A 144,179-nucleotide genomic window follows, 5' to 3' on the forward strand; every position below is an offset into this window, starting at 1 on the left:
ACCTGTGTTTTTTGGAGTGGAGCTGGAGGCATATTCCTAAACCCCTAGTGCATCTAAAATGACAAATGACATTAGACAATTATGTTTAAGTACCCATATCATGTCAAGCAATAAAGTTAAATTATCTCATATCCTGAGGAACAACAGCTCCTTTCTGAAATGCAGTTAACTCTAGAAACAGCTGCTGATTTGCAATGGTGGTCTTAGGGTCTGAACTATTTTTTGGAAGGCAGGATTTTTCCTTCTGATAACAAAACCTGTGGAAGATAGCCTAAGTGTGTCAAAGTAGAGAAATTTAAATGATGCAATTTTTATAATGATTTTTTACCAATGTGTCAGAATGAAGTCACCTACTGCTCTCCACCTCACGGTGTACAGTGGTGAAACCTCTAAAAAATGCCATGACACACACTATGCTTTGGGCACATTATTTTTCCAAATATTTCACTAGACTTAACACTTATGGGACTCTATTAGCAACAGATAAACTAGTTTTGTGAGCTATTTTGCAAATAGAATGGGGCCTTTCAAAGTTTAACTAAAATCATTGTCTGTAACCTCTGTTAAAACCTCTGTTCAACAAGATTCTCTTCACCCCATTTGTATTTTCTCAGAGCTATTTAGTGGCAAATTATCAAAGGAAAAAAGGCAATGAGTAGGACTCTCTTTTAGATTCAGATTTCAAATGAGAACTTGTCTTGGATAATGGCTTGCATTTGAAATCCACCCTCACTGAAAGATATTTGGGTGGTTTGAACTCTTCTCATGCGAAACACAAGTCACAGGAGAAAAGTCATGGCATTCAGGAAACGGAGTACAACAGTCCCAAAAGTCTGGGACAAGAAGATGAATAATGTCTGAAAAATCTGTGCTTTGCAAACGTGATATTAGGGGTCACACTGCAGTGACCTCTGTGGTTGAAGTGGAAGGAGTGAATCACCAGAGATGGCTCATCATCATACCTCCGTTTGAAAGTCTGCCAAACCTTTGTGCAGGACACTAGTATGACTAATAGCAATCATCATAAGAAAGTATGCCATCACACTGTGTAGCCTGCCAAAGGGTAAACACAGTTTCAAAGAGTGCCATTTTTTTCCCCTCCAGACATACTGCAGACTACATTCTATTTAAAGAGAGGGAGAACAACTTTGGGGACATAGTTTTGGAAAAGATCACGCCTGTCATACGCTGATTAACAAGTGCAAGCTTCATTTGCATTCAAGCTTGGCTTTTCAAGTGTCTGTCACACGAACTTGGGTGTACCACATCGTCTGCGCTTGTTGTTTTCCAAAAGGATGGAAATTATTTTGTGTTTTCTGCAGGTCAACTGGGAGATGCCATCTTTTTGCACAATGTGCAACATAATATAACATATATGAATAAATATAAGCTGCTTTCCACTAGTCATCTGAAATTAAAATGCTCCTTCTATTTACTAGGAATCTTCTTATTTGTTCTGGGTATCTGTTGATATTTATGGAATCAATACGTAATTTGGTATCAGTGTATTTAATCATAATCAGCCTGAGTGCAGTGTTTAGCTGAACATATAAAATGTACTATAATGACTTTAAAATGTTTAATTTAAGAATCTCTGCCTCTGTGCATATGAATCAGAGACCTGTGTTTAATTATTGATAGCAATTAGAGCACAGAAGCAGACAAACAGCATCTGGTGACAGGCATAATTTCACTGCCTAGCCCATATCTAGAGTCTCCTTTGGAACCAAAGCAAATGCATCGCTGATTGATTCCTTGAAATGTATAAATTCAAATTGTGGTTTCTAAACAACCCCTTGGAACCTGTCTCTCATTTTAGAAGTCCTGCTAGGTTTATACATCCGTGTGTGGAACAGATGTGGCAAGGGGGTATGGTTGGTCAGGTTTCTTAATGTAATCAGAATCTGAAAATTATACTTAACTGCTTCTCAGTTTTTGTTTATGCTGCCCTGTGAATGCTAGAACCTGAATTATGTATTGGAATTTGAGTCTCAAAGTCAGGGCATTAAACAGAAAACCGTTCTAGTAAATGGCAAATGTGAAATTTTAAGTGCAGATTGCCAAATACTTCAAACTAAGTTACTAAGAGAGAAGGGTTTGATTCTGTACATACTGAAACATAAAGAAACCTCACAAATAAAGAACTTGCATCACAGTTACGTTTCCTGTGATTCACAGGAAATGGTTACACTGCCTCTCACCAGCAAATAACCTGAAAAAATTCCACACTTTTTGAAAATTCATGAAATTGGAAAGTTTCAAATCCTTAAATACAGATATAATTCAACAATATTGGCTAGAATCTAATAAATTAAAGAAGTGGCTATCAAATTTTGTGAATGTTTGTCAATCCTCAAAATATTCTTAAGGAGGCACAGACCTCTTGACAGTGAATAAAAAGTTTGTTCTTTCTAACTTGTGAGCAGCTCACAGAAATACACCCTAAGTATTCATTGTCTGCTGACAAGAAGTAAATCTTTTGTTTTCCTTTGCTTTCACATGTGGCTTTTTGTTTATTAAACTGCCTTTATCTAGACTCATATTTTTTTTCCAACTTATTTTCTCCCCCTCTGTCCAGCTGAGGAGGGGAGTGATGGAGTGGCTTGCTGGGCACCTGGTGTCTGTCCAGGGTCAACCTACCAGAGAAATACTTGATAAAAATCTGCTGTGTCTTTCAAGGACAGTCTAGCTTCCCACCATAATGAGTCTGCATCATAGAGAAACACTCATCATGTAAGAATTTTCATCACACCGAAGTTATCTCGAGAGTCTAGAAAGGGTTTGAAGTGGCTGTTAAATCTCATCAAAACCCAGGGATAGAGCTTAGACAAGGGTATTTCTTCTCTCTCACACACATTGAGACATACTGTCACTTGTGCTGGTTTTACTAATCGTTCTGCTTAATCTCCTTGAACATTGCCTTAGAGATCAGGCTTTGAGAAGCTGTTATTCTGCATTGCTTCGTAGGCAAGCAGGTAGAAAGGAAGAACAGAGACTATTATTTTCACTAAGACTGCACAGAAAGCGAGAAGCAGCATACGATTATTTTCCCCAGTCAATAAGAAGGAAACAGGTAAGGAGTCACGACTCATGCACTGGCACTGACTTGCAGTCAGAGCAAAGAAAAAATATTAGTCTGACTCAAAAAATAAAAATATTTGTGTGACATAAAAAAAATGATCAGAGGGACGGATGAGCTCTCCTGCAAAGACAGACTGAGAAAGTAGGGGTTGTTCACCCCGGAGAAGAGGAGGTTCCAGGGAGGTCTTCCAGTATCTAAAAGGAATACAAAAAAGATGGAGAGGTACTTTTTGCAAGGGCATATAGTGATAGGATGAGGGGTGATGACTTTAAACTGACAAAGGATGTGTTTAAATTAGATACTAAAAAGAAATTATTCCCTGTGAGGGTAGGGAGGCCCTGGCACAGGTTGCCCAGAGAAGCTGTGGCTGCCCCATCCCTGGAAGTGTCCAAGGCTGTGTTGGACGGGGCTTGGAGCAACCTGGCATAGTGGAAGCTGTTGCTGCCCATGGCAGGGAGATGGAACAAGATGAGCTTTATTGTCCCTTCCAACCCAAATAATTTTACGATTCTGTGAAATATGTATTGTTCCTGCTGAAACCAAGGTTGTTCTGCTTTACCAAAAGAAATGTAAATGGAACAACTACTCTTGTTCTTAAAGTAATGCTTTTCACTCCTGTGGGGATGAGAATGGAGAGAGAAGCTGAAGTTATCCTGACAGCATCATCAGAATTAAACCTACACAGTCTAAAGGGCCTGTTTATGTGATGGCAACCACATCAGTAAGGGGGTTCCTCTCCCCGTGGAAGGGAGACAATTCTCAGTGTCACTGTATGTTGTCACCACCACAAAACTGAGGTCTCTTGAGCTTTTGTACAGGGTTTAAACAAGAACAAAATTTGTCTTATATTTTAATGGCTTGTAGGAGGAAGAGAAAAAGGAAAAGAACATTCATCAGTCAAGACAAAGAGATACAACTTTGCTGATTTAGGTGGTAAAGCAGTGCTGTGACAGGTAAAGATGTAGTTCAGAAAAATTGATAAATGGGTACCTTCAGGGTGTTAAAGATGCATAGACATTAAAAGAAGCAAAAGAAATTATGACAGACAGGTGAACATTTGAGATAATGTGCTTTTTTTAATATCTAGTAATGAAAAACTGCATACTATAAACTTATAACTATCAAACAATGCTACTTCTCTAAAATGTAAGACAATTCCCTCACTGAGCAATCCTATGTTTTACACTGCTCTCTCTTGTGCAGGTGTGTGAGGGCTGGAGGGGGTAAAGAAGGGTTGTCTCACATAAATAGCCTAGGGAGAGATGCAGGGACAAAAGTGGTGATATTTCAGGTTTGAGAGGAGAAAAACGAAAAAAAATTTGTGTGAACAGAATTGAAAGCTGGAGAAATGCAGGCTGGTAAATGTAGTTTGTGCAACTCTTCTTTTGTATATAATGCGTAGGACAAGTGACTTCCAATATTCTGCACATTTTAGAGCTTGTGCCATTTTTAAAGAAATGCATCAAAGAACAAACAAACACATTAAAAAAAAGAAAATAAAAGATAATTAAAACATTAGTAGAACTCCAGGTTCTTCTCTGCAAGGTGTCATTAGTGAATATTCTCATATTGTGCTATTTCCTACAGTACTATGGATAAGCTATTGGATCTCTTATGTTACATTCAATGAAAAACGCTTTCTTACTTTTTAAGCAACTAATTAAAATTTGAATCTGTACTCATGCTGCTTCCTCATACAATTTTTTTTTCTAGAGTAGATAGGCTATTTTCTGAAGGCTGCTAAATGCCTTGATTTGAAAAATTCACTTTTCAGAAGAAGCACAAGATAAAATGATTTATGTAATTACTACAACACACTTTATTAAATTGTTACTTTATTTAATAATCCTTCTGTTCGTATAATTTTCACTGTGGCAAATTTACACTGCTCTAAATAATTAAAATCAGCTCCTTCTGCTATTAGAATATAAGCAAATACTGTGTCTTCAATTGAAAAAAATTCCCAGCCAAGCAGCATCCATGTGTTCAGGACTGGTTTTTTGCCTTGAGCTGCGACACAGGAGACAGCCAAGTTCTTCACTGGAACCTTTTAGCTTTGCTTTTTGAGTTCATGAGGATGATTCTTTCTGTACCTGCCCGATCAACAGCTGCTTTTCTTGGGATCTTCACCTCCACTCAAAGGTCACCCTTGGCCCAAGCTCTGGGTCTCTATTGCTTGATGATCTAAAGATCTCTGATGTGCCCTTGGACTTTTGGAATGCCCTTCTGTAGTTCTAGTTTCTTTCCCTGTCCAGCTATGCTTCATTCTTATATTGCTGAAGGTCCCAAAAAGTGAAAGGGAAGTGCTGCTGGGAAGCTTCCCTCATTTTCTATGATCCCTGACAGGTAATCTGTTATCTCTCTTCCATGACTAACTAGTCTTACCTATTCCACTTTTTCTCACTTGACACCTTTACATCTCCTCTCCCTTCACATCCATTTCTACTTGGTGCCATTCCTGTAAACCACAGATACATTAATGTAGCTTTGACTGCTTCCCTCTACCTTGTCAAATCAATCTTTTGTACCAAATTTTTTGCTTCCTCTGCTTTCTTTCCCACATTTGTCCCCTACTGCATTTTCCAGAAATAAAATGCAGAATGGATTTTAGCAATGTACAAACAGTTGTTTTCTAATAATATTTTTTCTCTTTCTTTAAAGAGGTGTGAAATATGTAGAGCAAAACCATGTGCTTGCTGCCTGCCTGCAGTAAAGAACAAATCACATGCCTTATTAAACTACCTGGAACACAGCAGAACTGACTTCTCCTTCTTCCCACACATAGTAATAATAAGCTTTTAGTGAAAAGAGTTTCTAAAATATGTTTCCAAACTGTCTCTCTGAAGGACTGTACAAACTGTGACGCATTGGCAAGGAAGCAGAAAGAGCCACAGGGCAGTTAAAAATAGTTAGAACATCAGATTTTATTCACTATTTTATATACACAGAGGCACACATATTAGAATTCTATATTATATATATAGATTCACATGTATATATATTCATATGTATAAATGTATAGAAAATTGATATAGATATATACATATATACTATGGAGCATATATCTCTGGCTTTGGGAGGACTTTGCTACAGGAGTCTTTATCCTAAAATCTTAACTTTTCTTGCATCATTACTGAAGGAAACAAGTTTTAAAACAATCCTGCCAGTCACCCAGACTGTAAAATACTTCCAAAGTTCCCGGAAGAGAGAAATTCTTTCATCTAACTTTTGGAATTCTATTCTCCACTGTACTACTATATAAAATGAACCACAAAACACTACTTCTTCCATAGTGACATTGCCAGTATTGAAAAAGGGACTTTTAAAAAGAAGGATGAAAGCAAAGGGCTCTCCACATCCATCTGTAGTTTAGGAGGTTCACAGAAGTGTGAAGTGACCAATTCATCTCCATGAAATGTTCCCAGCTGAATGAGAAAATGGCATGGAGATGAATTTAGTCTGAAACAGCAGCTTTTAAGTGTTTGAACCACTTCAGTCACCTGATCTGGTTCTATTACTGCTGCCTCAGAAGCATCAATGCTTCTGTTCCAGGGATGTGCACCCTGAATCTGTCCTCTTTACTCTGCCCCAGCCTCAATTTCTGATCTTTCATGGATGAAGTTTCAGTCCAGAGTAGTGTGTTTTCTCCTCTACCTGGGAGAGATATATATGGAGAAAACAAGAAGACTCAGACCCCCTTCAGAGGGGAAAGATGTCCCAAAGCCAGTTGGAATTTGATACTGTGGGGAAATAAAGAACTAGGGAAATTAGATGTCTTCAGAAACAGAGGAATTCCATGAACTCATGGTTCATGGAAGAGTTGAAACCACCAAGGGCTGTGCATACAGTTATAGATTCATATTGATGCTCCTAAAATGCTTAATTTAGAGCTCACTATCACACTGCCCCTCTTTTTCTTTTCCCTGTCCATACTCCCTCCTCCGGTGAGGCCATAAGTTTTTTTGTTTTTCCCAAATACTTTATTCTCTTTTAATCCAACTCACCCAGCACATTTCTATGCTGAGTTTCTGCAGAACTATCTGCAGTGCTCCTAATATATTCTCACCACACACACATGCTATCCAGAATCAATCACACAAATAAGTCATTCCTCCAGCAATTATGCTAAAAGTAGACATTGAAATCATCACCCATGACCCTACAGGAATACTAAAAGTCCAAACTAGGTCTCTTCATGGAGAAATCTCAAATTTAAACTGATTCTTAGCCAGAAATTCTGCTTTGGGGAACTTCGATCTGTTCAGTATATTGAATATCCAAGACAAACTTATCATAAAGCCCCCAGCTTTTCTTCTGAGCAGTATTTTCAAGGCTCCCTCCAGAAACAAATACTTGTTTCTGCTACTATGGGTTGGTTAAAGGTTGAGTATGGAAAACAATGAGATCATTGTTTTAAGCTCAAAGGTAATTAGAAAAAAAAATGTTACAACTTGCTAAGAAGAAATGCTATATTCATAAAGGACAAAGTTATCTTATGAACTTCTTGCACAAGTAGCTGTAAATCTGAACCAGAACCCATCCTTTACCAATGTAAAGGAACACAACATTTTTGAAGTAAAAAACAGCTTTTCAGCCTCAGCCTGAACAGGGTTAGTTTACTTCAGCATCATCTCTTCTTTGGAGATATCTCTTGTTTTGGGAACAAACCAGAGAAGTTAAGAAGGAAGGGCAAGTATCTTCACTTTGAGGCACTGAAATTCAAACAAAATGTTGAACAGCTGAAGGGAGTCAAAAGAAAAACAACAAAAATTTCAGAAAACATTTGCTAGGAGACTGAACAGCTTGCAGTTGCTTTGCTGGAAGAGTAGCAGCAGAGTGAGCTGGTAGCAAATATCAACTACATAGAGTGCTGCAAAAATGAAAGAAATTATTTATTCAGGTGTCAGAGATCATAGTAAGGCAATTCGTTGTGAAATTTTGCCAAAGATTATCTAGGAGCAAGTGATGCCTTCCTGACTAGAGACCTCTGGAAATAGATTACACAAAAACCAACAGAACATATAATCTTACTTGTGTAAAATTGATGAACTAGATAATAAATTAAGATCTGTTCATTCTCTGCTTTAAATTTATAGGGAAGAGATAGAAAAGCAAACATCACAGTAAAGTGAAAGGTTGCATAAAATCAGAAGGGAAATGGATGCTTAAAATATGTACCGTTTATATATTTCCAAATTTAAAGCTACAAGGTAGGAGAAAGAATTACTCCAAAATGTGGTGAGAGGGGAAATTTGGGGACTGCTGTTATGGGCACTGTTGCTCGTGTCCTGCAAAAAGTGGCAAAAGTATGTCCTATAGGCAGCTGCCAGAAATGTGAAGGAAGGACAGCTGCAGCATGATCTTCGTAGATCCAGATTTTCTCCACATGCTCCATGTACAAAGGATAGCCACCAGTTACTCAGCAATTTTCGTGCCCTTTATGGGGCCAACATCCTTTTTCTCTCCACATAAATTGTGTTGTCAGCTGCAGTAAATGTGTTACAGCTAACTGTCTTATAGCTACTGTCAAACAGCAACACTAGAAATGCAAAATGTGGGAAACATTGTGCTGTTCCTGAGATCCTAGTTTTTCTTCTTGTGCTTTGAATGGCATTCCTGTATATCATCACGAGATCTGCTACTGCTGAGCTTTTCATTTGATACAGGCAGAATCCAAATATCCTCAGTGACAGAGAGCAGAAAGAAGCATTCGTGGGACTCTTTTTTAGCATTCAAACAGATTAGGAGAACACACTTCATGAAGATTAACCTCTAGAGAGAAGGCTGAATGTAGGAGTAGGCTTACCTTGAAAACAGAACTCATGGGGAACAGCTACTATAGACAATAAACTGTAGTGGTTCTGGTCACCTTGTGATTAGATGTTGGCTTCAGTCACCTTGTCTGTACTTAACCCAACCATAAGTTTGAGATTGGTTTTGAAATATAGAGCTAAAATATTCCCAGTATATTCACTGAAGGAGAACCTACTGAGTGTAAGGGGGAAAAGGGCAACAGCAAGGAAATAAAGCAGTAACTAAACTGAGAATCAGCGTTATCCCAAAATGGAATGCCGAATCCAAATATTCTCTCCATAATCAAAAAATAATCCTGGAGTAGGTAGATCTGTCTATCAGTACAACAAAATTTTTATGCTGCGTTTGAGAACCTTCCTTTTTATAATGGTAGCATGCTTTCCTGTGAAAACTTTTGTGCCTCTTGAGAAAAACTCTTCTTTGAAAACGTCTGGTTGGGAGTTCTGATTGCAAGCTCCATGTTACACCTTATACCTACAGAGAACAGGCTCAAAACTTTATTCAAAGGACATTGAGCCATCCAGTTGGCTAATATAGAAGTGTGGGAAGAACTCTGAGCAGCCACAAAAGACAAGAGGACAAACTAACAACTAAACATAAGTGAAAAATTTCTGACCAACAGGAATGGAGTTGAGACAACCGGTTTGAAAAGCCAAAGGCTTTTTGTCAGTCACAGGTGTGTTTGCATTTGAGTGTTAGTACCCTTTGATGCAGAGAGGTATCAGAGTATTAAAAAGGCACTGAAGTTGAAGGATCATTTCACCTAACTTTGTAATCTGAAGTTAGGTAAAAGAAGGTAAAATCTGATAGAGTCTAAATCAAATCTTGAAGAACGAGAAGACTTGAAAAGTCTAACAGCAGTGACAAAAAGACAGCAGAACAGTTGACTGCAAGGTCTAATGTGGAGATCTGGTTACAAAGTCTGTTACTCTGTCACAAAGAAAGGTCTTTTGCCACAGGAGAAGGGTCAGAAATGTTTTCATTGGAGGAGAATAGCGTAAAACTGCTTGGAGCAGTAGTGGCATACTGGAAAATGGTAACAGAAATCCAAGGAGATGTGTTAATTGCTGGTCAGGATGCAGTTTCATGATAAGCTTTCTTGTTTAAGTGAGTCAGTACATATAAAGGATTATTTCATATCTCAACCTTGTAAAAGAAAAGATGATTTTTTTTCTCCCTGATCATTTCAAAGATCCAGTTGATATAAACTCCCCAATAACCATTGCAGTCGGTGCATCTGTGCACAACAGCTAAGGGACTGATGGCTGAGGGGCATTGGAAAAGGGATTACCCTTGGGTACTCTGGGATTTCAACCAAATGTGAGTTTAATAAGGTAATTTTTATATCTAGACACCTAAAATGTAGCTAAATTATTAACTCCTTGTAGATCTGCTTCTGTAGTCTAAGTGGGCAATAAACACACATGCACTTTTAGATCTCATTTTGTACCTCTATTGAACAAGAAAATTTTATGTATCTATTTTTCAGAAGAGACCTGTAACTTTGGGTGATGGCACCGACACTCAGTACCAAAAAGAAGTATTTTTCTGAGTGTCACGTGAGATATCTTGGATTTGAAAACTCGGAGTCCTGTACCACGGATATAAGTAAAAGTAAAATTACTGAAGTCATATTCTCTGAAAGGGAGGAAACAACCCACAGCTCCTAAATTTTAAAAGACACCCTCTTTGTGTGCACACCCTGGTGCAAGCACACGTTTAATATATTTATAACTTAAGATATACAAGCATTTAGAAAAATTTTAGTCCGAAGTAGCAGGTGGTATATCAGTCAGCTTTGCAAGCAGGCTATGCAGGGGTAGTTGGAATAAATCGTTTATAAGGGGCACAGACTATCACCTTTTGCAACACGGGCATTACCATTTAAATGGTCCTTGACAAGGATCTTATTTTGTTCCATTTTACATTCATGCTTAGCAAACAAATGCTCAGCATTCATTAACAAACCCGCTACAACAAACAAAAAAGCGACTTCAGGAATGTTATCACACTGTGTTCTGAGTGTGATAAATAATTAAAAACCTGTTGGCACACTGGTGTGTGTTTTTATGTTTTATGTATGTATAAGACTCCATATCTGCAGCAGGCAGGGAAACTGTCTTTTCCTATAAAAAATTATCACTCTTGGATTTGAGAACCAAAGGCTGGAGTCTTCCTTGCAGTTAATCAGCACTGTTCTATTGAAATCAGTAGAACTCCACTGATATCAATAAGACAATGTTGATTTACACCACTGGAATAAATGTCCCCAACAATTTAATTCCAGGAGAAAAGATGAGATGGTTGACTTTTAATAAAACTAAATATTTTACTTCTGATTGAGCACTAGGTGAAAATAAAAAATGCAATAAGATTCAAACCAGAAAATTGTGTCAATTTTGCATTAGGTAAGACTCAAATGGCATTTGTGTTACTGTATATGCTCACACTGATAATGTGAAAGGAAACAAATGATCCAGAAAAAAAAAGTTCTGCAATCAAATGCTAGTTTTGCCCCAGTCCTCAGTTAGAAGAGAATGCAAGTGTAAAAAGCCAATAAACAATAGCATAAACCATAGGGAAATTAATAGAAAAACTGCCCTAGAAGTATTTCAGAATTTTCTTATTTTTAGTTGCTTTAGTAATTATACAGTATTTTAAGTTGAAAAAGATTACTGTGCTTCTACTGGGAAATGGCAGTAAGGAACTATTCTATTTCTTTTTTTTTTCTCTCTCTCTGATTCAGGCTATTAGCTGAAACTGTCTTGAATTCACAAATTGTTTAAGTTAATCTGAATGTACAGGTTGATAAGACATGTTTCAACTGATAAACAAGACACAGCTTTACTTAAAAATTAAATCTCATTTAGAGCCTAAAGGAGCTTTAACACAGTTGTTTGTGTTCTCCTGAAACTTGTACCCTGTCGAAGTAATAATATATTCTCATTTTTATTATGCACTGAAGATAAGACTTCCCCTGCACTGTTAACCACTTACTCTGATGGACTGTGTGGTGTGTAGGGCTTTGCATGGGCTTTCTCTGCTTTCCAAATGAAGAAGAAAACACCACTTGACAAATTGTATGGAATGTAACCTTTAGAAGCTCAAGGGCAAGTTGCTCACAGTGGAACAGGTCAGGGAACAGTTGGGTTGGTTGGATTTGCCATCATTTGGTTGCTTTTTTCTTTCCTCTATTCTGTACAGGAAACACCTTGAGATGCTGGTCCAGGGAAGGGAACTGAGCTGGGGAAGGGTCTGGTGCAGCAGGAGCGGCTGAGGGAGCTGGGGGGGCTCATCCTGGAGAAAAGGAGGCTCAGGGGGGACCTTCTGGCTCTGCAACTCCCTGACAGGAGGAGGGAGCCAGTGCTCTCAGGGAACAAGGGACAGGACGAGAGGAAACAGCCTCAGGTTGCACCAGGGGATGTTGAGATGAGATATTAGGAAAAATTTCTTAATGGAAAGGGTTGTAAAACATTGGAGCAGACTGCCAGGGCAATGGTGGAGGCACCAAGTTGGGAAGTGTTCAAAACACCTGTGGATATGGTTTAGTGTTGAACATGGTGCTGCTGCTGGGTTAAAGGTTCCCACCATAACAATTCTTCTGTTTTATGATTCTATGATTCAATAAAGGGTTGTGTGGCATTTCCTTTGCCTGTGTAGACTGTTACCTTTTGCTTTTGAATCATTTAATGACAGAGTTAAGATTCTCTTCTGTCTAAAAATCATGAGGTAAGTTCTCTTGCACTTAAAAATCATCATATATGAAGTGCACATGTAATATTCAAGTATGTACATGGTGTACAGCTATGTGTACCTTTAAACAAAGCACTTCTTTCCTTGTTTTTTCACTTGAATAATCAGGAAATGTGAGTTTCAGGGAGTCTCGAAGTTTACTTCGAGCAACTTAAATCTAAACTGAACTCACTAAATTTACATCTCTGTATCAAAGAAAGGCAATAATTCTGCTTCCAGGTGCAATATCTTAGCACCACTGCTCACCCAGCTGTTCACTCACTCCCTCTGCTCCATGTTAGGGGGGAAAGGAGAGCTAAAAAGTTCATGGGTCATTTATTAGACCTACAGATGAAGAGTCTAAGTCCCTTTTCCTGGTTAAATGAAGGTGGACAGCCCATTTGTGTCAAAATTGCTGTTACAGGTGAGGTGATTTGGTCTGGCAATATCTGCAAATACCAAATCAGACTTTGCTCAGCTACTAGGACTCATTGGCAAAACACCTTCTGATAAAGGCAGGGAGACTATTTACCACTTACCATCACAGACAAAACAGAACTCTATCTGGGGAAATTTCATTGATGTGTTTTAGATACTAATAAAGCCCTTGTGGCTTCATACTTTGCCAATTAAAATAGATTTAAGTAGGGAGAAACCTCAAATTCTTATAACAGGGTCCAATCCTGCAACCCCGGACTTCCAAAACCTGAACATAGACACTTTTTAAAGCCATTTAAAGAAAAACAAAAACTCTGTGAGGGCACACAGTGTTGTATTATTCAAAGTCACCAGAAGGTAGTAGTACAGTTAATCTGACAGTCTGTTGAACTCCATGAATAGGCAGTTAGATCTGGAATAAATGTCTGTTTGTTGTGTAATTCTTTTTTGCAGGCAATGAATATTGCAAGAAAAGTCTGTTTTGTCCAAGTCTCTCTTTGACAGAATCATTTATTAGATGCAAAGCTGTTGCCTGCAGGTTAATATGCATGGAAAGCAAATAAAATAATTGCCTATTGTCAAATCATGGTAACGTGAAAGGATCTGGAAATGTAAAAGCAGACTAAGAAAAATGGATAAATGACCAAAACTGTGGGATTTGCTGGAGCTCAGGTGCTTAGGGAAACTGGAAAGCATGAACTCTCCACAACCCTGAAGGTATTTAAACAACTTTTTAAACTACCTTTCAAGGATGCTCAAATTAAGCAGGGAGAAAGAAAATTACCCTTTTTGTAAGATAAAGGCTATTTAAATGTATAAACTGCATGATTAAATGTGTTAATAGTAGGATGAAGAGGGATGAGAGGTTCACCCATGTCTGGCTGACATTATTTGAAAATTCTAAACATCTTTAAAACCCATGAAGTCCCACTGATAGCAAGTAAGGTCAGTGACCCTGACTGAGACTTGACTGACAGATGAGACATCTACTAATTTTTTCCAGCAAAATCACTTTAATGCCATGTTTTCCAAATTAATGGTTCTGTACCCTTGGATCTACCAGTGAAAATCCCTGTGTTTATGCTTCAGGGATATAAACTAAAAATAATCACTACACCAGCATGGTTTTAATCTGTTCCAGTTAGTGCTTTTATAGCCAGTGTTCAAACAGTTTGCAAAATAGGAAGGGACAGGGATTTTTCTCAGCCATTATCATGGATGAAGATTTTCTGTTTGGGGATAGGGCATCTGGATAGGTAACTCAGGCACATGAATGCAATCTGTGTCCCTTCATAAAGTCCTTGGCTCATTTCTTTTTTTTTCCTGGTATTGACACAGCTAATGAGCAAGGACACCAGAACCAGCGGCAACACCAGTGGAAAGGATTGTGGGGAAGAATCTTATCCATTTCAATTGACACAATTGAGGAACCTTACATACTTATACATAAGATACTATGAGATTTATATGTAAGAGACTATAATTCCAATAAAAGTTGAACAATTCTCCATTTATTGCAGCCTGATATCACCATGCTGATCGCAACCACTCTGCAACATTAGAGCACCGTGTGAGATTTGGTAAGTGATCTAATCCATACTGTAACAACTTCAGAATTTTTAAAAATGACAGGCAGCTTTTCTGCTTTTCACCTCCGCTGAAATAATTCCTGTCCCCAAAAATTGTGGTGGTCACATGACTAGTGATCTTAGGTGTACATAATTTTAACCTTTAACTATAGTGGAAACTGAGAACTTTTTTTTTTAATTAAATACATCAAAATCAAAATGATTTTTTGAATTGTTATAGAAAGGGGAAACACACATGGATAATACTCCAGAGTCCAAGATTTTATCCTGCCCTTGAAAGTCTAAAAAAGGTGACAAGTTACTTCTCTTTGCCCAGATCTGACTCACACTTCAAATTGTTATACTGCTCATGATTCATACTTCAGTTATCCTCATTATTACTGTTGAATACTATTATTACAACTGATGTGTGTATTTCCTATCCTTCGGGGGGAAGTAAAACTAAAAATAAGGAGTTGGGTTGTACACAAAGAGTGTGTAGGTAAAGACTTTCTGAGGGTATGAGTTTCTTTCCAAGTCAGACTGGAGAAGGTTTGTGTACTACCTCTCAGCCTTCAGCGCTTAGCTGAAAAGGCAGGTCATGTTTGGCTCTTGAAAGGCTTGTTTGTGACACTGTAAATTCACCTGTGTCGGAGGAAGAGGACTCCTATTTTGGGGAACTGTAATCTGAGCACACCAGGAAACCAACACAATTGGAGTATTAAAACACAAAAATCAATTCACGTAACTCCTGAGAGAGGGGTGGGAGACCAAACAGTAGAAAATGAGAGGGTGGACTGTGAAGTGACAAACACTGTGTCAGAGGGGAAGGAGCATCATGGTGTGTGTGGGAGGATAAATACAAGGAAGTGAGAAGCAAGGTTGGACCCTGGGAATGGCATTTCAGTGTGGATGACAGATTGAGTGAAAACAGAATTTTGAAGGGCACATTCTTTTCTTTGCTCAGTGTGCTTGGATCTAGAGTGAAGAGCATTGCTCTTTGAGGTATCTCAGTTACTGTATCTACTACCCTGCTGATCCAAGACTCTTTTGGAAATAATAAGACTAAATTTTTCTCCCTATACTTATAAAACCCAGCAGCTTAACACAAATCTTCAAAAAATAAGAGCTTCCAAAAAATATTGGTCTAGATGAGATGATAAAATGAAGAACTAATTGTTCCCACGTTTAGATATCATTCCTACCTTAGGATGTCTCATAAGAAGCCTTGCCTCCTGCACATGGGGCACTTCATGTATCAGATACAGAAGCTGAACCTGATCTGTCATCCACAAATGTAGGATGCATCTAGAACAGACTCACACTGGAAAAGACCAGAGTTGCTACTCCTTAAGCTGTAACTACCTGAGGTAGGATATTTTGTGGTGAATTGTGATAGCCTCCTTTGTCTGAAGCTTTCTCCTTGCCAGGACAAATTTCTTCCCTCTGCACCAGTCAGCTCTTCTTTTTCTTACAATTATGGAGCAGGTCCATGAAAGACCCTGGAAAGTTGGTCTGAGAGGGAAAAATGGAGACAGCAGCATCATGAAGATGACAGCATGCAGCCAGGAGAAGGGTGAAATCAGGGTGGCCTGGGTAAAACAAAACCCTACAGCCCAGCTGTGCAGGTGTTGAAGAAGCACTGAGAGCTTGTGAGTAGTCCATGCACAAAAGTAGAGCAAGTGATGTGTGAGTATAATAAACCAGCTACCAAATGCAGTGGAAAGACATTTTTGTCAATGGATTCTGACACGGTAAGGGATCCATGGCTTTAAAAAGGGCACATGGTGAGGATGGAAGATCTCTTTGCAGGAAACAGTGAAGGAGAGTCAAGAAAGAGTCTTATTTATTTTCTTTCATGTGTTGGAACTGTGTCCTTGCATAGCCTCATGCATGGTCTGGCAATAGCTACACATTCCAGGCATTTGAAAATACGTTAATAATCTCCACTCTACTGTAACAAAAAATGGCTAGTAAGCACTCTACTAAGGGAAAATCAGGATTTGAAATTACGATGTAGTTGTTGTTATAGTAACTGCATACTTGCACAGTGTTTCCATTTAACAAACACGATATAAATTATTCTTCTCTCAAGAAAAGGAGGAGACAATTACAAGAGCTTTCAGAGATGAACTGTGCATTTATACTTTCCGAGTTTAGATGCGATTTAATGTATTAGAGTTTTACATCTGTGTTCCCTCATCACAACTTGAACAAATTCTCTGATTGAAATTATATAGAAAGGGGTAAAACACTCGCAAATCTCACCACATGTCCTTCCTAGGTCTGATATCACCAGGTTGTTTATTATTACTTCCTGATTACTCCTACAAGTAGATTTTCTCCTCTTGAAGAAGTACCACAGACCAATGATGAAAATAAAAAATTGTAGTCCTAAGTTGATCACAAAAATATCAGTTCCTTGTTTAGCATTTGCAAGACTTGGCAAAAATATCCAGAAATTAGAATATTCCACTTGTCATTATTATGTTATTTACAATTGAATAAACATACACAAAAAAGAAACACGAAGGTTCCATATGAAATTGGTTACATGAAAAGGTATAGAAAGAAAAATATTAATTAAAGTTATATTTAGGAAATGTGAAGTTCATTATGAAGGCAAAGGACAGAACTCAGTGCATGGCCATCCTGATTCAGTGATGCTGGGAAACAGAAAGTAAAACCATGAAATAAAAATAACAGCTACAAAGAAGTTGCAAAATCAGCACTAGTTTGTTCAACATCATCACTGCAGAGAATGGCATGCCTGTATCACATGAGGCTGATTACCAGCTTCATAACATATCTGAAATAAAAGCATAAACTCCACATACTGAGATAAATTGCATCCAGGAACATTTGAGTGGATGACTGAAATAAATAACAAATAAATAAATAGTCACTTTTAAGAAAAAAATAGAATTCTGGGTAAACCTGTAGTTCTGAAAATATGTTACGGTAGAACTTATATTCATAAAGGTTGAGCTGAAAAGTCTTGGTAATTATAGGCCAGTTACCCAAGCATCAAACTCGGACTATATAATGGAAAAGTCAATATGATTTCCCATTAATAAAGAATCAGAAAGAGGGGCTGTAATTCGCTCCAGTCGATGCGGTTTCACAGAAAATGGGTTTTGTCAAAAAGCTTAGATTTCATTATTTGATAAGACCACAAATTTGGTTGATAAAGGTAGCTCTGTATATGTAATACATGTAGACTTTGGTGTGGTATTTGACTTGTATCAGATGAGGAGGTGATTAAAAAAAATTACAACTATCTATAGGTCATATTAAATGGGTTCTGAATTTTCTAATGGAAACCTTTTAAGTGTTTGTTAATGGAAAATAATTACTGGATACACTAACATTCATTATACCTATTTCATGTTTATTGCTTCAAAAGGGAATTGCTGCAGAAAAAAAACACCTCCTAGTAAAGATGGGATGGCACATAAAGAGGGGTGACCTTGCTTTCTACAACTTCCTGATAGGAGGTTGAAGTGAGGGGAAGTACAAGGTAACAAGGGGTAGAGTGAGAGAAAATGATCTCAAGTTGTTCCAGGGAAGGCTTAGATTGGATATTAGGGAAACTTTCTCTAGCCAAAGGGTAGTCAGGAGTTGGAACAGGCTGTCCAGAGCAGTAGTGGAGTCACCATAAGCAGAGATATTTAAAAGGCGTGTAAATGTAATACTTAGGGGTGTGGTTTGGGAGTGGAGTTAGGAGTTCTGGGTTAACGGTTGGAATTTATGACCTTAAAGGTCTTTTCCAACCCAAAATATTCTATGATTCTATGATTTCATGATTCTATGATTCTATGATTCTGTGATAAGGGCCTGGCTATCTAGAAGAGTGATCATGGACAATTAATTAGTGAGATGCATTTGCATTAGATACTACTAGCAAGAGACAAAAAAGAAAATTCTCTCTCTTACTTAGTCTACCGGCTTGTGGCAAAAATTACTAGCAATAATGAAACAATAAGTAGAGAAGTGGAATTTTTACGACTACGCGTGGCAGTATTGAAACAGGAAATGGAATATTGCGTGGAGTTCTTGTGCTTCTACCTCACAGAGGAACCTATAAACTGGTAATGAAATAAAAAAGGAGTGAAGCAATTTGGCATCTACCAAATGAATCTTACAGTGAAAATATAAGAGTCTAGGTGAACTACTTAATCAAAATAAGATTGATAAAAATGACATCTACAATTTTGTAAGCGTAACAGGAGACTTTTTTATTTAGTCAGAGCCATGACAAGAAATAGTGACTAGAAAAAAGTAGTGAGGAATTTCACTTTAAAAATTGAGACCAATTTCCCTCTTGAAGGGTAATGATGATCAGCAATCATTAGCAATCAATGATGACAGACAACATGATTGACATAAAATGTCAGAGATACACAGAAAGTCAAATTAAATGATCCATAGTTAAACATTGAGGGATTCACTTGATTTGAACTAGATTTTGTCACAGCATTCCATTATTTGAACATCACAAAACAGCATGCTATAAGAAGCTCAATAAGCATCTTAATATCGTCTTCCTGCTTGCAACAGCCTTTTTGTTTGTAATAATGTTTTCTGAATCTTACAGCAAGAAATTGTACTTCCTGTTGTACTTTGCATATAGCTGTTTGTCTCTGGTTAAATCATATCCATTAATCCCCTTGCAAGATTTATCAAATATGACATAAAAGGAAAAATGTAGAATCAAAGGTTAATTTAATGTTACAGAGATTTTTCATGGTGATTTAGTATTAATGATGGCAGTTTATGAGCCATGTTTAATTAAATGAATGTGGGAGATAAAAATCACCCTGGTGTTCAGCTTTAGTCAAGATTATAGCCTCTGAAGCTCAAAAGGAGTTATGAATAAACTTTGTTCCACTCTCTACTAAGGACTGTATTTAACTAAGACTGAAGGTAAATTACCTATAGAGTCTATCATCAGGATAGACCTGATCTTCAGATAAGTTAAAAGAGGTGTGGCTTCTTTTATTAAAGGAACTACAGTGAAATATGTCAGCTACACATGTGGTCAATTTGTTTCTGTGTAGGGTTTGGCAAACAGGGAACTTTAACTGAGCTGTGACATGCATTGCACACAAAAATGATGCTCAGACAGCAAGGTCCCTTAGCTTCTTGGGAGGAAATGCTAAAAACATGCCTGAGATTGCATCTCCTGCTGCTCCAGTAATGTAGGAGTGGTTGGTTTAGATCGCATTTGGAAGCTGGTCTTATAAGGGCAGTGATTTAAATACTGTATTTTAAAACCTTTGTATAATTGCACCATTCCATGATCGCCACACAGAAAACCACTGGAATAAATATGAAGTAGTCAGCAACCAAAATAAAAGAAAAAAAAAAGGTTAAACTGGAACGAAAGACTAGGGTTACACTTTCTTCATCTTTTACCTACTTAGTCAACCATCATTAAGAGATGCATTCTGTGAATATGCATCACCAGCTTCTTTTTCATAAACTCATAGAATAACCTGAGTTGAAAGAAACCTACAAGGATCACCAAGTCAAACTCTTGGTGCTGCACAGGACAACCCAAGAGTCACACCATGTGCCTGAGAGTACCATCCAAACTTTCCTCTGGCTCTGTCAGGCTTGGTGCTGTCACCACTTCCCTGGGGAGCCTGTTTCAGTGCCCAACCACCCTTTGAGAGAAGAACCTTTTCCTGATATCCAACCCAAACCTCCCTGAATCAGGCCCATGCCATTTCCTCCTACACCTGAGAAGGGTATCAATTGATTACCACAGATCAGGACTGCTATTTGTCTGCTCCTCACAAATCTGATATCACAGTCTCTCTCTTTTGAACAATTCTGTTTCAACTATAGCTCCACTGTAAGGAACAGAAACACTCATCGTGTGATATCAGGTACCTGGACTGCTTTGATCCCCAGACTCTCATTTGTTCTTGAGCTTCGGATGGTTTGTATCATCTTGTACCTTTATCTGCAACTGAGTACATATATATTTACATATGGCTATTTCAAGGCTCTTGTCTGTCACCCTCCCTTCAAATCTCACTTAAAGTACAATATAGAATTTAATAAGAAAACGAAGTATCAAAAATAATTCAAATTGAATTGTTAGAACCAGGCAATGTAGTGTGAATTAGAAGGTAACTTCTAATTAGAACACAACTTCTCACTGCAGTGAGATTTTTGCTGTTTCATTCCAAAACAAATAACTTAGAACTTTCACTCCACAGAGCTTGTCCGAATTTTTATTCCTTATTTTAAATTTTTCTTTTTATATATATATAAAGAATTTTAAATACATCAATGTATAAATATATAAAAATAAATATACATAAAATAAATATATATGAAAATAAATATCTATATATAAATAAATTAAATTATTCATTATGTATGGCTATCTCTTCATATAAAGAGTAACATTTGTGGGATTCTCTGATCGAGTGTGCTTCTGGTGATTTATTGAAAAATTGTCACAACTTAGAGGTGGCACAGTTTTACTGGCACCATCAGTGGATACCTTCTTCTTCAGATTATTGGATTAATAGGAATTGTTGCTGTGGCAAGGAACAATTATTAGTCTAATAAAAATTTAGTTAATTTGCTAGAAGTCCTTGGATAATTCCTAAGAAGGCTCTGTTTCTTCTTAGCTTCTGACAAAATTGATGTGACTGATACTTCCCTGAACAGCAGAGGTGGTGTGATCTTACATTTATGTTTGAGGCCCCAGTATAAAAAGAATCAGGTATAATTTAAATATCTGAGGGGAAAAAAATACTGAAAAAGAAACAAAAAGAATATTGCAGTACACAGATTAAAGCACAGAAATATGTGAACTAGTCACAATAGAGTCTTTACATGATGTTTTATTTATTTAAATTCAGTTCCTCTATATTGACTTTTTTCTTTTTAAGCAACTGAGATTTCTCTCTCCATCTCTACTGCCTGCTATGTTTCCTCTGCAGACAGATTAATAAAGAAGATTTTTTTTGTTGGTGTCATATTTACTGGTGCAAATATGTAATCTGGGAGGCAATATAATGCCTCCTGGAAATAAAACTTGTACATATGCCAAAGAATGCTGGTGATTTGCAGCCCCTCATAATTGATTCCCAGCCTGCTTACACTGCAGAGCATGTGGCACCATGGAAAGTTTCTCTTCCAGCAGGGCATTCCCAAGAGCTCCATCTGCAAGAGAACGTTCATCTGTCCTGTCAGGCTGAGGATGTCACTGCTCAACGGCGCCCAAAGGAGAACTGAAGTCAGTACTCAAGGAGAACAAGCACCCCATTATTGTCCAGCTCTCAATACCAGCCTTGCAAAGTTTAGTAGGGGTCTTTCCTGTGAATGTTCTGCACTTTGTGAGCTGATGGGAGGAACACTTGTTGGTTCAACACCAGAAACACTGATGCTTCCTGGCACTCCAACCCTGAGGAATTTACGAACTCTGCAGGCTCCAGGGCTAAATTCATATGGATATAGCCATGTTTCATGCAATCATAGGATCATGTGGATGGAAAAGGCCTCGGGGATCATTGAGTCAGGAGACCACGTAACAAATTGTTCTGTTTTCCGCTTCAACGGTAATTTTCCTCTCTTTATTTTCAAATATACATATTGGAATGTGATCAGCTCTTCCAATCTGATATCTCTTTTGCAGAAGAACAGAAATTAGAGGAAAATGTTAAAGACATGGAACAAAATTTCTCCACAATGTATAAACACAGGCCTTCCAGTACATGAAGGAAGCCTGCAAGAGAAATGGAGTGACTATTTACAAGGGCCTGGTGTGACAGGATGTGGGGGGATGGCTTCCAACTGAAAGAAAGTAGGTTTAGATTAGATATTAGAAAAAAATTCTTGACTGAGAGTGGTGAGACACTGGCGTAGGTTGCCCAGAGAAACTGTGGCTGCCCCATCCCTAGGAGTGTTCAAGACCAGGTTGGATGGGGCTCTGAACAGCCTGGGATAGTGGAAGGTGTCTCTGCCCGTGTCAGGGGGTGGAACGAGATGATCTTTAAGATCCCTTTCCAACCAAGGCCATTCTATGATTCTATGAATTTCAACTCCAGCTCCCAACACAGCCTAGATGCTCCCAGCCTATATGGGTGTTTCCAGAAATACAATTTCTGTGAAGCAAGAAAAGAATTAGTGAAGAGATTCTTAGGACTGTTTTTAAAAGAGGAAGTTTCTAACTTTTTTGTCAATGCTGATTTCCTGACAGAGTTCTGTTTCTCATAACTACATTCATCATTACAGAGATAACTTATTTGATTATATTATTGCAACAAATTGAAACAGCAGTCTAAATAAATGGGAAAGGTGATATTACTTGTACCACCTTTTAGATTGTCAGCCTGATATTAACCAACTAAAGTTTGTACATTCTGACTCAGACACTTACCAATACCATGGGATATTGAAAGTAAATTTTCTTGTGAGTCACACCTTTGCTACCTTTTCCAGTGTTGGTTGTACTCTGAAAAAGAGTTTGTTAAAGCTTAAAACCCTTAAATATCACTTCTGAGTTTAGCCTAAAATGATATTTGTATTCCCAGACAACGTTGCTAATTTAAGATGGAGAGCGAAGAAATAACTACAAATAGGTTATGAGACTTCTGATGATGTACTTTCTCTTCTTACTTCTTTTACATTTTTCTACCATAGGTGCTTCATAAATATTTCCCCCTTTATGTAACTAAATGCCTGGTCTTTTTTATTATTTTTTGTTATTTTTATTGTTTTTCTCAGATATGATCTTTGCAGTTTTCCTGAGAGGTGAATGTAATTGAAGACAAGCTTTCCTGGGAAGGAATCAAGATTATTACACTGATGCAGTCCGTAGCTTTGGTGGATTGGAACTAGCACAAACCAGTAGAGTGTTGATGAAAAAAATCTGGACAAAGTCCAACAAACATACGCAGTTTTCCACTTTTTTTTTTTAGCTTTGGTCATATTTAGGGAGAGACAAGAAACCGAGTTCTTCTCATACGTGCAATATCCAATGTAATTCATGGCCATGGTCACTGTACAGCAGTGCAGGGGAGGCTGAAGTGCTCCATCCAGAGATGAGAGTGAGAAGCAGAGACCTGTCTCTTTACCTCTTTCTTCACTCCAGCTCTTCTCTGGATTAAATGGAAAGATTTTCTTTTCCAGTACCTTTCATAAGTGTTAAGTTCACTTCTTGCAATAAAAATATCAGACTTGTTACAAAATATAATAAAACTGAAACATTTATGAAGTTGTGCTGTATTTCAAAATCAGCTGGAGTGCTTCAGGAACAATATCTCTTCTTTAGATATTGTGTTTATTAGTTAAGTAATAAATGTGGTCAGTTTGTATTACACCTTTTGATAAAACTGGAGCACTTTTTCTAAGGCATATGCCTACTACTGGACTTGGTGCTGTCCTGTAAATAGAAATTCCTTTTCATTCTATTGGAAATAAGAGGAGGGAGTTGGTGGTGTTAGAAGATTGCTAATAATCCCTAGTTTTTTGAAAAGCCCTGGGTGCTTTGCTGAGATAATTTTGGCAGGTCGCTAATCTTTAGAGACAGACATAAATCAGATTGTCAAAAGACCTCATATCATGACAGCAGAACTACTGCAGCCTGCAACTCGTACTGCCACAAACCCAGAAAAAGAGCTCATTTACACAGGAAATTTTGTCCAATGCAATTTAGGGTCTGGGTTGGGGGTGGTGAGGCCCTGGCACAGATTGCCCAGAGAAGCTGTGGCTGCCCCATCCCTGGAAGTGCCCAAGGCCAGGATGGACAGGGATTGGAGCAACCTGGGCTAGTGGAAGGTGTCCCTGCACACGGCAAGGGGGGTGGAGCCACATGATCTTTAAGGTCCCTTCCAACACAAACCAGTCTGATTCTATGATTCTACAAACCAATGTAACTATATTGATACAAACTCTTCCATTCTTTTAGCAGAACCAGTTTTTTACTTGTTTCTCTATTCAATTTAGTAAGAGATTAACAAAACAAGTTTCTTTTAAATCAAATAACAAAACTGAACATGGGTTGATGCTAACTTAACAATATTAATGTAAAAATTACTTCAATCTATTTGATTTTTCATGCCTTTTTGTAATTCTGAGGTCTTTTGAGGTTCAATTCTCCTTTCTTCCTTTATTTATTTAATGATTTTTTTAAAAAAGCAAACAAAAATTTAATTTATTTAATATTTCCATGTACAACACTGGAAAAGTGATTAAGAATAAATAAGACATTATTACAGCATTCTATTTAACATGATAGTCTTATTTCAGTTATAACTTTATTGAAACATTTTTAATTACCTTGCAAATAAAAAAGCTTTGGTCTTCATATTTCCTAGTGAATAAATTATCACTCTATTTTACTCTTACCTTTGCCCAAAATGTATTTGGCAATTCAGTTTCTAAAGTGTATTGCAAAGACATGGCTGGGTTAAGAACCAAACTTGTAATCCTAGGTGTTTATTTTGGTCTTTAGCCATAGATCCAGGTTTCCTACGCAGTGAAAAATGCTTCTACTAGATCAAACCTGGTGCTCATCTAAACCATTAATTTTTCTGAAGGTGACCCCTGTAAGTTGGTTGCAATTTAAAATGTGCTTCTCTACTGCACCAGTTTCCTTGATAGTGGTTTTTAAATCCCCTGGGTTCATCTCCAGTAGAACTAAATGCTGTGGAGCTGCACATTGAGATGATACACACGACGTTAAAAATACTGAAAAATCAGTTTTCAACTAGGTTTAAAGATCAGCCTTTATTGAAAAACTCTTGGTTTTGTTAAAGGAAGCAGGTTCAACACTCCAGTGTATTGTGTATTACTAATCCTTGTAATATTTTATATTATGGTTCCTTTCTCACTAAAAATGTCTTAGTGGTATACACAAACCTTGCAGATATTTACGTTCTATATAGATTTTAAAATTTAACATGTTATTTTGCCCAAGGAGTACCACCCATTTACACAATTACTGTATATAAATTTCAGGGTTTTTTTTACCTCATTCCTTATACAACTTACCATTTGGGGTTTTTTATTTGTTTGGTTTTGTTGTATTGTTTTATTTTTTTTTTAATATATTCTTTAAAAATAAGAAAGACAAGTCCACATTGATACAAGTGTTTTTATGAACTGTGTGCTGTGAGGGCAGGAGGTTTGGTGGATGGTATTTTTTATTTTTTTTCTTCTCAGTGGTTATAGTTGATGCAGAAACTAATAAGCAAATTGTTCTTTCCATTCTGTATTATCTTGTCCAACTTTGTGTGTCTGCATCAATGACTGTAGCAGCAATATTTTCATTGTCTTTGAATTTTGTACTTATTAAATTCATAGGAACATGATTTTGTAAAGAAAGGAAAATGAAAGACTATTTTGCCTTAAATGTTTAGTCATTACTGTATTTCAGCAGTTTAACCATTAACAGGGACTATCATTTGCCTGTAAAGGGGCTCATTATTTCACCATAAAGATATGTCCGATTTACTTAAAATTAGACTGTCCGATAATAGTTCTTTTTCACAGAATCACAGAATTAATTAGGTTGGAAAAGACCCCCCATGCCATTGAATCCAGCCTCTGACCAATCCCCACCTTGTCACCCAGCCCAGAGCGCTGAGAACCACGTGCAGTCATTTCTTCGATACCTCCAAAGATGGGGAACCCACCACATCCCTGGGCAGCCCCTTCCAATGCTTAACAAACCTTTCTGTGGAAAAACTCCTCCTTCTGTCCAACTTGAACCTCCTCTGGCGCAGCTTGAGGCTGTTTCCTCTTGTTTTATCACTGGTTGCCTCGGAAAAGAGCACGACCCTCACCTGGCTACAACCTCCTGTCAGGGAGTTGTAAAGAGCAATAAGGTCACCCCTGAGCCTCCTTTTCTCCAGGTTGAACAACCTCAGCTCCCTGAGCCACTCCTCATAAGACTTACCCTCTAGACCCTTCGTCACCTTTGTTGACCTTCTCTGGACTTGTCCTTCTTGGGATTTAACTTTTGGGTCATCTTGCATTCATAAACAGAAAGGGCAACCAAAAACCAGAAACACATATTGTTCAATTATCAATTTTATAACTTAGTGTATATTTACTGGAATATTACTTCCAGTTTCATTGGGATATTCCTTGTTATTTTTAGTGTGTCTGTCTAAAGAGACATGGGAAATGTCTAAAACAGTTGCTGTACGTGCATCCAAAGAGTAGTAGCAGTCAATGCCTCCATGGTTTTGTAATTAATACTGAGGCAGCTTTAATGCCTGATTTGCTTTAAATACCAGTATATTGTCAGAAACATCTCCTTCATAACACACTTAGATTACAAAAATCTAAATTGTGAGAATTTGGCCTGGCAGCAACATTTGTTTCCATTCAAGGTGGTTTAATGTATGTTACTCCCCAACTACCTGCACGTTCAACAAAGATGATTCAGCAGGCATCTTTGACTATATCTATGCAAGTAAATCAGAATCTTTTATCTGACATGAAAACAAGCTACATATATCTAGCTAGGCTCTCTTTCTGATTCTTGCAGCAAAGAGTGGTCTGGTCCAGACTGTCTTGAGTGAATTCAACAAAGGAGCTGATCACTCTACACAGAGGAAGCTGGTCTAGGAATAATTCAGTGATAATGTTCCTTCCTTAAGCAGACAGAATTTGAGATCAAAATCAACAAAATTGTCCTGGTTGATATAAGGATCCGGTACCAATGATAGAAAGAAAAGATGTGTATTCCAGAGCTACAACCAACATTTACAAGAACCCGACGATACCTGAAAAGTAGTTTTAGAGAAAACAGGGCCAAGCTCTTCTCTTTTGAGGAAGATGGTAAAACAACACCAAACAACAACAAAGTGTGGCTTAGTATATTCAGGTTGTCCATGAGGAAAATATTCCTTACTGGCAGTGACCAGTGTATCACTGAAATGTATTTCCCAGAGAACTTGTTGAATTTCCATCCTTGGAGATTTTTAAGACTCAGCTAGACAGAGACACAGTTGGTCTTGTCTGCTGTTGGTGACAGTCCTGCTCCAAGTGGGAGGTTAGGAAACCATCAAGAGGGATCCCATCAAATCAGCCTTCCTGTGATTGGGTGACAATATCAAGAATGACCTTACACAGCTGAAAAGTGACAATGAATCTCTAGAAGAAGGACGAGCTGATTTAAACTTCAGGACTTAAACTTCCACCGTCATTAAAATCCAGGTCCTGGACCGCGGTTCAGTCTTGACATTTGTTAGTGTATGTTACCGAATGTTCTGTTTTACTACAAGAGCTGTAAATGTTTGTGTTATTCTTCAGTGGTGCATCTTGTGGCTGGATAGATGTCTTGGAAAGGAGAGAAAGTGTTCCTTTTTCCTGAGACCAGGTGAGACCAGGTAGGCAGAAACTGTTCACATTGGGATCATCTTCTAGAAGATGATGTGGGCTAAAGATGATCCATGAGTGAGAGAGATCAGCACCTATAGAACGAAAAACTCTAGTTCATGGCAAATCAGCACATCATTGCAAGGTGGCGAACTGAGAGTAAAGGAGACATGAAGTGATCTGTCCAGCAAGAGGGAGGCTGAGGATTTCCTTTTTATTTTGCCTTACAAAACACATTTGAGTTTTCCTATTTTAAATTTGTCTTTCTGATTTATCACACTAAAACTTAGATTTAAACATTCAGAAACTTTTTGACATGCTCATCTTTAAGAGAGCTGACCCACCAGATCTACTCACTTGATCATGTCACTAAAAGTATTGTTTTATCTATGGGTAACAGATGTCTTTTTCCAAGGTTCATCTACAGACAGTGATGGATTGTTGAAGGTTTATTGCTAGTGACTGAAGGAGAGAACACAGATATTCTTGCTGAGCACCATTTGATTAGAAAGAGAGGACAATCCATAGTTGCTTTTATAACTAAATGACATAAAGATCCAAAAATGTAGTGGTAATAGAAGATGTAAAACATTTATGTTATGTAAAGGTTGAGAAAATGTGAAAAAATATGTTAAAGCAAGGTAATAATTCTGTAAAGAATAATGAAGATGCACACAAAAATTATTTTGAAATTGAGGACTAATTGAAAAATTGAAACTGCATTTGGCTCATCAGTAATCTAAAACATAAGAATAAACAAAATATGCATAAAATGAAAACAAAATTGAGAAAAATATGAAAATATTTCATGACTGTGTGGAGATAAACAAACAAAACTCAAACATGAAAGCAATATAAATTAATTTATTATTGAACTAAAAACAATATACAAAGTAGAAGTCTTCCATCAAAGAGGGAAAGAAATTATTGACAGATACAGACAACCAGGACATACAATGTCATTTTTGAAAAATGCTTCACTGATAATTTTCACATGAGTCTAGGAAAGGCAGATCCCGCTTGACCAACCTGATTTCCTTTCATGACCAGCTGACCCAGCAAGTGGATGAGGAAGAGGCTTGGATGTGTCTACCTGGACTTCAGTAAAGTCTTCAATACTGTCTCCCGCGACATTCTCCTGGAGAAGCCACAGCCCAGGACTTGCATAGGTGCACTCTTGGCTGGGTTAGGAACTGGCTCATGGCCGGGCCCAGAGCGTGGTGGGGAATGGAGCCACATCCCGCTGGTGGGCAGTCATAGCGAGGTCCCCCCGGGGCTCAGTCCTGTTTGATATCTTGAACATCAGTGAACTTGGAAAGGGAGTCGAGTGAACTCTGAGTTTGCAGATGACACAAAGTTGGGGGATGGAGGAGGATCTGCTGAAGGGCAGGAAGGCTCAGCAGAGGCACCTGGACAGGTTGGATCGATGAGTTGAGGCCAGTGTTACAAGGTTCAATAGGGCCAAGTGCTGGGTCCTGGGCTTAGGCCACAACAACCCCTGATAGTGCTGCAGACTGGGACAGAGTGCCTGGAAAGGTGCCCATTGGGAAGGGCCCTGTGGGTGCTGGTGGCAGCGGCTGGACACAAGCCCAGGTGTGCCCAGGGGGGCAGGAGGCCAATGGCCCCGGGGCTGTCCCAGCCCTGGTGTGGCAGCAGGGCCAGGGCAGTGCCCTCCCTGTGCTGGCACTGCTGAGGCACCTCCAGTGCTGGGGCAGTTCTGGGCCCTCAGACAAGAGAGACATTGAGGGGCTGGAGCGTGTGCAGGGAAGGGAACGGAGCTGGGGAAGGGTCTGGAGCAGCAGGAGCGTCTGAGGGAGCTGGGGGGGCTCATCCTGGAGAAAAGGAGGCTCAGGGGGGACCTTCTGGCTCTGCAACTCCCTGACAGGAGGTGGGAGCCACGTGGGCTCTGCTCCCAGGGAACAAGGGACAGGGTGAGAGGAAATGACCTGAAGCTGCACCAGAGGAAGTTCAGGTTGGACGTCAGGAGGAATTTCTTCACAGAAATGACTGTTAAGCATTGGAACGGGCTGCCCAGGGAGATGGTGGAGTCACTATCTCTGGAGGTGTTCCAGGAGAAACTAGATGTGGCAATTAGTGCTGTGGTCTATTTAACAAGGCGATGATTGGTCAAAGGTTGGGTTTGATGATCTTTTCCAACATTAAGATTCTGTGTTTCTGGGATTCTATGAAAAATTTTTCACTTATTTGATTAAACGATAGGAAACTCTTATATTTCATGAACAGCAGTGCAATAATATCCAAGGGACAGGCAAAGTTAAATTACTCAATCAAGTCAAATGTATCTAAGCTAATATGTAAGAAAACTTTCTGTCATTAGGTTTGAGAATGTCTGGAAATATAAATACATATATCTCTATTTATTTAAGAATATATTTTTTCTCGTATATGTAAGAAAAAATGGGTAAACTGGGCATTGTCAGTCACTGTAATTTAAGTTCTGAGAAAAATGATGGAGCACATAAACACTGACATATAAAACCATAAAGGAATAAGGAGATGATCAGCATCCATCACAAATTTGTCAAAAACAAACAAGTCAAACCAATATATGTTGCTTCTGAGAATTTGTTCAAGGCTCTCTTGGGTCCAGAAATCCTAAATGCTTGATGGCTCTGACACAGTTTGCATAGTAAAAGTAATGACCACACTGAGCTAAAAAGTTTGTATGTCAGAAAAGAATATGGAACTCAGCTATCAAACTGATGCAAAAAACCACTATGCCACTGAATCAAGAGTGGTGGGAAGAAGATGCTACATGCACTAGATTGGTCATGATTGACCAAAATACCACTTCTGTAGACAGTGCTCTAAATTTTAGAAGAATCTTAGTGGACAGAAGTAGTAGCAGCCTTAAATTACAACAAAGATAACTCTGCTTCAATATTAAGTATACAGTTTTTAATTAATAAGATCATCATCAAGTAGATCTTGAGCACAATCATGAATAGTCTGCATTTATAGAAGGTGGTTGTGGTTCTTGAAATATCAAAGGTCTTTTAGAATAAATTAGACAAACATCCATCAGAAATGACACAGAAACAGTTGATTTTGCCTTAGGGAAGGAGAATACACTGGAGACAGTTATGACACAAATCAATTCTGTACCTTGAGCACTGATGCATGTACATCTCATTGTGTTTGACTCTTACCCCTGGTGACAGCAGAGGTTGTTGTTGCAGTTAGTCTAACCTGACCAAAGACATGATCTCTTAAAAAGAACTCATTCTTTCAAGATCATTCTTTCCAGATCAAGGACTGAAAAATGCAGAACTGGACCTAGGTTCTGGAGAAAAATATTTTTCTCCTCTTTCTTGTGATTTGACACTCGCATCAAACTTCTACATTCTTAAAAAGTTGTATATAGTTATCCACAGCCTACATAACTGGATGTAGACAAATATTATGAGGCTGATAAGATGGTAGTTGTGCTTTTATCTGTATAAAATAGGTGTTGGTAATAATAACCTGGGATGCTGAACCCATTTTTTCTGTCAGTAGGGTACATGAATGAACTGTAACCACTAATTCCACTCAGTGTAATTAGTAATTCTGTAATAACACGCAACATCATGTTCCACCTGCCATTTCATTGTCCGTCTCTGATCTCATCATCAACTGCAAGAGCAAAAGCTGAATTGGTTTGTTTGTATCTCAAAAAGATTCATATTGAATTACAATGGGTTCTTGTATGTCTTTAATGGATGTGTTGATGTGATAGTAATAATAATACTAATAATAAGAATAACACTTTGCAATTCTGTAACTGCACTCTGATTATACCAACATGATTTACTAATAGTAATTATGTGAGCCTTTCAAAGCTCTTGTGACAAACGTGATAGGCCCAGATACAGCAATTACAATCATACTTCTCTTTCAGAAAGGAATTCCTGAAGACTTCCACATAATCCATAACAAAGAAAATACAGGAATATGAGAATTTTGTCAAAAAATAGCAAGCTGAAGATATAGATGTTATCTTTATCTTTATTAAGCTACTTCTTTTTCTTCCATGTCATTGTGTCACCACACAATGAACACTTTAATTTTTTCTTTCCTAATTTACAAAACAAAAGTAAGTTTGCAAATTGCAAACTTTGCAGCTCATTCATAATCAATGTAAGTAGTTTATTAAATATTAATTTGTTGGGAAAAGCTCGGTATATTTACTTTCCTCTTCTCTCTGTGTTCACTGTTTTATGTCACCTGTATACTACTTTTTTCTCTCACCTGACAGTTTGATTTCTATGATGTATTAATATATTTAAAGTAGCCATTATGCAAATAACAAAGCTGAAATTTACTTTATATAGGGATGTTATTTCAAAGCATGGAATACTTTACATACAATTGCTCAGATATTTAAAAAAAATTAATAAAGAACAATTCTCAAAACTGTAGCTGAATATGCATACGTATTGGGAACCAAGTTTCTGGTTTACATCTGGAAACATCGATCTACAAACTCCTCCAGGGCCACGCTACCCCACGACATTCCATCATCCATTTAATTTCCTTCAGTGCAGTGTTATTCTTCTAAAGAAACATTTTCTCCCTCCCTGCTGCCCTTTACCTCTACTTTGCCTTTTTGAAGTTAGACCTTTAGATTTGGCAGAGGTAAGACACATTGCTTCAAAGTCAATACTTTGCAGCTCGATACTGCTTTTGTGTATTCTTCATATTATTTCTGCTGCTCAAGGGAACTGCATGTGATCTAAGTCAGGGTGTCTGAATTACCATCAGAACAGGGGTTTTTCTGGGGGGATATCTTGGACCAGTGAGTAAACTCTGTGGTAAGATATTGTAGGGCATGACCCTTCAGCTTCTCCATTTCCAGGGAAAGCAGAATCTGCTTGGCCACAGATATGGGCCAAATTCTAAGTTCCTCTAATACCATCCATGGCAACTAAGGTAAATGGTAGTATTATAGGAAATTTTGCAAGACATTAAGTTTTTTTCATATTGTCCCTCCTACTTTATACATTTCCATGTCTTTACCTCACTGTATGGAAAATTTCTGCAGAATTTGATTCATTGAATTAAAATGAAGAATTTCCTAGAATTATATTTTCTTCACCAAAAGAAAAAAATCCCCCAAACCAACCTAAAACTCATAGATGTTCCCTTTTTGTCTTCATTTTTACCAAGGAGAAGTTATTCAAGGAATTTTACTTTACTTTTACTTAATTTAATATTTTTGAATGAGCTACTTATTAAAATATCTTCCTGTAACTATAAAATAGCTCAGTATAGTTTAAAGTAAACACAAACATACACATAGAAAACACAATCCTTTGCTTATTTAAAAAAATATATGGTTTATTTCTTGTCTGCTTAGATCAATGCCATGGGTAAATAGTAACATAAAATGTATTTAGCTCTATAAGGTCTAATATCAACAGCTGTAATAGGTAGTTTTCTACTTGTTTCATGTATGTCTTTATATAGTCTGCATCAGATCAGAAATATTAGTAGCAAATATTGATTTAAAACAAGGTATAACAGAGAAATATCCAAAATTGCATTTCTTATAACTAGGAATTCAAATGAAACGTAAGAAATAAGCTCCAGTGAAAGAACAAAACCAAGAATCCTTGTGGGTCCCATTCAACTCAGTATATTCTATGATTCTGCATTATGATAAAACCTATATACTTGCCTAGTAGGCAATGTATTTGACTACCTCGATAAGGCTTTGGAATAATTGACTACATTTAGTCAGTTTTTGCATCCTAGTTCACCTGAATTCACCAAAACTCTTCCAGCACTAGTATGGATGACGCATAGACATTTAAAATTAGGTGCAGAATAGACATTATCCGTATAATTTGAAGTGACTGAAGGTCTTGGACTGACTGTGTAGCTGCTGTGAACAGACATAAAAGCATGTGGTGTTTCAAGTGATTCTGATTTTGACAATAACAGTTCCCATTATGTATTGTTTGCTGAGTCCATTTAAACAAATGCATATTATAGCAAACTGAGGGATTATTTAAAATCATGCAAAAGGCTTCTAGTTGATGGCTACTGAAGCATTGTTCCAATTAGGGAAAATTCCCACTGGAGAAACAAACATTATAGGGAGGGAAACAAAGTCTCAGCTTGATGTCAGTATGAAAGGAAATCTGATGTCAGTATGTGAGGAAATCTGCAAATGACAGGATGTGTATTTGAAGATGATGAAAAAGTACAGCCAGAGAGCAATAGTCAAGAATTTGACAACATGTGTATGAGTTACTCCAGGGTTTGCTTTCAAAAAAACCGCAAACACTAATAGTTTAGCAGAGCACCATTTAAAAGTTCTTCAGTAGGAAAAAATGCTTTTTAAAATTACAATAATTGTGGAGACTGATTCTTTAAAGAGGCATCAGTGTCCATGGTTGTTGTGACTAGAAAATATGACCCACTTTGGTGGGTCAAGTGTTCATCATTGTATTAGGATATTAGGAAACTAGGGGAAAAAAATCTTCTTCTTCCAGAATATGGAACTTCTGATGGTAGCTGATGAAGGAGAGGCTAAATCACAACATTTTTGTGTCCTTCTCCTAGTTTACTCTACCACAGCTGAGCCAGTACAGCAGGACAACACCCTTGCTGCTGCCATGTTTTACTTCACCCATGGAGTGCTGTGGTTTTAGAGGTGATGACAGAAATTAGTCCAGACCTCTCCTACCGTGCCTGAAAAGCAGGACTACATAATTTGCTAGAAAGAGAGCACTTGAAGTTGGTTTTGCTTTTAAACTCAGTGTTTGTCTCATTAGGCCGTTGCTGCTGCAGGCATCAAAGTGCTCACCAATAATTGCAGCCAAAAAGAGAGCATTGGAGGGCATGGAATTGTTTCTGCACAAATTATATGACCGATTGGACCTCAGAAAAAAACTGGCAAGTGTTCCCTTTCTTTATTTGCAGTGTCCTTAGCCTGAAACAGGATGTCTTTTGAGTGTTGTTAACATGCAGAAATAATAACAAAGAATAACAGTTGGTATCCAGTTTTTGGTCCTGAATCCTGAGCCCTCTAAAGCTGAAGAAAAGATTAACTTTGATTTAGACAGGTAGAACAGGAATCATGTTGCAGGGAGATGGCTGAATAAATGTGAATAGAAGTGGTTTACAGTGGACAAATATTATGGCCCTTCATCATAAACCATGGCCATCCCTGGTAAACTGCTCTGGCAAATTGTCCTGTTTTCTCTATCAGATGATTTCTCACTGTCCTGAGTCAATTTTAACCCTTTCTGAAAGACCAGTCATCCCCTCTGGAGCAGTCTACTTTGTCCACTTTCGGTCACTGAGCTCCAGTGAAGGTCTTAGCAAGAAACAGAATATGAAATGAATCTGTGAGGGTGAGGGCAAAGTACTGCATTTCTCACAAATTCCTTTTATTCTTTCATTTTTGTTGGGCAAAAGGAATAATTTTTTTCACGGTATCTAGGCCCTCACCTCAAAAAGTCTGAAACCCTACTGTTCTACAGTATTTTATTTCAAGTTCTATCTACTGACAGAGCCTGGTGACCTAAGTGTACATATATTTAACCAAAAGCAAAGCTCGTCTGCTTTCCAAGATGCAGTCAGTTCAGTTTTTGCTCCCTCCGTTTAACTGTTGTGCTGTCACTTCTTTATTTTCCAGAGGAAGAGAGAGAAGAAGAAATCTATATGTGTTTCCTGCAGCATAATCCAAAGCAGTGCTGGTAGGATGTCGAGATAAATCCTACACCCTGTGAATGTGCAATTATCATGCCCTGAGAAAAAAGCACTTGATTTTTTTAGAGGGACAGAGCAAGTTTGGATGATGTTTAGTATAATATCCTTCTCATGGGCTGGTTTAAAATATCACATTGCAGAGCCCAAATGCTGTGGTGGTTTTTTTTGGTTTTTGTTTGGTTGTTTGTTTTTTTTTTTTTTTTTTTTTTTAATTTCAGTCTTTCAAAACAGAACCATGTCCTATAATTAAATCTATCACAACATTTATTTTAGAGACCTCAAATTTGGAGAATTGATTTAATGGTTTTTTTTGTGTTCATCTCTCCCTCTTGTGGCAGAGTTCAGCAAGGAAAAGGATTGCTATTTACAATTAAATTGAAATGTGGGTAATCCTGACTATTATATGCTTCCAACATCAGAATGTTTCTAGATATGTTTAAGTTACAGAGTGTTATGAACTATTAAGGATATAATTTGATCTCTCCAGATAAATAATTCACATTTGTACTTACACAGCACAGAAATATCATCATCTCATTAGACTTTATCTACCTTAATTCTCACCTGTTAAGGACTGTGTAGGTTATGTTGTAAAATGGATGCGTGTAAGTTAAACATTTTTTAGAGAAACCTTTTGAAAGCAGGAGATTTTTTTTTAATTTGCATGAATGTTGTCATATTAATAATATTTTGTCTCTAGGGGAAAAAATACACTAAATATCAGTGCATGGTAAATGTTACTATAACAGAAAGCTGTATTGAACCACATACTGCCTCATTGCTTAAGGGAGCTGCAACGGTTATAGATCTCTCCCAAGGGGCGAAACATATTTTCAAAAAGCTATTTCTTCAGTTTGTTCCCCTCACTCATTTGACATCCTTTTATACAGACTGAGTTATTTTGTTTCGTTGTCAGTCTAATTTGCTGTTGGACCTCTCAGATGGCATTCTGAAAAATAAAAGATTAAGGGAAACAAAAAAAATTACTCTTAAAAAAAAGGGCACCAAAATCCAAACAATCAAAACAAACCACGAACCCCAAAATGACCATAAAACTGAGCCAGAAGGGAATTCTGACTAAAATTATATATGAGATGTGTTTTTCAGGGAGGGGTGCATATACATGTGTGAAAAGAAGCAGATGTGCACCAATAATTTTCCTTTCCTCTATGACAACCACTAGTTTGGAGGGATAGACAAGAGGAAATATCCTTAAGTTGTGCCAGGGTAGGTTTAGATTGGATATTAGGAAAATTTCCACACTGAAAGAGTTGTCTAGCCCTGGCACCGGCTGTCCAGGGCAGTGGTGGAGTTCCTATTCCTGGAGGGATTTAAAAGACGTGTAGATGTGGCACTCGAGAAAATGGTTTGGTGCTGGGCTTGGCAGAGCTGGGTTAATGGTTGGACTCAGTCTTAGAGGTCTTTTCCAACCTAAATGGTTGTAAGATTTACAGGGAACTGCTGGCAAAGCAGTCAAGGTTCTGATACCTTGGACTGGATCTTCTTGCTGGGCTCTGACTGATGGTGGATTCTGGTTGTTCCAATGTGAGTAGTCACCAGTCAGCACATTGGGAACCAGTCATGAAATCTACATCCCTTCCTCATGCACCATATCCTATAGACAGTGAGGTATCCACCTACCAGAATGTGAAGAGACTTCTAAGGGCCTTTTAAATTGTCCAGTGTATTTAAGACATTCATATAGAAGTGAGTTGTCTAACATAGAACCTACTTATCTCCTTCAGGAGGAATTGCAGAATTCTCATGGGTTACTTTATTCTCAAAGCACACTGGAAGTCTGCAGAGACTGCTCAATAAAACTCTGGTGGATGAGATTAACCTTGGAATTACAACACATTTACGTGTGCATTAACAATAACTCCACTAACTCATTGGGAGCTAAGACTATCTCTCTGGAAGATTACTATCTTTACCTCTTAATCTAGCTCTGAATCCTACCCTAATATACCTTAAACATGTCAGCTTAATGATCAGATTAATTTTGTAAAAGCTATGGACATGCTTTGCATTGAGACAGCTCTAAAAAGGGCAGGCTCTCAGTTCCCTTGAAAAGAAAGCTCTAAAGGCAAACAAGTGTCTTCTGCAAAACCTGATTTTGAAAAAGTCTTTAAAGGAATCAGTAATTCCAATTAAATCATTCAAGATTTAGTGATTTATACTGGAACACAAACGTTCCTGATAATGTCTTTAACATTCTTTTAACAATTTTCAACTTTTTCACTTGAGAGTTTTTTGCCTGACACTGCTTGTCCATCTGCTTAGGTCTTCTGTTCCTCACCATGGCAACTGGGAAGTTATTGTACATCAGTGATCTGAAGTATAAATGTATTTGTTGTCCTTATTGTTGTCTCTAGGGTGAGGAAATGAGGGCTGTCTTACAACATGAAAACAGCAAGGTCTGTAGCCAACTTTATTTCTCTGTTAGTAGAAGTGTCTCAATCATAGTTCATCATTGTTCAAAATGGCATTTGTGTCTGTTTCCTCATAGTCTCCCTCTTGCTGATAGTTTCATCTTTTCTAAAAGACATTAGGCTGAGCCAGAGGGAAAGCTTTTCTGTGAGATATTAGCTTCCTTTGCTGGGAGATTAAAAGCCTCAAATCTTGACCTTCTCGTTTCTGATCTGTATTAACATAGTGGATAGGATTTTGATCACAGGGTTTGTGATTTTGTTCCTACAAGCAACAAAATAAGCCCTGTTAGAGATTACAGCATATGTGTTTGCTTTGCCAAGTCAACCCATGGTGGGACATGGTGTTTGCAGTTGTTTGGAGGAAGAACCAAGCAAACTGAAATAAATTGCTCTCTTGGAATTGCTCAAGTGCCTTGACACCCACACTTATTTGTCATGATGCTATAGCTCAGAGACTGGAGTAGCTTCAAAGGCTGCAGAGAATTGAGTTAATTTTATGGACCTTGTTTTTGATTTAAAGAGCCAATACAAATATTATTGTAACTTCTTTGTGCTTACTATAAGCTCTTTTAAAAATGCATGAAAGCAGAGCTCCATTCTACCATAACGAGACACAACACACTCTGGCTATATAAAAATGATACATTGAAATGCTTTCTTCAGAAAATAGCTTCTGAAAAATGTAGACTTTAGGACTTGCTATCACGTACTGCTCATAAAAGTTCCAATTAAATGTTAAATTACAAATATATATATTATTTTTTATTTGAAGCAAACAGACCTTTCAAACTTTGTTTTTACTTTGAGATTTTTGTCGCTGCTGGGATAAGCCTATTTTATTAAAGCTTATTTTACAATCAGCTTTTCATCAGATCTGCCGCTAGCTTGTAAACCCCAGGGGTTCAAATACGAGTGGACAAATCTCTTCAAGGTTTGCTTGAAACCTGTTAAAAGCTTAGCATTATTTTCCTGTTAGACTCAGGTCAGAATTAATTTTCTGAAGACCTTTTAAACCTCTGCCACTGTAACACCCCAGGTAAGAAGTGAAGTGGAAGTGGAGAAATATGATAATTTGAGCTGAGGGAGAGAAGCTGCAAAAACAATTTTTGAGCAAGGGAAAAAAAAAGACATTGTTCAAAGCATCTTTTTGGTAACATTTCAGTAGTATTTTCTGTTTCCTTAACCATATATTACAGGACTTTAGATTGGGGTTTTTTATATCTTATTATTAAAAATTATTTCATGCTGCAGGCAGAACAGAAGGTGGCAAGAATATTTTGATTGCTTTCGGCCTAGTGTATTTGACATGGCGATGCTGCAGATAATCACTATCCAACTATTTTCTGGCTCTGGGAATAGGATTGATAACAGAACAGGACCTTGGTCCTTTCCCTGTTCGATGTAACGGGGTCCCCACGTTCCTGCCATGCCTCCCAAACATCACAGTAAAGGTCAGCTGAAGCAGTCACGAACCTTGAGCTCGGTACCAGGGCCAGTGGCACCTGGGCAGTGTGAAATTGCAATGAACCAGGGCATTTCGTGATGAATCATGTCCTTAGAATGCTGCTGCCCTCCAAAGACACAAGCTGGTACTGCTGTACTGCTGTGTCCTCAGGAATCTGCTGCCAGTAGTTTTGGAACAAAATAGGGAGGCAGATATGCCATCATTCCTCAAGTTCCACTTTTTCTCTAAAATGAGAACCATTATTACTATTGTTATTACTATTATTATTATTTTTAAACCACAGCACTTCTATGAGAAAAAACTGTTCTCAAAATTATGAAATATAGCATGAAAACATCCATATTTCACGAAAACATCAATTTTCTGTGATGTGGACATCAGGATGTGCTGCAGAGCACATACTTTGTTCCCTGCCCTTCACATGTCTTCCTGCAAAGACTCTCACCTAATTTTTCACATCACAAGTTCTTTGTCTGGAGTACTTAAACAGCAATCAGGTATTTTTCTAGAACAATCTCTTCTAGATCAGCAGATTAGATAGTGCCCAATTAATATTTCTTACCTTTCCGGGCAGAATCATTCACACTGAAGAGATAAATTCCTGGGGTTCACTAAGGAGAAATAAGAGACAAAGTTTTAGTGCTGTGGTTGCAGAAACAGTTACTTTAGCATGGACTTGTAGGGACAGGATGAGTTGTTACCCAAAATGAGGAAAAATCCTAAAAATTTGGATGTCTTGTTTAACCTACTTTACATAAAAATGTTGTAAGTACCTCTGGTCAATGCATTAGAATACAATTGTGAGTGAATAAAATGACTTTTTTCTCTACTTCTTTCAGTATTCATTAGTATATAACCATAGTTATATTATTGCTCCATTGTACATTGCACTCCTAACTAAAACTAGGTCTTACAAACAGTCTAGTGTTAGAGTTTATTAAAAATGTCATGCCTTTATTTTTCTTTTAAAACTCAAAAAGCACAGTCCTGACTCCAGTGAATTTTATATCTCAGCATATCCACTATATGGCTTGATTGCAACATAGAAATTTCCTAAATGTAATTTGACCCATTTTTCTGCAAAGTCCAACCATTTCAGTGTGGTTCACAAAGCTGTTTAGTAGTAGTTTATCTTTCTGTAAGGAGGGTCGAATTAATTTCTTTGTCAAGTTCTTCATAATGGCCTTTCTCATGTTAACATCTAGCCAGTTGTTCTGTCAGAGTAAGAGAGAAATTCCTTCATTATCCCATCTAGTGCCTACTGAGTGCTTCAACCTATTTGTGATTTTAATCTACGTGTTTGTTCTTCTGTGAAATTATGCTGGCTATTACTATTTGGACATAATTAATCCTACTTCTCCTCTTTGGTGTGAGTTCCACAGGTTAATTGTGCTATTATACAATTATGCTCCAATACTTGTGAAATACTGCTTGTTTCAACCATAATTTGGCTTATGTTATCACCCCTCTTTCTATATTAACCTTCTTGTCACCGCCTCCACTTTTCTGTAGCTTAAAATTCACTCATGTTTGATCTCACAATACTTGAATGTGGGAGCTTTGCCAGTGTTGAACAGTCAATTCCAGTGTGCTCAGCTGCTTTTCAATTCCTCACTCGCCATCACCAGAACTGATACCAAAAGAAAAACACAGATACTTCCCCTCATTTCTTTACCTTCAGTCTCATAACTGTGGCACTTCATTTTGTTTTATTAACCTTATGAATCACTTGCTTACATAATTTTTATCTATGGCTGAAGGATTTGTGCAGTATAATACAACCTTTAGGACATTTATTTTGGTTATGAGACTGGAAACAAAACTTTCTTTACATGGAGTTTTGAATAGGTTCCAGTGTGGGGAAGCAAATGGGGCTATATGTTCACCTAGTCTGAGACACAGTTTGAGGCCACTTTCATTTGGAGCAGAAAACAAGGGAATTGCTTTGTTTGGAGAATTGCTCAGAAGTTATAGACCTTCTTCTAGTTAATTTATCCACAAATCTAAAGCTGTCATAAAGGAATGTGAACAATGTTGATGACATACCTGGAAAGTCTGTATGGAAAGGGGTGGTGCAAATGATGCTGAACAGTGGTATGTTATTAATAGTAATGAAATTGAGACTGTGACAACGTCAAACCTTGTGCTTCTGAATCCCCTAAGCATCCTGAATAATAATCCAGGATACTGTCCTGGCCAAAATCCTCCTGCGAATGTATACCATGGTTTTTGGTTCTGAACACTTTACACAGAATTTGGTCCACCCTATTTTGCAGATAATTAAACCACCTTGTTCTTCTAACTATATATAGTCCTGCAGCAAAACCAGGAGGAAACAGTTCTATTTTCAAATAACTCAATGAATGAGAAAACCATTAATGACTGAAACTTCCACACCTCCTAGGGATTTAGTCACACAACTCCCATCAGCTTCAGGATTGTCATTTCTCGTACTCTCTTTGGAAAAATGCCTCAAATATTTTTACTGCAAAGGCAAAACACAAAGGCAGTAAAGGAATTCAGAGTGAAAGTGGAGACTCCCTTCCTCCTGGGTAATGCTGAAACCTTCGAAACACAGCCACGCTTGAACATCATAAAATGCAATAACCGGTTATGAGGGATGATTTTAAAAGGAGAAAGAAGGTAACAGATGAATTTGCTGCTGCTTGCAGTAGGCTGCTTAGATGTTGTGTACTCTGACATTAAAACAAAACCCCCCTCAGACATAGAGTACCACAGGCCCCTTGATACCAGCAGTGTCCCAATGATGAAATTTGGTGGGAATGTGCTCTGTGACTCCAAGAAGCACTAGGACAGCATAGGGAGAACAAATGAGAGGCATCAGACCAGATGCACAGCTGAGGGAAAAAGAACTACTGAAATGAGATTGATTGAACAGTTGTAGCTGAAAAGTTGGAGCTCATTTTAGATCCCCACAGGTCTTTTTTCTTCATCTTGTCAAAATTTGCATTCTCCCTAAGTGGCTCTGTGTGAAATCTAACTAAGCAGCCAGCTCCACAGTAAGTGTTTACCAGGCAGAAGATATCACTGGCTTGGACGTGAGCTGACAGGATGAGAGGGAAAATGCTGGGGACACCAGGCCCTTCTCTGCCACAGGTTCCAGTGAGCCACATAGAGTATCATCCATCTTATTTTATCTACCAAAAGTATATTTATCAGCCTAAAATTGTCACCAAGATACACCAAGAGAGAGGAAAATTGATGATTCCCCATTACTATCTTTGGTGACTCTGTCTGGTTGTGACAGTACTGCAAATGATTTCATACTTCAGCTGTACCATATGAAAACAGTTTTGTGCATGTAAGTAATCTGTGAGAAAACTATATATATGTATGTGTTTAATCTGAAATCACATATGGTTTCAGGTATGTAAAATTTTAAAATTAGAGTTTGGAAAAGTAATTTAGTTTGGAGGAAGGAAGCTCTGTCTTTTTACACTGTTTCTTTTTTCTTAGGTTGAAGTCATTGTGAATCCAGCTGCCTTCAACACAAATCTTGATGAGAAAGCTTGGAAAATGCTCTTATGTTTGTAGCTTTCTTGTATCTTATAATCTGTGTTTTTTTCTTAAAAAAAAAAAAGAGAATCAAGATTCAACATACTATTCTTTTCAATGTCATTTACAAATACAATACCATAGAAAAAACATAAAGTACCTGGAGGATCTGGAAACTGAAAGCCAAGTAAACACAACTAAGGTTATTGCACCACTTTTTTTCATTGTTTTCCAAACTAATCTCAAGACTTTTTAAACAATTTGACTGAATTTTTTATGTTTCATGTTGGAGATGGCGTAAATAAAGCTCAAGTTTTTTTATTTTACAAGACAAAGAATGGTAACTCCACATCAGTGGAATATAAAGTCCAAATTTTCTTTTGGGACAGAAACATGATAAATTTGTGACATATTGATCAAATTTTACCTCAAATAAGAAAGACTCTGCTCTAATTAGCTTTATTTTACATTCCTCATTTTATTTGTCTCCCTCTGGGAGCCCAGCATGATGATCAAAAATCAAAGTCACACGTTAACTCTGTTAAATATCTACTATGACAAAAGAGATTGTCAGGAGGACAAAGTCTTTGTTGATGATTATGCTCACACAAAGGGAAAGTTCAAAAGCTGGAAGGGTAAGATCACATCAATCAAAAAGTAAAAAAAAAATCTTCCTCTTCATGATGGCAAATAAAAACTGGAACTGTTCACAGAAGAATACAAGAGATATTTCTACTCAGATTATTTAGCTTAAGGCTTCCTACACCTTTTGGAAACACCACACTTTCTGTTTACATTTAGAAGGGTGTGGTTTGACACACGGGTTTTATTACCTAGCCCTTGGTTAACAAGTTAAGAATGACTGTTTACAGTAATTCATACAACATTTATGTAGGATGGTGCTAAGGGAGCTGAAATTTTCTCTTTTTAACAGTGCATTAGACTCTGATATATTTTGCACATGGCACATCAGAGAACATGAGCATGTAACATATTCCTTCAATATATGTGATCAGTGGAAGCACCGCAGTATATCTCAAATATGGTATTATTAATATATTATTTATATAGAAAATTTAAAAACAGAGTTTAAAAATGTGATTGCATTTAGTAGGGGTTTTTTTGTGTATGAGTTTGAGATTTTTTTATTCAGTAGATTACAGTCCATGTTTCCATTTTAGATTTCTTTGTTTTTTTTCAGCTATTCCAAGACTGAATGAAAATCAGTGATCTTTAACAATAGATGAATCTTTTAACACTTAGAAAGGAAGTCAAATAAACATAGGGGTGGATACCCTGACAATATTTACAAATGGAAAACACCAGAGGGTAGTATTTATTTATTTTCCAAGATATTTGGAAACAGTGGAACGCTCTGGCTGCCGAATCCAAAAGGGTAAAACCAAACACTTAAATTCCTCTCTGTCAAATGCAATCTATTTCAGTACTTCTGTTGGTGAGTATGTGAGAAAGCTGTTGTTCAGATCATATGGGCTATCAGGACAAGACTGAGAAGTGTAATATTGTTAAGGAAACAAAAGATAAGCACTAAACTGGCAAGCTTTGCTTCTCCAGCAGCTCTGAATTATTAACACCACAAAGCAGAAGCACTGAAATCTTGAGAGATACTTTGCAGGGCTGAAATGAATAATTTAGGGAAGCTACTGTCTGCTGTCTCCTTCTTATTAAATAGGTAATTGGAAATGACTGAAAATAACTTGGAGCAACAAAGAAAAGGCTGTTGAAATAGCACCTTTGCACAGCTTTGGACTTCTTTGCTTGAGCTGAGGTGTGCTGCCTTAACAATAGGAGAAAACAGTTTCTCTAGCACTTAATCTGAGGACTTGGTGGGATACTTATCTACACATATTATTAGAATTGTCCTCTGCCAAACAACAGACCTAAAGGTTTATTATACAAGCTGATAAGTTGATGATGTTCACTGGTGTAAAATCACAAGCCATGAGCCAAGGTTTTCAATTATAGAGGGTCTGGAGTTCAATGTCTAAATTTAGTTATCATTTTTTCCCCATAGTTTTCAGATTCATGTGTTCAAAAATAAAGGATTTAATTCCTTTACATTATTTTCCTTTTATACTCTGTGTAATCTTGATTTCAAGTAAACATGAAGTGACTTTGAAAAATTGGTACCAGTTGGATTTCTCCTCTAGGTATGCACACACTGTAGGATATAGTAGGGGGTTTTTTGCTATAACCACTTCTGGCAGGAAACAAGGGCTAATTCTGCAGGGAGAGTGGAGCAGATAACTTTTGATCCCATGACTATAACATGACAGCAATCATACAGACTACAAAATATTTTAATTTCTCAGTTGAACTTCATGGGAAATATTATGGCCAGAAGAATTTTCTAATAGCTCTTGGGGATGATCAAAGTAAACATTTTTGAAGCAAAGTTATGTTCCTGTTTCTAATAAAGGGTGGAGGTGTGTGTGCATGGAAGTACACTGTAATTAGGATGGTAAAGAAACACATATTTACAGATCTATCTCACAAAAAACATTTAGAGAACATTTCAGGGAGTTGGACTCGATCCCATGGATCCCTTCCAACTTGAGATATTCTATGCTTATATGATTCTCTATGGTTTTCAAAAGAAGATAACTTATTTCAAAGGTGATGTCGATTCCCCAAATGACAAGACAGTGACCTACTTTAACCTCAGTTAAATTTCTAAACCTAGGCAAGTGAATCCAGGCCAAAAACGTGCAATGAGCAGGAGCTGTTATTAACTGAAGACAAAGGACTGACATCTTGTGAGGTAGTGTAAGAACAATAAATAGTGTTACACTTGCTCAGTCTCAAAGCAAACAAGCCTGGACACTCAGGGTGGGTCGTGCTTGTAATGAAGAACTGTGTGGAGAGAACTGTAGGCAACTGAAAGAGTCTAAACCCAAGGAAAGTTCTAAAAAATGGAGATATCCTCTGATAGTACATAAGCATTAATATTAAAAGAAGAGAAGCAGCATCTGCGCTGTGCACAGCTCTTGCATCTGGTACCCTGCTAAAACTCACTGCCAAGGACTGCTGCATATTCCTCTTCCCTGCTGCACCTAGTCAGAAAACCCCCACATGCTTATATTGAAGGACTTACTTTGAAGGTGGGCATCAGAACAAAGCACAAAAGATGAGCCAAAACCAAATGAAAGGCCAGCCAAAGTCAGAAGTTCCTTAAAACAAGGTACCTCTGCACATAGGAAAAGTGCAGAATTCAGTTCTTCATCTCCACAGCTCTTTTTTTTTTTTTCAGCATAAGCACAAGCAATTTCCATTCTTCTCTCCTTATTGTGTGCACAGCAAACATCACAAGGATAATGCTTACTTACCCCTCAGGGGGCTGTGAAGATTAATTAGTAAATGTTCCCAGTGCATGTCAAAGATGAAAGCTCAGTGTAAGTGCTAAGCATTTGTGTATTCATAGACACCAAAAATATGCATTCTCCACAGGAAAGATGAAAAGTAGTGCTGTTCTCTGGCTGTGTCTAATTTCCAGAGGTGAAACTCTTATTCTATAGAAAGCCTACAAAATTACTTCTTAATAGGTGAGATATTTAGAGAAAATATTGTCCAAATGTCTATTTTTGCTTTGAGCCTGGATGAGGAGATCATTGAAAACCTGCTGATTCCATTAGGAGAAAAGAAAGAAAAGATGAGTTATGTTGTTCAGTGAGTTTATAGCAGAAATGAGGGGAAGAAAATGTTCTACTTGGAGTTTATAATCCAAAGAGTATTTAAGATGCTTATACCTTATATTTTCCCCCAGGATCCTGCCATTTATCTCGCTTCATACTGTTCGTTTTGTGTAGTAGGTCTTGATCTAAACCTTAGTTTAGGTATTATATTGTTCTGCTCATTGCAGTTGCTTATGATTAAAACTATATTTTGCCAGAAGCAAAATGAGGGCATCTGAACACTTTTCTCAGATCAAAGAGAAGTAACAGAATTAAAAATAAATGCTAAACTATACTGCTGTGTGAAACGATGGGGATACAATTAAACTTATTTTGTACTGAGATGCCATAAACTGTGTTTCTGTCAGCCTTAAAATAAATGGTCTGGGAATGCATCTTCCAATACTTACTGTTTCAGAAGATATTCTGGAGTGAATATTTGGCTTGTTGTCAGGAAGGGGACACCAGTTTGCACATACATGCACATAAATCAATATACATACACCTCTGTGTACACATATATACATATGTAAGGCTCATACACACATATATATACATAGATCAACAGAAGACTCACATATATATATAAATACACATATAGATGTAATATATATATGTGTACATATGTGGGTACAGGTGTATAGATGCTCATGAGATGTATGGTATAAATGTATATGTGTTAGGTTTATATATGTGTAAATTTTTATGTATATATTGATGTATGTTTGAGCTATCAAACTTTAAGTCTGCTGTCCTTAAAATGTGAAGGAAAACAAGAAAATAGGTGTCTTTGGCAAGCAATTTTCCTTGTTTCTATATACAAATGTTGAGGTAAGTGACATAGTCTGTAATACTTGTTCTGCCTCATAACGTAAAGTTAATTCTGATATCAAGTTTTCCAGAAGGTTTTGGCTTTGTTGTCTTCCAAACTGATTGGATGAAGAGCTGTTTCAGCCCCATGGAAGTGGGGAGTCCAGGTAAATCACTGTTCTCAAGGCCTTTAATTTTTATAGGAATAATAAAAGCTTCCTACTTAATATAAGAATAATTATTCAGAGGTACTGGTTTTTGATGACAAACTGCATGGCTGTAGTCAAACAGAACTCAAAAAATTAGGATTTTGATTTTTCTCCATGAACAAATTCAATTATACACTCTTCCTTTTTGGGTTAAAATAACATCTTCTACTGCATTTCTTTTTACTAGCTTTGTAAATAAAAATTAGGCTTGTTCTGGGACAAATAGGGTTAAAATAATGGTGATGTAAATTCTGTATTCCATTCTGGGGGATATCAAACTATTTTCACACTGCAGAATTCTCAAGAGATTTAGAAATTTGTGAATTTTCCCTGTCTCTAATGTGTGGTTCAGTCAGAGGGAATGGCATTTTTTAGAAGATTTTCCAGGCAGAGGAGCAACCATGCCATGTAAATCACTAAGGATTTGTGAAAAGACTGTGCCTTGAGAGATTTTTCTACTCAACAATTAATGTTCTTTCCCTCATTTTTTTTCTTTTCTGCAAGGAAACAGAGTAAAATTGAAAGTGCTCCATTTTATGCATAATTTCATGACACTTTGCTTTTGTATTACTTCTCTGTTGAGTATTTTTTACTTTTTCAGTTCAAACCAATTACTGTTTGTTTGTTTGTTTTCTACAAAATCTAAAATTATTTTGTGCCTATAGGACAGCTTCTGAGTGTGAAGATTTGTCATCTTTAGTCAAGAGCTACTTCTACAGTACTGAGATGAACAGAATCTATATCTGCCCAAAATGACAATAAAAAGTTTCCGCTGTAATTTTTCATCTTCAGGAAAGCAAGAATTATATGTGCTCTTCTGACTGTACTGAACCCAACAGCACCCAAATTCTGTAGCCAGAGACAGAGTGAAATGAATGAAGAACTGAATACAGAGAAGTCATGACTCTATGAAGTCAAAACCACCAAGTGGAAGAGGTTACTGCCCACGGCAGGGGATTTGGAACAGATGATCTTTAAGGTCCCTCCAACCCAACCCATTTCATGATTCTTGAATAACTTACTTACGTGGTTGAATTATGAGGACTGAACTTCTATCCTCAAAACACAGCCAAAGGGACGTGTGTGCAGTGGTAACATTAACAGAGTAAAATGTGAGTGTGCAAAAATAAAATATAATGAAATACAAAAGCACACTTTGTGGGCTTCACACTCCAACACAGGGAAGGTTGCTTTGTTCTTTCAAAGCGCCCACTGGCACAGGCCCCTTCAGTGTCACCAACCCTAAGATGCATTCGTAGGGTCATAAGGGACCCCTCATCCTTCAGAGATGAAAACCAAGAAGAAATATTCACGTCTTTACATTCTTCGTGTCTTTCCTGATAAATATATATCAGGTGAGGCAGAGTAGAGGCAAAACAGGGACCTGGATCAAAGTAGGAAGGAGCTGAGCAGCATGCAAAAATGGATAATACAGTGTAGTCAGATCAAGGAATATATGATCTGATACTGGTGAGAAAGCACTCACAAGCTGGACAATCCTGTCCTTCTGCTTTCCAAACTGGCTGAAAATTGCATCAGTGACTGCAGAGCAGTGTGATAGGAGGAAGCTCTCACCAGAAGCCCAAGAAGCAAATCAAACATCAGCAGAAACTCTCACGGTAGTTGCAGGCTGTTATACGTACCTAATAAGACACCCAACCCTTTAAGCACGGATATCTAATCCGAGTATCTGAAACACTGCCCATTTTTTTATCATCACATGGTATGTACATACAGCACCAGTGAAAGGTAAAGCAATTTGAGCTTCCTTGGGATGCATGTATATATATATATATATATATATATAATTGATAACTCATTTCCTACCCTTTGCTTTCACAACGTGCAAAACAAAATGCACCAAACAACAAGATTTGCTGAAAGCTGAACTGAAGAACTGATTTTTACACCTGCGTGCACAGAAAAACAACATAAAAGAAAATCTTAATTATGTTTCACGTAATAGCACAGATAACATAATCCAAATAGTCCGAAAGTCACAGGTATGTTTGTAGCCATTATTTTCCTGAAAACAGCCAAGGCACTATCACCAAATGTGGCATTTAAAAATAATTAAATCAAATTTTTAAGCTTATTTAAGGTAATGGTGCAACATGAATCAGGCTTTAAGCACATAAGTAGGAGTGTAAAAGCCTTCTTATCTTTCGTTACCATGCCAATGACATCTAGCTATCAGATTACGTCATTTGCTTTGTTTTATAAGCAGGAATGAGTCCCCATCTGCAATCAGTGCTGTGAGAATTCAATCAGCAAGCAGCATTGTGTTTTTTAAGAAAGCACTGCTGGCTGAAATAATGGTGCCTGGTGGTACATCCCAGGTCTCCATAAAAAATGCTATAGAAAGCTTGATAACGTGGACGAGTCTAAAAATCAGTAAGTCACCTCCTGAAGACAAAGTTGCTCAGAAAAACAAGGACATCTTCAACATTGTCATGACTCCCGATCGCATCCCTAAATTTTTCATCCCTTCTCTGGACATAGAGCATATTTCCTTCCAGCAGGAGCCAGAGGAAGACACCATAGAGAATTCTCCTGAGAGGGAAGTCTCTGATGAAATTGTTCAGAAGCGCAGAACAACTAGAAGCAAATCTGATTCCTATATCAGGAAAGAAACAATGTGCAAAGGAGAGAGTCTGGACAGAAGAGGAACCCTGTGTTTTACAGACCAGATGGCTTTCCCGGAAGACCTGGAGAGAGCTGCACATCATTGTGACCCAGCAACCAGAGCTGCTTTCTCTTTGCCGCACCTCTCCAAAATCACTACCCCCTATGGGTTCCTCACACTGGGTGAAAGTCCAAATACCAGAAGGAAAGAGTCTCTCTTTTTTCAGCATGACTCTGAAGAGCTTAGAATCCTCTTGTCCCAAAGGAAGAAGACCCCATCTCTAGTAAGGAGCTCTTCCAGCCCTTTCAGTGAAATTCCACAAACGATGGAGTGCGCAAAACCTTCAGACACCCCTTTTAAGACCAGGCAACCTGTTTCCTGGGAGTCAGTCTGCAACAGCCAGCTTTCTCCTCTGTGCTGCAAACCAGACTCTGAAACACACCCTGTGAAATGTGAGAAGAAGGGGTTTCAGGTGACGTTGAAGAGACACCTGGCCAGCATCAAGCGGATGAGATCTGGCAGTGGGATGAACTGGCTCTGCTGACCCACACGGAGCTGCCCCGGCTCTTAAGCCCTGTGAAAATTTAAAAAAGACTGTCTTTCACAGAAATGTGCAAACGTGAGTGTGTGGCACACATTCAGCGTTGCAAGCTCCTGATAAAGGAGACCAGACAGACAAAGAACCAGACAGAACTTGCTTACATTTGTGGGGTTGAATTCGTCTCCTGTTTCCTAAATTTACACAGAAGCTTTGAATCCTTTACAATGCAAGCAAAGACAGGACTAACTGAAATAGGCCATTTTGTGGAGAGAATGTTGCCTTTCCTGGTCATGCCTGTGTATCTGTGAGAAGGAAGGAAATTATTACATCCAAAGCAAACTACAGAGAAAGAAAATGTCATCTTTTAGGGTAGAAGTGTTGGTTTCAGACTGATACAAAAATTGAAAAGAAGAAACATGGTAGCTAGTCAGGTAAAAAATGTGGGGCTTTTATTACTTCTAATATTAGAGTGCAAGTGAAAACCGATTAAGAGTTAATTTGTCCCAGGGTGTTTACAGCAGGTAGTTGCAAGCAGCTGTTCATAACTCCTGGCAGGAACATGCTGGCTGAGAGGGGAAGCCAAGTGCCTGCTTGCTGATGACAGTGAATAGCAAACCATTTTCTGTATTTAACAAATCTGCTTATTTTATCACTGCTTTAGTTAGCCTTTCGACATGCTTGGAATTAGGGGGAACACAATGTGATTTGTTTAGCTCCTTACCAGTATTAAAGTATAATACCATTCTATTTTTATCCTGTATTTGTTCCAGTTATAACTAAACCCAATAAAATATCTTTTTCTTTAATAGTCTTTTTGTCCTTCTCGTAATTTCTGTTACCTTTTTCTTACCTTTTTCTTTTTTTTTTTTTTTCCCGCAGATTTGTTATTACCTTAAAATTGGAAAGGGGCATAAAGCAGAACCATGAATATTCAGTGTCCTCAAAACATGTGCTTTAATCCTGTTTGTTAAACTGGATTGTTTTGCAAGGCACTGATACTCCAGTGCATTAAACACCTAAGTGGAAAAGCCACCAAAACCAGCTAGAAATGTCCAATAGTGCCTAAACATCAAGCTGAAAAGTTTTCTTGTGTGACATTATAATAATTTTCAAATTGCTCATCTCCAGCTAAGCAAAATTTACTTGCCATTGAATTGCAAAGAAAGATAACTTAAAGTACCTGTGAGACTTTTCTAGGGTAAAGATCTATCCCAAGAAACAGAGTTATCAAAGATGACATCTGGTAAAACCCATTATAGTTTATTGGTTTATTACTTTAGTTAATTAGTTTATTTAATGTATTTTTATAACTAGAATATAGATGAAGTTATCAGTGCCTGCAATAAAAAAAATCTACTTTAGCTGACAGGAGTACTACAGTATTCGAAATAAAAAATATCCATTACACTATTTTGTATTGAATTTATTTGTGTTTCATAATCTGTTGTAGACAATTAAAATAGTATCAAGGCACCCTGACACAAGGGAAAAGAGCTACTGTCTAAAGGGATGAGACTGTGCCTCTTTTACAGACAAGGAATAAATTCTGTGCAGCAAATACAGCTCAAGCAGTCCGTGAAACTCATGTTCCAAGTAATCAGAAACGAGCTGTCTGTGCTCCCCTGGCTGTGCAGCAGCACAGGGGCCATGGTGTGTGAAATGAAATATGTGTGTGAAATCGAGTAAACTGTGACAGCAGCACAGGTATCAAAGCCTGGGACAGCAATCCAGACTCACTTTATAACCCAAAGTATGATTCATCTCATCTCCTACAGATGACATCTAAAACTCAGCAGGTGTTTACTCAATAGGCTTTGTCCAGAAGAACCCCAGTCAAGAATTGCCACATCCTTGCAGGAGGCCAAAGGCAAAGCTTGGGGTCAAACCCTGAGTTCTCAGTTTGAGGTTTAGTAATGAAGACAATCACTCTGCTCTCAAAATAGAAACAAATAGGAGGTTTGCTTTTTGTTTTTGGGGTTTTTTGTGAAACTATTTTAAAAATGAGGAAAAAATATAATTTGCAGGAATACACTGGGCTAGGGAGAATTCAAAAGAGCCTTTAAAGATGTGTTTGCCATTTCACCTTGTCGTTCACCAGATTTATATTAGGGGTGACCACGACTGAAAATTTAATCGGTTAAATGGCTTTGAAAAAGACCTGGAGTACAAATGACACGACACTCTGCACACCATAATCCACACTGAGCAACCTATGCAGGCCTACATAAATTCCTGCTTACATTGTCAGGCACATCAACTACACCTGTGATATTTTTCCACGGAGAAAATCTTTACCACAGCATGTTAGATGTTGGAAGCCATTTCTTTTACATTTCAAGCAGCTGTGCTGTGCTTTGCTTGCCTTGGATACAACTTAAATTTGAAGTCCTTGTCCAGAGTTCTGGTACATCTTTTGATTGCACAGCTGGCTGAAAACCAGGGATTCTCTCTGAGATTCTCTTATTCTACAACTTCAGCTGCTCCTCATCAGGCTTGTACTCTAGATCCTTCCTCAACTCCATTCCCTTTCTCTGGACACACTACAGAACCTCAATGTCTTTCTTGGAACAAGGACACACTTTGTTTTGGTCAGTTTTTTACCAATACCCTACAAACACATAGAGGAGAAACAAGGTGGGGTGTACAAGTTTCTTCCAAGGTCTCTGTCAGAGGTAAATGGATGTTTGGGGGTGTGATACCAAGGTGCTCTGCTGTTGCTGGCTGCTGTTCTCCACCTATACAATACTGAAGAAACAAAACAATTAATCAACTTGGGAGTCCATTTCCTTTGCATTTCTAATATTCATTCAGATTGTTTGTCTTTTTCTACTGCTCAGCTAAGGAATTCTTCTGATATCCCTTTTTCTGGTCTTTTTGTCATACCACAACAAATTTGAGAGGATTTTGTTAAATCTCAATTTGATGGCTACCAGAGTTTTTGAGTTCTTCCCTGAGAGTGGGACAGAGAAGAGGAGGACGTAGGTGAGGGTTATGTGGAACTGAGTGTACAGAGACAGCAGATTCAGTGATTATCATTCATTTTTTTAAGAGACTGAAAAAGGTGAACAACTATGGGAAGGGAGCTTGCAGAGACACTATGAGGCTTTATTAATTTCTAATGCTCCATGATAGTTAGCTTCCCTGTATGAGTGACTTAAATGCTGGAGGCAAAAACCCAAAACTAATCACCCAGAAAACATGTCTATTTAAAAAACAGCCATGGGACAAGCTTACAGAAAAAAAAAAGGCATACACAGGGATATCACGCAGCAATAAGAAATTAGAATCAATGACCTATGAGATCCCTTTCAGTTTAAATGCTTGAAATGAATGAGGAAGTTCTCTAGAGCACTCAGGCAAGACAAGGTCTTCCAGGACTTCAATACATATGTCTAAATATCTTTTCTTAATTCATTTTATATAAATATCTATTCATGACTCGTTTGCTCTCAATTGCATGCAAAATTACAGCAGTGCTAGAGACAATCAGTGCTTCAGCAAGTGCTTCACAAGAGGGTTCAAAAGTTAGTTTTGACACAAGGGGAGTCCCCAGAGCAGGGTCATCTCTGGTGTTTGTGCTCAGGGAGGGGGTTTGGTTTGATTAGTCTTTCAAAAAGAGAATTAACACCATTTTTAAAAAGTTTTGTGTGGTTTTTTGGTCAGGTTTTTTGTTTCTTTTTAATTTCCATCTTGGACTAGTTGACAGAACTGATTGGAGAGACCGTGGGTCTTGACGATTATGTTTAATGTAAGTGAGCTCCTTTTGAGTTGGGTTTGTAATTTGTGCCTGTAATCAGTTATATTAACTTTCTTTCTCATTGTTTCTTATCAATTTCAGTTTAAATTTGAGTTTTATTTTTAAATTTCTGACTATATTTCTCTCTGATATTACACTATAGATGACCATGTCTTCCTAAATTGCTGCATAACATTGGTCATTTCTGTTTAAACTGCAATCACATTTCATCACACACTTACCTGTATTTTGCCAGTGATTGAAATGTTTTTTTTTTCATTCTACATATAGGTTGAAAATCCATTTGTGAATGGCTTTAGGATATTTTCAGCTGCATGGTCTATAAGTATAGGTCATAATAATTATGGTGCAATTCTCATTTTATTTTAGCACTTTTTTTTTTTAATTGGGTAACTGAGATATAACACAGTGATTCCTCAAAAAGATTGTGCCATCCAGGCCTCTCTTTTCCATGATGATTTTTATCCTGCTTTTTCTCCATGTGTACTGCTGCTGATACCATCTTACACAATGGGTAATGTAATGACCTCTATTCATTTATTGCAAGTTATACAGTCTTGTGAACTCCATGAAATATTTAACACTAATAAACAGGATGATCATTACTTTAATGTATAATGAGAAAATAAATTAAGTAACTGACATTTAAATAAAATATAAATACTTTATGCAGTTTCTATTTACCACATCATGGCAGTAATCCATTTAAAGTCAATGAACAACATAATTGAATGGCTCATGTAATGCAAAGGTCTTTCTTGAGTTTTTTTTTCCCCGACTATTCACATGGAAACTTGCAATTTCCTGACATTTTCAGGACGTTTCTAAATATGGAAGTGTTATTATATTTCCTGTGTAATATTTTCATTTCACAAAATATTAGAAACATGGACACTTGGGACATCCTACTAAAAGGTAGTGCAGCTTATGGATGATAGGACAGGAAAATGGAGCAATGAACAAGAGGCTGAGACCACCTTTTCAGTGATGTTCTGTGGCTGTTCTAAACTTGTGTAGTAACTGGTAATAGAGCAGGTGAAGGAAGATTTAAACAAAAAGATCTCACCATCTCAGAGAAATGTTGACTTTTCTCCACAGACAACTAGTGCCCACTCACCACACTGTCTAGCAGGAGTGACACTGAATGAATTGAGTAAGGATAAAAATAAAAACAAGCACTGAAATAAAATAAATGCAAATTTTATAATAACAAGCCCTTCCTTTTCCAAAAAGTCAAACAAAGAGAAATTTTAACTGTCATTAATATTCATCATGTTCTGCAAAATTTTGCAAATGACTCAGTGCAGCAAAAACATTTGCATTCTATGTAGGTTTGTTACTATCCATTGATCTAAGGAAGATGTGTTACATTTAATTCTAAATATTCTTTTTCCTCTCTTTTGGAAAAAAAAAAAAGTAATCCAAAGATATTCAAATGTCCCATATAGTACTTTCATAAATATTGAAGTTTCAGACTTTAGAAATAGAGAAGTAAACAATAAAAACATAAATTAAGCATTTTAAATACACCATAGAAGTTTAGCTTAATAAGCTGTAATATTCTCTGGATTTTCAATTCTTATAAATTTGAACATTTGAAATCAATAATGATTTATGTCATAGACTTGTTTTTTGGGGTGGAGAGAGGTCTGTAACTCTGAATATTTTATGGGTATGGAAAATAACTCTATTTGCATAACACAAATAAATATTATCTAAAGGCCAACAGTAGGGCCAAGAATTTCCTGCCTGACAGCTCTCAAATCCCTGGTCAATGATTGCATAGTCTGAGAAAGAGGGAGTATTATAATTTCCCCTTTATGAATCAGAGGTACCAAGGGAATAGGTTATGATCTTCTGATAAGATATTATATGTTAGTATTTTAATCAGTCTTGAAAGTTGTACAGGCATTAATGGGGAAAGAGCTCTTATCTGCTGCTAGTTGAGTACAGAATTGGCTAAACGTATCCAAACTAGTGTATTAAACAATATCTAGGAGTATTCATCTATGCACCTATGTGACCTAGCATCCTTTTCCCCATTCACTACCACCTACAAAGGAAATTATGTCATGTACCCAGAAATTAAGCACTGTACACCCAAGTAGGTCTTGTCCAGTGTAGGCAAGAGTGGTGAGGAGCTTTTCTTGTGCTAAGGGCAAGCAAACATGCAGTCACTGGGTCCCACGGGGAACCTTAAAAGTAGTTTGCATCTTCAGCACTTAATATCAAGTGGTGAGGCCAGAAAAGGACAATAAAAAGATCAGTACAAAATACTTCATGCATGAATCTGGAATTTTTTGTTTTATAGCCACCAGCTCCTATCCTGTCCTGTCCTGTCCTCTCTTGTTCTCCTTTTCCTCGCATCTGGAAGTGTGAAATGCAGTCAGAGCATTCCACGTTTTTCCTTCATTATGCCAAGAGTGAACGTGAAACATTCCAGGAATTCAACTGTTAATGCTTGATGACAAGTGCTCAAAATTTCCGTGGTAAGAGATCAATAAAATGTCTTTTGCCAAGACATTGTTTTGCTTTCTCTATCTTTCAATTTTGACCAAAGACTAGGACTTCAGCTCCTGCTGAACTCAAATATGGGTACTATATGAACTATTTCTACTTTATTGTGAAGAGATGACCCAAACTCTCACAAGAGATAAGAAGAAGACATACTGTAAACTACTGCTATGCTTTACCATGCTCATAGTCAAACATGTGAACCTGATAATAACAGTTGCATTCTATAATCAAGATAGAGCAGGAAAATAAGGGAAACCTATAACTATAGTAGAAGTTTCCATCTGTATTTTCTCTTTCCTTCACAACTGGATACAGACTACATATAAGGAAATGGCTTGCAATGCTCAGATGAGTGCCTCAAGTTATGTGAGATGATTGTGGTCACCAGTTTGAAATCTAAAATGTTCTGGATCATGTATTAAACATTAATAAACTGACAAACTGAATATTTTAAGTTGTCACAACGATTACTACAGACAGCATAGTTAAGCATCGCCAGTGGTAGGACAAAAACATTCTTCCTTTCTAGCTTACTATTGGCAGTATAGTTTGGGGATTTTTTCTTATTTGAAATGTAGTAAAAAGTAGATCCGTTAAACCAGAACAGAACAATGTCAATTTGTTAGGCTTGTGCTGTCAGTTACAAGTGGAATCCAGTTTTTCTCTTTGATTGCATATATGTAACTATGACATTTGCACATATGCAGGGCAGAGACATGTTTGCTGAAGGGGACATTCAAAGAGGTCACTGTGTCAGGGTCCTCAGACACTGAACATGTTGCTGCAATGTATTCTCCCACTTCAGATATTCAAATGAAAGAAAACCACCTAGATGTGTGGAAATCCTGTGATAACAAAATCTAATCTAATGTAAACCACCAGCCATTTTCACTGAGAGAGACCGAGTGACCAGGAGCTGAAAATCTAACCCAGGATGCCGTTAAGGAGATATATAAGGTTCCCCTGAATAGGTGCTAGTTACCACAAATGACTGAAAATGACCTGAAAAGACGAGGCTCATTTTGTATTACCTGAAACATTCGTCATGTAAGTATGTCTACTTTGGACTTTTTCTTATAAACAAAGGAGATAAATGGGAACTTTTTAGGCATCTCATCTGATTTACCCTGAATGCCTTCTTTAAAACGAGAGGAATACTGTGCTACAAATATCTGTATTAATAAACAATAATTAAATGGGGACTTTAAAGGAATATCTTCATTTCAGCTATCCGCAGAGAGTGTCATCACTTGCATGTCAACACTTGTTCTAATTTAAAGGAATTAAAGAGAGTTACCACATGATCAAGAACTTTGTGGTGAAAACTACATGTTTTCTAGCCTGGGATTTCTGAGGTTTGCCAATGTAATGTAATGAGATCATCAAAGACCTCCCAGCATTTCTTCCACACAGTGGACTTCCCTGCTTCAAATGTTTGCTGTGCAGACTTAAATTAGTCCTTGATATGATAATGTTGGCAACAATGGAGGACTCGCATGAATGAAATGATGTTCAGTGGTGACCACTTGAATTATCCTATCTTACATATGTGAGGTACAAACCAGAAGCTGAAAATAAGAAAGCTCTTGCCTTCACCAGACATCCAAATGCATGTGGATGTAAAAGTAATTGTGTGGAGTATGGCCCCCTATAGTAACAGGCAAACAAGTTAAAGGTCTTTGCTACAGCATCTGATTAAAAAAACCAGTATGAATCCACACATGGTTCCCTGAAACAACTTCACCCAAAAATAAAAAAAAAAAAAAAAAAGATATTTTAGCACTAAAGGCACATTTTAGGCTACAAAATAAGCCTTGACTGCAGGAGGGATATGTAATTCAAGATATCCTTAAACTTCTTATTCTAGAGGAATGGCAGGTGGAGTGTACAGGTCCCTTTCATGATACATATCACAAAATTTCTAATAAACATGAAGTATAAGATCTGAGAGGACAACCAGGACTAGTTACTTTGCTTGAAGCTACTCAACAAGCCTTTACTACTGAATGAGGCTAATGACAGGAGTGAAGTGACTCATTCATTGACACAGTGACCTTTATCTGGTATAGAACAAGAGAAGTTGGATTGACATCACAAGAGTTGTTTGCTTATATATCACTCGTCTGTCATTACACTCTCCCTCTGATGGATTATTCCATTAAATGGGTCAGAAATAGCATTGACGTCACAATTCACATCTGCTACTGTAATCATTTGCCTATCTAATATTTTCAGATGAGAAAGAAACCTCCAAAAATTATTCATGTTACACAGAACATCACCGATTATTTTATTCAACTTCAAGCTCTCTTTCAAAGGGACAGTGGAGTAGCACACACACAGTCCATCAATACCTTCCATCAGCTCAACAGAAAAATCAAATTCTCCAGCTGAACTGTAGGAGGAAGTTCACAAACTGCTAAACACAAAAGGAAAAGGTTGCAAAGCTTTTAGCACTGACCTCGTGCAAACTCAGACCTCACACCATGGCATTATCACCACCTGCACTAGTGCAGAACGAGATGGAGCAGACACGCAAGCTAAATGTAGATGGATGACAGGGGCTAAAATTTGAAACAAAACAATTGTAACCAAACAGCAGAAGCAGCAGTATGGATTAGGCACAGTTCAAAAGCCAGCATTTTTAGAGCAGTTGACTTGAACAAGTACAAAATCCCATAAATTCAATGAAAAGAAAAAATGTTCACTGCTTTTTAAAGTCTCTTGAAGGGGAATAAGTTACATGTACAAGGCATATGACCATTATAGTACAGTCAGGTTGGAAAACTTCTTACCTTGTGAAGACTTACCTGGGCAGCTCAGACCTTCAAGAGATTTTGCAAAAGTTAAAATCTGATCAGTGATCTACTGGGATTATCTACACAAACTCTGTTCTGTTCACAGTTGTCCTTAGTTGCTCTCTGTCTGTGTTAGTAGTTATCTGGTTAGAATAAAACAATGAAAATAATGAAGCTACTGACACACTCATGCTTTTATCTTAGAGAATGGACTATATTCCCCTACATGTGTTACAAAATTGGAGTTTAGCAGTGGAGGAAACAGCTCAAGCTGTGACAGGAGGCATAAGCTCTCCTACACAATCCATCTTCCCTTATTTATTTCTCCACTGTTCATCTTCATTCCCTTCTTTTTAACTCACTGTAGCCACCATCATTGTGCTTCTTTAAAAGCAATCTTCTCAAAACACTATTCAGTATCCCTGCCTGTGATGTAGAACTGGATGTACCAGTCACACATTCCTCCACCCTGTCCTACCTCCAATATACCCTGGGTAATACTCTGGTTGTAGGCATAGGCATATCTAAAGAAGGGTACTATCTGAAGTTCTTAAAATCTGGTCATTTTGAATATATTTGACACCAGATTTATTCACCATATCAAAAGTGAACTTTTTAGTACCCACGAAGCGACACAAAGAAGAAAAGAGCACTTGATGAGGAAGGATGATGGTGTGGACTTGAAATTAAGTTTTCAAAGCATACAGAAAAGTGCACATTCATGCCCTACTTTTATTTCATAACAGTTCAGATATTCTTTGCATGCTATTAAGTTTTATTCTTTACAATCATATCCCCTCTGATGACATCCCTAGACAATATTTGCTTCATAAGAGACAGACATTTCAGCGCTCTTCATGCTGACCTCACTGCACCCTTATGCATAGCAATTAGGCCAGGATTACAAATTGTCATTTTTTTGTATTTAAAACCTTCTGTTCTGTGTCCTTTTGTGTTGATGATACCCAGAATTGGCTTTAATTTTTTTCCTTTAGGTAAAAAGTACAATTTCTTTAAGTCAGTTAATGTTTCATCATTCTTAAGTGAGAATCACTGCTGTCTTTACCTTATTGACACTTTACAGGAAATTATGCATCACAGTTTTACCTTGCTATATTGAGTCACAGAAGTATGCTGCCTTCTGAAAAGTAAAGTTACTAGAACACCGTTGAAAACTAATCTTCTAATTTGTCTCCAAGGTTGCAATCACCCAATTATAGAGCTGGCAAGTGCACACAGGAGGTTTAAGTGGTTATACAAACATCTGGATGAATGGGTCTTGGGAGTGAAGTATTTGGAACTAACTTTCAAAGATCCCTTCAAAGTCCACTATTTTATGGCCTAATTCTATAAGATTAATCATTTAGTGTTTAAAAAAAGACCTTAAAGACATCACTAACACCTTCAATATTCTTGGTAGATGCTTAGATAGCCAAAAGAACCAGCTATTCTTTACGTTTTGATTCTGTGTTTGCTGTCACTGTAATTGTCTTTATTTTATTGTTTGAATGTCACTGGCAACTAAATGCTTAACACAATTACCCCTGTATAGAGTCCCATCTTACATTTAATTAGTTCCTCGTATGCAGAAATCGCTTAGAAAAACAGATGGTCTAAAACCATAACAACCCACTTGGAGAAATTACAACTATATTGTTGTCTCCTACACACGTATCAGGCCACCTATAAATGTCAACATAATCCAAAGCTCCGTGCTTATTGCCTGATCTTGACCTAGTTTTCTGACTATTCCTGTTTCCGGCAAATACTCGTCTTTCGAATGATTAAATGATGAACACGAGAATGTTAAAACATTTATCTGGAGCAAATTAATTGAAAAGCAGGCGCTATGCTCCTGTTTGCATTTGATATATCACGCAAGCTGATATATGAAAATAAACACAAAGAATGTATAGTTGATGATGCTTTGATACAGAGGACTCTATTAGTGCACTATCTCCGAAGCACATTAAATTTTCCAGTGCCAAATAAATCAGGACATTGTAGTTTAAGAGTCCTGTTTTGTTAATTGAAGAAAGATTCATTATGCAGTTCTGCTCACAAGAGTGCAATAAAGTTGCAGTCCACCTAGGGTGTTTCTGAATAAGTTCCTGTATCGGCTTGAAGCATTGTTATGGATGCCAAGACACAGAGCATTCCTGCTTGTAATGTAGTCCTTCATTTATTAATTAGTTTTATTATCTATTTTCCAACAATGGCATTAAAACAAATTAGTAATGATGGTGAAATTCACAAACTAATGTTATATGCAGTTGGAATAAAATGTCTTACAGGGGATACCTCTGCAGAAAAGCTGTTTTCTTGAATCACCTAAGTGTCATAGAATGTCTCAAGTTGGAAGAAACCCATAAGAATCATTGAGTCTAGTGCAGAACTACTGCTTGCAGGGCTACCTAAAAGCAAACCATATCACCAAGAGCATCTCCCAGACACTCCCTGAGCTCTGTTGATGCCATGACCACTTCCCTGGGGGAGCCTGTTCCAGTGACAATCACCAGTGAAGAATCTTTTCCTAATGTCTGATCTGAACTTCCCCTGACACAGCTTCAGTCCTTTTCCTTGCACTCTATCCCTGGTCACCTGAGAACAGAGATCAGTGCTGCCCCTCTTGAGGAAGCTGCAGACCACGATGAGGTCTTGAGCTCTGTCAGGCTTTGTGCTGAGACCACTGCCCTGGGGAGCCTGTTCAGTGCCCAACCACCCGCTGGGAATAGAACCTTTTCCCAATATCCAACCTAAACCTCCTCTGACACAACTCCAGCCCATTCCCTGGGGTCCTGTCACTGGTCACACAGAGCAGAGATCAGTGCCTGTCCCTCCTCTTCCCCTCCCCAGGAAGTTGGAACTGCAGTGAGGTCTCCCCTCAGTCTCCTCCAGCTGAACACACCAAGTGCCCTCAGCTGCTCCTCACACGGCTTCAAACCAAGACCTTTCACCATATTCCCTCAATCTTCTCTTTTTTCAGGCTGAACAGACCAAGTAGCCTCAGCTGCTCATGGAAAAGTCCTGCCTTTGAGACCTTTCTCCATCTTGTTTGTCCTCACCTCTACACACTCTTGAAGTTTTATGTCCTTCCACCTTCGAGGTGCCCAAAACTGCACACATACTTGAGGCAAGACCGCAGCAGTGCAGAGCAGAGCGGGACAATCCCCTCCCTTGACCAGCTGGGTATGCTGGGCTTGATGCCCCAGGTCCCTTTCTATGGGGCTACTCTCATTTCACCCACAACACTACACATACACAGCATCCCTTGGCCACGAAAGCAGCTCTATGTGTGAACAAATGGATTTTTTTTCTACTTTTCATGCTTTCCACTAATATCGGTACAGCCATCGAAACTGAAAACAAACTTTTCAGATAGAGGGGAGAAGAAAAAATTGCTTTTTTTTTAAAATGCTATTCCATGACTTCAATGTCAAACATTTGAATAAAAACATGAACAGCCATGAAAAAAAAAAAGGAAAATGTTTTGAAAGTTACTAATTGCAGGACGTAGATTTATGGATCATTTAAATTCATTTTGGATTGAATTTTCTCTTTACTGCTTTATTAAGATTAATCTGGACATCATTTGAGAATTGTGCAAACGTGCAACTGATCTCATGTATAATTTGGGAATGGAAATCTCTCTCCAACTGAGTTTCTAGACAAAATTTTTAACCAGAGTCAACTTAGTTGTTATATATTCAAGTCCTAAACTGAACATTTGTGAAGCCATTTCACAGTTGCAGACTACAAAATTTAACACATTAACCAGACAACTGTGTATTAGTTAATTATATTATGAGAAAACAATGGCATCTCTTGAGCTCACACTAAACACTGAACTTTGGAACTTTCAGAGTCATATTTGTTTCTTTCACCAGTATTCTGCATGATGATAATGATAAAGTTTCCAAGTTCTTAATTATATTTAAATAAATGGTGAACTCATATATTATTACACTCACTGAAACATGTTACTTGAAGCTGAAAGAGCAATTACTGTTTTCCATATTGGCAACTTCGGGCATATAATGGTAATGTGCTTCCAGTAACATAAAGATATGGTCTATAAATAAAGTATGCATTTAATAGTGGTAAAGTAGGCAGAGACAAAGCAGCTCTCTTGCCTTTTTTAGCAACAAGATAAGATTATTATGGACAGAAATAGCTAAAATACACTGAAAACTGACCTTTCTCCTTTACACATGAAATTCGTGGCAGGGTTTTGTACATAGCAAATAGGAAATGCTGAAGAAATTGACATAGTAGAGTGCCTCCAGTTAAGCAAAAAGCAATTCAAAACCTACCTATCATAGGAAAATTTCTTTTTTTTTTTGTTTTGTCTCTGTATTTGTCACCTTTTTTTTTCTCACCTGGAAATAAGAGTTCCAAGTTTCTACAAAAAATATCTAAAACAAAAAAAATCTAGAGTCTTTAAAATTATTTCAAAGTATCAACTTTTGTCAATAACTTTAGAAATGTTTTAGACAAAAAACAAAACACTTTTTTCCCCTCCATGTAGAAAACCTGAACAATTAACAGTTCTCCCCAGGTTCTTTCACTTTTAGAAACTCTTGAGGAAACAAACAAGCAAATAAAAAAGGTACTTTGCCATAAAATTCATATTTTAAATAATTAAAAAAATTCCAAAAACATATGTAAAATCCTGAGTATGATCCCATTCAATGTTTCATTTATTGATCCTTGAAAATTCACTTTTCATTTGCTCATATTTCTAGCCAACATTATAGTCCTTTATCACCTTAACGCGTTACTGTGTTTTAATTATAAAACTCATCTTTATAGAAACTAACAGATATTTTCTTAGAAAATTAATTTAAAGATAAACAAGTAAATTGTATTGATTTATGGCCTCATGAAATACTGAGAATACAACTATTCTGAGATTACTAATTTAGTCTAAAACTGAATTGTCTACTAATTAAATTGCTAAATATATTGAGCCACATTAATTTCTTAGACAACTCCATTGATTAGAATATCCAATTAAAGTTAATTTTTTCCATTGATCCATCTTCATCTGGAGAAAATAATACTACCGGAATGAAATGTTCATTTGATTTCACTGATAATATCCAAGTAATATCCTCTATGTATCTCTGTGTGGGAATTTCTTTGCAACTGATCCTACTGACATTAGGGAAAAGGTGTTTATATACCAGAAGGCTTAAAAAGACAAAATGCTAGGTTGAGTGATTTATTTTTTTTAATCAATTGATCAAGCAGGGAATGGCAGAAAAAAAAAAGATTTAACTATAGAATTTTTACCAGCCTAATTAAATGTGAAGTCTACAGCAGAAAATTACAGTTTTGGGTACAGCTCAAAGGACTCTAAGAGGGTATATTCATGTGACATATCTGCTACCCTTCCATATTCACCAAGGTGTCATCATGGAGTCAAAAAAAATTTGCAGTTACTAACTATGTGTTTAATGAAAAAAAATAGAATAAAAGCTACAACTCTAATTAAAAAAACCCAAACCAAATCCAAAACAAAACCCCAAATACTTCCTAATTAATTTTTAATATGTGACAGAAAGAAGAGAGGTATGAATTTTCATGTGATTATATATACTTATGAGCAATTCTTTTCACTGAAGAACTAATTTTCACTATTTTGCCTGGGAAGTGTAGGAGGAAGGTGGAAGGAAAAAGTTTATTATAGCATCTTACATCCTTTCTTTTCCCATATTTTCTGGAGGAACAGACACAAGCCAAACAAAAGATATTTAAATATACCTTTTTTTCTCCCTCAAAGACTTTCTGTCTACTGCAGTGTTTTGTGATAGTGTGTGTGAGAGAGAGGGAGGGAGAGAGATGGACAAAAGATTTGCTTTATCATACACTCTCTGGACCATATTTGCAATATATTGACTAGTAACGCAAGTCAAGAAATGTGTTATTTATTCACCTGTTTTTACACACTTTTTTCTAATACTACTTTTATTCAACTTACTTTAGTTCTCCTTTATTTTTTAAACAGAAACCTTTACATTAATGAGTTAATCATAAGTTAAGACTAATTCTGATGCAATCTTTTTACTTTCTGCTCCCATTTTCACTCTTCTATTATGCAAGACATAGAAGAGAATTCTACATAATTTTAATTTCATTACCCTCTAAGCTCTGCGTGGGTGGAACTTATTGAGTTGACTGGGAAAAAAAAAATCACAGTTGTTCCCAGCAAGAGAACAGCTATATTAAAATATTTAGGAATAAAAGGAAACTTTCTTTTCTTTTTGAGAGTATTTAGAAGGGCTGTAAACAGCAAAAATAAATAAGAGCCAGGCGAAAAGTGCATAGAAGTTAAATAAATAAATAAATATACAAATTTTTTTTTTTTCTTCTTCCCAAAGTGATGATAATTCTGTCCATATAATCTTCTAACATTGCGGGTTAGCATTATTTTATTTTCTGCAGATCCATAGTCTTTCAGATAAACAGGGAGTTAACAAGTACAATGTTACTTGTCACACAACACTGCCATTAGGAATTCTTTGGTCACTCCTTGGTGAGCAAGTTTTGGCACCATTGATGTATCAGATACCTCAGATTCCTCTCCTGATGTTTCTGACAGAGACAGCCCAGTAGTGGCTAATAGGTTTCCACTGAACATTGGACTGAGTCACTAATCTGTGATAGAAAGAAAAAAAGCACCAACATTGTTAATTGCATGATCACTTGCATTCAGTGTCCTGTCATATTTCAATGAGTGTTCCAATAAGATGCCCCAGAATGTCTGAAATAATATGTTTGCCTGAATTTATGAAAGCATCTACACATATCCCATGCCCTGACCTGTTACAGTGATTTAGAAACAATCTCAGTGACAACCCACTCCATGTAGAGAAATGCAAAAACAAATATCTTGTATCTTTTGGGAATCTTCTCACCCTAATGTAAGTGAATCCATAGGCAAAGGAACTAACCAATTTATGTGGCCAGCTGTGAAAGTTTGCCTGCATTTCTCTGAGGTTTCCACAGTACCTTTGTGTGCTCATTTAAATTAAATCTGTCCTATGTTCAAATCCTTTTTTTAAATGAATTGCAAAGTGACAGACTCAAGTTTCAGTTGGCTGCTTTCACAGATTTCCTCTGTCACTTTGGAGAGTTTTATTTCTCTGCTTATAAAATAAGGATGTTATTTACTACTCCCTTTCTTTATCTGGTCTGTCTGTTTTTGAACAGAGGGCTGACTTCGGGCTTTGAAGACGCTTCATATTTAGGGACCCTGTGTCAATCTGAGTGCTGCTGCAACAGAAACAACACGGTGCCTTTCTTGACCCTTGTGTTTGACTTGATTTTGGGGAAGCAGATGATATATTTCTGTTAGATTTCTGTTAAATTTCTGAAGTGCTTTGTAAAAACCTGCTTTACATATGCCCACAATGTTCTATTTTGTTCAGTTAGATAGATTCTGCTCTATTCCAAGGCCCATAAACATAACACAAAACCCTGGAGAACCCTTTGTGTATTTTTTTAATGTTTTAGTCTCTGTGGATATAACCAACTTGCTGGTATTATCATCCTGTCTTTTGATTGAAGCAGAGACTAATTAAGTTAGTTATATAATTATTATTCTAAAGACTCTCCATGTATGCCTCATCTGTCTTTATGTTGCTGAAAAAGACATTTTCTTGTCTACATTTTTGCTGCCTGAGCAAATATAAATGTGCTCCTCAGGTCAGCTAACACTGAATACAATTTTTCTAAGTTAATGAGTGTAGGGAAAAAAAAAGGAAAAAAAAATAAATCCTTCCAGAACTTACCTACATATAAACATATCTCCTAGCCCACTCTGTAAGCTATGTGGATTTCTCAGGGTCTCTTTCATTAACCTGAATAAAACCATTAAGATCTAGATAGAGATAGGACATTTGTGTTCTCTCTCACTGCGAACTGTCCTGGGACAGAAACATTAATATTCTTTTAGAGGCAAGGGCTGGATGTTCCATATGAGACAGTTATTTCCACCATCAATAGATATCACTAAATCATCTAGTATAAACTAATCACTCAAAAACCCTCTTTAGATTTTGAACCAAGAGGAAAGATGAATAATGATGCTTATTTGTGTAGCTTTAAGGAAAATAAATTGAATGAACTAGTGGAGATAGACAGACTTAAGGAAAATTGAGCCATTTGCCTCCGTGAGTTGAATACCAGTATTTTTTGGAGCTGAGCATTGGCCCTTCCCTAGCTGTGAATATGGACTCTGACATACAGCAACACCACCGGGAGCAACTACTGTGGCACATCAAAGTCCTCTTCCAAGAGAGACCTCCTGTGGGAGAAGGTTCTCAGGAGTGCCTGGTGGTCCTCCCTGAATCAGATTTAGTATTTGTCTCACACATGGTTTAGCTGGGGTGCTTAGGTGCCAGGTAAGAAGCTATCAGAACAAGTAAGCAGACTGTATGCCATTAAGAAGAATCAAAATGTGGACCAAAAGGAGAAACTACAAAAAGCCAGGAGTCCAAGCCAATATTTAATGGAAAGAAGGCTAAATATTGAAATAGGACTCCAGAGACGCCGTGGGATCTCCATCCTTGAAAATATTAAAAATCTAATTGGTCAAGGCCCTGAGCAACGCATTTTATTCAGACTTGCTTTGTACATGTGATTGGACTAGACGGCCTATTTTAGTCCTTTCAAACCTACAGGTTTTCATGGACCCTGTTTAATTTCCTGTATTTTCATTGTGAAATCAGAGGGGAGACATTCACAGACAAAATTAATAGTGTTGGACTGGTATTAATCAGGTTGTGCTGATTCTGGCTCCATGTAAGGACTTAAAGAGCACAATTGCCTGTCTCAAAACACTGACAAGGTGACAGAATGAACTTGCCATAAGACAAGGCACCACAGGGAGAACTTGAGATGAGAAAACACGGAAGAGAGGAATTTGTGACAGGAAGGTACTAATTCCAGGCCCGCCAGCTGTAATATCTGCTTAGCACATCCTGTATTACACATCTGGGTAAAAATTCCCAGTGGCAAACTTTGGGAAACAAAGCAACTGCTCATTCACATACCACTACAAGTTATGGGAATGGCATCTGTGACCACCCCATGAATACCCAGAACTTGAACTGTATGAAAGTGGTACCCCCAGAAGAATGACTTTGGGACCCTCACCACCAAGAAGCCCAGAGTGAAGAAGGACCAAGAGCATATTGCTGAATCCACAGATGGTGATTGTCTTCTGCCTGATCTTTCCCTCTCTCTCTGTCTCTCTCTCCACCCCTCCCCCCCAACACACCTCTTTTCTATTTCTTTCTATCTCTCTACCTCACCTTTACTGTTAAACAAAATCTGTGTTGTTGACTTGGTCATATGGTTTCATTTGCACCTTGATTTGGGCAGATACATCTCCAGTAATTGGATCATAACACTGGAATAGAGTTAATTTTCCTCGTGGTAGCTGGCATGCAGCTGAGTTTTGGATTTGTGCTGGAAAGAGTGTTGACAAATCAGGAATTGAAAGGCCAAGGCCTTTTCTGTTCCTTACACAGCCACACCATCGAGAGGGCTGAGGGTGCACAAGGAGATGGGAGGGGGCACAGACAGAACAGCTGACCACAACTGACCAAAGGGATATTTCAGACCACATGGCATCATGCTTAGGAATAAAACTATGGAGATGGTTGGAGGAGGGAATGCTGCTCAGAGACTGTTTGGGCATTGATAGGTTGGCGACAAGCAATTGCTTTCATTTGCATTGCTTCTCTTTCTTAGGTTTTATTTTTCTCTCTTTATTATTTTCCTTTTCATTTAATAATAGTAACAGATAATAATAATAAATAATTATGTTTATGTTCATTATTAAATCGTTCTTATCTCAACATGCAAGTTTTCTTACTGTTTCCCTTCCATTTCACTTTCCCCATCCCACTGGGGTGGGGGAATGAGTGAGCAGCTGTGTGGTGCTTAGTTGTTACCTGCGGTTAAACCATGACACAGGCTCTGTTTGTTGCTTCTTTGTTTTCTTTCTTTTTTTTTTTTCAATTAACAATGTTTTTTCAATTTGTCCTTGTTTTCTCACTGCAAGATATTTGAGCAACCAAATTTTCCCTGCGTGTGTCCATGCAGATAACAAAGTAATCTAATTCTTGAGAACCCTTGGAAAATAGATCTGATCTTTTATAGATGTGCATTCACGCTTGAAGGCTTTTCAAGAGATTGAAGACGAACCGGCATGATGAGAAATCAAAGGAACCCACTATTCTCCAGTAAGACTTCTCATAAAGTGAAAGTTAAATCCCTAATTGTCCAGGTTTCATCTGGGATAGAGTTAATTTCCTTCACAGGAGCTGGTACAGTGCTGAGGGTGCTCCCTGTGCAGTATGAGCCCATCACTCAGATTCTGCTACAGTTGGTATGAATTGTACTGGGAGTGGATGTAATAAAGCTCAAAGTGATCAAACAGAATGGTGATGAGAGCTCTAGAGGTCCTTCGGGAAAGCATGTAAAGGACTGTAAATCACCCCGTATGATGCACGAAAAATATTTAATTAGTAATGGGCACTATTTAATGTGAGAGGGAGGGCAGAATTCCTACAGTCATAACTTAATGATTTCTACAATGATTCTCCTGAACTCTTCAAGGGGTATCAGACACACAGCTGCAGAATTTTGTGGCTGGGAAAAGAAAACTGAGTTTATCTACCTCTAGTCACAGTCAGATATTGTCTGTGATATTCCTTCATCATGCCTCATTGGGGAATATTCACATCACAAAAAACAATTTAAAAAATTAGTAGGTATCTTGTTATTGTTGTTCTTTTATGTTGTTTTGAGTTATTTATTTAGGAAATCCAAAATTCTTATAACCTCTTTCCCTCTTCACTTGATTCTATCCAACTTCAAAAAGAGGTCGTGACTGTTAATATTCATAATTAAACAATATAGCAGAGATGACTTTAATGAATTAGAGACTAAAACAGTATTTGGTTTCAGAATAGAATAGCAAGACAAGTTGACAACTGGTACAATTAAGAAAAGGCTGTTAACAAATTATTAACATAAGATGCATTGTGAAAACTCACACTGCAGCTTTCTTAATTACAAGTATATGTTCTTCTCTGTAAGATATTAATTTAATTCAAAGAGCAGAAATTCTCTGTGACTTGTGAATTTGTCTTCAATTAGGGCTGCATGTGGGAACATATAGAAAGTAAAACATTACCTTAAAAAGTCAAAATGTTTGAGGACATAACTTTTGCATTGTATACCCATTTTGTGTCTTGGATAAGCACATTTTAAAGAGGCTAAGGAAGAAACAACTACCTGAACTTGTGTGAATACTAAGAAAAACTGTTTAATAGAGCTCAATTAGAAAATATTGCACAGAATTGCTATGTCATCAAACATATCCAGTCCTTTTACAATTAAGGGCATGTGGACTTCTTTGTAACAGACTTAATTTCTCTATGGATCCAAATATTTTCATAGGGCATAAATGGACTACTAATTCGACTCTGCATTTGAAAAGTGACTCTGATGGTTTCAGTTTAAATCATATTAACTGCTTAGATTTTGGGTTCTCAATGTGCATCACATTTTTTGATTAAAAGAAGTCAAGCCATCAAAATGAAAATGATAAAGGAACAGAAATTACTGTGCTTCATTTTAGGTAATATTTCCAAAGCAATAATAAAACACTTTACCAATCAACCAGTTAATGACCAATGTGAGTTGTTATAAGGCATTGGGTAAAACTGACAGAGCCTAATTTATCTTGCTGGCCATTAACTCATCAATAAAAGGGTTACTAGTCAAGAGTGTAAAAATCGTTCATATAAATCTCAGTTATGTTACTATTAAAATACTAAATTAGTTTTATAAAATAATTTACTTTATCATTATTACAGTGAAATACCAGTAATTTATAACCAACACTTTATTTCAGCCACTATTGGCCCAATAAGCAAAAAAATTGACCTGATTGCAACCTTAAATGGGGAAGTTAATTTTATAATTATCTGGGTTTACCGTATGCTCTATATAGTTTTTAGCACAAAGAAGGACACAGATGTTCATTTACTGGGATGCAAGAGTCAGAATAGTTGTTACTCTGTATAGTAGATAATCTTCCTAGTAAAAATATTCTTGTTACATATGGATATCTCAAAAATCAGTCTTAGAGGTCCACCTAAGGACACTAAAGTAATGTTGTCAACCATTTTTAAGGAGTATCCTACCTATATTTACCTGTAACAGACATTTTTACTTGCTGAACATGGATTTTGAGGTGTTCCAAAGCTTGGAACAAGACTTATTTATTTATGAAATCATTACAGTAATGTCACACAGAAGTGGCTGACTCTGTCCAATATATTTCTTTGGTAGTTTTGGCCTTGATCTGAAACACAGAATTAGATGTTTGGCTAAATATTACCCTAGTTCAAACAAGAACTTAGTCTGGGAGGTGGGATACTTTCAAAATCCAAGGCAGTCAGATCAAATCTGTGCAAGAACAATTGTCTGTATTAGTCATGAAACTGTGTAGTGGTGCAAATACTGTTCACCTGAAAATGTGCTCAGGTTACGCATTTGCAAAGTGAAGATAAATAGATATTATCACAAACCAGTTGCCAGCAAAGGCCTTCTTTCTCCACGTCTTTTTGTGGAAGACATACACCTTTTCACTCAATATTCACCTTGTTCAAATGGGATTCTGAAATTAATGGAATGAATTTTCTATAATATTTATGTAATGAATATGAATGAAGGCATGGGGGAGGGCGGGGGGAAGAAGGTTTTCAGACAATTTTAAATGTATCCCAAAACGTAGCCAGTACAATCCATTCCAAATGGACTTAATAAGCACTCAAACACTGTGAAGATTTTAATTAAGAAACAAGTATTAAAAAAAAAAATCAGCTAATTTCCTAATTAAATCAACATGCACTTGTAAATGGGCTACCAGTAATTTTGTTGCTGGTGTCATTGTGTCTTTTAGGCATAATGCATAATTTTTAATAGGCAATTACTTGATTCTACATAACCCAGACATGGTCTTGAATGGTTAATTCAGTAACGATATAAAAGTCATGCACACTGTCCTTTGATGAAAGGTGATGACCAAAATAGTAAATTAGATCACAATGTTTCAGAAGAAGAACTGAACAACTGCAGATTACTTTAAATACACAAATGCATCAGTGGACTTGGTGACACATTTCAAACCTGGACTGCTAGAGTGAAACTGAAAATCTTTTAGATCCTTTTTAACTCTCTATAATGTATTACCTGAACCTTTCTGCGTGTTTTCTAGAAAGAATATCTCAGGAAGATAACTAAAGTAATTAATTTTGCAGAAAAAGGAAAACAAAATAAAAAATCTGACTATCCAATCAACTTGGCAAAAGCAGCTCAACAGGAAAAGAAATGGAACCCAAGTCCCTCAAGACTCCCGCTTCATGAAACAGACTGTATTTCTTACTGAGGATTCACTCTGCTGTTTAAAACACCTTAAGGAAAACTTGCCTAATTAGCAACTTATCCCTTAAAAGGAAACTTGTCCAAGTAATCAACTTATGTAGACCCTTGTCAATGTACAGTGCAACACAACTCAGTTGAATGACAGGCTGACATAAATGAGATGTGCTGATAGAGAGAGAGCTTCACTCTAGACTGGACAAACAACCCACAAAGTTTAGAACCACATGTTTGTTCAGACTAGAACAAGCTAGAACTGTTGACAAAGAATGGCTTGTCCTGGTTTTTTGAGCTGTTGTATGATTTCTCCCATGACAATCCCTTCTTTTTGGTAAGATCACAATAACATACGGTTGAAAATTTGTTGTTCTTTTCCTTTTGCTTTTGTTGAATATATAGAAGTTTTATCGCATCCAGAGACATTTTGTGAACTGATAAAATAGATTAATACAGGCAGAGACAGACTGAAAAACCTAGATTGCTGGTAGCAAGTTGATTAGTTTCAAATAAACTAAGTATATCTATAGAAGAGATTTAGTCAGTGTTTCTACATCAGACATATGCCAAAAGAAAGTACTGTAAAAATCTTTGGTGCCAAAAGATTTTAGGAGGATTTTCAAGAAACGTAAGAGCTCTGACTTCATTTTTTTTTCTTCTTTTCCTTCATTCTCCTTGTTTAACAAGGATCTCTTCTTTACCTCTCTGCAGACTGTTGATGTAGAAGCCTCCTCAGCTCTCATCACCTAAAAGAAGCTTCATTGAGCTTTCCTGCCTCATTGACTTCCTTCTTTTTTCTCCTCATCTCTTTTTGAAACCTATTGACTGTTTCTTAATTTTTATCTCCATAATTTATTGTCTTTATGACGGAATGCCTCAATTTATTCCCCCTATAATGTCTACACACTACTGCTCACTGTGATTTATGGCAATATGTGGTCTTCTGTTGTTTAACTCCACAAACCTACTTTGGAACGAAACTCTGTGAAAGAAGATATACTCCCTCATGGCTAATGAAGTCAGCATGCACTGCTGACTCCTCATCATCTTGAAAACACACACACATATTTTTAGGCATAGTCAAAAATAGAATCTTTAAAACATTTAAGTTTGTGGCACTGTTGCATTTCTACAGAAGTTTCTGTTAATTCTGAAAATCAGCAACACCTCCCCCCCCCCAAGATTTATTGAACTTTTCCAAACTACTACGATGCAAATAAGAACTAGGTGACTGAATTCTAATTCTTTGATCTGGAATTTGGAGTTCCAGAAAATGCTCAAACCTGGTAATCTTGTACTATAGAAAGTGTATAGGAAATGCAAAAAAACCTGGAAGATTTAGGAAAAAATCTGATTAGGGAAGATTGATAAATTTTAAGCAATTTATTTGGTCTAGATCTTTAGATTCTGAAGAGTTCAAAGATTTCTTTCCTCACTTTGACACTGATGGAAAGTAAGGTTGTTCATTAACTTACAAAACAGGGGCCTGGAAGCATTATTTTTTTTAATTATTAGTCCTTCCTTCTTCTCTCCTACACATGCTCTCACAATTTACACAACTAAAAATAAAAACAGCATGGTGGTGATTTATTTTCTGCATCTTCTAATGTACACCTGCTAGTAGTTCATCAGCTGCCATTTGCTTAGCAAAGATAATTACCATTATCTAATTTATATGTCAAAAAGGTTCACTAATTCATTTGGAAAGATGGGATCTGAGGGAAAGAAAATGTGATGTTTGCATTTTGGATATCCATAACTTTCTGAAAAGCTAAAAACACATAAAGGCAGCAACTGCATAAATTCAGACAGCATTGTGCAATACTTATATCTATGTATAGACCTTCTAATCAAAATCTACATGCGTATTTAGGAGTCCCAAAAATCCAATGAATCATCTAATGGTTATGAAAACATCCATAAAGGTTAGGTAACTAAATCTCAAAAAAATCAATGTGATTTTGCTACTGGCTCCCATCACACCATCCACATGCAGACCAGATTGCACGTTCAGGTAGCTCAGTCAGTTGGACTTCTGTCTGCAGGGGTTCTGAAATAGCTTGAAGTTTTTCTAGGAAAATAAGCCTTCTGCAATCCGATTACCTGTGTGTGACTGCTTGCTTACATGCTCAGCCACGAAATTTCCTCAAATTACTTTTGGTGAGTGGAATCGTATTTGCCAGGGAATGTAAATTCCAGCACATTATCCACATTTACTGGAATGCAGTTGGATGCATTGCACTTGGCTGCTACACAAGCTTGACCCTTTCGCATGAGAGAATCCTCAGAAAAGTTGTATTCTCATCCCAGGATAAGAAAATATCCTTGTTAGACCATCATTATTTCACTTGCTATATCCAGGTAAAAAGATATTTTGCCTTTTGTCTCCTTACTTGCCTTTTTCTACTTGCCTTTTGTCTCCTTACTCATTGGCATATTCTAGGACTTGTTTGTTCAGACTGAGCTGAACACTGAGAAGGAATGGTGGTGCATGACACCCCCATCTATATTTATTTAACATGCAGCATAGATCCTCTCCAGGTGCATAACTCTCTTTGGGATCACATTTGTGCAGTAGGGTGCAATTAGGCACACTGCTGCTATGCCCAGCTTTTTGGGCTCCATAGTTTCAGAGCTGTCAGTTCCTCGTGGTGGTGTGATGCCTTGTGGAGTAGATAATAGTAATCCTGAGGGTTTCCAGCACTGTATGGGAACGTGTGTAGAAACACAGGATTCTGGAAACAAATATGGGTCCTTCCTTCCCAACAGATTTCTCAAAATTTAACAAACACCATATTCTAACTGTGATCTAACTACATTTATGCTACTGCCACTGGGGTGTTTTTTTCGGTCATTTTGATATTCTTTTAACTATTACAGATTAGAGTGTGTATCTTTTGCAAAGGTTTTCTCTAGAGATTTAGAAATTCTGTCAGGACTCCGAATATCACAAAATCTTTTATTTAATTCTCAGTTAATTTTGTTTGTCTGTGCACAGCCATGATCAAAAAAAGAGGGAAATAGAATTCAAGATAGGTTCAAGGGATAGGGATAAGTTATGCGGTCCAGTGCTGCAGCAGATTCAAGAAGATGAAGGTTATGGTCCTTCCAGGGAATGGTCTTCAGCAGCACATAGAAATTATGTTCCTTTGAAAGATCTGGAGGAGATGTTTGACTTGAAAGACAAAATGGAGATATTATTTTCTATTTTCATGACAAGGTATTCACAGAAAAACCTGAAAAATACTTTGGCCCCTGGCACCCCTTTGACTTCTCGAGATCATCAGACAGAGGAGTAGCCTAAGAGTGACTATTTATAGTATAGACATTCTCTGGGGCTGGTCGCAGTCCTGTCATGGGATTCCTTTCCCCAGTCTGGTGCAGGCTTTCAGCGTAACAACAATTTTGACCAACTCATGCTTACTGACATGATCATAGTGTAATTGGTCAGATTTTTTTTTTTTATTTTTTTTTTTTAATGTAGCAGGAAAAAAGCCAATCTGTTCATGGAACATAGCATGGCCGCACTAATCAAGGCATTGCATTTGAAACCATGGTTTGCAGAACCTGTTTTCTGCGTAGCAACTGATGAGTTTACAGACCTCTATGGTAAGGGCTGTTCTCTCCTTTACCTGTTGGACCAGCAAAATCACAATATGCAGTGTTTTCTGCTTACACTGCAGACACCCATGCAGGATGTCAGTCCTACGCTCCCTATTGCAATTCCTTTTCTCTACAACAGCAAAGATTCCAAGTTTTATGCTGCTTCTCTCCACAGGGCCATTAGCAGTGTTTTTAATAAGAAAGGTTTTATTCTGTTAAGTGGAAAAAGGATTGAGAACAGGCAGGGGTTGGAGTAGGACATATTGGGGATTCTGCCTCTCCTGGTATGCACATGGGAATGGAGATAGTTCTTGACAGGAGAATGAAGGGGGTAGCCTTGAACACTGAGTTGAAAGCTGTCAGTTCAGCTGACTGGGTAAGTAAATTTATGTGTAAGTATCCAGTAGCTGCTAATAACCTCCCCCAGTAAACTTTACAGACTGCTCCTCCATTTTCTGTTTTTGCACATCATAGAGCAGGTTCCCAGTTAACAACAGAGTGTTTCCTTAACCTGGTAGGACCAGCATCCACAAACCACTGGAAGCACTTGAACCTCTTGCTGTTTCCTAGTACACTTGTCACTCTGGGAAGCATTACCTACGGAATCTTTACACTCGTGTGCACCCACACCAAAAGGAGTAAGTACTTGTGAAAAATTCCCATCAATTTCTGTGAAGTGATCAGGTCAGATGCCTTTGCATATTCTCAATGGACAACGGGTTGAGCCTCGAGGAGTGGGGGTATCAATGTAGGTGGTGTCCTACGAGTGTGGCAAACTTGAGAGTTCACTGGCTCTGAGAGTGTCCCACTCAGAGGGAGGTGCTGGTCACAGCCCACAGTGGTCCAGGAGAGCTCAAAGGCTCTCAGGACTGCTGTTTATAGGGTCATAGAATCATAAAATTATCATAAAATTATAGAATGGTTTAAGTTGGAAGGGACTTTAAAAATCACGTGATTTCAACTCCCCTGCATGTGGGCAGGGACATCTTTCACTAGATCAGGTTGTTCAGAGCTCCATCCAGCTGTCCTTGAAGACACCCACAGGGATGGAGGACTCACATCTTCTCTGGGTAACCTGTTCCAGTGCCTCACCAGCCTCAGAGTGAAGAACTTCCTCCAAATATCTAATCTAATTCTCTCTTTTAATTTGAAGCCGTTCCCCCTCATCCTATCACTACATATTCTTGTAAATATAATCTGTCTCCATCTTTCTTGTAGTTCCCTTCAGGCACTGGAAGGCCACAATTAGGTCATCTCAAAGCCTTCTCTCTTCCAGGCTGAACAATTCCAATTCTCTCAGCCTTTCCTCATAGTAGAGGTTCTTCGTCCCTCTGATCATCTTGGTGGCCTCCTCTGGACTCACTCCAACAGCTCCATGTCTTTCTTGTGCTGAGCACCCCAGAGCTGGAGGCAGCACTGCAGGTGGGGTCTCACCAGAGCAGAGCAGAGGGGTAGAATCACCTCACTTGACCTGCTGCCCACACTGCTTTGGATGCAGCCCAGGATGTGATTTGCTTTCTGGGTTGCCAGTGCACCTTGCCAGGTCATGTCCAGCCTCTCATCCACCAACAACAGAACAGTTGGCTTTATACACAGTAATTTTCCATCCTGGCTGCAATTCCAGCCAGAAACTTTCTCTGAAATTTTGATTAAAAAAATGTTATTCCACTTGAAGCTGCTATGCAGGCAAGAAAAATAAGTTTCCCAGGCTGTTCATTAAAACTGGAGCTTGTTACCGGCCGTAGTTCCTGGGAGCAGACAGTAACTCTGACAAGCTCAAGGGGAGCTTATCCTAGGTGCTGTTCATCCACGCTGAGGCTTAACAAGCATTTCTGTGATCCTAATACAGTCTGAGGAGAGGTGGGCATGCACCACCATCCCAAGTCAAGTCAGTCTTGCCCATGATGGTAACTGGTCTGGTGACAGGATGTCTTCCTGTCTTTATCTTGACGCACAAGCCTTTTATTATATTTTCTCTCCTCTGCCCTACTGACAAGATAGAGTGAGAGAGTAGCTCTGGTGGGCACCTGGTGACTACCCAGGGCCAACCCACCACAGAACCACAGACTAAAAAAAACCTACAACCTACAGTATTTAACTCATATTCTTGCATGACTCAAGAGGTTTTAAGTTCTGTTTTGTGTTTTGGATATTACTTATTAATTTTTCTTAGAATTAGGAGATGAAACACATAAATTTGTAGCCATGGACCGTAACGCAAAATTACCATAATTTGAAATGGTGCTGTATTCATGGAATTAGAGACAATTACTCCCCAAAATTTTCTTCCTGTCCCAGAATTTTTCCATATCTCTTTGTAAAAGTTTAAGAGGCATGGGAATAGCCATGTATCAAAGGTATTTTTCTTTGGCTTTTATTCTTAACAAGGTCAGAGAGTTTACTCACATATCCTATGTTCCTGACTAATTTCTTTATTCATTTGACGATCAAACTGTCATGATCTACCACCATTTCCCTCCTGTCTCCCTCCCCTCTTCCTGCAGTTTGGCATGTAGCTGATTTCTCTATTCTGAAACATGATGGGCTGAAGCAATTTAGATGGAATATATGTACGTTTTTTCTTTAGTTGTAGCTGCATTGAATACTGTGGGAAGACTCCTGAAAAACAAATGAGAATAAGAAAGAAAATTCTTTTGTTAAGTCAGGCATGACTTTGAAATCCCTCGAGCTATTACAGTGTATCTGTTTTTATTCATATAATACAAAATGAATGGAAATGCTTACAAAATTGGTATTAAATGTCACAAATTTGAACCTATTTAGATACAGCAAAACAGAAACTCAGAGTTGAAGTAATTAAAGTCACTGTAGTTTCCTGAGTTTGACAAAAAACGGATTCACCATGACATTTACAACATTGCTCTAAATTTAAGTTATAACTCCTTGTTATCGAATAGCTTCCTTTTAAGTATGTGTCAGATTGTGTACTCTTTTCACAGAAATGAAAGGCAAGGGAAAAAACACAGACAAATATGGGGAGTAAACATGAATTCTGCCAGATTAAAGGTAGTGTAAAACAAATAGGTAAGGACATGAAGGGTTGGGCCAGAATAATCATCCTTTAAGTGGCTCGTAGGAAAAGCATTTTTAACAAGTGTATGAACATGACAATTCTAGACTGATCATCCCTCTGTCATACCCTCTCAGCATCTTACAGTCTCTGGTACAGAAACTTCCCACAGCAGCACACAATTCCACGGGCTGGAAGGACCTCCAAACGTCATCAGGTCCAGCCTACCCCCCAGAGCTGGTACAATTACAGTGGACTGCTCAGGGCTTTGTTTGGTCAAGTTTTGAACATCTTGAAAGAGAGAGATTCCACAGCCTCACTGAGTTCCTGCTGGAACATATAACCACCCTCATGTTTGTTTGTTTGTTTGTTTTTGTTTGTTTGTTTTTTAAATTTGTGTCTAATTTAAATAGTCCCTTTTCTTTCCGAAAAAAAGTTTGGCTCCTTATTGTCTGCATTCTCCCATTGCAAAGCAAGCTACATATGCTTAGCTGTCTAAAACATTTGACATTTTTTTTGTTAAAATGTAAGCACATGATGGCAAAACCTAGATTTATGCTTCTCAGGAGGGCAGAGCCTGGATTTTTAATTAATCTTAATTTAGGTGTAAATCAGGAAGTCTTAATCTCATTTACTTTTAAATCTCTTAAACTTTTCAAAGCCTTAATATTTTTTATTTAAATTAAATAAAATTGAGTCTATAGCTTCAGTTTGTTGAAGACAGGCAATATCTAACTATTTTTAGAGGACATATGTAGGTCAGTTTAAAAGATGGAAATAAACCAGCCTATGCTTAAATAAAGCTGTTTGGCCTTATTATCTAAACCATACCATAACTAATTCAGCAAGTCATTAACTGCTTCACAACCGTTGGAACCGCAGAACTCACAACTCACACTGAAAGATCTGACACCATAAATATTTTGAGTTATGGTCTGATAAATACAAAGAGTAATGGCTATGGTTATCCAACAGACCTTCCACAAGTGAGTGATCTGTACTTACATTAGAGCTAAGATGATTTACAAATGCCAGAGTGCCACATTTTAATTTCATGATATACATATGTCAGGAGATTTTTTTATTCAATATATCACTTCTATAAGCTTTTGCACTGTATTTTATTATTAAGTAAGAAATGGGTAACAAATTAAATCAGAGCCAAAAAGAATCAATGGCCAATATCATGAAAATAGGGTTGTGTTTCAGTCATTATTGCTGTCAAAATCCTTCTTTGTATTCTGGAAGGAATTTGACTTCTTTAAAAATGAAGTAAATTTTTAAGCTTTAATCACAACCCTCAATTACTTCAGTTCTTCACTTTCATGGATCAAAATGTTAAGAAATTACAAAAATATTTTCAGGTAAAATTTTAGATCTTAAATGAGTTGAAATATATGTTTTTCTTAAGAGGCCCTTAGCAGTTTTTCTAATATAACTTCTGACTCTTTTCCCATATCAAACTTTCAAATCCAATCTATGGAATCTGGTTAGTTACTTAAAAAAAATATATATATAGTGTTGGGTCAGGCAAAAAACAAAGCTTCTATTTTTGTTTTCCTACAATAAAATATTAACTTTTCAATAATGTATGAAACATTAATCTACCTATAACAGCTGGGGCATAACATGGCTAATGGACCAAAATTGACAGCTAATAGACTAGTGTTTCTCAACTTATATTAATATGCAAATACACCTCAGAGAGATATTTTGCTTCTAAAATTTAATCTACCAAGAAAGAAGAGAACAGGTTATAGGAAAAAAAAAAAAACAAAACGAAAAAACAACAAAACCAAAACCAAACCAGCAGTGTATAAGGATTCAAATCTTTAAGCATAACAGCACCTGGAAAAGTAATTTTTAAGTGTCCACAAAAGAGGTCCATCATTAGATGAATGTGGTCTCACACTGTCTCAAAGCTCTGAATTAACAACTTTTTAAAATCTTTCTAATATATGCAATGATTTAAATCTAAGGTTCCTAATTAGCAGATCAAGAGAAGTCTAAAAATATCTGGAATTAATTTAATGAATGACAGCTCATCAACTGTTTTCTGCTGGAGAGAAAACACAGCATCACTCAAGAAATGTTCATGATGTTTATTGCTAAGACTGAAATTAGAAATATGAAACTGGTCTAAGAAACTCTTATAACTCAACTCAGAGAAAGCAATATGTAGTAACCTGTCTTCTAAAGAGGCTGGTATTAAAAGACATTTTTAACAATTTTTAGAATAGAAGAGGTTAAGGCCTTTAAATAATTTTCTATTAGGTTAAAGTTTTGTCTTTCTTTTGCAGAGCTCGTTTACCCATCTCACAAGCCTTTTCTTGTGCATCATTAATATTAATAATTCACATTCCTAAGGCCTGCTCTATGTACAGCAAATATCAATTTTCTTTTGAATAGAAAAAGATCACATGAAAATTCAAAACATACAGAGCCTTAGCGGACAAGAATGACAACTCTCCCATTCTTCTCCATGAAGAAATAATTTCATTTCAAAGAAGGGCAGAAGAGCTTCCTTCACTTTTTTCCTTTTTTCCAAGTTGGACATATTTTGATAGAAAACCTACAATTAATACTATAGTAAAATGATACCTAATTAATTGCATTAAAGTGATATGAGCATTAACTTTGAGTGGTGTGCAAGCATTACTCTACTACTGCTATCAGCAATCAGTGATTTTATGATTCTTGTCATCAATGGATGATAAAACAAAGAAGATGAAGAAAATTAGGCGTATTTCTCCTTTTATAAAGTACAGGAAGGCCTAGTTTAAAGAGACAGGCAATTTAGTGGGTTTGAAAGACATGATGAACCTAATTAAAGTGTTCTAATAAATCCTTATTCTTTTAAAATTTCTTTATAAGCTCAGAAGCTTAATTGTTTTTGGGTACCATCCAATAATTCTTTGAGATGAATACCTAAAAAACCCCACAACAAAAACAAACACTTAAAACCCTCAACAAATTCATTAGTATTAAACCCACTACCACAGAACATCTGCTATCATGCAGAACAGCTAAAGCATAGCAATAAACAGTTCATCAGCTATGGAATCCCATTCCTCCTTAAGCTTATCTCAGTATCACCTGCTGGAAGTACAGCTTGGTCCCCTCAAGACACAAAATGAGAAATGCAGAAGCAAAAATACTGATCAAACTTTCTTGCAAAGAAAAAGAAACAAGAAGAAATATTGGCTTGAATTTTTGTCCTCCTGTCAGGCACCAGCTTCAAATGAACTGCAGCTGCCAATGCTGAACAGGTGTTTTGCAGCAGCTGCAAGCAGGGTCACTAGAGTAAAGGCTGCGGGAATTTCAAGGCTTGAACTGAAGGGATGCTAATCTGAAGTCATCATTAAGATTTTTGGTAAGAGGAGTAGGCAAGGCTACAGGTGAAACCTTTTCAAATAACACTAGTGCAGCTTAATTTAATTATCTGGTTACTTTATTCAATGGAAGGGGGGTATTTAGGGAGGTAATACCTTCAGGTAATGCCATAGGTCTTTCAACTGTTGCTTGCTGCATTCAAAGTTCCAGCACCTGAGTAGGGATATTCCTAACAACTAAAATTTGAATAGGGGCTTTACTAAGACATCTTATGCTGTGTTGGTCCTGGCTGGATGCCAAGTGGCCACCAAAGCCACTCTGTCGCTCTTTTCCTCACCTGGACAGAGAAGACAAAAAGCCACAAAAGGCTCATGGGCTGAGATAAGGGCAGGGAGTGATCATTCACCAATTACTGTGACAGGAAAAATGGACTCCACTCCACTCAGGGAAATTAATTTGATCAGATGAGATGTTGGCTGGTCTCTTTCCCTGATGATAATTGATCAGGTTTACCTTATGAAGGACCTTCTTTAAGTTTTATGAATAGTGTTTATTTTTGTAGGAGCCTACAGAGGAAACTCTTTGGTACCAAAATAGGAGATCAGCTTCATTTAATTCTCAGTTCTTAGCAAAGTATTTTCATTTTTAAGTTTGGCATAGTGATAGTTTTTTCTTTCTCTTGATGATCTTTAACTTTTCTTTATATTAAGACTTTTTAAGCTTCTATACAAAAAACACTTTGTTGCTGTAGGCTTGCAGTACAAACACTTTGGCAGGCCTTAATAGAAGGATTGTTCCTGTTTAATTATCAAAATATATGTGTGTATACTGAGAGGTATTGCTGTATTTCCAGATTCTATCTCAGATTGGATTTGGGGAGTCAAAATATTTGACCTGAAATAGTGCAATGCATATACACAGTTACAGCCACCTAAGAGGAAAAAACTTTTCTGTTCAACTAAGAAATAAATGCTACATCACATATTTAAATTAATACATTTCCTCTCACTAGTTCTTATATCTGTAAACATACTTATTTTCAATATGAGCTTATTATATTATTTCTCTGTAATCTGTCTTATCCATACTACATTGTTTCTTTTTATTTCTCATTAATACTGTCAATGATGCCCAACTTAGGATAATTCAAAAATTTCATCAAAGTATTTATATTTCTAGTACCTGTCCTCAATTTGATGATGATTCTTTAATTGTTATCTTTATCTCTGTAACTCTAGCTGTCATGGTCATTGTGCACACGTATTAGTATTAAGGACACTAGTTATTTTTTTAATTAGTTTTGACAGAGAGGGTTTTTACTCTAAATCAATCAAGCAGTTGATCTTGTGCAGTGTTGATCCATGGCTCAAGGGAGACCTTTGCAATGGAAAAGTGTTACTGCCTTTGCACAGGGGACTGGTAAATCCTGCTCCAGTACAATCTGTACATCCCTGATCAGGAAAGAGAGGATCAGAAGGTCAGAGGAGTGAAAAATCCATTTTGTTGGAGTAGACTAAGATAATGTGACTCTTTCAGGTAACAGAACAGAAACTAAATATGGATAGCCAGGTTAAAGCTTAGGTGGGAACTCAGCTTTATAATTTAAGACCAGTGTGGAAGAAAATAGCTCAGTAGTAACTATGAATAAACTTAGGAATAAACTTTCTTTTTAACTCAGAAAGTGGAAAATAGAATAGACCAAGACTTATCAGTTAAAAAAAAAAAATTCTGTCTATAGCATCTGGAAATTGGACTTGACTCCAGAGGGCCCTTCCAGTCAATGACATATATTTCTATGTGTACTTAATTTTAGGCCTATTGACAATCTTAAATTATTTTGTAAAGAGGTTATTGAATTGTAGCAAACATATTTTTTGATATTTTGAGAGATTATGTCACTGGAATACGGTTATGCAATTACAATATTCTTCCTTTTCCCAATTGTCTGGTTTTGGATGCCATCAGTTTTGTGGCGAAGTACATATTTGGTGTGACATGTAGAACTGTGCTATAATTCTTGTTTAATCTGAAAGCAATTAGAATGATACCTGTAATTTTTAAAATACCATCACAGTTGGTACCTGAGACATAGGCAAGGCATGTAGAACAGCACTTTCTTGCATAACAGAACAATAAAGATGCTACTGTTTTCTCCTTTCTGCACATGGATTCTCTGGTAACTAATGCAGAGTGTCTTTTCTTTATTTAACCTCACATTTTTCATCAAAAAGCTAGAAACTGCATTTGTTTAGAAACCTCTCTTTATTAAATTGGGTTGACTAGAAAATACCCAGTTCAAAAGCTATTGGAAAGAGAAGTACATAGTTACACCTATGCAACTGTAGTACAATAAAACACTCTCTCCCTCGGGATACTAGGCTAAAGAGGATAATGCTCTTCCCCAAAATTTTGTAGTCTGAGGTTGAAAAGGTGTTACCTAACTAATACAATTGGAAGAACAAAGAAGATAAAGACAGAAACTATATGAAGAAAAGAATTTTGATATATAAATCAATTGCCGACATGCCATTGCATAGTTTTTAATCAGAAAATGTTGGGTTTGAAGTGCTTAAGCAAATATCCACATTTCTCAAAGAGTCTCTGAAGAAGCACGCATTTATTGTATTCTTTTTCTGCTATTCACATGCAAAAATAACACTGAACAACTGCAGCTTACAGCCTCCACGTTTGAAGTTCCACTCTGCTAAGTACAATAATTCATAAAATAAAGGTATCAAAATAGGATTTCTGGTTGCATCTTTATTCTTCTGCAAATACAATATTTAATGCAAATACAATATATGGAAGATGATTTACCCTTCTTCATTATTGCAATCATAATGCAAATGGAATACAATATTTCAGCGAATATCTATTTGTTCAAGTTAGCAAGAAAAAGGTCGATAATTATTTGAACATGGTAATAAAATGAAAAATGAAAGTGTTTTGTAATGGATTATTACATTTTATGACCATACATTTATTTTACATATTTCAAATATTTTCATCCCTACTGTGTGTAAGGAAAAAAACCTATGAGGGTACTAATTTTAAGATGGAGTCAGGTGCAGACAATCAGCTTAACAAAACAAAAAATAAATATGAATTTTCTTGGGTTTCACGGGTTTGTAGTTAGGATAGACTGAGTGGACAATCTAATGCAAGTACTTCCTTGGGGTGAACGTCGGCGGAAAAGAAAAGCTGTTATTTTACATGGGATCAAATTCAAAGTGATCCTGAGTTTCAGTCTCTCTTAGTGTGGATAATCATTAAAACCAGAGACCACTGAATCAATGTCAGTATAAACACATACTACAGCAGTAAAACCAATCAAATTGTACCCTCATATGGAGATTGCTTTTGCCCAGTTTCCCAGAGCAATATCTGAAGCATTGTCTCAAGCATAGCAGGCTGAGTGCAGAATAAATTGGTTGGTTGATGCGTCTTTGAGTCAGACAAGTCCATATACAGCTTTCCCGAGAGCTTGGAGCTACAGGAGCAACATCTCTCAGCCCATTCCCATAGAACACAGAGATGGGAACTTCTCCCTCCATTATTGAAAGCTGGAGTGTTCTCAGAGCAACTAGGGACTTGTGGCAGTAATGGAACCAAGATCCAGGGTGAATACAACCCCCTGCTACAGGGACAGACAGTGTCATGGAATCATAGAATATCCTGAGTTGGAAGGGGCCCACAAGGATCATCCAGTCCAACTCCTAGCCCTGCACAGGACAGCCCCAGCAATCCCACCATGTGCCTGAGAGAGTTATCCTAAAGCTTCTTGGTCTGTGACTGCTTCCCTGGGGAAAGGGAAGAATCATAGAATATGTGTCTACAGCCCCTAAACTCTCCAGAAGGAGTCACAGGAAGGAAATAGAAAACCAATGTACTAACTGTATCTGTAACTAGTAAATGAGTTTTTAAGAGAGTTAAGGACTCAGCTCAGGTTTAGTCAGTGTTGTTAACCTATTTAGTTTCTTCCTAGGCACTTAGGGGAAAAAAAAATAAAAATAAGGAGCACTGGAAAGATCTAGAATTGCACTGCAACTTTAAAAATATTTGTCACATGTTTATTAATCTTCATGCTTTTAAGTAGCAGGTAAAATAAGTAAAACCAGGTAAAAAACTTCAAGGCCAGGTTGGACAGGGCTTGGAGCAACCTGGTCTAGTAGAAGGTGTCCCTGCCCACAACAGGGTGTTGGAATGAGATGATCTTTAAGGTCCCTTCCAACTTAAACCACTCTATGACTCTATAATTTGTCATTCCTCTGAGAAGCATAAAGTTGCAGTATTTAATTTTTCCAATACCCTGCTCATTCTTCTTGGGTTTTATTGTCTCAGTTTGAATAAATGCTGATGAATGTCTTTCAGTAGGAAAAGGGTCCTTGAACCAGCCAGCTTACCCCGTGTTTTTATTACATCAACGTGGTTTTTGTGCATTCCTGATGTTTATCCTGTTCCTGTAGGTGTTTTATTGTGGCCACTGGCAAACAGAAGGGTTCAGGAAATGCAGGTTTGGTTTCATCCTGTGCCCTGTGCTGGAGTTCTTAGGAGCCAGCTTTGTGTTGTGAGAATAATGATACAATTAGATATGACAAAATAAGGAATTGGACTCAAAAGTAAGACCCTGGTAGAATGGTACCACCATAGCTGAGAGTCTAGAGGTTATCTTATTTAATAACCTAATCCCAGAAGCCATCTTCTTCGTGATACTATGAGACTTATTTGTCTAGAATAAAAATACACACATTACAAAACTGATTTAATTATTTCCTATAATCATAAAATCTCTCAATTTGGAAGGGACACATGAGGATCACCAAGTCGAACTTCCTATCATAATGTTATACCCACCTCCATTATTATTATAGCCACCCTCTACAGAGAAACCTACCCATTTCTTGGGATTTCTTGGCATTTCTTGGCATTTCTTGGAGTAAGAAGTTACCCGACTTTAACTTTTCCTACAGTAATTTTCTCTTCATTCCTTTTCCACAAGTGTGAAAGAACATCTGCTGCCTGATAGAATTATTTTAATTGTTTGCATGCTATAAAAATGTTTAAAGCAATTTTAATTTTAACAGTAAATAGGTTTTATTGCCAAGTTATACTTGTGCTTATAGCTATAAGATGGCAACGGGTGGTTAAAAGTATATTTGATTTTGTACTATTATTTCTCCTGTATCCACTGGATAATCAATGAAGTGATACTTTTTTGCCCTCAGGAACAAAAAAAAAAAAGAAATGCTAATGGAAGCAATTAAAATATATGAATAATAGTGACACCTCTTTATTATCTTTCAGGTGCACTCAGACTTGCCCAACACATTAAGTGGTAATGATGCAGATATAGTTATTTTCCAGTTGACATGATTAGTTCAGTGGCACAGACACATTTATCTTGTGCTTTGAAGCCCTTCACATTAAGCTATTGGATCTGGGAAATAAAGTAAATAGATATATGAAATGACCTCATCCTAATATTGAAAGACATGGGTAAGAATGGCATTTCCATGGTCTACAACACTACTCAAAGTTATATGAGTTTTTCTTGGCTCTCTGTTGTGTTCCATAGGCTCAGGAATTTCAGACAGGAATGGTGTACAGACATCTATGGCCACAGGCACAAAGTGTTAACCTTTGTGTGATCTTTGTGTTAACCATGTTTACATCCTAAAAATGTCCTTGTGCTTACAAGACATCCACTGTACATTGAAAGAAGATGCTCCTTAGTCTCTCTTGAGTCTTGTGATGCTGATGTCTTCATCTGAGTTTGGGTTTTTTTCAGCTCCTACAGTATTTGTGCTGGCTGGAGAGGTACTGCATAGTAAGCCCTTTCAAGGAATGTAAATGCTGTCAGGAATCCATTTGGCATCTGGACAGGATCTTTTAAAAATCAAATACATTTCTGTGGTGTACATCTAAGACCAACACTCACTGAAACGTAGAAGAGTTATGAAGTGTTGCAAGTCACAATATTAATAATTATATTAGTAACAATAAACTGAGAGTCTGAATAGAAATTAAAGATGGGCATAAAACAGCATAATAGACTTGACTGAAGATGGCCTTGACATTCCTCTCTTTTGTATAACTGTTAAGTCTGTATAGCTCCTGTATGGACTCTAGACTATTCACAAAATCACAGAATCAATTGGGTTGGAAAAGACCTCTGAGATCATTGAGTCCAACCTATGACCAAACACCACTATGTCAACTAGATCATGGCACTGAGTGCTACGTCCAGTCCTTTCTTAAACACCCCTGGGAATGGTGACTCCACCAACTCCCTGGGGCAGCCCATCCCAATACCTATTCAGAACTTCTGTAAAGAAATTCTTTCTAATGTCCAACCTAAACCTCCTCTGGTGCAGCTTAAAACTATGTCCTCTTGTCCTGCCACCAGTTGCCTGGAAGAAGAGATCGATCCCAACCTGGCTACACCCTCCTTTCAGGGAGTCATAGAGAATTATAAGGGCACTCCTGAGCCTCCTTTTCTCCAGGCTAAACATACCCAGCTGCCTCAGCCCCTTCTCATAAGACTTGTGCTCTAGATACTTCACCAGCTTTGTTGCCCTTCTCTGGACTTGCTCCAGCACTTCAAGGTCCTTCCTGAACTGAGGGCCCCAAAACTGGACACAGCATTTGAGGTGCAGCCTCAGCAGTGCCCAGCACAGGGGATGGTCACAGCCCTGGTACTGCTGCCACACCGTTTCTGATGCAAGTCAGGATGTTCTTGGCCTTCTTGCCCACCTGGGCTCATGTTCAGCTGGCTATCAAACAGCACCCCTATGTTCTTTTCTCCTGGGCAACTTTCCAGCCATACTGCCCCAAATCTGTAGCTCTGTGTGGGGTTACTGTGACCAAAATGTAGGACTCAACACTTGGTCTTGTTGAACCTCAATCTGATTGATTTACTAGAATTGTGGGCCTTGGTAGGGACCAAAATGCAGCCGCTATTTCAAGCATTCATGATAAAGAACTTTGTCCCACTAAACAAAACTTCGACAGTTCAGGCACGGCTTAAACTCTATACCTAAGTTTATGTTGTTAAATTGTAACAGCAATGAAATGGGAGACTGAAGGACTCCAAAGTACTGGGCATGCACAAGATGTGTAGTGACAAGCCAAGGGGGAGTGGCTTCCAACTGATAGTAGGTTTAGATTAGATATTAGGAAAAAACTCTTGACTGTGAGGATGGTGAGGCCCTAGCACAGGTCACCAGAGAAGCTGTGGCTGTCCCATCCTTGGAAGTGTTCAAGGCCAGGCTGGACAGGACTTGGAGCAATCTAGCCTAGCAGAAGGTGTCCCTGCCTATGGCAGGGGTTTGGGACAAGATGATTTTTAAGGCCCCTTCCAACCCAAATAATTCTATAATTCTATGACTGGTAAAATGAAAAAAAACCCAATGGTATTGTTACCTAAGAAAGAGAATTGCTAGCTTTTAAGGATCCTTCTAGGATGATACACACTATCTTCACTATTTTCTGTGCACATTAAACACTCCACCTACGGAGAAATGGTGCCTTCTTTCCAAAAGGTGACTGGAGCCTATTAATATGTACCATGAGTCTTTATGGTGGAAGTTATTAAGGGCCCCCACCCGTTAAAGGAAGGAACTGGGCAATAGCATTGCTCCATCTAGTTTAGATGTTGTGCTGTTCATTGGAAATATGACCCCTTTTATACACTAGATAACTGCCTGTATTTCTGAGCATTCATCAACTATCATCATGTAATTTATTTTATTCACCTCATTATTATTACTTGCGGCACCTGCATAAAAGGTGCTTTTACTGTGCTCAAATATTTACTTTGTTAGCTTGGTTGGCCTATATGAGCAAAAGTTTACTCTTTGATCATGCTGAAACACCGAGCCTCCTTCTATGCCTTCCGTGTGATCAGCCAGTCAATCAATAAGAAGGTATAGGGGTTTCCCCTTATTTTTGTAGTGCTTAAACACTACATTGCATGGCAACTATTGCCCAGCAGTTGGAGCTGGACAAAGAAATAATACATTTCTTATTTTGAAAAATCGCAAAAGAAAGCTTCCTCCAAATGGTATCAAGATACTTGACTGAAGAAAAGGCTGATAATGTTGGTTTAACAAAATTACACACTTTATTTAGTCCATAAAAATGAACATTTATTAATCAGGATGAGCACTTAAAGCTGAACAGATGGACAATTTAAATTTTTTTAGGCAGCTGATCAGGTAAATCCAGATGTCAGTAGCTTGGAAGCACAACTCTAGTAAACTTGAAAATTAAACAGAAAGTGTCTAAGAACAGAAAAGATCAACAAATGAAATTAATGCCATGTTTTAGTAAGAGGGATAAGAATCACAGAAAAATAGGTAGCTTAAGGTTAAAAGCTACCTGCTGGTTACCTCTTGGGTGCAGTATCCAGAGCTATAACCTCAGAAGATGTTTAGGGACTTCCCAAGGATGCACCTTCAGCTAAATTCTGTGTTCCTATTAAATCATTTTTTCAGGGGAAAAAAACAATCCAGCAAACAACAAACCTTTTTTGATTTCAATAAGTGGTTTATGTAAATGCTCAAGAGGTACAAGGGCTACTACGATGCTTTTGGAGAAAACACGACAAATATGATACAGTGATCTATACCACTTACTGAAAACTGAGCCCCTCTCACTCTATCTCTGAATCATGTTTGGGTTTCTCCAGAAAAGAAATAATTGGAACAGGCCAAAACCATGCAAGGTAATGGGCTAATTGTTAACTGATGTGCATGGTTAAGGCTGGGGCTTAAAACATGACTTCAGCTCTTCTACCTTCTTCTTTGACATACCTGAGAGCTCTGAATAATCTCTGAAGCAAGCAGAAAACCAAAATTAACAAAAACAAAACAAAACAAAAACCCAAACAAACAAACAAAAACCCCAAACCAATCAACCAACTAACCAAAAAAAAAAAAAAATACAAACACCAAAAAGCCCCCAATTCCACTTCAAGTTCTGAGGTTGTAGTTGAACATAGTATGAGAGGTCATGATTATGAATTCCTATGTCCTTTTGTGAGGTTTTTTTTTTTTGATACAGATGATGGAGTGAAATGGATTTGATCCCTGACACATAACTTAAAACCTTGTAACTTAAAAATTTGAAGTAGACTGAAGAAGAAACAGTTAAAAGTCAACTCTATATTTGAGTTACGCTAGATTTATTTTTTATTGCTTTTCTTTTTTTTTTTACCTTAGTAGCTTCTGAATAAGAAATGTGAGGATCAGATATGAAGATGTCTGACCACTCAGGCTCCTTCAAGCTGTATACAGGCTTTTACCACTTACCTGAATGTTTAGCTCTGTTTCTCCTTTCAATAAGCAAACTGTCAGTGAAGCCGTCCAGTCAAATAGCTTAGGCAAGATTTATGTAAGGTGTCAATTTTTGCGCAGCTGTTATAGCTGGCAAATAAAAATGAGATTCCCTGTAATTGAAAAGGATGGCTAGGATTTTTAAAAAGCAAGACCATAAATGTCAGTAAACTGCATTTTTTTCCTTTTCAGATGTTGTGTTTTGCTGACATTCAAGCCCTATGGTTTGCCATGAGAGGATTCACTTGACTGAACATAGACCTCTGTGTTGTATAGGTTTATGTTTGAGCTAGTTAACTTATCTAATTATAGATGAAGGTGAGAAATAAGAAGCTCTGGAAGAAAATCAGTGTTTTATCCCAAATCTCAGCCCTTGTTTCCTTTATCTCTTTCCATTTTCCTGTCTCTTTATTCCTCTTAGCTCAAAGTCAATGTTACACTTCACATGACTGACTGAAAAGAGATCTCATTTCCCAGGGGAAGGAGGGAGAAGGATAAACGCATAAGAGGGGATGGGAAAGGGAGAAAGTTTTCTAGTAGCTTCCTATATTTTCCTCTCTTTGCCAGGATTGAAAATCTACTCTCTCCAAATTACAATCTGTCGAAGGAATGGGTCTCATTTTAAGAACAAATGTTTTAACTCATATTAATTTTTAGATAGCTGTAACACTGTGCACAGTCTCACTTTGTCATAATTTTGTCTCCTTTCTTTATACCTTCTCTTTGTTGCTGCCTTTTATTAAATGTGAGTATGCTTACACATCTTACATGTGAGTTAACAAAATCTGCAGAAACTCCAGATACCAGAGGAACCTTTTATTCCGAAGGCTGAACAAAGCCAACCACTACAATCCCACTGCTCCCTGCCAAAGCTGTAGTGGCAACATTCAGGAGAGTCTTCCTTGATGCACATCCAGTTGTCTGGAGAACTGGAGCAGTTGGATGCTGACTCAGGTGGAGGTTTAGGAAACTCCACAATTTACAGTAGCTCTCATAAATTATACCCTCTTTTTCAAGGCTGACAACAATCTGGGATCCTGTAACAGGACTGAAGGCTCAAGAGTAAAAAGGCTCAAGAATTTTTCACCTTGGGTTCATTTTTATGTGTGACTTCACACAAATGAGGAACGACTTTACAAACAGGGAAAACACCCTTGGGTTTGTAGCTGAGCACGGGCTTGCAGAACACGGTGAGAGGGTGTTGTCAGAGTTATGAAAACATGAAAAGCCTCTCCCTAGCTACCAAAAGGAAAAGAGATGGTCAGATCTCCAACTCTACACTCTTATTTCCAAGTCCGTTCAAAACAAATATATTGTTTTTATTAAATGACTGCACAAATATATCACACGTTTATAAGATATTGTAGAGACTGTTGAGTACAGTTGAGTGTAATTTGTCCCAGCAGGTGAAGTTAGTACTGAATTCTCATTCAGTCCAAACACTTTTCTTTCCAAACTTTCTGAATGTTCTCAGCAAGCAGAATCTTACAGTAGCTTCCAGTAGACCAGATGAGCTTCCCATACATGGGTCAACACTTTTAGTTTCTCAAGTCTGCACTGTGTCAGGCAAATGGACACATCTAAAATTAAAGACATTCAAAACAGGTTGATTTTTGTATGCCAGACCCCTTCTAGTCTTTTAATGATTTTTTGTTTCATTTAATTCCATTAATTTTCTCTTCCTTTATGATATTTTATTATATTGCTTAGGAGTTTTAGCTTGTTTTTTCATAGTGGTAAAATCTAAAATGAAATGCTAAGTTTTCTGTTGGTAGGACAAAATAACTCAAATAAATTGTGACAATAGATGAAAAAAAGAAATAAATAAATATTCATGAGCATTTTAAAATTTGAATTTAGAAGAAATAAATATAGTACATCGCTTTGGGAAAAATATGCAAATACTAAGGAAACAATTATTAATGTTCTGGTTATATATTCCTACTTTTGTGATTCTTTGTTTAAGAAGTTGCACAGAGTTTCTATTGCTCATGCATAATAAAATCCCACATTTTAGAACATCTGGATTTTATTTTTTTGAGAAGGAAAAAAGCACAACTCATAATAGCAATTATGGAGAAATGTGGAAGCAGTCCACACATATCTGCTTAAAAATCAAGAAATCACACTGAGAAATAAACTTGATGGTAATTTCTGACCCATCTGTTTCCCATAATTGGGTAATAATGTATGCATTTTGCTTCTGAAAGAATCCCCCTGGGAGTACTTCATCTGCCTCAAATGACCATCCACAGCCCACGCTCACCCTGCAGCAGTTTGATGGGGCACACGTGCTGTCCTTCTGACTGAGGGAAAATGAGGCTGCCCATGTCTTTGGGTTGAAGGAGAAAAAAAAAAACCCTCTCAAAGTTGGAGGTGTGATAAGGCAGAGGCTCCGAGGTAATGGAGCTCTTGTGCCATATGAAAGAGCAGGGCAAAATCTGGGCTCTAATTGGGGAAGGCATTGTTGGTGTACAGACAGTGAGCTTCACTTATAAGCAGAAGCATGGATAATTTCTTTATTTTGACCCATGCATCTGTTTCTATGTGTTTTTGTGACAAAATACTGAATTTATACAAACCAACCACGTCAACAGGTTATATAGTCTACAGAAGATGTGACAAACAAATAAATATGAATGTGTATGTTTGTCTCAAAAAGAGAGTGAAAAGTCCCTTTTCATAGTTAGCTGAGTTCTTAGAATAAGAGAATTTGTGGACTCCTCATCCCTGGAAGTGTTCAAGAGCAGATTGGATGGGGCCTTGAGTGCTGACCAAGTGGCAGGTTCCATTCCCATGACAGCAAGGTTGAAACTCGATGGCCTTTAACATCTCTTCCAACCCAAACTATTCTGTGATTCCATGATTTTGTGAAATGAGAGGAGAAATAAATTATAGTCTTTCTCATAAATATGGATATTTCTTTGAATAATTATCTTGAGCAAGGAGGATTACAAGAATCATGTTTATGGCACTGCTTCATGTTTATACCCATATGAGCTCTTTTAAAGAAATATTGCAAAACTATTTATTCTCTACTTGTCTGTAGGATCTGATAAATACACTAAAGATGTCAGTGGATGTGCACAATCAAAGGCAAAGATGTTAGAAGAATATAAATTCCCAAATACTGTTCCACTTCTTGCTTTCTGGCTCCCTACTCTCTGTTTCATGGCAGAAACAGCTTTTCACCTGGTCAAGGGTGTAGGTTTTGGTGCCTTCCACAGAATCTTGTTTCTGAAAAAAAATTGGTACATGTCTATGTGCTTTCAAAAGCAGAAGTGAAGACATGTATTTTTAAAGGTAGTAAATATTTTAAGAATGTTAATAACGCTTAGAGTTACTTTGTAAAATATGATAGGTTTTTTTGAAGACATTTTTCAAGTTTTTTGATAATCTGTGAAGTTCAGCCCTACACCATGAACACAAGGTCTGATTTTGGTCAAGAAATTTTGCATTTAGAGCACAGCTGGGAGAAAAACTTACTTCGTTATTGTAAAATCATAAAATCAGAGAATGATTTGGGTTGAAAGGGACCTTAAGTATCATTTAGTTCCAACCTCCCTGTCACGGGCAGGGACACCTTTGTTGTTAACATTTAGACGAAATATTTTGACAAAAAAGAGATTACTCCCAGTTCATATCCATGTCATGACTTTGACATCGAGGAGTAACTGTACACTTTTGCCAGTCTTTCCTTAAGACTTGAGAGTGGAATGCTCTCCAGTCTTTTTTTCTCATAAGTCCTTGCAATATGATTAAGCTGAATGATACACATTTACAGACTATCTTAAATTAAAAATAAATAAATAAATAAAAATCATAGTTACTGCATAGTCAGTATTTTTTCTTCTTTATTTTGGATGTCATCACGATGTTTAGCCAGTCCTTCAGTAATGGTATGAGACGGAAATTCATCTGTACATGAAGTTAAGAGCCATGTGTCCAAAGCAAGGTGTTTGATACCAGCAGATAGCAGTCATTAAACATGAAGTGAACTCCCTGTAGATGTAACACACATTTCAGAAAGCAGGGACTTGATGGAGCATTTTTCCGAATCAGTCTCTTTTTCATACAGTGAAGCCTAATATGAGTTGTCATGTTATATCCAGCAATCTAGGTGATTTGCAAAGGCATTTTATTGTAGAAATGCAACAGAGAAATGCCTTTTTTTTTTCTTTTTTTTTTTTTAATGTTTAAACAGTACTGCTTAGCTTTCCTGGTAATGAACGAGGTCTTGGAAGTCTTGGAAAAACATTGCTATGTTGATGTGATAATTGATGGCCAAGTCAGATAATAGAGTCAGAATGAAATTGAAGATAAGCTTTATCATTCTTCTATCCTCATGGAAAACCATACTTTGAGAGTTTGCCATGAGAGCTTGCATTCCGTTCACTGTAATATAAATATTATAATGCTGAAGTGATTGCTATTAGAAAAGCGAGTTTCATCAACAAAAGATGATCAGCACAACTCTTTTGGCCAGAGGCTATTACAAAGTGAGAGCACAAAGTTTAAGTGAAGATATCTATTTAAGGGTAGAAAAATTCATTTAATAACCCCTAGAATCCTTTTCCCTGCGAGAAATGGCTGGGGAGAAGGTGTTTGTGAAAATGCACGCCAAGTAAACTAGTAAGCATGTAGATGTTTTTAAAACTCTCACTCTGTTGTGCTGACACTCATCATAAAGTTCAAAGACACATTAAAATAGGACACGCTGTTGACACACTTGACCTCAGACCAGGAAGCAGAGGAGGCTCCAGTACACCATATGTTTGTTGTGAAGCCAGCTGAACCTTCTGTTTGCTCACCAGCCAGCAAATGTGCAGCAAATAGACAGTGAAGATTCATGCTGAAGGTACAGGTGTTGCACAGACACTCGTGAATTGCCTTTTCTGAAAACAGTAATTTGTTGGGATCTTAGCATAAGGTAGTGCTGAGTATCCAGTCTTTCCCTATGGGGTGGTCAATCCCTGTCCAGACAGTGACTGGAGTATTTTTTTGCAAGAATCCTTGCAACAGCACCTTCATCTAGATCAGGTGTGGCACCACGTAGCTTTTCCTAACCATCTTTTTGTTCAACTAGACATGAATGCTCCAACTCCCATTTCTGCCATTTGCAAGCACCTTAGTTGTGGAATTTGTGGGTTTAGAAGAATTACAGAGCCGTAGAATAGTTTGGGTTTGAAGGGACATTAAAACTCATCTGATTCCAACCCTCAGCCCCGTCCAAGCTGGCCTTGAACACTTCCAGGGATGGGGCATCCACAGCTTCTGTGGGCAATTTTTATTTTTATTTTTGAATGTATTTGAACATTTTAATGTGCTGCTACTTATGCAGTTGGTTAGAAGTAGTTGTGATTAAGTTACAGTGTTTGATACAGCTTCCTTTACCCTAGTTAGAAGTGACAATATCTGGCATTTCAGAACATTTTCTATTGCTAGAGTGAATCTTATTTTGGTTGGTTTGAATTTATTATGTTATTTAATGAAATTAATAACACAGATGTGTCAGTTGTACAGCTCAAGTGTGTTTATATATTTTTCTCTTTCACTTAAACTCCAGTGTTTATCTCGGCTGCCTTACTCTATTTTACAGGAATATAATTAACAATATGAACTAACCAACTAATCTGCTTAAACAGTTCTATTTTTCTTAGAATGCTGAATTAAAAATTCTACATAATCATCTGGGATCAAAGCAAAGGAGTCTTTCAAGCTCTTCTTGAGACTTGTTTTAGTTTAGGTGAGATTCGAACCAGTCCAGAACTTTCAGTAGGGAATTAAATTCATATCACTGGCTCCCATTTACATCACTGATTCTGCTGGCTAAATAATTTAAAATACAGAAAAAGATTTAGGAGAGGAACCTGAACGTAGTCTTATTTGTCCTGCCACAAGAACCTTAACATGAAATTATCTCTTGTCTCTCCAGTTGTTAGTTTCTTCTAACAGTTTCCAAAGTGAGGCTCATAAAAAAGAGTCTTGAAATTAACTTTTTTCCCTGAGATTGGGAAATAATAGTCCAGGGAGAAGAGAGAAAAAGTTGAAACTATACCAATAATGTGCATTCTGAATTATTTGTCTCACAAAAACTGAAGCTGTGGAGTGGGAACTGCTCCGGAATGATGTGGGTGCTGCTGTGATATCAGACATGCTCTGCAGACACCAACAGGGAATTTTCACAGAGGATTTCAGGTTCCTCTCTGGGAATAAGGGAGCTGTAACTGTCTGTCTTTAGATGAAGTGTCAAAAATTTACCCTATGTTTTAATGGGAGTTCCTGATGTATCACGTAAGAAAGTCAGCTAGAGGGTAACCTGATAAGCTATCTTGCATATCCCTTGTAATAGGGATGTATGATAATAAATGTGGATGTATGACAACTAATTAGAGAACTCCCTTGCTGAACAGCTTATCTCTTTATGTTCAGTATCCCCATGCCTCACTCAAATAGTGTATCCCTTTGCTCTCCAAGATAACAAATACAACACAAAAACCCCCTCACAACCTGTTACTTTGACAGTTGTAAAGTTTGAGAAAGAGCTGATTTATCACCTACTGGCTTCTCGTTTCTGAGGCTGTGTGTGAAATCATTCACCGAGTCTAAACAAACTCAGCTCTTGGCTGAACAAGGGAACATGTGATCTGTGTGACTGCTTCTCAGCAGGAAGGTTTGGGATGTGCTGTGAAGTGCACCATTATCCAAAATAAACAGCTGGCTCCATTAGGAGCTAAGAAAGGGGACTGATAACAAGCCTCTTCTCCCTAGGATAATAAACATCTATTGACTTTGCAAGTAATAATTCAGAAAAGCTAAATGGATTCTTGCTATTCACTCAAGATTTGTTTAACGGTAACAACTGAAGATTAGTTGCTAGTCCAAATTGCTGCTAATTGAATCTTGTTCTCTGTGTTTGTTTCTAGCTTTATCTGACTCTTCAGGATTATCTGCAGCTCTGTAAATGTTTTGTGTTAATTTCAGCGGAGTCTCAATAAAATTTGTTGTGTTTCTCAAATCCTTTTCCATTACCTATATGTACTCCGTTCTTTATTCACTGATACTTTAATGAAACTGCCTTAAGGTGGAAATATCAGCATTTCTGACACAAAAACTTGAGGGAGATAGACTGGCTCTGATTTGAAGTCAGATGCCTGATGCAAAGACATACATTTCCTGCAGTTAATCCTGCTGCTGCAGACTAAAATCTATTCTTTCATTTCTCAGACATGCAGAACCAGTGCAAAAGTAACAGTCTCCTGTCTCAAATAATGAACAGAAGAACTGTACTGCTCCAGCAGTCTCAAATGACATGAGATACAAACCAGACAGCCCTAGCTAACAAGGTGAAGGGAAAAAAAAGGTACAATAAGCCGTGGGTCTTCTTGATAATCTATAGCTGATGCAAACTGGCATAGAACTAAAGGGCAGCTTAGGTCAATTAATGTTTGAAGGTGACTCCTACTATTGTCCATAAACAAACAAGCCACATAAACACAATAGTGATTATAGTCTCCTCTTATTCTCAAAAATCACAGCTTCAAATCTCCCAAATCACACTTTATGTTCTCCATTACAGAACTTGCCCATGTGCCCTTTTTGACTTAACACTTTGTTTTGCAGCTGCTCTGTTGCATCAGTAATTTCCAGGATGGAACATGATGCAGTAATTTTCTTCCATTTAATGGAAACTTATCAAGTCTTACTCAAACACAATGCAGAGGGATGATGTAATTCATTGCCCTAGAATTCATGTCATACTCACTGAAAGCTTTTAGCACTGTAAATGTGCAGGCTTTCATTATAGATTTGGGTCATGTTACTCAGGCCTCCTCCTCATCTCCTCAGCTCATCTTTGTGCAGAATATACTTAAGTGCATTACAGTATTTCTCTGTCTAGAATTTGATTTCAGTGATGGACTCTGCTCCTTGGCCTGCAGTTGCATCTTTCTCTTGGATCAGAATGACGGAGAGAAAATTAAACTACTTAAAACAATGAAAGTTAACCCATTCATTGACTCTAAAAATGCTTGCTTGTCTTACTACCTCCAGATACCTTTCACACTTAGAATGATAGTTTATTAGGGAGCCATGAGGATGGGGTAAGAGGAGAAAGGGTTCAGAAAATAGTCTAGGTGTAAAACTGTAGTTTGAACTTGACCATTTTACTGACTGTGAAATGACAGAGGACAGATTGCCTTCTTGTCCCCCACCCAAATAAGGGAACTAAGCAAAAAGCTTTGTCTGGTTTTCTTATGCCTAAGAATGATCAGTCCAATTTTATGTGGAAAGGGAGTTACACAGGATGGGAGAACATCCAATGCTTAATCAAAATGTGACAGTAGGAGTAGCATGTTAGATTAAAAAAAAACACAGCTTGTCAAGGCCTTGGTAACTGTTGATAATTTTTGATATATTAAAGTGACCATGTGATACCCTGAACAGAGTAAACAACATTTATCAGCTTTTAATTGGTAGCCTGACATTAGTTTATTAATTTCCAGCGGTGTATACTACTTTAATTCAGACAGAGAAATAAAGAAAGTGGGAAAAATAACCAGAGTGCATTTACGGTATGATACAATGGTTCTACAGATACAGACACTGTTCTTTTTCTCTGCCACTGGCTTTGTCCTTGAAGCTTAAATTCAATTATACAGATCTTCACAGGAAAAAATCTTGAAGGCAAAGAAAGGCAAACCCTGGAATATGACCTTCTAAGAGATGGGGAGATTTCTACTATCTTCTATCAGGGAATACGAAGGCTGAATTAACACCTGGTTGAGTTCAGGGAGCTAGATCCATCTACAATTATGCAATTTTCCTAAACTGCCTGTTAAGGCTTACACTGCTAGAGAAAAGAAAGAGGTAAGAAAAAATCATTGATTAGAGTCTCTGGCTTTTTCTCTGCTCACTACAATAGAAGCCAAAATGATGCCTTTGAAATAAATGGTTGAATTTTCAGTCACTAAAGGAGAGATGATGCCTACTAATGTAAATTCCTTTATGTGAAGAAAATTTGAGCTCTGTTGTTCTAGGGTGGAGTTTTCCCCGGACAGAAAATGACAAAATCCCAAAGCTGAAAGTAGACATGTTGAGTATATCTCAGTTACACAGAGCAAGAGCTGTCACAGCTACTAAATTCTGTAGCAATGAATGGCCGTCAGAACATACTCCTAAATAGGAAGTTTTTGAAATACTGTATTCCTATTAAAAGTCCAAGAGATTTTTTTCAATTGCATTTCACTGTATTGGAAAAAAAAGGAAGACAGGACTTCAGGATATGTTCCATCAGAGCTTGTGACCTACTTCCCTATTGACAGAGCTGCCAGTTTGAAATGTCCTGCTGGAAATATCCCAGCCAATCCCACCAGGAGGAAAAAGTAGAATAATTTCAAGATAAAGATAGAACAGTCAGAAAAAAAAAAATCTGAAGGTGGAGTGATTGCTTATCTTCATGTTAAATGTTCTAGCCAAAAACCAGTTACTGATTCCTATGCTCATGTCCAGAATGAAATCTAAAGGCCTGTGATTTATGAGAGGTCATATTATACTTAATTTTGGAACTTAAATGTATGAATTAGTATAAAATTCTTATTATTTCATTAAGCTTTCAGTATTCTGTGTGGGGGTTTTTTTAGCTCCTTTGAAAAAGTTACTTTTCCACTTATAGTGAAAATTATATCTTTAATTTTATATGTAAAACTTTCTGTTTATATATGTAAAGCTTTCTGTATTACAAAAATAATTACACAACATGATTGAAAAATTAGTTTCACTACAGTTATAAAGAAAAAAGAAAAACAATTCCATGCAATCATGTTATAGGTAATGTTTTTAGCCTAGCTTAGTGACTAGCATTAATATGCAATCCCTCTTATATTTGTTTTCTTCATCAGAGTCTAGGAGAAATAATTTCTTATAAAAAATAGGATGCAACCAACCCCAAGGAAATTTTTTTGTTTGTTTTCAATTTAAGTTTCATATTAATTACAAAAACAGCGTGAAGTAAATGAGACTCAAATGTCTCATTTTAATTTCTATTTTTTTTGTTGGTTTGTGGGTTTTTTTCTTCAGTGTTCTGGTTTTGCATATTTCTGGGAAACTGTTGCTATTGCATTTGCTCCACTGCTGACTAAAAATATAGCTAGAACTATAGAATTGAAAATGGATACCAATCCTGGGTGCAAGAGTAGGTAATACTGACCCGTGGGAAGTACTGAAGAAAGGATTATACACTATTTTTCTAGTTCTGCCTCTAATTTAATCTTCATCAGGTTTCAGCTTTAAACAAAAGAAAATTATAAGAGCTTCTGTGAAGTCTAAGTGATTAATGACCGTAATCTCTTTGAGATTCTCGGATAAACTTTGCTTAGAAGGCTAAACAAGCCAAAGGTAGCAGCAATACTGGCATTATATCTCATTAATATCTCAGCAGCATTAATTCCAATGGTATTTATTATGATTGCCTTTGCCTGGAATACTGTTTCATTCTTACAAACCGCAGGCTTTGCTATGGACAGGTGCTTTTGAATGGCTACTGTGCAACATCAGATATGCAATTAATATAAGTTGTAATTAACACAAGTCGCCTTGACCTTCTCCTCTAAGTAAGCTGTGTATTAACAGGCAAATCTAGCTGTTTTCAGCAGACATCTCTGCAGCTGGCACATTGTCTGTTCCCCAAGGACGTATGTAAATCCAGAAATGCAAGAAAATCCCTTCTTTTTTTTTTTCCCTTTACACCGCTGTGGTTCAGAGTTGAATACATTGACCTTTTTCGCCTGCATAAACTTTCAGTAGCAAGACACTGAGACAAGCCAGACACCCATTCACTCATCCAGTAAATGTTATTAAGGGGAGAAGAGTGCAGATCACTCGAAAACACAGCGGCCAAAAGTTCAAGGAAGGTGTTTGTGGGGTGTCTACCTCTTTATTTTGGCATACCTGTATTTCATTTTTAGAAGATGCTGAGCACTCATCCGTAGTGCCAAGCAAAATCAGGTGGTAACTCCCCTTGGTCTGATGGCTGTGGTCTTCCCAGTGCAGCCTGGTGTGTGGCTTGCCTCATTTACAACTAAAATGTGCTTGTACGTGTGTTGGGACCCACTCTTGCTCCAGGTCCTTTTCAGCATAGCTGCCTGTTTGTTTCTGGCCTGTACCAATCATAGGTAGGTTTGTTCTGTCCTGAAGTAGATCTTTGCACTTTTCCTCGCTGAACTTCAAGGGTTCTCTGGTGATCTAATCTATAATTTCAGCAAGGTCTCACTGAAGTGGAGATCTGCTGTTCATTTAACATCTCCTTCTCCTAGAGCTTTGAATCATTCAGAAATTTGCTGAGGAATCACAGTTTCTCAACACTGAGGTAGCTGATGAAGATATTGAACAGTATTGGCCCACATATTGATGTCTGTCATGCTCCACTTGTTACCAGCTGCCAAACAGTCTTGGAGTCATTGATCAGCCCTGGGTGAGACCAGCAGTCTGGGCGATTGTCAGCTCATCACAGAGTCTGGACAGCATGTGCTTCTTCAGCTTATCAATGAGGTTTGGGTAGGAGAGTTTTGTGTAAAGTTTTAGCAAAGTAATGATTTATCTCATTCCCTCTACTTTCCCCTCATCCATAAAGTTGATCATAGTCTTTAGGTCTGGAGTGCTCAGCACAAGGAAGACGTGGACATTTTAGAGTGGGTCCAGAGGAGGCCACAAAGATGCTCAGAGGGCTGGAGCACCTCTGCCATGGAGACAAGCTGGGAAAGGTGTGATTGTGTGATTGTTCAGCCTGGAGAAGAGAAAGCTCCCAGGGAAACTTAGAGAAGCCCTTCAGTACTTAAAGGGGGCTGACAAAAAGAGACAGAGTGACTTTTTACACAGATGGACACTGATGGCACAATGGGGGATTATTTTCAACTGAAAGATGAGAGATTTAGATTAGCTATTAGGAAGAAATTATTTCTTATGAAGGTGGTAAGGAACTGGCACAGGTTGCCCAGACAAGCTATGGCTGTCTGATCCCTGGAAGGGCTCAGTGCCAGGTTGGATGGGGCTTGGAGAAACCAGGTGTAGTGGAAGGTCTTCCTCCCAAGGCAGGGGGTTTGAAGTGAGATGGTCTTTAAGGTCCCTTCCAATCCAAGCCTTTATTTGATTCTATGATTTTGTTATGGAAAGAAATCAGATTGATCAAACATAATTTACTATTGTTAAATCTACTACCATTCTCCTTCTTCTTCTTGGAGGACTTGTTTTGTGAGTTTCTCAGAGACCAAGGTGAAGCTGTCATGCCTAGAGCTCCACAAATCATCACTCTAGCCCCCTTTGTAGGTGGGTTCAACACTTGCCTTTCTCCAGTCTTCAGAGACTTCCTTTGAACAATTGAGTGGTCTTATACAGACATCTGAGTTGCATTATTGGTTTTAATCTATTTGGGCATTTACCATCCTGATTTCATCCTTTACTGCCCAATCAATGATTTATACTCTTCCTTCATGTTCTTGTTTCTACCTCCATTTTACTAATAGGTAATTAAGAAACTCTTTGCTTAGCCAAGTAGGTTTCTGTGAACACTTTCAGTCTTCAAGAACAGGATTTTTTTTCCTTAACTATGAAGTCTATTAAACCAAAACCTGTTATCCTGAGGTCTGGTGTCCTCACCCCTCCACCTTTCCTCTGGATGCTAAACTCTGTGACCTTACAAACCCTGAAGCCCTGACTGCCACTTATGATTGCATTCTCCACGTTTCTCCTCTTTTTGTTAGCAACAAGATGAAGTTTTGGATCAACATTTAGTTTAAAATCTCTGCTTTTTACCAAGACTATAAACCTCCTCCTGACTCATTCTTATATACCTCCTACTGCCTTTTTCCTTTCTAGTAAAAACAAATACATAATGAATTTGCTATAAAGAAAAAAAAGTGAGGGCAAACAGGGAAAGATAATGTTCCAAATAATTCTGCCTTTTTTTTCCCGGATATTAACAGATTAGCCTGACACATGTATTTTCTTCTAAGTCCTCATTAATTAAAAGACCTAAAGCTCTTCTACTGATTGGCCTTCTCCATAAATTCACAAATCAGTGCTAATTTTCCTGTTTTCCTTCACAGCAAGAAAATGAAGGCCTTCTGACTTTGCATTATCCTTTTAAAAAGATAGTGTCCAGTGGTCAGTTTCCTGAAGGCTTAAGTAGGGGCTGTGCTAGCAGTGGTCCATTGAAAAATCCTGTGTTGTATGTTCTCATGTGCCTGTAGACCCTTGGGGGTTGCAAGTGAGAGTGCAGCTCTGCTTAGATGACAACTTCAGAGCTCCATGGGCCTCCAGAATGGAGAAATCTAGGAGTCCATGTTTGTACATTGGTTCTATGACATTTATAATGTTACCTTTCCCATATAATACACTTATAAAGTCATTATTTTTGTTTCTGTTATTTTTCATCTGATTCCAATTGCTGTGTTTGAATATTACCACTCAAACATTTATTCCCAGGCCTTCAGTTCTCTACTTTCTTGGTTTGACAAAATGTGGGAAATCTGCCCAGACACGAAGATTACAGAATAAATTAAAATATTTTTCTTCAAATGTTTGAGCAACTGTTACATGGCTACAGAGAAGCATTATTTTTGCTATTTTACACTGTTGTGGCTCGGTGAGACTAGAATGAGATTAGAGGCAAAGGGAAGCAGATTACAAGAAACTAAGTGAAAAAATGGAAATTGGTACATTCCAAACAGATGTCTGTAAAACTTCACACAGTGATTCTAAACACCCTGTTCTGGACAAAGTAGTCACTTTGAGGGAAAAGCAGTTTCACATATGCTCTGCAGAACAACTTTACTTTCTGAAACACCTGTTGGTTTTGGGCTTTTTTTATGAAAGAGACCTATATTTTTATATTAAAAAGTTTTCATTGTAAACTTTCACACGTGACCATTAAAACATCTTGATACAGTTGAAGCACAATATAAGATGGTGCTTGTTAATGCCACTATCATTCTTTAATGCCCTCTCCATACCGTTGTGAAAAAACTTCCACCAGAAAGAAACAAAAAAAAGGGTTGTGTGATGCTGATGTACTTTTACATGGGCTTCTGCCCACAGCACTTATTCAAAATGTTGGTTTTTTTTTTCAGGGAGGGAGAGATTATCTAAAAACACTTTTTAAGAGGCCCACAGATACTCAGATAATCCATCCTGACTTCTGATGTATTTAGCCCAAGGAATTAGTGTTCCTGATCCCTGAAGCATGGCTGTGTTGTCTGCCTGAGCTGCAGTTTATCTTTCAAATTTGCTTTAAAGACACAAAACATCCACAACATACCTACATCAGTTGTTAAAATGATTAATCCCCCACAGGTTTCAGACGTAGGGAATTCTAGAGGGATTAATCACTGCATCCTTTTCCCTGCTTTGCTTGAGAAGGAGGTGAAGGCAGATTACTACATGCAAAGAAGATTAAAATGAAGCCGAAACTTCCCACAGCTTTTGTTAAGAAAAACCAGAGAAAAAAGTCAGACTAGTGTTAGGGGGGAAAAGATTTAATGATGCTCAGAAAACAGAATCAGAGGTTGAAAAGTGCTGGAGGAAAGAGTGATGCATCGCCTTGATACAGTCTCAAGCCTTTGACAACCATAAGGAAGGAGTTTTGCCACCACCTATTGGTGAGTGGGAGGAAGAGGAAGAGGCAGCAAATGTGTTTGTTTCCTTCCTTCTCACACAAAACCAGTAAGTTCATTATTTCCTTAATTCATACATGTTTTGGCTGGGGGTTGGGGAACGACTGATCTACCCCTTATGTGACAAGGAGTCACACTTGTCTTTTATCCGATCACGGCAGAGATTCACCCCAATCAATACCCCTGTTCTAGAATCAGTAACTGGAAAGAGAAGGTGGAGGAAAATGACAAAGGACTTCGACCTCATTAGGGCTTGTTTCACAGGGAATGCCTGAGTTGTAAATGACACTGCCTTCCTACCCTGAGGAAGGAGGGGCAGTTGATCTCTCATCTGAGCTCTCTTTTGAGCTGTCAATTGGCTTAATGTGCTCATGATGAGCTGCACCATTTCCTTACTTGAACTAATCTCTTAGAGATATATAAGGTGTCTGCACAACACTGCAGGTAATAGTACCTATCAGAGAATTGTGGAATGGTTTGTGTTGGAAGAGACCTTAAAGATCATCCAGTGCTAACCTCCCTGCCATGGGCAGGGACATCTTCCACTATCCCAGGTTGCTCCAAGTCCCATCCTACCTGATCTTGAACACCTCCAGGGATGGGGCAGCCACAACTTCTCTGAGCAACTTGTGCCAATCAAGAGTTTCTTCCCAATATCCCATGTAACCCTGTCCTCTGTCAGTGTGAAGCCTTCATCCCTTGTCCTGTCACTTCAGGTGCTTGTATAGAGCTCTTTTGGAGCCTCTTTAGGAACTAGAAAGGGCTCTCAGGTGTCCCTGGAGCCTTTTCTTCTCCAGGTTGAACAACCCCAACACTCTCAGCCTGTCTATCTGTATGTCCCTACAAAAAGAGGTACTTAACAGGGTCACATCAGTACAATCATACCTCAAAATTATGTTCTAAGTCAGGTTGAAAAAGAAATCAATAGCAATAAAATCCTCTAATGCTCTCTAAATCTCAAGAGAATTAAATTAATTTAGAGGATTGCAGCTGTTCTTTCTATCAGGCACCATACTATTAGTATTTACTCCCTGTTAGATGAAAACGTGCTTTCAGGGCAGAAAAAAATGTGTTACATGTATACTGTAAGAACAGTTAACATATGTCATGGATGTACTGCTGCTTCCTCCTCTAGACAGTGGTTTAGCAAACAAAATCTATGTAATATGTGCCTGGATAGATTCTTGGATCAGCAGCAGTTGCAGGAACAGATTCTCCATCCTCAGTCCCAGTGGTTTTTACTGACTTCTTCATTTCACAATCCTAAATTAAGAATCTAAGTTCCTCTAAACCTCACTGAGCCCCAAAAACTAGTGCTCAGAGAAAGCTGTATAAATTTGCTGGCTGCTGCTAGTGATAGAAAAGCTTTCCTCTCTTCTTTTATATTCTGTTCCCAAACTTTGTCTCTTAGGTTGATGGAGGATAAAAAACCCAAGTTCAATAAAATGCAGTCCTTCCAATGCTTAACTCTGACAGCTGGTCCCATGAGTGTGCATATACATTTGTGGCTCAGTATACAACAATAACTGTTTTTCAATATTAATTTTAATGTCTGCACTTGATGCTGGTTAGGCCACATTTGACTCTATCCTGGCACATAGTAATAAGTTTTCTTTTCAGGGAAACAAAATTGAACCTTGTGCAACAGGAGCCACAGTAATGTGTGGCATGGGAAAACAGGATATTGAAAAGAAGGAGCAAGCTTTCAGTGGAAAAGGATCACCCATCCTACAGACAGGATATAAAGAGATATAAAACTCTGTGCTTTTATAAAAGACAATCATAAAAGGTCTCGAAAGGAGTTCAAGCAGCAGCTGTGGGGTATCAGCCTTAGAACATCTGTGAAAGGTTTTAAATTTTGCTATTTCTCTAGGATACCTTCTTGTTCTAGTTTTACACTGCTCAATTCTGATTGGTTTCTACTCTTTCGTCTTGATTAGCTGAATATTCCCCTCTATTTCCACTTTTATTTTTTTATTTTATTTTATTTTTCGTGCCTGCTAGCATACACAGGTAACCAAAGGAGGCATCTTCGAGTAGCAGCCAGATGACCCATGGACAAAAAATAACTGAGTTGCAGAAGGGCAGAGAAGTTTGACAAAAGGAACAGCATAAGAAAATCACTTCAAGGCAGTTACAGGCCACTGGGATTCAAGTTATAGCTTCTTATTGTTAGATACCTTTATTCTTAACTGTTGTCAATGGATGCTATGGAGGCATCGGGGGAAATGACGAGTGCAACACTGCTGCATCATCTGTAAGAGACTTTGTGAGATCGTAGGAAGAGTAGTAGAGGCAGCTTTGCCCTCTTCTGATCATGAAAAAGAAGAAAGTTGTTCTGCTGTTTGCAGAAAGAGAAGAAGGTACACTGAAGATTACAGAAGCATAGAATAGTTTGGGTTGGGTTGGACCTTTAGAGATCATCCAGTCCAACCCCCCTGCCGTGAACAAAGACACCTTCTACCAGAGCAGGTTGTTCAGAGACCCATCCAACTTGACCTTGAATGTTTTAGGGTCGGGTTCCAGCCACAGCTTCTCCTGGGCAACCTGTGCCAGTGTTTCACCACTTAAAAAGCACTTCTTGTGTGAAGGCAGTGGACATGTATGTTTTCAAGCTGCTAAATTAGTACTCACTCTTCTACACAATCAAAATGCTGACTCCCATCCAAATTTCAGCTACAAATTGAGCAAAACTCTGCTCTTTTCCAGCCCACTCTCCACAGAGAAACAAGAAACACTGACTCAGATTCCCAGGGCTGTGAGTGAGATTTACCTCTTGGTCTTGCAAACACTGCGTGAGAACTTTGTCTGTGGGGTCAATTTTGCGCAAATGGAGGAAAAGGAGGCTCCCACTTCCCTCGGTGCATGGTGTGGGCATGGTCTGGTTATGTGGATGGTACCAGGCTCCAGTAGCTGCAGAAGTCAGGAATTCACTGTTTAGTGGCTCCTGATGGGACTTGGGTAGGAGCCAGGGTTTATTTGCTCAGTGCTGCCAGGGACAAGCAAATGGCCTTGAGAATATCCAGCAGTGAGAATTTAAACTGCTCACTGCAGCTGCTGTGTGTACCTATGGGACCTTAATGTCAAATCCCCATGGAGGCATATAAGTTCCTGACATCTCCTTTTGTATTTGGGCCTAAAGCACTTTAATGGCCTGCTGGTGGCTTTTCTGGTGCCATTAGATGCATCATAAATCCAAAGAGCCAAACCCACTCAAATCAAGAGCCACACAGAGATTTTGTTGCTGGGAATGCCTCAGAAAACGCAAAATTAAATGAGAGGGAGCTTCAGGGGCCAGGCATATGTTAAAAGGAGCAACAACCTCAGAAAAAAAAGGAGGCCTTCATGTGCTACTGTAAACAGAAGCTGTGACAAATGCAGTGGGGGGTGTTGATGCACAGAAACAGAACAGCTGTGTGAGAGGAGAAGGATTGCATTGAAATTACTGCCCAGAAGCAGAGGTGATGTGTCTCTGCTGGACATCAAGGGAACCACCTGCCTGTTCTCTTCTACTTTGAATCTTTATTAATATAATTGCATTTAGAACTCTTAACTATGTCTCACAGTGTCGGTTATAATATACCTGGCTACCTTGAGGCTGAAAAGGAAGGACTTGAAGAAAGGAGTTCAATATTTAAACAGCACTTCAACCTAGTGCCTAAAACGTGCTGGGTTTTTTAGGGGTTTATTAGGATTGACTTCTGGAAAGCCAAACAATCAATTTGCTGAGTGTTCTTTTATTTTTGAAAATCCATGCAAAACCAGTAGATAAACACTACAAAACCTAACTTCAAATGCATCTGGAAAATTACTTTATGCATCTTCTGTGGCAGTGTTAGCTCTTATTGGAAGACATGTCCCACAATGTCAAAAAAGCCTGACATCTTCATTAATAAGTTTTTTGGTCAAAATTTCCACATCTCAATATTGCCATTAAGTGAATTAATGAAGATCAGAGATAATGGAATATTTATGTAAATTATCTTAACTACATATCTTCAACCTTTCCAAAGCTTGTAAGTCTTTATTATCATAATGCTCTTGACGTGTATCTCATGTGAAGGCTACATTAATTATTTCAGTTATGTTAATTCTAAATTATTCATATCTGGGCTTGGAGTTTTTTGGTTGTTGTTTGGGGGTGTTTTTTTATGTTTTGAAACACATAAAATTAGCCCTATTTCTTAAAACTGCTGAAGTCTACCTAAACTCTTACTTAGGCTGACAAGCACAGATGGCTACAGTATTAAAAGCATTGTCACAGGGTATAAATTTTTAATAACCTTTGCTAACTTTAGCTGAGTTTATTTGTGCATTTTCCTCTTTTCCCTGATCTATAAATTAAAAATAAAAAAAACCCCAACAACCAAACACTGAAACCTGCATTATTCACATTTCCCTAACCCCCAATATAAAAAGGTAATTCCTGCCTTTTTTATTATCTTTGTAAACTTTTGATGTTTTTATGGGACTGGGCTAGAAGAAACTGCATGTTTTAACTTTTTTTTTTTTTTAATTATTATTCAAGTCAGTAAGGTGCAATGAAAACAGCACTTATGGAAAAGTCATTTACTGCCACTGGGACTTGCTGTATTCTTCTAACTCCATGCCTGGGAGCAAGGATAGATCTTGAACCCTGGGGTTCAAGAGATTCAGCAAACTTTTTGTGTTTGCTTGCAGATGGAGCCTTGAGTGCACAGTGCAATGCTGCTGCACAGCAGATGTGATTCCTGTGCTGGCAGGTATGTGAGACATCACCAGTGCCAGAACTAAATATTATTTTCCACATGACTTTACTGATCCATGAAACAACCTTTTGCAACACTGTGTGGAAATGTGCAATTAACAGCTCTGTTTTCCTTCACCTTCTCCATCTTACTTTAAAAAATTCCATTTTTAGTCACCAGCATGTATTCAGCAGTCAGACCCTAACAAAAATATTTTATTCCAGACTAACTGAAATACAGAGGAGACTTCATGCCTGGGGTTTTGTCCTCCTCTCCACGCAAGGTGTGGCCCTCCTGTGCCTCTCCATAAAAATACACGTGGAGAAACTACGTCATGGGAAATCTAACGACTGAAAATATTGATGAAATATGAAATGCAGGTGGCCATTCAGGATCTCTTGTTTGCAGATTATAAAAGGCACATACTTTTAAGCACAAGAAAGACACATTAATCAAATGAGATTCCACAAAGCAAACAACCACCCACATCTACAACCACTCAGATATGCCAAGGTGATAACGTTGCTAACAAGAAATCAGAAAAAACTATAAAATAATCCTCAGGCTCTTCAACTGATGGGTAAAAGAAAAAGCAGATGAAGGACCACTTCAGTGTTTACTGCCTGCAGAGTTGGTCTTTAAAAATGTAGCTGCTTCAATATGAAGAAAACCTAGAGAAGAGGGGGTAAAGGTTTAAACATGAGTGAATTGTTAATCTTCCCTTTTCTGACTGCAGTTTTGTTTGGTGGGCTTTACATTTTTATGCTATTTGATTTGATTTTCCAAATATCTGAAATAAGACAAAAGAGAATATGCAACTGATTGCAATCTCTAAGAAAAGATCAGAGGACAGAGCTGAAAAGATGGTTTATTGTCTTTGCAATCAGCAAGCTGATGATTAAAGGCACAAAGCACATCTTGCTTCTTTATTTTTTCCTTTGACTTTGCATTTGCCACTGTGCAGCTGCATTGTCAGTCAGATTAATTCTCAGCCGGAAAGTGAATTCAGCAAGGTAATTTTTAGTTAAAGTAAGGAACTGGTGTGGCTTATTACATGTACATTCAGATAGAATCCTAGAGTGGTTTGAGTTGGAAGGGATCCTAAAGATCATCTTGTTCCATCCTCCCAGACCAAGTTGCTCAAATTCCAGTAGACCAAGTTGCTCAAAGACCCCTCTAACCTGACCTGGAACACATTATCCACTGGAGGAGCCCCAGACAGACGCAGGAAGAGGTAGAGTGGAAGGAGAGGAAGGGCCTTTTCTGCAGCAATCTGCAATTAGTTTCAGTGACAGAAAGCTGGGCTGTTATGTGTTGCAGCCATAGTAGAGAAGTTGGTGGCCTGGATGCGACACACGCGCACACAAACCAACACAGTAACAGTGGTTTTGACTAAAAGTGAAAAAGTTTACCTTTTTTCAGTAAAAAAAGAAGAAACACACTTTTTTTTATTTTTAACCTAAATATAAAAGAGCTTAAATATTCTTGTAGTTTTGAGAAAGGTATTTCATAATATAATATTGAGATAACCTTTTCAGCTGACATCTGCTTAATGACATTAAAACATAATTCATTTGGTCTGCCTGCAGAATTTTTTAAAAATCCACCCGTACCAGCACTGTTAGGAGTTAGTTTAGTGGCCATATTTCATGCCCTTATTTAAGCAATTTTTTTTCTCAAACCTCTTTGCATTTGTGTGATACCTATTCCTCAATTTGCAGGATCATTTTAATGAAAAAAAAACAACAGGGATGTCTTATAAAGTGGTCTCTATAACACAGGCTTAGCTCTTCTTCATAAGAAATAACCTTGCATGTGAACGCAGTGATACGGAGCGGAAGATCACCGGAGTGCATCAAAGAATCTGTGAACATGGGACTAAATCCCGTAAATATTATTTATAAGGTCCTGCATCTCTTTTTCCGCGAAGCTTAAGAGGAATCTTTCATGTTTGTGACGGAGAGTCAGATCTGAGAAACACACGAATGCATTTATGTCCTTACACTGGGGACTTTCAGGCTCTGGTTTTTATGTTCAGCTAGAACATCTGTGTGAAAAACATCACTGGGTTTTGCTAATGCATGCCACTCTATATATAGTTTCCAGTCCAGCAGCACAAGAGATCCCAGGAGCTATTGAAGAGTTTCTGTGAAAACACACTTTAATGGATAATTCTTCTCCTAAAACTTTACAGCTGAGACTGAGTGGTAGAGTTGCTGGCAGTAGAGAAAGGGACAGTGATTCGTGTGAGATCTTTTTTTGACGTTAAATCTCTCACCGTTTCTTCTCATTTGTTCACATCTGTGAACTCTGGTAAGGGTCTTTTGTGGTGCTTGGTCTTAGCAATCACTGAGGACTTTTACAATATATATTACATTAAGTGTTTTGAGCTATTTGTCATAATCTGTGAAATTCCTCTTCTTTCAGGTGCTGCACCATCTAGTATGCCCACTGCTGCAGTTGTCACATATCTCTGTTCTGAGAGGCTGCCTCAGTGGACCCGTGCCAGTCCTGGGAATGGGATCCTGAGCTACAGATTAAAATACCTAAACTTAGATGAGTAGGGTATAAGAGGCTATTCAGGGAGATGAATGCAGGTATCTACTCTAAGGAGATCTAGGTGCTTCTGCAGACTCTCCTGACTTCATTATCTATGTGTTAGATCAGATTGATTATCAAGAAACAGAGCACACTATACAGCATGACACCTCCAGGTGGCTGTGCACAAGATTGGGGGACTCTTGGAGGCTCTGAGTAGATGGTCTTATCCCAACCAGATCTTTTTGTGACACCAAAGTACCTCAAATCTCACAGAAAAGTTATGCTTAGGTACTCAGCGTTCTTACAAGGAAGATACATTCAGCTCTTACTGAGTGTTTTTCCCCACTTTACAGATAACACCTTTCAAAAAATTTCCTGTGTACCTGACTTCATGCCAGTCTGTCTGTTTCAGCAAATCTGAACTTTTCAGCAGAAGATATTATTTCAACAATTTACCACATTTTTAAGATCCAGGGACCGCTTGCATTAGACAGTCTTAGTCTGATATTGCTACCTAGCTCATTGAAGCGAGAATATATCCATTACAATCACATTTCCTGTTCATTTTAAAGAGTAATGTGGGGAGTACAGAAACCACTCAGTTATTACCAGCAATTCCAATGTCCTTAATTTTCTCTGCTCAGTTTGCTATGGTCAATGTCTGGAAAACAAGCAATCATTTTAAGCTCTTAGTAGGGATTTTTTTACAGTTGTTTTGGTTTGTTTGGTTTTTTGTTGTTGTTTTTGTTTTTTTTGTCATACAAATAAAAATTATTTTTTTTGTACAAGGAAGGAAAAAAACTGATGAAATTTAATTCTGATAAAAACAGGAAAATGACAGCACGTCTGTAAATGAAATTGGACACGTATTAGTGTAAATGGTATCTCAAATCTGTGGTTGAAAACACATAAGGAATAATCCCCACCAGTATCATCATGACTCAATCCTAGCATTACCTTGTCCTTTTAATAACTGATGTTTTGCCTCAGTTTATACCACCAGGCATGAGACATCCCAGGTGATATTTTTGATATATACTAAAAAAAAATAAAAAGGCTGTAAAAGGCAAACTGCAAGGTCTTGTATAGATCCCTAATCTTGAATTATCCCTACAGGAAGTTCCTACCCACACAAGACCTTCTGCTGACATCTGCACAGATACAGAAGTCTATCCAGATAAATGAATCATCACGTTCATGAACAGGAGACGGAACGTCAAGAGCTTGAAAGGTAAATGGTAGCCATGATCTACATCACCATTTCCTTCTTTTGTAAAACTTCCTTATTGCAGAGGAAGGTTAGATGTCAAGAAGAAATTATTCTCTACTCAGACAGCAGTGGGGCCCAGGTTTCCCAGAGAAGCTGTGGATGCCCCATCCCTGGAAGTGTTCAAGGTCAGGCTGGAGGGGGCTTGGAGCAAACTGGTTTAGTGGGTGGCATTCCTGCCCATGGCAGAGGGATTGGAACTAGATGATAATTAAAGTCCTTTTAATCCAAGCCATTTCTATGATTCTGTGATGGAAATGCAGAAGGAATGAGTGGGGGAGCAGTAACAGGAAAAGTGGCTATAGGAAAGAAGAACTTCTAATGGCAGCAGTAAGGGGTGATGCATCCACCCGCATGCCAAAGTTGCTAGCTATGGTTGCAGCCTCTCTGAAAATAGTTCTCTCACCAAAGAAGCAGTGTAATTTAGATGTAATGGAGTTATCTCTTGTTGCTATCTCTTGGCAGGTGTGTGTAAAGTGTCAAAAGTTAATGATTTACACAAGACTTTTAGTAAAGTAGGCAGTATGATTGTGGATAAAAAAGGCTGTACATAGAAACAAAGACATCATGACAGATTAAGATAATAGGGGAAATGGGATTCCTAAAGTAAACAGAGAACATGTAAACAGGAGCAAGGAAAGCAAAAATGTAATTTATATTTAAAGCTTACCTAAATTTACATTTGGGAGAAACAGAAAAGAATGAAAGCTTTATCAGCGCTCTTTGGAAAAACTTGGGTGAGAAGAGATAGACTTTGTTGTTAGAGGCAACAGACTGGACTGTTGAGAAAGGTGTCTGGGTCCCATTAATGAGTTCAGATGAGAATTTTAAGGCATACCATGAACACTGGGCTCCACTTGTAAATGGAAAACATTGAAAACTACTAAATGAAAAACAAAACTCATGAAAAGGTCTTTTCCTAAGTTTGGTTTATGGGGATGTCAGTAAGTTAATCAAACTCAGGAAAAAAACCTGATTGAAATCCTAAAGGAAGCTGAGTTATCCTGGGAAAGGATGAAAGAGAAAGTAACCATTTTATGCAGGACTAGTGGAGACATATAAGCCATTGGAGAAAGATACATGGGATAACAAGGACCTTGCTGAAATCACATCTTAGACCACAAGCAACCCCACAGCCAGTAAGAAAAATAAGGAGTCACTAAGAATAATGTGGGATTATGGGAAACAACCCAGCTCAGGCATCTCTGCGCCACTCAGTTATGCAGTGAGCATTCTACATATATTTAAATAATTTAGATATTTACAAATCTAAATATTCTGAGCTGAGTAGGCAACTTAGGGCTATTGATACTAAATCAATGGTGATAAGCTCTGTTGGGGACGTGAGAGGAGAGAAAGCAGGACTATCTAGCATTGTAACAGCTCAGAAGTAGTTTTTCACAGTGTGACAAGGACAAGCTGAAGTTCGGAGGAGAACTGTCATGTGTGGACTCTGGATCATATTATACCAACTCCCACTAAACCTTATGGGCCCTTGGAAGAAGAAAATAATAAATCCATCAAGGAGCAGGTATTCTTATATTCACCGCAAGTTTCTCTGAGGAGATCAGTGGTGAAATGATGGTAAAAAAACTGGTTCAGGAACATAATTCAGGAATTTGCATGAATTTGAGGGAAGGACATCGAAAAGGAGCAACAAACCAAACTAACAGCAGACATCTTTTGTTTGATTTCTGCTCGAGGTGGGACAGTCCTTTCATACGCACAAAACCAAAACTGTATGTCCCTGCTCTATACCATCTATTTCCATGTAAAGTAAATTTGTTATGTGCAGATTTGAAATGTTTCATTTGATTTAAATAGAAAAGGAAGAGAACAAGAATGGAAGTAGGCATGTGATGATAATGGTCAGGACAAGCGTAGACTATATCTAATGTCTTTTGATTTCCGAAATACTCCTAAGATCCATTATAGGCTTGCCAGTAACACAATGTGAAGGGAGTCAGTCTCACATTGCTCACCCACTCTGAGGCCTGTGAATCCCAGAGACATTTGTTACACAGCACTGCAGCATATGAATAGAAAGTAGACAGCTTTCCAGGGTGCAAAGAAAACATAAAAATCTAAATACTTCTTGTCCTGCAGATCAGCTGCAGGCCTCTGAATTCTAAGCAGCAGGTGCAGGCACATTTGTTTCAGAGTCCTGCCAAACATGGCAGTAAGCATGTAAAGTTAAGGTAGCACACTCTTTGGAACCTTTACACCCAAAGTGGGTGTGTAATCTGAGTGACAGCTTCAGAGAGGGTGCTAAGATGCTGAATATGGTAAATGCATCCAAGCAGTCAAAAATGTGCTGCTGAAGCTCTAATACTATGATGTAAGAGTAGAAAACTTTCCAGATGAGACTTTACAATTGATGGGTAGGCTGAGCAAGGCTTATTTTCCAGCAGACAGCACAACTGGCTTTTTGGAGCCAGAGAGGGATTCTTTTCATGCTGCGATATTTCTGTGGTTGTGTGAGAGTCAGGAGAACAGGCAGAGCACAACACAGATATCACGTTATTGTCAGTAAGGCAGATCAGGGTGCCATCTAGCAGGTGACACATCCCTCACGTGTGAGACAGCCCTGGATTTGCAGTGCTGGTGAGCAGTGTCTTAAGTGCCCTAACCATTCCCGTGCTAGGGAGTCCCTTCACCCTCAATTCTTCAACCTGTAGTTTACAGTCAGTTGTGTGTTGCCCTTTTCTTTCTGTCTCCTCATGTTTTGCATTGTAGTGTTAAAGTCTCCTTGTAGTTACTACTTTATAAGGTTAGAATCTACTAGGTAGCATGATCAGTGTTGCATACATTCCCACTAAATATTATTTAATAATATGCAGGCACAAAGCTTAACAATCAATCAATCACAGAATTAATGAATAGTTTGGGTTGGAAGGGACCTTAAATGTCACCTAATTCCAACCTTTCTGTCGCAGAGGGACACCTTACACTAGACCAGGCTGCTCATCTTTATGCAGTACCTGGACTTGATGAAGTGTGGTACAATTAGTGCTAACAGCACCATAAGCAGGAACAGCTAAAGAGCAGGTTCTGGTGGAAACTAGACAAGTACTGTGAGAATAATATTTGGGCTGACCAACTGCCACACTGCAGAGGACAGCCAAAGGATGATGCTCATCTGAGGGTCCTCTCATTGATCTCACCAATTAAATCTCACTTGCTGGTTCTTTCCCTAATTTTTTGTTCTCCTCATCCCCAAGGTCACTTTGAAATCAAAATGTGTTCCCAGCTGTGGACCCCACAAACCTGTCTCAATTTTCTTTCTGCAACATGACACATTTATTAGAATTTACCTGTCAAAACATATGGAAACACTTTGATTGACAGCAGGGGGAACATAGGCAATAAAGCTTCAGCACTGTGACAGCAAGGTAGTAATTGTCAATGCAACACTGAATAGAATGTAAAGGACATTTTTTTGGAATTTTTTGCTGTTTTTGCTCACACTTTTTGCTCTCAATTCCTTATGACCACACATTTCAAGAACATAGATGATGCTGGTGATCTGATTGGAATTCTTACAATGGCATGGAAAATAAAGGCCATAGCATAGGTTTTCATATCTCCTAGGTTCTTCTTCAGCTGCCATCCACCTGCCTATTTTGGATGAGCATTTTATATCATGAAGAAGCTGATAGACAGTGTGGTGTTTTATCTCTCCACCCTGTCACACTTCTGCATGTCATTAGATTTTTTTCCCATGGTGTTTTGGTTTTTTATCTTCATGCCTTATGGCTCTGTTCTTTATCTTCTCACCACCAGCTATTAAAGGCTTCAGTTTTATTTTAGAGTGTCTCACATTTCAGTCTGGGTGCAGGTAGTCCCTTGCCATTAGGCTGTCCCTTTTGTCTCTACATGCTTCCCAGTGAATGAACAGTGTAAAAGGGGATTTGAGAACTTCGGCCTTTGCAGAAGTCTCTCAGTAAAGGGCACGAAAGAAAATGCAACGAAGGAAAAAAAGGCACGAGCTTATCATGTTTGGATGAGCAGGTGTGGCTCAGATAATCATAAAATGCACATAGAGAAATAAAAAAATTGTCATCAACAAGGGCAGGGGTCTCAGAAGGCAGCGGTTAGCCAGACACAGTGGTAGAATAACTGCAGAGAAATGACACACCCAGACATACAGAGACCACATTAAATGTAAGGGTATGGAAAGTCTTTTTGTCATCAGTTGATTTGTTAAAGAAAACTCGGAAGAAGGCAGGTTATGAGCAGTAAAAAAAGATAAATAAGACATTGACCAACCTACCAATTAAGAAAGAAATTTTGAAATATTTGCTTTACCTCAAAATAGCTTTTCTAATTCTGAAGTTTTCATGCCACCTCTTTTCATATCTTGTTCTTATGCATCACATCACTTCTTTTATTTTATTCCCTCTCCTGTAGATAATAAACAACTCATTCTTACTTTTGGCTCCTCTTTTTCCTGCACGTTTTCTCCTTGATATTCCCTTGAATTGATCTGATCATACAAGAACTCTCCATCCAACTTCTCTCTCTTGTTCTCAAAACATTTTAATCTCCAAAGATGAATAGAATGTCATTGAATACAATAAAGAAAGAATAAGAATTTAAACCGATGTTTTATACACAATTCTGAACATATAAAGTATTTAACTAGCTAAGTATTGTTCTAAGGTCAAAAGGCAGCCACAGTTTTTCCATATTAACTATCTTCATCAATCTCCACAGTTCTTGCCTTTGATTTCTTAATACTAATAGCCTATTATTCTCACCCAGGTTAAAACAGGGAGTGTAGAATATATACCTTCATAATTGCCATTAGTCTTGATGGGGCTGATTCTTGTACATCTTCAAATACAAAGAAGAGCATAAATCTTTCAGTCTGTAATAAGTCATGTGAACGACCAATTGCAAGAATTAATGAACTGCACAGTTCCTTTGTTTAAAGCACTGTCAAGTTAAAACTATATACAAAGATTAAAAAAAAAAAATCTTGTTCTATTTCCACAACTTATTCCAAGTTTAGAATTTTGCTGGCCAATTGTTTCCTAGAATAAGAAGGAATATCTTGCAAAAGCTAGATCAGGGATACAACCCTTAAGTTATTTAACATATTTTTATTTTTTTTTTAATAGTCACAACAACTCTAGTTACCTTTATGCATTTTAAAACAGTAAAGTTTATTATCTAGTTTCATTTTCTCTATTTCATTTTCTGCATAATTGACCTACTTTTTGGAGGTCAAGTCTCTAATGATGCAGAGGGTTATGTCTGACATTAAGATTATGAGAATACTACACTCAGACTTTGGGAAAAGTGAAAAGGATAAAAGCAAAACCCTAGGTTTCTAAAAATCCTGTTAGAGGCCTAAAGTAATAGAATATTATAGCTTTCACTTATTTCTCACACAGACAAAAATGTAAGTATTATTTTTTGCTAGAAATAGAAAAGTGGAACAAAGAAAGATTTTACTGTCAGCTGTTGTCCTTGGATCTAGCCAGTGACCTTGTTCCAATTGGATGTGAATACAAGAAAATTTGCAAGGCTTTCTCCTGTGCTACTATTAAATGATGAGAGGTAATTATGAGAAGCATCTGGGAATTACCTAGTATTAAAAAAATAGATTAGCACGCATGATCAGAATCTTAATACATTCATTTCCTATCTATTTTTCTTTATATGCCTTGGAATATTAAAAAGGAAATTAGTAAGTGAATGGGGAGGTACTTTATATTGGTTTTGTTGGCTGTGGATTTTATTAACAACACCCCTCTCCTTATCTTATATTGTTCTTTGTAGGAAAGGAAAACTAAATTGAACAAATCAGATGGGAGGGATATCAAAATGGCTAAACTTTAGATAGGAGCATATTTTTGTTCCATATGACCATCATAGGGGTACATAGGTGTGGGAAGGAAAAAAAAGAAATAGCGGTAAGAAGCAGCAACTGAGGCATAAGATAAAAGGTATAAGAATTGTTCTTTGATTTTGGATCCAGAGTTCGTTTGTAGGGTAAACAGCAGTCAGATATGGGTAAAATCAGAAAGAAAGATAAAACAGAGAGATACATGGATGCACTGGATAACATTTGAGCAGGTAGGAAAGGACAGATCTGATACTATTAATGATTGCACAAAGGACTTTAACTCTTGTAGAGTTAAAGAAGAGAGAGGTTCAGCAGGTCAGCTGAAGAAGGTCCCTACAGAGCATGGGAAACACCTGCTAAGAAGGCAGGGGAGTGCTGAATGATCATAATGTGCTCATCTACCTGAACATCTACTACATAACAGTGGGAAATCTCGCTTTGATATGTTCTTTTGCAAATAATGGATCGAGAGAAACACAATCTGAGTAACTATTACCCAAGTTTCTCTCTAGCAAAATGTGAGGAAGAATATTAGAAAAGGTTCTTCAATCTGGGCACTGAACAGGCTCCCCAGGGCATTGGTCACAGCACCAGTCCTGACAGAGTTCAAGCAGTGTTTGGGTAATGCTTCCAGGCACACGGTGTGATCCTTGGGACTGTCCTCCGCAGGGCCATGAGTTGGATTTGATGACCCTTGTGGGTCCCTTCCAACTCAGGATATTCTATGATTTTATGATTTTGTGAAAATTTGTTCATCAGAATGGTTGCAAAGCCTTGGAACGGGCTGCCCAAGGAAGTGGTGGAATCACCATCCCCGAAAGTGTTCAAAGAGTTTGTGGATTTGGCACTTGGGGTCATGGTTTAGGGGTGAACACAGTGGTGCTGGGTTTTTGGTTGCACTTGATGTTCTTAGAGGGCTTCTACAATCTTAATGATGTTATGATTCAATGGTTCTAAGCATGTCATGTATCAAAATTTCAGGACTGGTGAGCTGGCTGAGCATTATTTCCTGGTGTTGCTGTTTTCTCAAAGACAACAGAAAAGAATCAATACAGTGGGGAGGAAGGGGCAATAGTTGTGCTTATTGCACTTTATTTTAATCTATAAATAATATAAACAATAAATAATAAATCATACCTACAATCAAATCTAAACCCCAGATTTTCTAAGAAGCAAGAATTAGAATATCTCCTATGCTGCTTTTCTGCAGTCATTAAGTCATTTGAGGTAGACAAAACATTTCTTCGTAAAAGTATAAATCCAATAACTGCACTTTAGAAAGATAGCAATACTTATCTCGTTTCCAACAGAGAAGGACTTTCTCTAAATTTTTAAAAATAGAACATTTTTAAAGGAAGATTTGAGAAGTCAGTACTTTGTGTCATCACAAGAAAACTTCATTCCAAAAGCTTAACAGTAGAATTGCTTTTATATTTTACTCCAGAACAAAGCAAAACTCTGCATAAAACTTAATTAAAAGTCTTTATAAAATGTGTCCCAAGGTTGCTTGGACTTCTTTTTTTATAACCAAGTTTTAGTCTTCATGACTGAATAAGCAACGATGTAATTTAAAGTGTTCAGGGAAGGTAGAATTGGATGAGCACTGTGATTATGAAGGAAATATATGCTAGGGGAATTTCTGAGTTCTCCTTGAATTGCTTCATCACATTATTCAGGGCTTTCTTCCCATACTTTGTGGATGTCTTTGGTTCGTAATATACACAGTTTTGTTAACTCTTATGCACTTCAAATTCTCGTGCTCGACCACAGTGAGAAAAACCTATTAACAGACTTCTTGCTAACAGAAGGGAGCTGCATTCATAGGGACAGTCAATGAGCATATTCCCTATGAGAAAAGCTTCTCATTTAACTTTCAGATAGGAGGCATGTAATTTGACAGGTTCATTCGGCACGAATTTGGAAAGGATTTCTCATGTTGTCCAAGATTTAAATGATGTTCTGAGAATGTATTTTCAGAAAAGCTTTTTTTAATTCTTAATCTTCAAGCCTGTGTAACATCTTGTTGAATAATATCTTTACTATTAAGAGTAGATCAGTGATGTAAATTGCTTTAAATTTGAATACACTTTAGGACCATGTTGGGGCACTTAAGGCACTACAGCTATTCTACCAAAGCACTGGATTAATGCAGCTGATTAGGTAGACAACAGTAATGGAAAATTTGGACTGCAAAAAAGATCCCACAAAATCTACCCTTTTGTTGAGGCAGTTTTTATGTGCCAGCCACAATCCACCCACTGAAATTTCCTGAATTAACAGAAGAATGAATAGCCCCAAAGCTTCTAAATGAAATCCAGGCAAATTTACTTTATATAAGTACAAAAGGCTTTCTAATATCCTCAATCAGAAGTGTGGAAGAGAAAAAAAATAAGATCTATACATTTCCCTGTTTGCCAAACATGTAGTGTTTGTAGCTTCCACATTAACAAGAAAAGTATATAATCTCCTCCCTAAAGAAATTTAATTGTTCTTCCAGCCATTTATATGTAAACCCTGTATGAAATAACAAATAGATTTTGATCTCTGTTGCTGTGACAAAGTCAGTTGGATTACAGCACTTGATACCAAGGCCTGCACCAAGGTTCAAGGATGCAGTGCCTGAGAACAGCAATAGCTGCTTCAGTAGTTCAGTGATGTTAATGTTTTTCTGGGTTCTGGAAACCCTGAATACAAACCCTCAAAAAAACACAAATGTATCTATACTTTTCTGGCTTGTTCTTTAGCTTTTGATTTTTAGTGGACATCATTGAGCATCTGATCGATCATGACTGAAGAGGTTACTTCTGTGTTACTTTCAGGAGTTTCGTAGATTTAAATGTTTATTTAATTTCATATATCGGACCTACAATTAAAAATGAGAAAAAAAGAAAAAAGTTGCTTTCACACTTATAACCTATATAATGATACATTTTACTTTTCTCTATAATTCGAATCATTGTCAGAGTTTTGTCTGCTTGTTTCTGCTTCAAAAAAATTAATTCCAGAGAATGTATAAAATACATAGTAAGAAAGAAAATTTATTTTTGGTATTGCTCTCTTGATGTTGTTGAGACTTATGTTTGTAATGTTGAAATATCTAGTTTTGGGCTGCCTAAATTCCACACTGTCATTGCACGCTAGAGTACATGTAATTTTCTATGATTGCAGAAGAAGTGAGAATTTTGTTTCTGTAGGATCCCACATAACCCAGATTTGATTGTGATTGTATTGCTCTAAGGGATGCTGGTATCTCAAGAGTCAGAAATAGTTAACAATTCACTCAGAGAGTTGCAGAGAATGAGAAAGGGGGTGCCTATTAGTGAAACAGGCCTCATAGATCAAAGGAGGGACCACCTGAGCTTTTATTTCATTGTCTGGGGTCTTTCTGTTGAGTTGTGAGCTCCTGATGTGTCTCTTGTCACTGACTGGCATTACTGACTCAAGAAACCCACCAACTCAAAAGAGAAAGATTGAATATGCAGCCTAAGTATCATGAGAAGCAAGAGAATCATTTAACCAATAGAAGGTAGAATACTAATTAATAAGAGAACTAGTAATTTATAGCCAATGAACTGTGATTTCTTTGTTTGCTAAACTGTCTATATAGTGTGAGATTTTGAGAATCAACATGCTTGATTTGTGGAAAAACTTCTGCCTTGCATCCTGCACAGAATAAACCATGTCTCCTTTCTAAACTGGATCCTATGTCTGTGTTAATATAGTCCCTAAATTGGCAACACCAGCAGTCAGATTAGGTAATTATAAATCTCTATACCTCACTGAAGTGTATTGTCTGAGTTACCTGTTCAGTGGAGGTATGTTTTCAGAATGTAACATCCATTTTAAAATTTAGAGTATTTGACATTTCTGAACTGTGCAATCTCTTTTTTTGAGATCTCTGCAATCTCCATTTTAGAAACTTCAACTACTGATGTTGCACACTTTTCTGACAGAAGCTGCATGAATAAGCCTAACCCACAGGGCATGACACTCAAAGAGATCAGCAGATTGCTGGTCTCCTTTTTTATTGTTCCAGAAGGTATCAAAACTCCATAATCAAGAATCTCCACAAGGAATGTACCATAATGGTATACATTTAAAAGTAGTGCAGATGTAAAGAAGGGCATCAACAGAAAGACATTATTACATGTCAGAAGAAGACCATGAATGTACCATGAATTCTGTCACGCTCATATTACCATGAAAAGAAAATACATTTACATGACCATGGCCTCTTGTGTGGAAAAATCTTTATATAGGGTGAGCAATCTGTTGTCATGCATCTCAGAGTCTAGCCACACCTAAAGAGAAAAACCTCACTGCTATTAGAATTTTTACAACTCTTAAGTTGTCAAAATCTAAACTTTGAAGCAACAGAAATTCAGAATATCATCATGTATCTTGAGACTGTGCCAAGTTTCAGTGCACACATCTCTGTTTCAGAGTGCAATAAAGTAACTTGAAATGAGTTTATTATATTACAGGAGGGAGCCATCTTTCCAGTGTTTCCACCTGCAATAGGAATAATAGGCAATTAATATTTTATAAAACCTTGTGGAGCATGTAAAGCAGCAATTACTGTATCTATGAATATGTATGATAGCAATTTCAACATAACTGTATACATGAAAGACTTGGTCAAGATATATTAGGTTAGGAATGAGATGGGATACAAGGCCTTTGAAAACTAAATTTCATGGCATTTTCGAAGGAAATATTCATTCAACTGTATATATAAGGTATGATAATAGAATTTTCATGATCATGTCATCTGGAAAAGAAAACACTTGGGAATTTTCTACGAGACTCATTATTTGGTTAAGGATTTTAAGACAAAATTATCAGAACACAATAGACATATTTGAAAAACACTGCTGTGATTTTTTTCTTTTATTATTATTATTGTAATTATTTTTGTCTTTTTTTTTTTAATGTTCTGATGACAGATGGTAATTGCTTCTGTCCAGTAATTCTTCATTCCAGTTGTATTCACTACAATTACATCAACATTAAAGGGAAGACATAGAATAAAACTCGTATTTCAAGATCCATGCAAGAGAGTAACAAAGTCCTATTAGGTAGGGAACAGATGATGGAATCTCCCATCCTAATACATGATGACTGTGCTCATGGGCAATTCTTACCCTGGTGATGGTGGGTCCACTCCCACAAAAACTTTGAACACAGCTAATATCTCATCTTGTGCTGAGAACAAACACTGCATGCCCCAGCACAAAACAAACCATGAACAGAAAAATATGCTGGAGCTCTGTCTCCTGCACCCACCTGTGAGATCTCCACCAGCTAGAAATCACCAGCACTGTCACCAAGCATTCTTACACTGAACTGCTCTGAATCTTTCTACCTATGCCATATCTCTCAAACCACTGAAACCAATCACTTGTACTGCTTTTCAGCTACCATTTATGGCATTCAAGTGTGTCACAGATTCCCCCAAGCGTGAATACAAGCATCTATTTTGCTGTCTGCAGTATTCTGTGATATCTTACAAGCTTGTCTCTGGATTGCCACAGAGAAGGGAAGGGAGTCATTAAGGATTAAAGGTTGCTGAGATGGTGTCATGGTTTAAGCCCAGCTGGCAAACAAGTACCACACAGCTGCTCACCCACCCCCTCTTTCCTCTCCACCTCAGTGGAATCAAAAGTAAAACTTTTAGGTTGAAATTAGAACAGCTTAATAATTGAAAACAATGTAAAACACAACAACAATAATAAATAATAGTAATTATAATAATGAGGGGAAAAAAACCAAACAAGTGATGCACAATACAGTTGCTCTCCACTTGCTGACTGATGCCAGAGCCCATTTCTGAACTCGAATCTGTTACTCAGTTCCAGTCTCAGAGGAATTGCCTAACTGGCATCACTCTTTTTTTAACTTGCCCTGTAATTCTTCAGTAAGAGGGAGGAAGGGGTTGTGTTCCTTTCTGGGGAATGGTGCTGGAGGAAATGAAAGAGCTCCTTCCCTTCGCCATTATCTTGTTTCCGGAATGCCTCAATCAAGACTCCAGATAATGCCAGTAAGCTCTGGGAATACCTAGGGCTAAGGTATTCCTCCATAATTCTGTTCAGAGGTTTTTAAATTTGTTTACCTTTGATCTAACTTCTGTTCTCTGTTTCACAGGTCTTACTTTGTGATCTACTCTCCTCTCCCAGGCTTTAGCTTTCATTTTTTGGCTGGTACTTCATCCCAACTCATTCCATGTCTGTATTTAACAATGCTGTACATTGATTCTGCTAATTAGATGAGGTCTTAATCCCTTGGCTATTGTGGTGTTTTTTGTTTTCCCCAAATCCACTTCAAGTGGATGCAGCTATTAGGATCTGACACACCCATTAGGAACACTGGTGGTGGTTATCCCTTGAGCAGGGTTGGGCAAATAAAGGTCAGGTTGGTTGGGTGGCAGGGAGAATACTATCACAGATGGTCGAAAGGGATAGGCTGCAGGATGATTTCATGTTTAGATTAATTATTTTTGCACACAAAGCATAAACAGCAGTTTATACTACAGTAAAAGTGCCAATTTTGTGGGATTTCTTTGGCCACAAACTGGAGTTTGGAAATTCGCTATAGGGTTTGTATTTTTACCTCAATTTCATAGGCATGTAAAAATCTGCAACTGTTTCGAGCACTTTTGCAGAAGGAGGTTGTCCTAGAGCCGTAGGAAATGCTTGGCGTTTTAGTTTTCCTTTTGTGTTTACTACAGGCTGAATTTGCCTATGCCTCTTCTAAACTGAATGTGTCTTTCATACTACCAGGAGGACCAGAAACACTGTGGTTTCCCTGGTCTCACATCCACATTTAGGTGTGCCACACCTGAGAGGTGTCCTTGGACTTGGGAAATGAGAATAACTGCTGGCTCCCATCATACGGATATATCCACAACCCACACCAGCTGTGACCTACAGAAATGGCCTTCAGCCTGGCTGGTATTCCCTGAGGATGTGCCTGTTGTCTCTTCCGTGTGAGCGTGTGAAGACAGCCAAAGCTCCATTCATTTCTAATCCCTCTTGGCTGCTGGGTGCTTGTTCTCAAGCCTACACTTAAGCAGATAGTATTTATTTATTTGTATTTCTATGTATTGAGAATTTGTCAGCTCCTTTAGGTCTATCAGGAGGCAGTCAGAGTAGTGTTCCCAGCAGAACTAACCCATCACAAATGTAGCCTAGGACCCTACAGTATTTAACCCACCATGCTGTGGTACGGCAGGTTGTGAGGGTGGTGAGGCCCCAGCACAGGTTGCCCAGAGAAACTGTGGCTGCCCCATCCCTGGAAGTGTTCAAGGTCAGGTTGGACAGGGTTTGGAGCAACCTGGGATAGTGGAAGATGTCCCTGTCCACAGGAAATGGAACTAGATGGTCTTTAAGGTCCCTTCCAACCCCAAACCATTCTAGGATTCTATGATTCTCCATTTGATCCCCACAGCACGACCAAATACAAGAGGCTGCAACATCATCTTAACCAGCAAAGTCATCAAGGGGGCAATAATACCACATTTAATTTACCATACCAAGGTTAAATATGACTTTATTTTAAAACAAGGTTTTCCGGGTTTTATGTGAAACCACCAAATAAAAGAAAACACTGGCATGAGGCTAAGGATTAGAATCATATGATTGCTAATGAAAAATACATACTGAGCTAACAAGCTTGTGCAAATTAAGTTTTTTTTCTTTCCTTCTTAACACGGGACATAATATTCTATTTCATTAAGTGACTCTATCAGAATATTAAATTTTTCCATTAGCAGGATTAGATTAGGTCTTAATATTAAACTATATACGTCAGTCCAATTAAACAAGATACGTTCCCTAGCCCAGCTACCTCCTGGTATTATTCCAGCTAAATACCTTTTTCTTACATTCAGCAGGGATTTGAGCAAGACACAGCTCTGAATATTAGGAGCTGTCCTGGGTAACTGTTCGTAATGAAGAGCAACAACTGGGAGGCAAATCCCTGCAGTCAAAGAGGCTTAAACAAAAATAACATTTTTATTTTTTATGGAGCAAATTACGTGAAATGCCAAGCATATGGATTTAATGAATATGACTTTATAAAGCCATAAACAAGATTGGGTTTATATTTCTTTTTCCTATCTTTTTACAGCACAGCGGAAACAAATTAAATTTGCTCTGAGATGCTCTACCCATAACCATCATCTGTGTTGTAAACATCTTACCCGTAATCAGAAATTCAATATTACCGACCACAAAGCCCACTGAGGTGTTAAAGCTGAAAGGTAGGGGGAAAGCAGGGTGAGGGTTTTTTTTGGAAAACATATGGGTTTTTTTTCCCAATTGAAAAACCTCAAATGAGATTAGGTTAGTGAATGACTGGAAAATGATGCTTAATATTCTATTAGAAAATTGTCTTATCAGAGTCGTGATAACTCTGCAACCCAGGGGTGGATACTCTATTTTGTATTTTAGCTCAGATACCATATTTTTATTCTTTATATTACTTCATATTATTTAAGCATACATTAGCATAAGTGGCCAAGGAAGAATCCTGTGCCCACACAGCCCTCAGTAAAATACCTGTTGATGTACTATCAGCATATTGGGACAATGCACTGAAACCTTTAGAGACAGGCTGAGCCAAACAAGGTTCCAAAGCATGTTGATGCTAGCAGCTGCTAATCTAACAAAGCAGATGCAAGTTCCTGTCTGTCTATTATCCCAGGATATGGACAAAAGTAATGGAGTGGGATAGTCACTATATGCTGAAAGAAAAAAAAAAGAAGCTGATGTTGTAGCCATGAGCTTTCTTGTTCTCAGGAGTCTCATAGTACTTACTTTTTACAGATATGTTTTGGAGTAAGTCAAGTTTTATGCAGTGTTGCTCTGTAATTTTCATTTTTAAGGGAGTTCAGGCCATGAAAGATGGAAGATGACTGGGGTTGTGGTGCAGGGTTGTGAGCAGTTCAGGAGCTGATTTAACAGAGACTAGAGCATGAAATATGAACAAAACATTACAGTCAGGTACCTTAATGCCCAACATTAGAACTCCAAAGCATATTATAGTGTTTACTAGCCAAATAGTGGCTACATGTCCCTTTGCTATTTGTATATCTGACTGTTATTGCCATATCTGTTACCTGTAAGAACTATGAGGCATCTTGGAAGGAGAAAACTCATGGCTAAAGCCTCAACCAATGTGGAAAGTAACAATGAAATGCTTGTTCTCTGGTGGCACAGAGCCAACAGGGAATTGCACATTCTTAGCCACAAAAAAAAAACCAGACAACAAAAAACCAAAAAAACCCAAACAAACAACAAAATGATTTAACAACAGAAAAAGATATTTTGTTTACGAAGGTATCAGTGAGTATAACAGACTTTCTGATGTGTCACAAAGGTTATGCAAGTTATCATTCTGCTTTTGATCAAGAACTAGAGGTCTCTGGGAGTGAAGTAAACATTTGGAAGTAGCAAGAGGATTTACATTACCTCTCTTCTCCCTCTCAGCAATAACTAGATGTTGCCTTGTAACTAGGATGGTCAAGGGGCAGTATTGGTGCTGTGACATACAGCAGTTGGGTCCCTGTCTTAGTCTGAGGACTCAAGGAATATACTGATTTAGTAACCTGACAAGGAACAATGAGTCTCTTCTGTTTGGCACTGGTAAAGTGCTAAGTCACGTTAATAGAATTACTGGAGGTTTAAAGGAGTACAGGGTAATGAAACCACAGGCTCAGGCTCTTTGCAGATTTCCTCTGCCCAAAGCAGTTTTAAATCAAACTCCTGGCTGCAATACATTTCTGGAGAGATGCTGTTAATTTACAGGTAGTAGAGGTCCCATGTGTTACAATTTTATTATGAATTTTTCTATATGGAAATCTTGAAATAACCAGTACATTTTCTATTTACTTCAGTGAAGTCAGTATTTCACTCCTCCTTTAAAAAGTCTGATCTTGTGAGCACTTGAGGAATCCTGTGCTTTTAAATAATGATAATTACAATATTATGATTGCAGTGAGAATTCTGCATAATTTTGCAGCTAAAATATGAAAAATCTTTGTACATATTTTTAAATCTCGTAATTTAAAAACTTTATAGCCAAGACTCATACTTTTTCAATGTTTTGACTGCTGATATTAAACAATGTAACCACAGACTACTGGAATAGATCAGTTCCCTAAAACATATTAATGTAATAAGCAATCAGCTCAAAATTGTTTGAAATAAACATGTCTACTTACTTAAATAAAATCAGCTCATTTTCTTTCCTTTTGGTATGACTTGCACCCTTTTCCAAGCACTTTCATCTTTTAGCATAATTAAAAACCACTAAACAACACTTCAGTTCATCATCCCCAACATCACTTATGGATCCTTCCTGCTCTCAGTGATCTGACGACTACGGATAATATTTCTCTGCAGAAAAGTCATTCGTATCAGAAGCACATCCCAGAGTAAATTTAATTTGTAACTTATGTGCTGTAAATATAAACACTGCACTGAAAAGGTTTGTGTTGTTTATGCTTTTATGTAGACATATTCATTAAACCTGTATTTTCTACGGTTTATGACATTCATTCAAAATTGAAATGTCACACAGTCAGTTTGGTCTATATGACTACAGAGACTTGCTTGCTGATTTTCCTTTTCATTATTACCCATTACCCTGATGTCTCTACTCCATCATGCTTGCAAAAAGTATATCACACTTACTGGTTACAGCTTCTTGCATCCTGTGCTTTTACTGGAAGGGGATATCTTGCTCCTACAGGAAAGACATTTTATGGTGCTTCTGGGAGGCAGCCAGGAAAAACTGGGATGCATGAACCACGTTACCAAATAAGATGCAGCTTCTTTCTTTTGTTGTTCAGCTGCTGTTAAAGGTGTATCTGACTAGCAAGAGACATTTCTCTTCGAGTCCAGGAAAAGGTACAGATGCATACTGGGGAGAGGCTCTGTGTAATCTTGAGGCTGAACTTTGCCTTTGAACTATAGTCCAGCCTGTGATGATGAACAGTTCTCTTCTGCCTGGAAAAGGTAGGGTCATTCTTAAAAGACCACAGAGCTGGCAAAGCCAAGTCTTTTGTCATACCCTCCATGACAGAGACTCTGTGCATCTCGATGGCCTCTGTTATTTTGGAAGTGAGCTGAGATATTCACATCAATCCCCTTAGGGTGTCTCAAATTAGTTAGAAAGCTTTCACTGAGCTTTCATTTTACTGCCTTGTTTCAAGAAAGAATCCACAACTCTTTCCAGCACTGGCAGTGAACCTTCTGCTGACAACACTGCATTGACCATGTTTTGCTTTCTCCCAGGTACGTGGATTTCAAGGATGGTCAGGACCTGCTTGTGGGAGGAAAGGTACAGACTGTAAACATCAAGAAAGAGGAAAAGAGGAAGAATGAAATCCAATAAATAGGTACCAGTTTGAGATGTGGGGATCCAAAATTTAGTACACAGACATGAATAGGAAAAAGCAGAGCCTAGGATCCAAAGCTTGGAAAGTCTTGTCCCAACAGCACTGAAAAGTCAAAGAAAATCAGCCTTCTGCTTTGTCTTCTAATAATCAGTACTAGTACTTCTACTACTTCTACTATTACAATTATTATTATATTATTATTAAATATTAGTAGTTGATCCTTGGAAATTCAACACACATTAATGTTGAATGAGAGCATTTACACCTCCTGATGAACCACTAATATCAATGGGCATAAGAATTGGGAATAGCTGGTTTTGTGTCTTCTACTAAAACTTCAGCTTTTTGTTTCTATTAACTCACTGTTCTAACAGTCTCATTTCAATGTGATTTTGCAATGTGATTCAGGTCTCTGGGAAGCTTGCTGTCTGATTTTCATTTATAGGTGTTTAATCCAATGCTCTCAGAATTTTTAATAGTGCTCAGTAAGCAGGAAGAGAAATAAAAGTGTAAATCAGAAGCAGCTACAAGCAGTGTTAATCATCTACATCCTGATTCCTTAATGCAGGAGAAGTGTTATGGCTGATGTTAGAAGACAAGTGAAAGACAAGTATAAGGATGGGATTCATGGCTGGACTCAGGGTGTGACCCACAGCATTTCCTACAGAAGTAAAGAGGCTCCCAAGGAAACTAATGGCTGTTTAAATCACTCTGGGCTGTGTTTCTCATACAGAGTTTAGGAAGTAATCCAGGCATCAAATTTTGTGAAACATTTGCCTAGTTTTCAATTCAAATTCCACATTTATTATTTATCATTTCATGCTCAAATTCATATTCAGACAGAGGCACTGTTTGCACTTTCTGAGTGAATTATAACTCCTGTTGAAGTTCATGGAAAATCTCCCACAGATGTTGACAGGAAGCAAGGTTTCACCTCTCATATGAAAGGAAGATTTAAAAAGTAATTGCTTCCAAGTGTTTTGTGGCAATAAGTAATCATATAACATAGGCATAGGATTTGTTAATATCTCCAGAAATACCTTAGTGGGCTTTTGTTGTTAAAACTGTGGGTTTGGTATAGATTTTAATTGTGTTGAATTAACTACCTGTGTTATATGAAACTTGCTGTGTTTAATCAGAAAACAATTGCTACACCAAAATTAAATAAACTCAGTTTAGAAATACTTTTATTTATCATATATTGCTAAAAGTCCACAAAGTGCTGAGTTATAGAAAGATAGATAAAACTAGTTTAAATTCCCTTACAAAGAGATACAGATAATACATCATGATCTGTTTTTGAACACTTCAATACAAGAAATACATTGACAAGTTGCAGTGAGTCTGGTAAATCCAACAACACATTTTGGGTGCAGAGCATGAGTCTTGTGAGAAGTTGAGGGAACTAAGCTTTTCCAGCCAGGAACAGAGACAGCTTAATGGGGATCTGACAGTATCCTTCCCATACCTTCAAGGAGCTTCTGAGTGGGTGGAGTGTGTTTAATGAAGTTGGTGGCAGGAGGACAAAGGAAAACAGTCATAAATGGGAATGGGGTTGGTTACAATTTGACATAAAAGAATATTTCTCAGCATAAGTATGGTCAGGCATTAGAATAGGTTGCACAAGGAGGCTATGAAATCTTTCCCCCAGAAAGACACTGAACTGGTGAAAGCCAACCAGGAACCTTGTTTGAACTCAGGGAAATCCTACCTTGAGCAGAAAACTGGAATCGAAGCCTGCTAAGGTCCCTTCAAACATGAATTATTCTATAATATTAGCCTGAAAAATAGCAGGCTACCAGAAGTGACAAGAACTGGTCTACTTCTGTCTATGACTCTCAAAATTTTCAGCTACATTTCATTTCTACAATCTCTGACTACTGAGGAAAAGGGACAAAAGTCATGATTTAAACTTATTCTAAGGTGGATCCATCATTGGCAGTGATTTGGTGTGATGAAACCCTGGAGAGTTATCATACTATAGAACCATGACTTTGTCCAGATTCTGACATCCTACCAGCAGATATGAATGAAGATAACAAGTTTCCTGAGTTCTTCGTCATGAAACCCACATTTGCTGGGACATTTGCAGCACCAAATAGCATAATATAATTTTCTGACATAAATATATTATTTTTAGTTATAAGTTAAGCAGACATGATGTTGAATTTATTACGGAATTGTTACATGCATTATTCCATATTTGTCTACTTGCTATTATTTCATACAGGAAAGACTATTTTTCTTTTCTGAAATGCAGAGGTTTTGGGATGTCATGGTTATTCAACAGCAAATTCATATTTTACAAAAATACAATATAAATTAAGTAGTTTGTGGCTTCGTAACAATCTCCTTTTGCCAAGTCCATAGTCACTAAATTGAGAGAGTTGGAGTTGTTCAGCTTGGAGAAGGCTTCAAGGAGAGTTTAGACCCCCCTTCCAGCACCTAAAGGGGCTCCAAAAGAGCTGGAGAGGGACTTTGAGCAAGGGCATGGAGTGACAGGACAAGGGGGAATGGCTTCCCACTGACAAAAGGCAGGGTTAGATGGGATATTGGGAAGAAATTATTGGCCATGAGGGTGCCCTGGGAAGTTGTGGATGCCCCATCCCTGGAAGTGTTCAAAGTCAGGTTGGACAGGGCTTTGAGCAACCTGGTCCAACCCATGGGAGGGGGTTGGAATTAAATGATTTTTAAAGTCCTTTTCAAACAAACCCCTTTTATGATTCAAATATTCTTTGGTTCATGGCTTATTTCACCAGCTCCAGAAGAAACATTCTGACTTCAGTACTAAGTGTTGATTAATTTGGGTATTCTCATTGAGTTAATAAAGTCAGAATTTCGCTGTGCTACCAAGAGCATCTGTTACTATGTATAAAACTGATTTTTTTTTTCTTTTTCATTCTCTCATACTTTTCAGCAGCTAATAAAAAAGAGAAAGAAAAAGTTAATTAAATTCAGCTGGAGTGTGTCAGGCATTGTCAAGATTTCAATGGCTACTTTAATCAAAAGAAAAACCCATGTTGGTTAGGTTGGGTGGTAACTAAAAGTCTTTAAAAAAAACCAGAGTTTTGATTAAAAAATAGTACTGCAATACCAAACCTTCATCAAATTGTCAAGTACAAAATGTCAAACCTGATGAATACACCTAATTGACATTAACATTAACTTAAAGTAGAACATCAGAGAAAATAAGTGGGAATTTAACCACCATTTTCTCTTCTTTCTTTGATGCTTTGATAGATGGATAAAGCAGCTTTAGTTAAGGCCACTTATAATGTCTCCTGTCAGGGAATTTTGAATTTCACTGTAAAGAAAAACAGTCATTAAGGCACAAGATTCTTACCCATTTATTTTTCTGCGCCACTAATTAGGATATCTACCTCCTCTCTAGCACTTTGCAACACATCTTGAGTTGTTAGGTCTTTTTATTATTAACACCCAGTTAATAGGTGAGAAAACTGAGGTAGACCAGAATTATGTGACTTGTCCAAGGTCTCACACATCATTGGCTAAACCATGTAAAGACTTTGGAACTGCTAAGTCATAGCTCTGTGCTCTAGTCTCTCTACTTGCTGCTGCTAATGCTGTCTAATATTATCTTGTCCAATACTATTTCACTGTGATTGATCTTAGTAAAACATTTGTGTCCAGATAACATCCCTTATAAAGCAGATGTATCACCTTCATGGACAGAAAAGGAGCAGTAAAGTGAATTAATTTAAAAAAGAATAGTTCTAATCCTCAGTGAAGTAGATTTTTGGTGTGTTATAAAGGAAAATTAAAACATTACTTTGAAACAATGTGCCATTCCATAAGGATCATCATTAGGTGTTTGTTTTTTTGAGGGAAGCATAGGGTGACTAAGTGTGGATGTCCTTAAAACAGTGAATTTTAGAAGTAAAACTCTAGATGAAGATAATAAAAACAATAGAAGAAAGTTAATAAGCAAGAACTCAGCTATATGAATTACTGGAAGCTTTGAGTCGTATTTCTTGTTGCTGATATACCACCAGTCTGACCTTCTGTAAAGGCTAGGTCATTTATATTGTGATCCTAGGCATACAAAATAAGCTGATCGCACTGGAATTGTTACTGTAACATAAAGAAAGAATCCACCTCCATTAAGCAGTAACACAGATTCACAAAAATGCAATCAGTTATAGAAAGATAATACAGTGAGAATACTTAATCTTTGGGGCAGTGATTCTTTTTTTAAGCATATATGAGTCACTGAGCTGGTCACTGAACAGTGAGCAGTCACTTAGCTAACTTACACCATCAGTTTGGTGTTCCAAGGAGCTTCAGTGACATATTTAACAGCTCTAAGATGATTGTGTCCAGTCATCAACCCAGCACTGCCAAGCCCACCACTAAACCCTGTCCTCAGGTGCCATATCTACATGGCTTTTAAATCCCTCCAGCAAGGGGGACTCCACCACTTCCCTCTTCCAGGCCTTGATAGCCCTTCCCTCCCCCCCCCCCCCCATCCTTTCTGAGCCTTCTCTACAGCAACTTGAGATGCATTTCGGCACTAACTAGCTGAATTAGGTCACTCTAGAAGGAACTTCTTTGGTGTTTTGTTTCTGCACATTCACCTCTCTACTGTGAGATTGACTAATCCTTTTCTTACTTACCATTATAATAAAAAAACCCCAACAACTCTGCTGTTGAGAAGCCTTACAGGAGTCTAATATTACCTTGAGCTAATAAGATCACAGTCATGATCTCCCATGACTGCTTGAGGATGTTCTGAGTTTTTTTTCTGTGGCAATAGTTCCAGAAGCCTGTGGTTATGTTATCATAGCTGCAGGAACATATTTTGGTAAAAGATAACAAGAATCCTGTGGAAAATAAAGGCAACAAGCCTGGACACTGCAGCATAATGTCCACAGGCACCCTGTTGGAGCATCTGGACATTGATGTAGTGGGGTAACTGGCAGGAGGCTGTGAGTGGTGACCAGGCTGGAGTAGCAGAACCCTGTCAAGGTGTGGTGAAGAGTGAATTTAAGATGCTGTGATGTCAACTGGGTAATGATAGCTGTGTCAAAAAATAAAACTCTGTGAACCCACACTGATGAGGAAGGTGGTTTGATGACCTCTGGCTCCCGGAAACTCCTGATCCCTGAAAATTACTAGCAAACATCTTCAATGCTGCAGAGGTTGCAGTAGAGATATACCACTCTGCTAGGTTCTGTCTAGGTGTGTAGCACAGATGAAATTCCTTGTGGATTTACATTCTGTGGCTTTCAAGTGGTGATGTAAACAGTATACAGATATTAAGTGCCTGCAGTGGACACGGGCGGAGACATAGGCAAGAACCTGAATAAAAGAGATGGGGAAAGGAAAGCAGACAGGAGGAAATGGCTGCTGAATTTTAAAGTTCGTTTTGGTGTTAACTTGTATAGCTCAACACTAGGAGGAAAAGCAAAAGTATTCAGCAAACTCAAGCAGAAAAGTAGATCAAATCTTGAGTCAGATTGATAATACCTCAGTGACTGTATTTCAAAGGGATTTAGATGGCTATACCCTACATTACAAGGGAAGTGTGATAACCATGCAAGTAAATGTTAATTTCCATGGAAATTACAACAATAAAGCACTTTGAGGTACTATCTTTCATGCAGCAAAGGTCCCAGGGTACTTTGCTATTCAAAACAATTTAAAACAGCAACAGACAACAGTTTTCTGTATTTGATTTAAAATCAGCAATGCAAAAACCAGTTTTTGTATTTCTAAAAATGATAAACACTTTGCATTCAGAGACAAAACCTTTTCTACAGTGACTCTGACTCCACCAATCACCTGAACATTGTACTTTTATTCTGCCTCTCTGCTTGCTAATGCTGTTGGATGGACCTTCCATCTGTTACTGAACACCAACCAACCCTCAGGCAACAGCTTCACAGCACTGAAAAGCTACAAAATGGTACTTAAAGTTCACTCTTCCTTTGTGTCTAGGTCTGCTGATGGAGAAGCAAAGGTCTTCCAAAACAACGTTTCAACTGCAAATGGCACCAGAATATTGCCTTGGGGATATCAGTCCTCATTCTGCAACACTCCAGAACCCAGCTTCCAGGAATGATCCTTATTTGCTCATTTGTTTTACATCATTCTCAGATTAAGTACCTCTGCTGTTAAAAGGTCTGCAGGTCTGCCCTGGAATAATTTTTTACAGGCTCAGCCTCAATAGACTCAGGCTCTAGCAAATACTTTTTAATTTCTCATCTGCTTAGAAAGCTTAACATCTTTTCTGCCTTTTATTTGCATATGTTCATGTTGGATTTTTTTCTTTCATGCTGAAATTTTCATGATTCCAGAGAGGTGACTTTGAAGGACTGAGGAACATCTAGATGCTCTTTTGCTTAGTTTTTTTTCATTACATTGATGTCACGTTTTATTAGCTGCAGATCTTCAAGTTTTTTTCATTACATTAATGTCACATTTTATTAGCTGCAGATCTTCTCTAAACCCTTTTGCACACTAAGTTTGTTCTAAATGTAAATCCTCCTTAAATGCTCTGGAATTAATTCTTATTAAGTTTTCTCCAAATTTAGAACAGAAAAAAAAAATAGGTAACCTGATGGAATGTTCTTGAAAGAGATTACTTAATATTAATTGCCATTTACTTGCATATCAGTGCTTAAAGGGCTTCACCTATTTTTTAGTTAGTTTGCTATTTGCCATGCAAAGGCATTCATTGTGTCTAGAAATTAATTGGAATCTGAGAATTATAATGGAGATTACATGGCTAATTCTTGCAAAGTTTGCACTTGTAAAGAAGATGCTTTTATTTCTGCAGATGAACTAAAACACCATGGTTCAATTGTTGGCACAAGGGCTGGGTGCAATCCACAAGTCCTTTTCATCTGGCCTTTTATCACATTCCTAAGGGACATAATATTGTTGCTTAACAGCTGACAATCTTTTATGGGACATATCATCTCGAGTGCGATCACACAACACATACAGAACCATGAAAGGATAAGACCCAACCAGTATGGATTTAGGAAAGGTAGGTCCTGCCTGACCAACTTGATCTCCTTTTATGACTAGGTGACTGGTCCAGTGGATAAGGGAAAGGCTGTGGGTATAGTCTACCAGGAATTTAGCAAAACCTTTGATACCATCTCCCACGGCATTGTCCTGGAAAAGCTACAGCCCAGGTGAGAGAGTGGTGGTGAGTGGTACCACATGGAGCTGACGAAGATGGTCATTAGTGGTGTCCCCCCAGGGCTCATTACCGGATCCAGTCCTGTTTAATATCATTATTGATGATCTGGATGAAGGGATTAAATGTACCCTCTGTAAGTTCCTGGACAAAATAACTTGAGTGGGAGTGCTGATCCGCTGGAAGGTAGGAAGACTCTGAAGAGGGATCTGCACAGGCTGGATCAATGGGTCAAGGCCAGTCAGGTGAGGTTTGACAATGCCGAGTGCCGGGTCCTGAACTTGGGTCACAACCCCCTGCAACTCCAGGCTGCAGAGTATCTGGAAAGTGCTTGGTGGGAAAGGATGTGGGATTGCTGGTGACTGCGGCTGGACACGAGCCCAGGTGTGCCCAGGGGGCCAAGAGGACAGTGACCCCGGGGCTGTCCCAGCCCTGGTGTGGCAGCAGGGCCAGGGCAGTGCCCTCCCTGTGCTGGCACTGCTGAGGCACCTCCAGTGCTGGGGCAGTTCTGGGCCCTCAGACAGGAGAGACATTGAGGGGCTGGAGCGTGTGCAGGGAAGGGAACGGAGCTGGGGAAGGGTCTGGAGCAGCAGAAGCGTCTGAGGGAGCTGGGGGGGCTCATCCTGGAGAAAAGGAGGCTCAGGGGGGACCTTCTGGCTCTGCAACTCCCTGACAGGAAGGGGGAGCAGGGTGAGGGTCAGGCTCTGCTTCCAGGGAACAAGTGACAGGACAAGAGGAAATGGCCTGAAGCTGCACCAGGGGAGGTTTAGGTTGGACATTAGAAGGAATCTCTTCATAGAAATGATTGTTAAGCATTGGAACAGGTTGCCCAGGGAAGTACTGGAGTCACCATCCTTGGGGTGTTCAAGAAACAACTGGATGTGGAACTTATTGTCATGGCTTAGCTGATAGGGTGGTGATCAATGAAAGATTGAATTTGATGATCTTGGAGGTCTTTTCCAACCTAAACAATTCTGTGATTCCCACACCTGCAACACTCCCTGGGAAATACTGTTGCTTTCATATGAAAGAGATGTAGGGGATCAGAGCTGTTCCTCCACTGCTTGTGCAACACAGCACACATCAGCTAACTGGAATTGCCACCCTTGTTCTCATCCCTTGGGGTGTCATAAGGAGCTCAAAGCAAGGATTAACTCAAGCATTAACTTAAGCTGCCTCACCCTTGCAGGTGAGTAGTTATGGGGAACGTTCACCTGAAAATTTTGGTTTATTTTGAAGGAGAGAGGGTAAGGATACACTTTTAACAGAATTTAAATTTCTACAAAATCTGCATTTTTTTTCCTAAGTGAATGCTTTTTTTTGTTGAAATGTTCTGATTTGCAACCATGACAATAAAATAAAAAGTATGTCAATTGAGTTCAGACTCTGCTACTGAAGAGGTGAGTCACACACACAGGTTTTTTTTTTTGGCAGCGAAGTCAGTTTAAGAAATTTGTTTCCCTTTAAGAAATTTAACCCCAGCTGCTGGTTCTAGTCCCCGTGACAAAAGTTGCTTCCCTCACACTTGTGGTAGTGCCATCTGAATTTATGACTAAAGAAAATTTTTCTGTAACTGCACCCTGGACTGTCACAGTGTAGTCTGCAAGCCCTTTTTCCACTTTTTAGCCCGGGAGAGGTACAGGAGCAGATGGTGAGGGTTTACAGAAAGGACATGAAAGTGACCTTACTGATTTTGGCCAGAGATTCATATATTCAGAAAATCACAGAATCATTAAAGTTCTAAGATCACTTCTAAGATCATTGAGTTTCACCATTAACCCAACACCACCAGGTTCACCATTAAATCATGTCCCTAAGTACCACATTTTTGAACACTTCAAGGGAAAGTCACTGCACCACTGCCTTTTCCAATGTTTGATCACCCTTTCAGTAAAGAAATGTTGTCTATATATGGAATTTAAACCTCCCCTGACAGAACTTGAGGCCACGTCCTCCTGTTTTGTTTAGCTTCCACCTCTGTTTCCAAAAGAAGTCAAAAGTCACGTTTTAGGGAAAAATCATACCCAGTGCAAATATACAGTGATAATTTTGCTGAATATTCTTTTGTGTGTGGCTTGAGAACTTCCAGAGCTGGAGGTAGTGTTATAGGTACTGTTATTAGCAGCCTTCATTCACCTGTCCAGCCTGCCTTTGAGTTTTGGCCAGTGCTGAACATTACACTGGTACTTACGTAGACTATCTGTTATAAACTACGAATTTATCTCTGAGCTGTAAAAATTAGTACAGAGTGCATTTCTTCTAACATAAAAAATAGGTTATTGGGGTTAATTTCCCCATGTGCATCACTTTATATTTGTTTTAAACATATTTTTTCTTCTATTCTGCAACAGATTGTTGCAAGCTTCCATAATTCTTCAGTCAGCCTTCTTTTTTCCTACAGGTAAATATTACAGTACCAATACCAAAATGTGATATTATACTATTTATTGAGTTTTCTTGGCTATTTATAAATGTGTTGACAGACATGGGTCCTAGCACAGATATCTACAGAAATCCAAAAATGTCACCCCAGAGCTGTGAAAATTCTTTGCTGCTGCTTTTCACTTCTGATCTTTCAACCATATTTTAATGAGTGTTAAGACTCTAACTAACTTACTAACCTAGTTTACTTTAGCATTTTTATTGTGAGGAATTTTGACAAAAACTTCTTGAAAAACCAATCAGACTGTATTAACCAGACCAAATCTCCTTCTCTGTGAGGTTTTAAATTATTGCTTTCATGAGGTACAATGCTCTTGAGCTCTGAAAAAGCTACCTGTCAAATGGAGCCATAAAAATAATGAAATACTTCATCATTTTTGCAACTATTCCACTATTTAGGTATTTTGTTTGAAATTTTTGATCATCAGTTTTTCATCTGTCTGGGATGGAGAAAACTTCCTCAAATAAAAGATGAGAGACTTCAGGAAAGCAGTTGTAGAAGAAACAAAGTACTTTAATAAACTGGTAACTTAGAAGAACTTTTATAAAACCTACGACCTAGAGACTTTTTTTTTACATAAAGTAATTCGAATATTTCATGGAATATGTAAGGAGTGCAATTTTACAAATTTAACGAAAAGAAAAATATTAACAATGAAACAAAGATTTAAAGATGCTAAGAAAAATATAGCGGAATACTATCATGTTTTATCCAATGACAAATTTTTCCCAATTTTTTTTTGTATTTGTTAGAAATGAAATTTTTTTTTGAGCAAGGAAGGGAAGAACATTTGAGGGACATGAGTAAAATGACAGAGGAACACTGTTTCAAGGTAAAAATCTTCTATTATCTAATCACTGTTATAACTGTTTTGTAAGAAATGTGTCCAGCGAAAGTATTTCATTTTCGAGCTTTTTCTAACTTACATGCCCTGAACAGATCTAAACCATTCCATTTTGATCTGTGACCATCAGTAGGTGTGGAAGTGAATTCCCAGTATAACTTCTGATCTGCAGCTGTTGGACTTACAGGCTTTCTAGCACTTTTCTAGAAATTCATGCTAATTCCTTTAGAAAGCAGATCCAGAGGGTCTGAAGCCCCGCTGTTCTGGAGACAGGCTGAGAGGGATGGGGGTGTTCAACTTGGAGAAGAGAAAACTCCAGGAAAACTTTAAAACCCCTTCCAGTGCCCCTCCAAGAGAGCTGGAGAGGGACTCTGGACAAGGGATAGAGGGACTCTGGACAAGGAGCAATGGTTTCAACTCACATTGG

The sequence above is a fragment of the Neopelma chrysocephalum genome, unplaced genomic scaffold (genome assembly GCF_003984885.1).
Source record: "Neopelma chrysocephalum unplaced genomic scaffold, ASM398488v2 Primary Assembly neopelma1_97116, whole genome shotgun sequence".
Lineage (NCBI taxonomy): Eukaryota > Metazoa > Chordata > Aves > Passeriformes > Pipridae > Neopelma > Neopelma chrysocephalum.